Source organism: Pseudochaenichthys georgianus, chromosome 8, assembly GCF_902827115.2.
Source record: "Pseudochaenichthys georgianus chromosome 8, fPseGeo1.2, whole genome shotgun sequence".
NCBI lineage: Eukaryota > Metazoa > Chordata > Actinopteri > Perciformes > Channichthyidae > Pseudochaenichthys > Pseudochaenichthys georgianus.
The window spans coordinates 33,064,904-33,179,668 of record NC_047510.2 but is presented as its reverse complement, the minus strand read 5'-3'; the positions used below and the strand labels follow the sequence as shown (position 1 = coordinate 33,179,668).

At 42.4% G+C, this 114,765-nt stretch overlaps 2 protein-coding genes and 1 long non-coding RNA gene across 6 annotated transcripts; 2 read left to right on the top strand and 1 right to left on the bottom strand.

Moving 5' to 3' along the window:
* Positions 1-9,915: 9,915 nt before the first annotated feature.
* LOC117450790 (RNA binding protein fox-1 homolog 2-like) lies at positions 9,916-84,516 on the bottom strand. 4 transcript variants are annotated; one of them, XM_071204121.1, is made up of 14 exons: positions 83,616-84,516; positions 61,513-61,563; positions 38,861-39,061; positions 34,497-34,664; positions 33,876-33,929; positions 33,387-33,479; positions 21,886-21,982; positions 20,639-20,695; positions 19,312-19,459; positions 15,948-15,990; positions 14,589-14,692; positions 13,197-13,272; positions 13,010-13,030; positions 9,916-12,865 (listed from the first exon to the last, which is right to left on the bottom strand). In XM_071204121.1, exons 1-14 carry the CDS (start codon positions 83,859-83,861, stop codon positions 12,821-12,823), a joined length of 1,404 nt encoding a protein of 467 aa, XP_071060222.1. In that variant the 5' UTR covers positions 83,862-84,516; the 3' UTR covers positions 9,916-12,820. The 4 variants fall into 4 exon arrangements, with proteins under 4 accessions (XP_071060222.1, XP_071060223.1, XP_071060224.1 ...); XM_071204122.1 differs by lacking the exon at positions 13,010-13,030; XM_071204123.1 differs by lacking the exon at positions 61,513-61,563.
* A 6,231-nt stretch (positions 84,517-90,747) lies between these two features.
* LOC139434268 (uncharacterized) lies at positions 90,748-94,157 on the top strand. Its single transcript, XR_011643638.1, has 3 exons — positions 90,748-91,265; positions 92,832-92,915; positions 93,276-94,157. It is a non-coding gene; the product is annotated as an uncharacterized lncRNA (long non-coding RNA).
* A 3,481-nt stretch (positions 94,158-97,638) lies between these two features.
* Positions 97,639-104,976, top strand: LOC117451619 (CD81 antigen-like). The gene is made up of 7 exons (XM_034090013.2): positions 97,639-97,825; positions 98,040-98,118; positions 103,673-103,778; positions 103,869-103,966; positions 104,247-104,321; positions 104,413-104,514; positions 104,965-104,976. The coding sequence occupies exons 2-7, from the start codon at positions 98,053-98,055 to the stop codon at positions 104,974-104,976; spliced, it is 459 nt and encodes a 152-aa protein (XP_033945904.2). The 5' UTR covers positions 97,639-97,825; positions 98,040-98,052.
* Positions 104,977-114,765: the final 9,789 nt, after the last annotated feature.

The following is a 114,765-nucleotide window of genomic DNA, read 5'->3' as shown; positions in this document are numbered from 1 at the left end:
AACTGATGTATACCAAAGACAACGCCAACGCGTGCACTGATCCGTGCTTAAAGGGATACTTTAACCCCCTAAAAAATCCTTTAGACATCAATTACTCACCGAATGTTTTCTTGAATATTTAAAAAAGTTTTTCTTGCATGCCGACAAAAAATCATAAGACACAGAAGTTGTGATGAAGTGAAGTAAATGGTCCAACAAAAACAACAACAACTGCATGAAAACACGAGTTACAAATGTTTGCACAACTTTCATTGTCTAATTCAAGTCATATTTATCCAAATATGCTAATTATTTTATCAAACGCATCTTTTCCAAAATCGTACTTTGTGGCACGCAAGAAAAACACTAATGTCTTCAAGAGTTCAAGGTAACACCGGTGTGACTTAATGATCTATTTAACGACATATTTTCATTTTTTCGGGTGACGTATTCCTTTAATGTACAAAAAAAAATAGTTTTTCTACATTTCATTTTCTTGTGCAAATGTAAATATTTGTAAATGTGCCAATATGTTAAACCCTCCGTCCCGAAAAGTAGAAAGAGACTCGAACAGAATGACTCATCTGCCCGTTTCATCATGGAGGAGCGATGGGTTCAGCTCGGGAAATCCATCACCAAATGCTTTGTGGTGTGCGTGCGTGTGCGTGTGTGTGTGTGTGTGTGAGAAAGCCCTGAGGTGATGGAGGAGGCGTGGAACTGCCACTCTGAAGGTGCCAAACTGCCGAGGAGAGGAAGGATGAAAGTATGGAGGGGGATTATTAGACGAGAGGAGACAGTGCCATCAGTGATTAACATCTTCATATTCAAAGTTCCTTCACAGTGGCTGGGTTTTGTTGGTGCTGCTGCACAGAAAACAATGTTCATAAATGACACAAGGTGGGTGTCTTTAGTGACTTTCTACACATGCTCAATAAAAGGGTTTATCCATAAAAGTTGTGTTTGCCTCTTCGTCTTTTTCAGGCAGATTATCGAATGTATTCTGACATATCCTGTATATTCTACATTGTATATTCTGGACATGGATCTTTCAAAGACTCAAAGGATTTATTGACATTTGCACATTAGCTAAGGTGTAGTTTTAGACACAACAACTTGCAATATAATGTAGATTAAATTAAACTACTTAGGTAATTCACTTCAGAAACACTAACATCCCGATAGCAATGAATATCTTAAATGCTTTGACAATAAATATATAACAAAATGTCATCTGTGGAAGCCGTGGCGCTGTAAAAAGCACGACCAATCATCTGAGCCGGCCCGCTACTACTGCCCGCTACTGGATGGCCTACCTGCCTGTCAGCCTTCCATCTGTGCACAAATTATCTCGTGCCCTCATGGTCATGTGCGCGTTCGTGTGTAAGGAAGAGGCAGATTTTTTCCGGTTGTGTACTTTCAAATTTTAGCACCCTCGAGCTGGTTTCTCCATTCTTACCTACCCTACCTTTAAGAAGAAATACAAATGGAATAGTGCAAGAGACACTGTTGCAATTAAAATGCAGAAATAAGTATACTATAAACATATACAGAAGATACAAAAGTTCAAAATGATATTGTGTACAGTAATACAATCAATTAGGTGAAGTTAGGTGTTTATATGTATTTATTTACTGTTTATTTTATTACATTTTTAACGTGTGCAATGCATTTTTAACATGCTGCTTTAACAATATATATATATATCACTCGTCGTTGCGCTAGTTTTGCTGTAAACGTGGCTCCAATTTTCGACAATTCATCAATGAATTGTGGAAATGTTTTGGTATTTCCTTTACTGTAGACACATGCAAAAAACTAAGAATTTAAGATGACAAGGGTGTGATTTAATGATGCATAAAAACCTATGATGAAAACCCATATAACACCACAGGAAAGGGAAAACCCCAAAAAGCACAATTGGCCCACTTTACGCAGCAGAGGTGCAGTACCGCATTTCTAACCACCAGGGGGCAGTGTTTAGACACACTCAGACAAAACTACTCGGAAATGTAAACTGTAAGAAAGGAAAACATCTGATCTATATTTTCAGAATAATACTAAAGAACACAAATTGCCTTGGGTATAATTTTGACACAAAATCAATCGACAGAGAAATTTTCCACCACTTATTCCCCCCCCCACGGTGCCCTGTAGTGACTCCACCGCCCACACAAAGGTCAATCCCTTACTGCAATAGACCCCCCCCCACCCTCTTCTATCAGACGGCCTTCAATCTATTCTTCCAATTAACTCGACTTCAATTACTCAGAGAGAGAGTGCCATCAAATTGCCAATTGGCCTCTTGTGCATTCGAGCAATTAGCAGGATATGAGTTTTCCCGCCTCATTCAACCCATTTATGGCCATTAACTCCAGATGCAATTAAAGATGGTTCCACACACACACACACACACACACACACACACACACACACACACACACACACACACACACACACACACACACACACACACACACACACACACACAACACACACACACACACACACACATCACACACACACACACACACACACACACACACACACACACACACACACACACACACACACACACAGGTTAGTGGAGTACAAATAATTTGTTTACTGTACTTAAGTACATTTATCTGGTATCAGTACTTTAATTATCTTTCTGACGACTTTTTACTTTTACTTCTTACATTTCTAACACAAATACCTGTACTTTCTACTTCTTACATGTTGAACTCAAATACCTGTACTTTCTACTTCTCACATGTTGAACCCAAATACCTGTACTTTCTACTTCTTACATGTTGAACTCAAATACCTGTACTTTCTACTTCTTACATGTTGAACTCAAATACCTGTACTTTCTACTTCTCACATGTTGAACACAAATACCTGTACTTTCTACTTCTTACATGTTGAACTCAAATACCTGTACTTTCTACTTCTTACATGTTGAACACAAATACCTGTACTTTCTACTTCTCACATGTTGAACACAAATACCTGTACTTTCTACTTCTTTCATGTTGAACTCAAATACCTGTACTTTCTACTTCTTACATGTTGAACTCAAATACCTGTACTTTCTACTTCTTACATGTTGAACTCAAATACCTGTACTTTCTACTTCTCACATGTTGAACTCAAATACCTGTACTTTCTACTTCTTACATGTTGAACTCAAATACCTGTACTTTCTACTTCTTACATGTTGAACTCAAATACCTGTACTTTCTACTTCTTACATGTTGAACTCAAATACCTGTACTTTCTACTTCTTACATGTTGAACTCAAATACCTGTACTTTCTACTTCTTACATGTTGAACTCAAATACCTGTACTTTCTACTTCTTACATGTTGAACCAAATACCTGTACTTTCTACTTCTTACATGTTGAACTCAAATACCTGTACTTTCTACTTCTTACATGTTGAACTCAAATACCTGTACTTTCTACTTCTTACATGTTGAACTCAAATACCTGTACTTTCTACTTCTTACATGTTGAACTCAAATACCTGTACTTTCTACTTCTTACATGTTGAACCCAAATACCTGTACTTTCTACTTCTCACATGTTGAACTCAAATACCTGTACTTTCTACTTCTTACATGTTGAACTCAAATACCTGTACTTTCTACTTCTCACATGTTGAACTCAAATACCTGTACTTTCTACTTCTTACATGTTGAACCCAAATACCTGTACTTTCTACTTCTTACATGTTGAACTCAAATACCTGTACTTTCTACTTCTTACATGTTGAACTCAAATACCTGTACTTTCTACTTCTTACATGTTGAACCCAAATACCTGTACTTTCTACTTCTTACATGTTGAACTCAAATACCTGTACTTTCTACTTCTTACATGTTGAACTCAAATACCTGTACTTTCTACTTCTCTCATTTTCCAAACAGCTGGTTCCTTTAGTCTGAATGTGTGTTGGTGCGTGGTCATTATTCTTTAGAGTCACTGCGTGCCTATTGGTTGGAACACGATCCGTGTATCCATCACTTCCTGGTCTTCTCTAAAGAAGAGGGACCAATGGAAACGTTGTCATGTTGCCGTTGTTCACCATGGAAACATTCATTAGCTAACAATGACATTATTGTTCTATTGATATAAAGGGAGGTCAGGTACTCTTTAAAGCAGCTGCTAGCTATGGGTACTTTTTACTGAAGTACATTTCAAAGCCTCTTTACTTTTACTTCAGTAAATAAGTTTAGTCAGTACTTCTACTTTCACCAGAGTATTTTTAAACATGAGTATCTGTACTTCTACTTGAGTAAAGGATCTTTGTACTTTTGCCATCTCTGGTGTAAAGTAACTTTAGACTTACTCAAGTGCTGTACTTAAATATACTTTGAGGTACTTCTTCTTTACTTAAATTGTGTACTTTAACTCCATTTTTTTTTTGATACCTTTAGTTCCACCTGGAGTAAATCCACAAGCTACCCTGCAGTCTACAAAGTCATTCAGACTAGCTGCACCTTCACCAGCTTTGAGAACACTTTCATGATCAATCATTATAAAACATATCATATATATTATTCTGAAATGGACCAATCTGCACAACGACTACTTTTACTGTCTTTCACTATATTTAGATGAGAATACTTTTCTACTTTCACTTGAGGAACATTTTGAATGCAGGACTTTTACTGAAACAGAGTATTCCTACACTCTGGTACTTCTACTTTTACTCAAGATCTGAGTACTTCTACTTTCACTCAAGTACAAGATCTGAGTACTTCTCCTTTTACTCAAGTACAAGATCTGGGTACTTCTACTTTTACTCAAGTACAAGATCTGAGTACTTCTACTTTAACTCAAGTACAAGATCTGAGTACTTCTCCTTTTACTCAAGTACAAGATCTGGGTACTTCTACTTTTACTCAAGAACAAGATCTGAGTACTTCTACTTTTACTCAAGTACAAGATCTGAGTACTTCTACTTTTACTCAAGTACAAGATCTGAGTACTTCTACTTTTACTCAAGTACAAGATCTGAGTACTTCTACTTTTACTCAAGTACAAGATCTGAGTACTTCTACTTTTACTCAAGTACAAGATCTGAGTACTTCTACTTTTACTCAAGTACAAGATCTGAGTACTTCTACTTTTACTCAAGTACAAGATCTGAGTACTTCTACTTTTACTCAAGTACAAGATCTGAGTACTTCTACTTTTACTCAAGTACAAGATCTGGGTACTTCTACTTTTACTCAAGTACAAGATCTGAGTACTTCTACTTTTACTCAAGTACAAGATCTGAGTACTTCTACTTTTACTCAAGATCTGAGTACTTCTACTTTTACTCAAGTACAAGATCTGAGTACTTCTACTTTTACTCAAGTACAAGATCTGAGTACTTCTACTTTTACTCAAGTACAAGATCTGAGTACTTCTACTTTTACTCAAGTACAAGATCTGGGTACTTCTACTTTTACTCAAGTACAAGATCTGAGTACTTCTACTTTTACTCAAGATCTGAGCACTTCTACTTTTACTCAAGTACAATATCTGAGTACTTCTACTTTTACTCAAGTACAAGATCTGAGTACTTCTACTTTTACTCAAGATCTGAGCACTTCTACTTTTACTCAAGTACAAATCTGAGTACTTCTACTTTTACTCAAGTACAAACCTGAGTACTTCTACTTTTACTCAAGTACAACATCTGAGTACTTCTACTTTTACTCAAGTACAAGATCTGAGTACTTCTACTTTTACTCAAGTACAAGATCTGAGTACTTCTACTTTTACTCAAGTACAAGATCTGAGTACTTCTACTTTTACTCAAGAACAAGATCTGAGTACTTCTACTTTTACTCAAGTACAAGATCTGAGTACTTCTACTTTTACTCAAGTACAAGATCTGAGTACTTCTACTTTTACTCAAGTACAAGACCTGAGTACTTCTACTTTTACTCAAGATCTGACCACTTCTACTTTTACTCAAGTACAAGATCTGAGTACTTCTACTTTTACTCAAGTACAAGATCTGAGTACTTCTACTTTTACTCACGATCTGAGGACTGTTATTCTGATCAATCTCCTGTAAAGTGTGCTCACGGTGGAAGAGTGCTTCTTGGTTGTTCTGTGATCAAAGGCTTGCCACACTTTCTCTCACCTCCTGTTTCGTGTTTCCTCTCGTTTGAGAGTGCTTTCAGGCGTCCTCTCCCAGCCTCTGATTGGATAACCTTGTTACAGCCAGAGGCTGGAAAGAGAAATGATAAGCCGTACACAATCGTGGGAAGGAAATGCCTAAATGGTTACAAGCTGCTGAAGGGAGTGTGCTTCATCACCTCCTGATAACTAGTGTGCAGGGCTCTGGGTCACATGCTGAGGGGGACTGCTCACTCAGAGTGAAATACATGCTCCTTCGTGCCGTGCTGGAGGTAGTCGTCTCCAATAGAAAGATAGTGGATGTTTCTGGTGCTCAAAGCAACAACAATAGACATTCACAGCAATGCCTCTTTCCAAAAATCATGACTCAGCAACTCAAGATAAAACCGCTTGTCGTGAGCAGCTTCCTGTAGGGACTACTTTCTTTCTTTGTTGTTTTACTTCTGTTTTGGTAATCAATCAATCAATCAATCAATCAATCAATCTTTATTTATATAGCCCAATATCACACATGTTACATTTGTCCTTAGTCCCTCTGTCCTTAGTCCCTCTGTCCTTAGACCCTCTGTCCTTAGACCCTCTGTCCTTAGACCCTCTGTCCTTAGACCCTCACATCGTACAAGGAAACACTTCCGGAGAAAACCCACAGTTTAAGGGAACATGGGAGAAACCTCAGGGAGAGCAACAGAGGAGGGATCCCTCTCCAGGACGGACAGACGTGCAATAGATGCCGTGTGTAAATCCAAGAGATAATACATTTTACAGCGTAGGTAGTCCATGTAGGAAACACTTTATTTTAAGGTACACATATTCACCATCAATAGTTGTTAATTAACATACATATTAGCAGTATATTGGCTCTTTATTAGTCATTATAAAACACTTATTAATGCTTTATTCTACATGACCATATTCTGCAAGTAATAAGCCATTAGCTGAGAGTGTTTCCTCAATAACCCTCTAATTAGTGCTTAATGAGGCAGCAGCACCACATGCATAGTAATTATCCCATAATAACACTTAACAAAAATGATCTCTTCTTATGTAACAAGACATGCAACTACAAGTGTTATTTGTGTCAATAACTCAAAATGTGGTATTTATATCTAAAAATATGTTCCCTATTTTAAAGTGAAGTCTTGTTCATAACCAATAAGCTAGCAGTTTATGTTAAAGGTGGGGTAGGTAAGTTTCAGAAACCGGCTCGAGATACACTTTTTGTTATATTCCATGGAATGCTCTTAACATCCCGATAGCAATGAATATCTGAAGTGCTTTGACAACAAATCCATAAAAAAAATGTCATCTGGAGAAGCCGTAATACTGTAGAAAGTACATCCAATCCGGCCCGGCTAAACGGATTGGATGGCCTACCTGCCTGTCAGCCTTCCATCGGGGCACACATTTATCTCGTGCCCTCATTGGTCATGTGCGCGTTCGTGTGTGTTGGAGGAGGGGCTCTGTAAGGAAGTGGCAGATTTTCTCCGGTTGTGTATTTTCTAATTCTAGCGATCTCGAGCCGATTTCTCAAATGTACCTACCCCACCTTTAATTAACAACTAGTTGATGGTGAATAAGTGTACCTTAATATAAAGTGTTACCCCTGTTTTTGTGCATGTGCCATCCGACCTCTGCAGCTCATCCAGAATGCAGCGGCTCGTCTGCTCTTCAACCTTCCTAATGTTCCCACACCACTCCGCTCCTCCGCTCCCTCCACTGGCTTCCGGTAACTGCTAGAATCCACTTCAAGACACTGGTACTGGCGTACCATGCTGCGAATGGATCTGGCCCTTCCTACATCCAGGACATGGTTAAACCGTACACCCCAGCACGTGCTCTACGCTCTGCATCAGCCAAACGGCTCGCTGCACCCTCGCTGCGAGGGGGACCCAAGTTCCCATCAGCAGAAACACGTGGGTTTGCTATCCTGGCTCCAAGATGGTGGAATGAGCTCCCATTGACATCAGGACGGCAGAAAGCTTACACACCTTCCAGACTGAAAACTCATCTCTCTCGACTCCACTTCGAGCGATAGAATTACTAACAGAGCACTTATATACTAATAAAGGACTGGCTTATCTAAAGCCAGTTGAGTAGCACTTGAAATGTTTTAGCTCTATGAAACCTGATGTACTTATGATTCTGTTTTCTTCAAGGTTGTATCTTCTTGGTCGATTGCACTTAAGTCTCTTTGGATAAAAGCGTCAGCTAAATGCAATGTCATATTTTTTTCTGTAAAGCAGCCTTGGGTCCCGTGAAAGGCGCTATATAAATCCAAGTTATTATTTTCTACCAATCTACACCTTGGAAACGTATCCCCACATTCAGCAGTAATAGAAGAGACGAATCCCACGATAATTATGAAACCCACAAGAGGAGATTCAATACACCTGAAATACAGACTTGCACAAACGCTTGCATTTACAGAGAGGTGTCGGAGCGAAGGGACTCTAGCTTTGGACTTGAAACCGTGACCCTTTGATCCAAAGCCAAGCCCCTACATTCAGAGCCATCGCCACATGGTTTAGTTTGGTAGAAAGACAATGTTTCCTACATTAAACTGCTGACTAGTCTTTTAGATGTCATTTTGTAACCGTCTTGAACCAGTTACCGTCCGAAACCAAGTACAAGCTAAGCAAATGCCTGCATGTAGTTTGTAGTTTGATAAATAGTCTCTACGGCAACTGCTCATGGATTTGGTCTCGAGGAGCGGGATCATCATTTCTGGAAAGAGTCATTGCTTTGCAAATGTTTTTTTAATGGCGCTTCAAGCATCATGAGTTAAAGGTCCCATGCCCATTTCTACTCATCATATTTCCATTGTTGAGGTCGAGAATAGATTTACATTGTGCAATTTTCCAAACTCACATTGGTTTCAGCATCTCTGTATAGCATGTGTATCCACTCTCTCCTGCCCCCCCCCCCTCCCTGTGAGCCCAGTGTGCTCTGATTGGTCGGGGCGTTGCGAGGCTCGTTGCTGCGAGGAGCGGACAGGTTCCCGGGTCGGCGATACAGCGAGAACAAGCGAAACTCATCCTGAGCACACACACACTCACAGCCGAAGTAAGAACAATAAGTGCGGCTTGATATTGAGTAAAAGGTTTGTAACGCTGTGAGTCAATGGGTCTGCGGAGAGCATTCCTCCGCCATCCCAACTCGTCTATCTCCAGCGTTCAGGGAGCTCTCTGCAGGTCAATGGGACTCCCTGCTAGTTAGCCAAGGGGTCCTGGTGAGTGAGGGGCTCCGAGGATTGGTCCATTTGTGTTGATCTGGGTGTGCACACATCACAGAACCCAGGAAGCAAACAATGGAAAAGGAGAAATCCCCAACGAGGCGTTCTGGGGCAGCAGACAGGTCTCTCTGTGTTAGAGCTTTACTCGCTGCAGGGTGCACTTTGAGGGTTTGACTCTGCAGATCGTTCACATGCAGAAAAACCTTCATAACAACAAGGGGACGGGTGATAACCGGAAAAGCATGACATGGGACCTTTAAGGGCCATCTAGTTTCATTATATTGGAGCGATGGCAGACATCTCCAACACTCGACAACTCGCACTAAAACAATCAAAATGGATGACTAACACTACAGGTAAGAGGAAAAAGATGCATTTGTGTTTTTAGGACACCTCCTCCCTTTAAACCTGATAAAGGTATATACGTATAGTTTAGGTGTGTCCTTGAGCAAGGCACTTCCCCCTAAATTGCTAAATTATCCACAGTATTCGATGTATTACACGTCTTATATATATATAATTTAAAGCGCTTTGATAAATAATTATTAAGCATATAGAAGTAATAAGTATTCCCAGACCAATTTAAAAACCAAACAGTTTATTTATTATATACATTCAATAATAATGGAGAGAATAAACAGAAGGCAGACACAAGGATGGCAAAATGAACATTGTGAGAAAATACATGTCACTTATTGAAAAAAAAATCACTTGGATAAATGAGCTTTTAAGAGCATGTGACATTACAAAAAAAAAAAATCCACATGCAGTTCAAAGTCATTTATGAAATCCCTGTACAAAAACACCTCCCACTGTTCGATTCGAGGGTCAGAGGAGAACTTTGTCCCAGCATGCACCTCTGCAGCAAATCAGATTTACTACCGTTAGAGTTAGCATCGCAAGAGCTCCCTCGACAAAAAGCCAATGGGATTTTTTATCAGCTTTTGAAATATTGCAGACATTAAAATCAGTGGCAAACACCTTTTCTATGATGCTTTGTTCAGCGTGATAATATCCGTATTATACCGGCAATTTTATGATGTTTGAAATGTAGCAAAAAGCTAACGCTAGGCTATAAGTGAACACGGTTGCATGACACCGCTAAGCTAATGGCGGCTAATGTTGTTTCTCTTTGCCACTTGCTAGCAACTGATGTTTTCAGAACACCTAAAAGCTTTGGGTATTTACTCGTGGGGTATTTACTGACATATTTGATGTAGAAGAACAATAAGTGAGAGTCTTGTAAGCTAACGTGAGGCTATAAAGGAATTACATGACTTCACGTCACCACCGCTAAGCTAAAGGTGGCTAACGGTCAGCCCGATGACGCTTAGTCGTCTTTTTCAGCTACGTGTTGAACAAATGATGAACATATCTTCAGTTTGTGTAAACCACAGACCTTATTGTAGACGTCTAACCAAAAATAAATTTAAATTGAGTTTGATAAGAGGGAGCCCGTGCTAAAATGCTAACTCGTTCCTGGTTTTAGGACTCATTCCTGCACCACAGTGGCTGCTCGATGCACCAGAAAGGTGGCGCTAGCTGTTTCACCAGCGTCTTCTTTTCATCTCAAAGCCAATGATCATTAGGTGATTTTACTGTCGGTATAAAAGAGAACCACGGGGGGTCCGCACGTCCCAAATTAAACTGGTGATTACAAACCGAGGCACAGAGCAGCCGTAACCCAGAGTATTGAAGCAAATCAACTTCCTTTCCCCCCTGGACCTTTTACTCCTCGCCTCAACATCCTCCTCTGTAAACACCCCCCCCCCCCGTCCTCCTCTCCTCCAGCACTATGATTTTGAATTCATGCACATAATGAAAACAGGATTCTGACTTCCTCTCTCACAAAAGCATGCATAGCAACACTTCTGATAATACTTGTAAGGAATAATAAAAGACCCAAAAAAGAACAAGAGGTAATGCTCGTCGAAAATACTCATTGGACCTACTGCACACAATCATACAAAAAAAACTCCTTGCACTGAAATAAAAAAAAAAATACACAGCAGGGACGTTCGTTGTCCTGTCAGCTGATGATTAATGGCTCTCACCTTCACAATAACCCTCGGCCCTTTCCTCTTTTTCTGGACGTTTTTGGACGATTTATTTCGCTGTAATTCGGCCCTAACGGCAAAAACACAATCCATAATATCAGCTCCGTCTTTCTGCGTATCCCTCATGACTCCATCTGCTCTGATTTCCCTTGTCTTGGCAATAACTGAGTGGTCCGAGTTTGTTTTTGTGAATTCCCAAATCCTGCACCTGCTGCTGCGAACACGACATTCCCCAGGGCGCTGTAAACTATATATAACTAAATAAAAGGCACAAAGAAACACTAGGAAATACATCGGGACCAAAATAAAAAAAATGTGCTTATTTCAGAATAAAAATCTTTGGAACCAATAATAGCAACAAAGTGAGAGTATATGGAGAAACATACAAACTCCTCGGACCCGAAACAATCCCAGAGTAATAACGACGGATTTTAAAATGAGAAATCATGGTGTCCTTAACGATGAGTATAAATATCAGACACCCCCGTTCGATCTCTGCGTCTCCAATTTCTAATTCTGTCGGGATTCACTATAGCCTCCTCTGATTGGCCGGGAGGGATGATGAGCTTCCCGCTTTGAATCGGCGACTCGTTTTCGATGAGCGTTCGATTGCAGGAATGTTTCATGATGGGTTTTTTTTGAAGAAGAAGAAGAAGCGCTACGAGGAGAAAATCGACGACGAGCCTTTAGAGAAGAGGCGGGGAAAAAAGGACGGAGATACGGGATCCCGTCTTAGTGTTGTTGGTTAAATGAGTATAACAGGATGTCTCTGTGGCTGCTTTATATACTTATCAAACGGCAGCAAAAATAAGTAAAAGAAGAGTGAGGTAATGCAGAAAATAAAAGTCATTTTTACCGTCTTTTTCCTTGTCGTTTTCTTAACATGATTGTAAATTCAAGGGGAAAGTAGTGAGCAAAAACGATAAATTCCCATGCCGTGTAGAGTGGTTTCTGTCGGTCCCAGGTCCTCCCGGATAAATGCACAAAAAATCATAATAATTCCTACATTTTCGAGTACCTTTCAGAGTAGCGTCCTTTTGAAATGTAGACGATACCGTCTGCTTAAAGTGTGGATATATGAGCTCCTATTAATAGGCGGTGGATATACTGTCAGAGAGGGGAACAGACGTGAAGTCTCACTCCTTCCAGGTCCCGTAGTGTAGTAAAAAAACGTCCGAAATCACGCCCCGTAGTTCAAAGTCGCAGGGTTGTTTTGCTTTTTTCGTGGCAGGTTTGTTTTTCGAGGACAGAGTTTGATGATGTGGCACAATGACCTCTGTCGCCACAAAATGGCAAAAAAAAAAACACGAGTTGTCGCTATTGTCCGCCTGCGGGAGAGTGGAGGGGAGCTGCTGCCAAACAAAGAGCTGGAAAAAGGGTTTTTTGGGAGCGGTGTGAAATTCCTCGGATGTTTTTTTTTTTTATTCTTTTAGTACGGAGCAAACCTACTGTATCCTGCCCGGTATAAACTGGCCTGGAAGAGACAAAGAGAAACAACACATCAATAAACAATGAAGCGACAGCGCTGTATTATTCCATCAAATGTACAGGTCGCATTCAAATCGACAAAAGATGCATTTCATGAGACAAATGTGCACTTTTTTTTTGTTTAACTCACTTGCAATGTGAGTGCAATGTCCTGTTGAGGACACACAAAAAAGAAAGGCCTATGGTGGATCCAAACATAACTTAACATGTGCAGACCCCATGCATCCACTTGCATTACCCTGAAAGTACAGAGGGTGCCGTGCATCTTCAAAGTATAAATAGTGTGTTTTGTGCAGAGGGCTTGTCAGTTAACTCACCATTGCTCCGACTCCATAAGCAGCGGCGGCTGGATTTAAACCGTGGTACGGGTCTGTAGTGTACACTCGGCCGTAACTAGGGAACACAACGTACAGGAAGTTACACATTTTGGTTAAAGAAATAAAGACAAAACAACTTTACCTTCCTTTTTCTTTTTGTAAGGCCGGAGTATTGATCATGTTTTTATGCATGTATATATACAAGTATAACGGCCAATTGCCAGGGACCAAGCAGTACGGCAACACGACACAGGACTGGTTTAAAGAAACTGGGTTTTTTTTATTTACCCATAAATCCAAAGAAAACATCATAAACCAATCATTTCTAATAACTAAGCCGATACAGGGTGTCTGCAGGAATCCTGAAGTCAGATGTAAGACCCTTTAAAGACCCTTCCCGTACATCTGAAGACCTCATCGCCACTTGGAGTTCTAACCGGTTACCTTGGCGACACACTTTACCTCACATTGACTATATACAGTATTGATTGTCCTTCCTCCTTATCGTCCAACCATTTGGACGCAAACTTGCATTTCCCCATAACGATGTTGCTTAGCAACCGGCGTAAACGGACCTTCGCGCGATCAAGCAGTGAGCGTGCGACGTCCTGTTCAGATGACGTCAAACCCAACGGGATGCCATCAATAAACTACAGAATCACACGACACACCTACGCCATGATTACATTCAGGCAGACTGTAGAATACAACCTCTCTGGAGCATTTAGATACTTAGTGAACACAAGCTACAAAATGTAACACCTTGGAAAATGCCGTTTAATACTTTTTAATATCCTTCATTTTCGCTAAATTGATTTATCAGCTTTTAATACTTTTTAAGACCCCGCGGACCCCCTGATATAAAAGAGGTCAACAGAAAATACCTCAAAGAAACATGGCATCACGTCAGCAGGAGTAAACTCAACGAACTGACCTGCTACAAAGACAAGCCAAGGAGCCTCTATAGTGGCTTGGCCAAACAAGTAGAAACCAAGGGATACCGTTTGATAGCAACAGACAAAACCCAAACCCCCCCTTTGACATGGAAGCATTTGAGCTTGTTTTTAATTGGCTCTCCTCTTTTCCTGATTCTTGACAGAATTGTGATCCTTTTTAAACTAATTTCCAGCCAACGTAATGTGGGCGGATTCAAAGGTCTGGACCCGGGCGACCATCGGGGTCCAGATAAAACGCTGCAGCAATTAGAAAGAGGAAATCTAATCGAAGGAGGAATGTGGAGAAGTCTCGACCAAAGTGACCTGGTGAACACAAGTGTAGATGGAAACGTTAACAAAGGTGTGTGTGTGTGTGTGTGTGTGTGTGTGTGTGTGTGTGTGTGTGTGTGTGTGTGTGTGTGTGTGTGTGTGTGTGTGTGTGTGTGTGTGTCCTCACCTGTCGCTGTAGGCGGCGGCTGCAGCGGTTGCCCCGGTTACGGCGGCCGGCTGGGCGTAGCGGTAGGCGGCGGCCGCGGCAGCAGCAGCAGCAGGATAACCTCCCTAAACACACACACAGAAAGAGTTAATAATGTGTGTGTGTGTGTGTGTGTGAGGAGACACCTGGGCTAAGGTGTGGGGATGACGGGGCGCCGGATAGAGGTGGAATATACCGACATCTCACTCTGAGAGAGATGGAAATATGTGTGACTTTTTGTAGAATGTCATGAATTCTCGAGATACTACACCATGTATGTTTTACTCTGTGCAATGTCTCATCTCAAAGGTTAACGTTTAGAAAGTAATCTAGTTATGCAGTTATAGAAGATATAAACTTGTATTAAATACAAAAACGTCTTGAATTTAGTACGAACAATTGGGTCGAAGCTTCTTTTGTCGTCTTTTCATTTAGAAAAATACTTATTTGAACAATTCTAGACGTGTTTTAATCCTACAAAAATATTCTGCTTGAAGACACGCTGGCTTTTATTCTTAACGTGATCTCATTGAAAAGATTACGCCATCACTGCACCGCTCGATAACAACATGTTTAATATTTGTACATTGTAGCACAGCCCTGAGTAAAGAAATACATATATATGACATTAACGCCCACAACCTGTTTACCATACATATAGACTGCATTATATATGGGGGGGGGGGGGGGGTTATCAGAGAGACAGAGGGAGGAAATTGAACTGTCGCGTTAGATTGTATTATTATTATTATCACTAAAGGGAGATCAGAGGGAGACACACACACAAACACACACACACACACACACACACACAGCTGAGAGCGTAAAGAAAACTCAATGTAATTACAGACACGTCGAGAGAAGGACACGCAGTTATGACTTTTGCCGTTATTGTTATTTGTGTTATTTTAAATGGATTTCAGGGAAAAAGAGAGGAAGGACACACACACACACACACACACACACACACACACACACACACACACACACACACACACACCCACACACACACACACACACACACACACACACACACACACACACACACACACACACACAGGTTTGAGATTCACCATTCTTACGTTTTTGCAGCTATTTTTAAACCTCTTTTCACCCGAGCTGCGTTGAAATGTCATAATAAGAAGGTGTGTGTTTACATGTTTGCTTGTTTACATGTCTGCTTGTTTACATGTCTGCTTGTTTACATGTCTGCTTGTTTACATGTCTGCAGGCCGCTCTGTGCAGCGCATGACTGGACACACACATGCAGAATCAAGCCCCAGAGCGAAAGCAGGATACGCTGTGAGGAGAGCGGGGAGAGAGGGAGTGTCTTATACTTACATATAAGTCTGCAGCGCCGTAAAACCCATCCTGATACACCACACTGAGAGAGGAAGAGGAGGAGAGGAGGAAGAGGAGGGTGCAAGTGGAGTGGTGCACAGTCCCGAAAAACCAGAGTGGAGGAAGGTCACACAGAGAGAGAGGGGGAGAGAGAGAGACGTTATTTCACACCCGTGCAGCATGCAGAGCAAATAGAGAGACTTGATACCGCCCACGTGTGCAAGAGACAGTTCAATACATCTGGTTACTTTAAATAATCAAATGGAAATATATATATAAAATAACAACAGTTATAATAATACAACACCTAAATATTAAGATAAATACATATAAGAAATAAATACATTTGCATACATAAGAAACATACAAATAAATAGTTGTTGAAATATAAACATAACAAAATACGATATCAATATTTAATATTTAAGCATTTTTCCTTATATTCATATTTATATATTTTTATTTCTTGCAAATAAATGATGATATCAACGTTTTTCTTTGTATTTATTTATTTTTAATTCTTTATTATTAAAAGGCAAAAGCAGAAACGTATAAAATAAAGACTTAAAGAATACATTTTATTATTAAGATTTTGGATTAGAAATATAATTTATGAGAATTTAACTACTTTATTTATTTACATATTTATTATTTCCACATGTGTTTTCCTCATCTTCTCCAGATGTCTTCTTTGTAAAGGACACTACTGTGACTCCAAAGATAAGATTCATGTCCTTGAGCTGAAGTGCCAGAAGATCTCTGACCGCTACAATAAAACCAAGACTTTAAAAGTCCCCCATTACACTGTTCTTCATCAAGATATCACAGGTCTCAGATATATCCAGAGCCTGTCTCTGATTGGCTGAAACACCAAACAGATCATTGCAGAATTACCCATAATCCCCTCCGTTTCAGCCCTGTTTCCAAAGTGCTGATTCTCTGTCTGTTACTTTAGATGAGAATAAGGAGCCCCTCCCCACGCCCCTCTGAGAGACATTTGGTTACAAAGAACTCAATGGAGCTCTAGAGGAGATTCAGGTGATAAGGGGGGGGGGGGGGGGGGGGGGGTTACCTTGGTTGCTGATTGGCTAATGGTTACACAAGACAACACATCGTTATGACATCATAAAGCGTCCAAAATCTGATCAGCTCATTTTCAGACAGGTTTTTATAGAAATGGATCAAAAAGAGAGAAAATCTTTGTTCCTGAAACTTTCAGAGTCTCTTTCCACAGAGGGGACACATGTTGATGTAGAAGAGACATGAAGAAGAGGGGACACATGTTGATGTAGAGGAGACATGAAGAAGAGGGGACACATGTTGATGTAGAAGAGACATGAAGAAGAGGGGACACATGTTGATGTAGAAGAGACATGAAGAAGAGGGGACACATGTTGATGTAGAAGAGACATGGAGAAGAGGGGACACATGTTGATGTAGAAGAGACATGAAGAAGAGGGGACACATGTTGATGTAGAAGAGACATGAAGAAGAGGGGACACATGTTGATGTAGAAGAGACATGAAGAAGAGGGGACACATGTTGATGTAGAAGAGACATGGAGAAGAGGGGACACATGTTGATGTAGAAGAGACATGGAGAAGAGGGGACAAATGTAGATGTAGAAGAGAAATGGAGAAGAGGGGACAAATGTTGAGGTAGAAGAGACATGGAGAAGAGGGGACACATGTTGATGTAGAAGAGACATGAGAAGAGGGGACACATGTTGATGTAGAAGAGACATGAAGAAGAGGGGACACATGTTGATGTAGAAGAGACATGAAGAAGAGGGGACACATGTTGATGTAGAAGAGACATGAAGAAGAGGGGACACATGTTGATGAAGAAGAGACATGAAGAAGAGGGGACACATGTTGATGAAGAAGAGACATGAAGAAGAGGGGACACATGCTGATGTAGAAGAGACATGAAGAAGAGGGGACACATGCTGATGTAGAAGAGACATGAAGAAGAGGGGACACATGTTGATGAAGAAGAGACATGAAGAAGAGGGGACACATGTTGATGAAGAAGAGACATGAAGAAGAGGGGACACATGCTGATGTAGAAGAGACATGAAGAAGAGGGGACACATGTTGATGAAGAAGAGACATGAAGAAGAGGGGACACATGTTGATGTAGAAGAGACATGAAGAAGAGGGGACACATGTTGATGTAGAAGAGACATGAAGAAGAGGGGACACATGTTGATGTAGAAGAGACATGAAGAAGAGGGGAGACATGTTGATGTAGAAGAGACATGAAGAAGAGGGGACACATGTTGATGTAGAAGAGACATGAAGAAAAGGTGGATTTCGTTTCTAGTGGAGCAGATATGGAGCGGGTATTTCACCTTGTTCAGCTTCATCATCATCATCATCATAGTAAGAAAAGCCATTAACCAATCAACTCCGCTTTGCTCTGAGCAGTCACGAGTCGACCCCATTAGCCAATCATCACAGCACGGCAACAACATGCACAGTACACACACCGACGGACAAAACACACACGTTAACGGGAATAATTCTGCCTCTGCATAACGGCTCGACGTGCTTTGTGTGTGTTCATGCTAATCTGCTGACGGCCTGGTATCTGCGGGGTTTTATTCAAACGAAGCTCCAATGGTGCAATCCCATCAGAGCTGAAGAGCTTATGGCCCGAGCGACGGAGGGAAGGATGTGAAGTGCGAGCACGAGCCGCTGTGTTAGACAGGGAGCGGGGGAAGGACTCTGTGAAGTGCTTCCTCGATAGAGTTAAAGGCCACTGAACAAAACAATTGATCCTGACTTTTAGTACTTCTCAAATGTGTTAAAACACTCAGGGCAGCTACGAACGTGTGCGACGTCAATAACTCATAGTTCTGATTTCCCCATCAGCGGCTAAAACACACTTTGAATTGTGCATTTCAGAATTATTATCTTTATCAATACTAACACAGATTTGTACATATTTATTGCCGTTATATATTATTATAAATACATTTTACTTTTACTCTATTTTGTTATCTTTTTATTTCACATTTTTACTTAATTTCTTAACATTTTATCAATTATTTTAAAATATTGTATTACATTTTCTTCATATTTTTACTTAACTGGATTGTTTACATTAATATTTACATTTTAATTTATTCTTTATCCTTTTATAGCACTTTTTATGACATTTTTATATTAATATTGGCATTTTTACTTAAATTCTTAAAATGTTATAATTTTTTTTAGATTGTATTTCAATCTTCTCACGTTTTTACTAGACTGCCTTGTTCCTAATAATATTTACATTTTATCTTATGCTTTATCCATTTATAGCACTTTTTACTTAATTTATTAGATTTATTTAAGTCTTCTTTTAAGTCTGTTCTTACCCAGGGTATGTAGGCATGGCGGGTTGAGGCACGGCGGCTCGCACAGCGCTGTAGACGGGTCGGCCGCGGCCTCTCAGGTGAGCCCCGCGAAACGCTGCTGCTGCTGTGGTGGCTGCTGCCGCTGCTGAAGAGTAGGGGAACCCTGGGACTGAAGGGGGGGGGGGAGAGAGAGAGAAAAGCAGGTGATTTAGAGAAGAAGGGAGATAGTGTGGATGGACAAAATAGGTGGGGAGAAACATGCTAATTAGGCATTGATACCAGAAGCTGCATTGTTGCTTTCTGGGACCTTTATTTTGAAAAATAAGCTTAAGCCTGAGCTTCCTCAAAGTATAAAGCAACTCTGTGGGACTTTTATTTTCAAAAATAAGCTTAAGCCTGAGCTTCCTCAAAGTATAAAGCAACTCTGTGGGACTTTTATTTTGAAAAATAAGCTTAAGCCTGAGCTTCCTCAAAGTATAAAGCAACTCTATGGGGCTTTTATTTTGAAAAATAAGCTTAACCTGAGCTTCCTCAGAGTATAAAGTTACTCTGTGGGACTTTTATTTTGAAAAATAAGCTTAAACCTGAGCTTCCTCAGAGTATAAAGTTACTCTGTGGGACTTTTATTTTGAAAAATAAGCTTAAACCTGAGCTTCCTCAAAGTTACTCTAGTCTAGGGGACTTTTATTTTGAAAAATATGACTTTTCCTGATCTTCCAGCAAGGATAGCATACAACTATGGGGGTATTATTTTGAAAAACAAGCCTCTTCCTAAGCTTCCTGTAAGGATACGGTAACTCTATGGGGCTTTTGTTTTGAAAAACATTCCTTTTTCTGAGCTTCCTGTAAAGACACAGCCATCTATTGGGATTTTTATTTTGAAAACAACCTTGCTGAGCTTTCTTGAAGGATATAGTAACTTTATGTGGCTTTTATTTTGAAAAACATGTCTCTTTCTGAGCTTCACGAAGAGATAGTAACTCTATGGGGCTTTTACTCTGAAAAACACGTCACTTTTTGGTTAAAAAATCCCTTTTAAACTTCCTGTAGGAATACAGTAACTTGGTTTTTTGGTTTCCTGAGATTTCTATAAGGAAACAGGACCTTTATTTTGAAGGTGTGATAGGAAAGGGCACTGCTGACTCTACAGAATAATAGACTGTCGTTCGGCAGTCACACAGAATTAAGGAGAAAAGGGAGAAGGGGAATAATCCAATTGCTGCCTTGAGGCCTTGATATCAATAAAAGTGTCAGATAGGAGAAATGCCCGGCAAGCAGAGTATTAATATAAATTAAAGATTGGAATGTGATTAAAATGTAAAGTAGGCAGTGGAGACGTAGTAGTTACCTGCGTAGATCTCAGGTGCGTACATGGCTCCCATCATAGGACTCAATTTCCACCCCGCTGACATTCACAAAGAGAGAGCATCGTTACAATGGGCAGTTTGGAAAGAGCACAGTATTCATCATTTACACACACTTTTCCCTACACCTACAATGCACTTTTTATTGGCCCTATTTCGACGGCTTTCATATTTCACCAGCTACTTAAAAAGCCAGTGTAATCACGGCGACAGAAGAGGAGCAACGGGTTGAGCGCCTCAGAGCAGCGATGCTTTAAAATATGCATTTTGATTGAGGCTGAGCGCGTCCTCTTCTTCATTACTCAGATTCCCTCGGCCACACTAACTCTGAAGCTCGTCCAGGAGAAGCGGCACAGATGGTGTGCAAAGCAGGGCGGCACGGATACACACGCAGTATTGCTAAGATGATGTTTGAACCCCGCTTTTTAGCATTTCTAAGCAACATTTAATTAAGACTTGAAACTAGCTTAATCAAACTGTATATATTAATACTAACGATAGCCGTGTGCAACTACATTACAGTGTGTTCCACACAAGCTAAACAGGGGGACTGATTCTGACCATTTTGAATACAATACATGTCAGTGAAGTCACTATCTATCACTGCATGAAGAAGAACAATGGTCATTAGTGAAGAACACGTTGCAATATAATACCGGTTGCCCATATCCAACTTCTAAGCAGGATAATCGATAATCAATAAAACAATAGTTCCGCTGCACGGAGACTCTTAAGACGAGATCTGTAAATCATCAGAGTATCGTATTGGAAATGAACATTCGAAGCAATAGACGGATAATCTGAGCTCAATTTGAGAGTGCACCGTCGTCATGGCGAGTAGGTGGTGTTAAAAATAATCAAATCTAAAATAAACTCCTTGATATTGTGTTTGCTGACGGCCTTACATAATGTGGTCTGCCACTGCGGGAGGAAACACTGATCGTGTGCTTTTCATCCGCCTCTCGCTGTGAACCTGATGCTGTTTGGATTACGTGTGTGTGTGTGTGTGTGTGTGTGTGTGTCCTAGCATTACTATACTTGTGGGGACCTACATCTGTTTACACAGTCACGTGTGGGGACTGATTAATGTTAGGGTGAAGACTTGGTTAGGGTTAGGCATGTGTTGGTTAGGGTTAGGACAAGTCTCCAGGAAATGCATGTAAGTCAATGTAATGTCCCCTGAAGTGATGTATACATGCATGGTATGTGTGTGTGTGTGTGCGTTCATTACCGTTACCGTAGGGCAGCGCGCTGAGGGCCGCCTCTCCGTTAGGAAACGGGCTGACCATTTTCTTGTTGGTCATCACCCGGGCCGTGGCATTGTTCACCTGAAGGAGGAGCGGACGGTTAAACACCAGACAGCTCAACAAGTAACAACTAAATTACGCAAAGGGCTAGATCACCAGGCGTGCGTGTGTGTGTGTGTGTGTGTGTGTGTGTGTAGTAATATATGAACCGTGTTTGCCAACATGTGCTCGTAGTGCGATTGTCTTTATTTTGTATATTTCTTGGTACACTCACGTATTTATTGTTGTTATTATTGTACAATACTTCTACAAACATTTTAATATTTTATTTCACATTTTAATTGTATGTTTATGTTAATATTATTATATTTCACTTGAACTTCTTATGTTTAAATAAATTATTATATTTTTAGTTTATTCCACATTTTACTGAACATTTTGACTTTGCTTCTTATTTTTTTAAATATATAGTTAATGTATTTGATTTGATCATTTATAGTAGAGTTACATTTTAACTTCTTATGTTTTAATTTATATATTATTTTGGTCCATTTTATTATTTTATTTTATATTATTGCACATTCATTTTTTTCTTTTAAATACATTTTAGTTTGTTCTAAAAACTCTCACAAAACCCTAATTTTCCCCATTTCCCATCAGTTGTGTGAGATGCCTGTTTCTATGTAAACCTAGAAAGCAGAATGTAACATCTAAGATGGCTGCTAGCTCGTTTGTTGTTCTGTGTTAAAGTGGGTCGGCTGTTAGGGGGGATTTCAGTCCTCATGCAATTAAGAAGCCAGTTGCCCATCAGAGATTTGATGATTCATTGTGGGCAGATATTAATGTGGCCATGGGGGGCTTCGGTTATATTGCGGCCGTAAATTGCAGCAAAAGAAACGCCGCTGTACTTTTATTATTTTTCATGCTCAGGTGTTTCATCCTTTCTTCGGTGCGCGTGCGTCTTCTACGCCTGACATTTCAGTCTAATGCTCGGGCCTTCAATCCAAGATGGTTGATAATCTCCTCTCTGAGCTTCAAAGGCTCCTTTGATCTTCCTTTGATGGGTTTTAAGAGAAGGAGATTGTAGCTCTGTGTAAAAAGCCATACTGTCGCGGTGTTCAAGCTCTACATCGGAGTGTGGCGAGAGATTAATGACCTTTTTGGCTCGATGAGGGGCGCGTGTGAGAGAAAGAAGGACTGAGGAACACACACACACACACACACACACACACACACACACACACACACACACACACACACACACACACACACACACACACACACACACACACACACACACACACACACACACACACACACACACACACACACACACACACACACACACACACACACACACACACACACACACACACACACACACACACACACACACACACACACACACACACACACACACACACTCACACACTCCCATTAAGGAGACCATTAAGGCATCGACTGCAATTCGCCCGGGTCCCTCGTGAGTCATGTTCTTTATCTGCAGAGCTCCATTCACATGGAAATGAGGTTTGCCTCATTTTCCCTCATTGCAAACGACAAGGTCAATGGCAAATGATTCAATTAGCCTAGCATGGTTAGCCATCTGACACCACTGTCCGCGGGTGTCTGAGTGGAGACATTTGGAAATGGAAATGTGTGTAATTAATCAAATCAACGATTTTTTTGTGTCAATGGGAAATGATGTCAGGACTCATTAAAAGTGTTCTATTGACGGGTAACTTTAAGGATTTTAGCCAGAGAAGATTTACAACAGCATATGCACATTAGTAGCAGCACCACTTCCTGTGTACTAATGTATGTATGGTTTATTTTGCTAGCTTAGCATATTAACACAGCTAACAGACATGTTTAGCAATAGGACAATTAGTTACCTAGGGTTTTTGCTAACGTTAGCTTAAAATGTATGTTAACATATATTATTTAGCTAGATTTACACATTTAAACAGCTAATGAACCTATTTTAGCATTGGGAAAATTAGTTAGCTTGAGTGTTTTCGGAGGTTAGCTGACGTTAGCTTGAATAGTTTCCAGTTTTAAGTTAATGTCATATTTTATTTGAGCTAGCATTACATATTTACACAGCTATCGAACATTGGTCAGCTAGGATGTTGGAGAATGTAGGTTTGATTTGTGTTGCCAGATCTTGTAAGAGTTGTTTGTGAAAGAATAAATAAGACAAATTGATCCATAACAAAGTATGTTTTCTTCTGATTTGACGGTCTGAGAAAATGCCATTTTAGTGCGTCAGTATTTTCGGAGGATTTGTGGCTTTTGATAAATGTGTGTACCGTTTGTGTTATTTGCAATTAATGAAATACGTCGACAGGATCACATGCAAATCAACAGAATATGGAAGGCAGATCTCAAAGTGTTAATAATTAATAAAACATTCAGCCGTCTCATCCCATTTAACCCTCCCAAGTCCAGCCTGAATCATAAACCGGGACAACATGACGTCACATTTCCATATGAAACCAAACTTGTGGGGTTTACATACCTAAAAAGAAATATTCCAAAAATAAAAAAATACAAAAGGGAGAGAAAGAGGGGGTGCAAAAACATTTTTTTGGACAAAATTAATAATCGTATAACACAGAAATTACACGCAGCCAAATATGGGCGCAACACATGACCAAGAGTGAGTAACAAACCAAAAAAAGTAAAAAATTCAGCCAATCAGCAAGCGTCGGATGCAGCATAGAGACCAATCAAAACGTTCGCAGCACTCCCACATCGAACACATACGAGACAAAGATGGGACAGGTAAGTTAAGAGGAAGGGATGCAGGTGAGAAGTAAAGAGACAGAGCCAGTCCATATACAAAGAAAATCAGGAGAACATTAAGATGGAGTGAAGAGAAAACAGGGAGAAAAATGTACATGAGCAACACAAAAAAATAACTGTTTTAAAAAAAAAAACATGTATCCCAAGGTGCATCATTCAAATAAAGCAATTAGATTTGGTGACCATTCTCCTGAAATCTCATTGTATGTGGTGGGTTGAGAAACAGAGCACCAAAGGATGGAGGGAACAGAGAAGAGTGAGAGAGAGAGAGAGAAAGAGTGAGAGCAATCCTCATTCCCAAAAAAGGAGAGAAATCAAATAAACACGAGACACTTTGCCAGGCATTAAAACTGTGTGTCACAAACTAAAGACCAGAACACTACGACTACCACTACGACTACTAGTACACAGACAATCCACTACAAGAGAAACCAAACCAAAAAGAGAAAAAACAAACAAAATGGCAGCATAATAAGAGACCCAAACACAGTACGGTAAACCCCATATCGGTTTAGAAATGCATATGGTTACACAACACTGGCAACACTGATTTGACCGCAGCATAGTTTATTTTTAAAGCTGTAAATTAACTCAAAAATTCGAATTTACGAGATAATTTGAGGTGTTTTTATCCTACTAAATGTACCCCTTTAATCTCAGAGAATATCCACATTTCTCGTCAATGTATGATATTTACTTGGAGCAGAATGTACAATTAATTTGCAAAGATACTGCTAAATAAGACTAGGACTGATATTTAAAAAGTCTTTGTCTAATGGTGTATTAAAGCCATTATTTGTTGGTTTTTAAGACCCTGGGACGAAGATAGTTTAGTGAAAAACATCTGAAATGTACAAGAAAAAAAGGGATATTCTCATAATTTTCTCTTGTACATTTACCACTTCAAGTGTATCCATGATTTTTCTCACTTAAATGTCCAATATTTATCTTAAATTAGGCAACCTAAAACTGCCCTAATCAACCGCCTCCAAGTGAAAACGGGATATTCTGTATCTGCAATACGGTTAGCCCGATGCTAGCTAGCTACATGTCGTACATTAGCAACATTAGCTCAAAGCTTCATACTTAAACCTTTGATATCTTTTCTTTTTGCCCATTGGCTAGTATTGGCCGACATATACACTAAGCTTAAAGCAGGCAGGTCAATAAAGTAATACAAATTACCTGCAGCTCAGGCGCCTGCATTCACTCAAAGCAAATCGTAGGAAGCAACAAGGAGCAAAAGCTTCATTTCAATTTCTGTTGATTGTTTTTTTTGGTTATTGATATTAATCAAGAAAATGAAGACTAGGTATACACATTGGAGTCCAGATGGAGAATTAATCAGATGGATTGTGGATAGCCGTGTCATTGCATAGAGGAGGGTGATTACATTCGGTCATTCCCAGTGAGGTGTTAATGACATGGTGTGAGGGAGGGAGGGAGGAGGGCATGTGGAGATAATATTACCGCTAAAATAATCGTTGAAAGACGCTGTGTCTGTTTGTGTGTCTGTGGTGCCGTGTGTACTCGTAAAATAACAAACAATAATATCTCACTATACTGACTAATATTGCAAATACTGTACAAGCTACTTTATTAAATGCCCATTTTTGTTCAGGGGTAGGGTGGGAAAAGGGAGGGGAGGGGTCAGTTCAGTGATAGATGTTTGTACACAACTTACCGTTGCCGTAGAAACAGCGAGTGGTTACCGTGGAGACTGACAACAACACACAGAAGTCGTCAGGGAAACAGAAAAAATATAATAAATAAAGGAACAAATAATCCTATAGGAACAAAAGAAACCTAAACGATATCTCCCCCCCCCCCCCCCACTGCTTTTTCTCATCGTGAAATAAAAACCCTGGTAGCAGCAGTGTTACAGCTCAGAATGGAGTATAAGAGGAAGAAGAGGAAGAGGAGGAAGAAAGAGGAAGGAAAAGGAGAGAGAGGATGCTAGCTCTCGATGACTAACCGAGCTCAGAGCATCATTGAAAACGATCAGAGCAGTGACGGGAAGTTATTCGGTGCTCGAGAGACGGAACAGGAGAATGGAAATGTGGGGCAACCTCATCTTTAACTCAAATCTAGCCTAGTGAATGCACTGAGAAGCAGCGAATCGGAGCACTTCCAAGAAAAGAGAGAAGGAACAAATTCACAACCCAACACCCTTCTTGTTAACAGCAGTATTTTGCTAAAAGGGGCCCCGTTATGCTAATTTCCAGGTTCATATATATAGCCGCTTTCACACCAAGTACTTTGCCATACTTAGTTCCCAGCACTTAGTTCCCCCATGGAACTAAGAGCCGATCCCCTGAGGGAAGATTACGCAAATGAAGCCGCTGACGTCACTTCTTCTTCTTCTGCTTTGGGTTTACTGGCAGGCCGCAAACAACTTCACGGCGTATACTGCCACCCAAAGTCCCCGGCCGGAAGTCCCTGGAGTTGGGGACTGGCTTCAGTAGTAAGCTGCTGGGACTCCCCGCAGCTTCTATTGAAGCCTTCCGAGTAAATCGCCAGAACGTCGACACCTCCTCATCTCCACCGCTCCCATGTTTTCTTTTGTGTTGCCATAAGTTATTCTCTCTCCGTTGGTGCGCGGGGCTAATGCTAATGCTAATAATGCTAATGCCAGCAAATACAATGGCGGCCTCAAAAAGCTTTTCCGAGGTTTACGGGGCGTGGTTTGCAATTCGCCCAGCCAATCAGAAATTGGTACTTTTTCCTCCCCAGGATAGTACCACCTCTCTAGCAGGCACTAAAATGGGGGTAAAAGTTCTCATGAACCAAGTTCTCTTTTTGGTGTGAACGCAAAATTCCAGGAACTATCGGAACTAAACGGGAAAAGTACGGGTAAAAGTACTCCGGTGTGAAAGCGCCTTATATGTTGTGCCTCTCCTCTACTGGGACATGTCTCCATGCTTTAATGTTCAAAAAGCTCTTTACTTGTCTCATACTGCCTGTGCTGCAGCACCTCTTTTCCCCCTCTGTCTGAAACCAGAGCCCAGTCTGCTCTGATTGGTTAGTTGGCCGGCTCTGTTGTGATTGGTCAACCGCTTAGAGAGGTCCCGCCCCTTAGCCAATCACGTACAATGTGTTGGAGCGCTAGCCAATTGGAGCATGGCGTGTGTGGGAGAGAAACTTCCTCTGGAGGGAATTTAGAGATTATAGCCTTTGCAGACCATTGACATGCACACAAACCTACATAACTACAGGAAAGGAAAACCCCCAAAAAGCATAAAAGGGCCTCTTTAAACTTGGGCAATAAATGACTAATTCTTGTGTGGCTAGGTTAGGCCAGAAGAGAAGAGCCCATTTTCAATAAAGTACATTTAATTATCTGTTGTGAACTAAGTGTTTAGCAGTCACCACAAAATAACATACTGAAAGTAGTTTGATAGTCAAACAATAAAGTAAGACGTCAAATCAAAACACATGACGATAAATGGAAACAGAATAAGGCAGGTAGAGATGATGGCAAAAAAGAAGTACTTTCAAATTAAACACGAAAGGACAGAAAGACAAACTTGACTGGCAACAAGAGATGAAGAGAAAGACAGACGACACACAGAGAGGGTTGGAAAGGGCAAAGTGCAAACTCTCTTTCCCCTTTTCGTTCAACCGTTTCTACATTTCCACTCGAAGCAAAACACACATGGATACGCGCACATTTCATTCATGAATCGATCCAAATCATGCAGTAAAAAGAAAGCTTCGATAACAAAAACAGAACCAGTCCAATCCAAAGCCAAGGGAAGAAGAAGAAGAATAGGAGGAGGGGGGTTTTATGACATCGGGACACACGGAAGCTGGTAAGCCTTCAATTTAGGCCATCACCCATCCAACAACTCACAAACAGCTGAACAAAATCGCCCAAAAGGTGTATGGAAATGGTTGATTTCGGACCCAAAGTGAGCTGAGGCCGACAGTGTACCATTCAGGAGTGAGAGATGGTTGGTAAAACATGCAGAAACCCAGGCAAAAACATCTTCGTATCCTCTTCATCGCTCAAACCCATGCACTGGTGACGCACTTTATTCCCCCCTTTGCATGCAGAGCCCTTGTATTCTGCTTTTCAATAAGTCTGACTAAAACTCTGCGCTCGGAGGAACAGTCACTTCCTGTCACACTCGAGCCACACAACCTTAAGAGTTTGTGAGCAGGAGTCTTTAGGGTTCAGCATGGTCTCTTTGCCCGACAAAGCTCCGTATCCATTGCGGACGTATTCGAGGTCCGGTACGTTGAGTAATTGCTTGGCTTTTGTCCATGCCGTGGCAAACACTGCATTTTGCAATAATCTACCGCAAGCAGAAAGCTCCCCGGAAGGTCGATGCAAAACGAGGTAGACCTTTTGTGCAGCGCTGGTTGTTTGGTGTCGATAAATAATAAAAAAAAGACCAGGGTTTACGGCTTTATTATGTCTTGCATCCCCAGAGACAATGGAACCATTATTGCCGTCGGTAATTACTTCTGCCAAGGAGGTTATATTTTCGGGGAAATTACTAGGAAAAAGGTGAGTTTGATTTTCCTGAAACTTGGTGGAAGGGTGAGGCATGGGCTGAGGAAGAACCCATTACAATTTGGAGCTGATCCCAATAACAAAACATGACGTTTCACATGTGTAAGGGAAACTTCTGCAGCAATGGAGAGTCAGGACGAGGAGAGCTTTGATGTCAAACACTGATATTTATTACAAGTATACGGCCGGAGAATTTCACATCACAAGTCACAGCAGCCAGAGGTTCTGACTGCCCGGGTGGGTTGCCACATCAATTCTGCTGCGCCTCTCTCTCGATAGCCCTTTTAACTAGTTCAGAGAGAGTAAACAACATATTTGGGGAGATAGATTAAACAGCTGGGCACCCTGAATCACTTACGTCTGACCCTTAATGGCCTCGAAGCCAGCGTTCCCACAGCCGTAAACCATTTTGTGATCGAGAGATGAACTGGTTTATCAAGATAGCTGGAGCCTCCCATTCCTTAAAGGTGGGGTAGGTAAGTTTGAGAAACCGGCTCGAGATCGCTAGAATTTGAAAATACACAACCGGAGAAAATCTGCCACTTCCTCACAGAGCCCCTCCTCCAACACGCACGAACGCGCACATGACCAATGAGGGCACGAGATAAGCGTGTGCCCCGATGGAAGGCTGACAGGCAGGTAGGCCATCCAATCCGTTTAGCCGGGCCGGCTAAACGGATTGGATGGCCTACCTGCCTGTCAGCCGTTGTACTTTTTACAGTATTACGGCTTCTACAGAAGAAATGTTTTGATGGATTTGTTGTCAAAGCACTTCAGATATTCATTGCTATCGGGATGTTAAGAGCATTCCATGGAATATAACAAAAAGTGTATCTCGAGCCGGTTTCTGAAACTTACCTACCCCACCTTTAAGAGAGATAACAGAGCCAGGGTTGGTCGTAAATGTCAACACACAGACAAGGTTAAATATCTAGTGAGTAAAGACAGAAATATTCTTTGACAACTTTCCTTAACATTGGGAGGAAGCAGCATTAATAAGGCGTCCGAATAATCGTAAACATGTGTTCTAGACTTGGACAAGCGAACGTCCACTTGAGTTGGAAAAGCATATTGAAACCTATCGGCGCATTGTTCAAACACACCACGCTTTTTCTTTGTAGTGTTCAAGTTGTTTGAACATTATGATTTAAAACTGTCGAGCAAACCGAAGTCGTGAGAACAGCTTCCAAACTCTGGGAAATTGAACCATCTGTGGAGCATCTGGACGCAGCATTCTAGTTTATTTACCACAGTAAATCGAGAACATCTAGACCTTTCCATTGTCAAAATAATGTTAGTTAATTCGACCACCAGCTGATAAGAGTTGTGGGGAATTTTCAATGGGATGCAATTGTCAGCAAAAAGTCCAATTGGCGCAACCATCGACTGCTTTGTTATTTGACTAATTGAGGTCTGTGGTTGCACTATTGAGACCATGCAAGAACCCGGAATGCACTTCCTCTGCAGCCAGTATCTGTAGCATCGGAATGAAGCTATGTATCTTTAGCTGGGATGTCCTAACAGTCAAAGCAACACAAGTCAATGACAGCCAAAATGTGAGGAGACGTAATGAGTGAGAGCAGCTTCACCATTTGAATGTTAGAGCATACGCACAATCATACGAGTGGGTGGAGAAGAGATGCCTTGATATATAGACCTGTAGGGGTGTATATATAGAATGAATGGTGATGAGATGGGGTAGAGAAGCAGGTAGAGACAAAGTGTAGTTGAGCCACTTACATGGATACATTGGAAGCACACAGGAAACCTGACTTCTTCAAAGCGCAGAGTTTTAATCCAGACAAAGAGAAGGACATTATGCACAAAAATTCCCTTTCTATTTCATGACATGCAGGCTGCTGAGCTGCGAGAATAACTCCTAACCGACTCCCATTGGCATGCACAAAGAATGAGAAGTGTCAGCACTCGAGTTGAGTTTCCTTTTTATCAATCATTCCCCATACAACTCTCTCTGAAAGCTAGGTCTCAGCCTTCTTTCAGTGAAGACTCGAAGGCACCCAGGTGCAACTGAATTCATGCCAACTGAACAAATCCCATCACCAATTCAACAAATGGACACACGGATAAACATGCAAGAAAATACATCCAGCTGTGTCGCATATCTCCATGATAAAATACCGACCATGCAGCCTACGTCGACTAATCTCATGCCAGTGAACTTCACAGTCACACACATTAACCGTTATATACACAGTACGCTTTAATTTCAGAGTTTTCTGAATTATTATAGCTCTCATAATTCAACATAACTCTGAAATGAAACGGGCAATTCAAGCGAGAGTTACAACATCTGCCAGAAAGCAGAACCGCCACATGGCATTGCCTCAAATAGAAATGTTTTTCTCCTCTGTTGAAAGAATGTATAAACACTGATCCAGCGCCAGCCTTTTGTCTCCTCAAGCCCATGCACCATAAACAGACAGAGACTCTGCCTCCATGCTACACCGCTAGTGGAGGAACGACATGCAACGCCTGCAAACAAAGACAAACTGCTTTATGATTAATCCCAGTGACTGATATGTCATGCACAACGTGTGGAGGCAAACGGAGAGCAATGCCAGGAAGGATATATGTTGTGTGTGAGACTGATGCAGTGTGAATCAACTCCATCAGTATCCATCAAGCTTGCTGATTGGCTGAGGGCGGAGGGAGATGTTGAACCAGAGGATGCAGGTGGCTGTATTTCATTCACGACCACAGTAAAAAAAAAAAGCTTGATCCGTCATGCAGGAACTGACTCATCCACACACTGACACACACACACACACACACACACACACACACACACACCACGTTGAAATCACCACAGTAAGCCCATGCAAAAATCCTGGCTTACAGCGACGTTGGTCACAGATCCAAAACTGGCTGATTGACACCCCCAAAAAACTCACATGCTTCAGTAAACAAACAATGTTTAGGAAACCTTAACATCCATGGGTTCTACATACGGGAGAGAATCTGCTCGGTGCGTTCACACCGGACGCCAAGCGGAGATTCGCGGCTTTCAGTTGTGTTTACTCGTGTCACTCAAACAAAATGCGCCGGCGTGGAGGCGGGGCTTATCTACATGTAGATCCCATCGACGACGGTACCTACCGAAGGACTGCAGATGGAAATGAGCCATTAGCTATAATCTGGCATAATTCCTCTCTTCTGTTTTTTGAGATGAATGTATTTGTATGCATGGTCCTTGTTGAAATAAATACATAATATTACAACGAAATGAACATAATTTGCATCGATTTAATTGTAATAATAGTATCAAAAAGATAGGCGAAAAACTCGGATTGGTTCGATCAGGCTAGGCTAAGCTAACATGTGGCTACTCCGTGCTGACTCAAAATAGAAGCGACTGTATTCGACCGTCTGTGGTTTATAAACACAGATACACGACTGCGGTTTTATTTTTCTCATTCAACAACGTCAGCGACAGCAGGGAGAGATTCTCTCCGCTAATTGGCTTTATTTAATTTGAATGAAGCTGAATGATGAACAAATGATTGCTTCGTTAGCGCTGCCCGGAACGAACGTGCGTTTCTATCCGCGTCCCTGCGTTGACTCGACGTGTAACCGCGACGCTCGAAACCTTCGCTTCGTGTCCGATGTGAACGCACCTGAAGAATCCAGACTTGTGAACATGCGCCGGGATTCCCAGCATGCGGCTGTTGCAGAGCCAGACGCTTGTCACAGCCACTTGGCACCGTGGGGAGAGAGGGGAACACAGAAGGGTTTCTACTCTAAGGAAAAGGGGTGAAATAAAGACGGCAATCTGCCATGCATCATCCTTCCACTGCGTCCCTCTCCGAGCCTGCCGGTGCCCACGCGTCATCCACATGTTGCGATCACAAAACATCAGTGTGGCTACGAGTCGAGTGAGAGGGGAGGACAAGCTGCAGAGGAAAAGTACCCAGCATGCCTTATGTCGTGTTCTTGCACCCCCACCACAAAAACAAAAAGGAAACAAAGTCTTTTAATTAAAAAAAGAATGGGTCCGGGGAGTGGGAAACCAGTGGGCCGCATCAGAGCATGTCACTACAGGGAGGATGGGAGCTAGATAGCAGTCAGTGATCAAGCAGAATTACGAGAAGATAGAAGAGAGGAAGGAGGAGGAGGGGGAGGAGGAGGGAGGAAAATTACCTCAATCTTACGACCTTCCACCAACGTGCCGTGGAGCTTTTCCCGGGCTCTCTCTGCGTCCACGCCGGTCTCAAACGTCACAAAGCCGAAACCCTGCGGAACATAACGGATCGTGTTGGTGGCGAGGGACTAAATCTAGTCACGTAAGATCAATTGTTTCGGCACGTTCAACACCGGCCTCAAACGCGTCTTTTAAGATTCTGAATAGTCATCAAAAAACGATATTAAAGAACGTTTTGATTTATACAAAAGAAGCTAAACGTTACATTTGATGGACAATTATCCAACACACCAAAGTGGAAGTTGTGTTAAAACATTAAGTGGTTTTGTTGCTGTGTTATTGTTAATTAACACATTCCTATAAAATGGCAAAAAACACTAAAATACTCGTTTTTGTGTAAAAGTATTACTAAGAGTGAAACACATGTACAGCTAACACCGAGTCAGAACTGTCGAGTGGTCTCAGGGAGTAGAACATCGTAGACTTACCTTTGAGCCCCTCTCATTGAAAATAATCTCTACATCCAGAATCTTCCCGTATTGCTGCAAACACACCGAAAGGGAAGACGTTAGCAAACGAGTACAAGCAGAGAAAACATCTTTGAGTCGTGTGAGATATCTCGTGACAGTGTGTGAGTTACAACACAAGGTGTCACTGTTACACAACTGCACACATTCACTGAGTTTCCTTCCGTGTCTTTGCATTGAAACAGACATGTACCCCTCCATGAAGACACGCTCTGTTACTCAAGTGAAATGTACTTGAATAGAAAATATGAATATTCCCATCAGCATTTCTTAAAAGTGATGCCTTAGTGGCTCAGTCAGTCAGTGGGGGCTTGGACTGGGATTTTACGTCTATTTTCTACCAGAAAACTGCGCATAACTCGACTGATATTGTCCCACTCATGCTAACACAAATGCTAACACACATAGCAGTGTGTTGTCCCCTTAAAGCAGCAACGAAACACCCACGAGGGTCTCTCCTTTGCGGTAGTTTGATTATATCGTCTGTCATTAAACCCCCTCGTGAGCAGGCGGTCCCGCGGGGCGTCTAGACTGATTTATTGTCGCTATAAAAAAACAAAACAACATTCTCCACTTTCTTACCCCAAACATCTGCCTGAGGTCGGGGTCCCGGAAGCGGAACGGGATGTTTGAGACGTGGAGGCGTTTGGGGGTCCCTTTGGCCTCCGAGGGGTCTCCCACGGATCCGCCTGAATCTCCTGATCCACACTGCACCCCCGCCTCACCCTGAGACACCTCCTCCGTCTTACCCTGTAGGCGGGAGAGAGGGAGAGCACATTGTAATGTATTAAACACATTTATTATCAGCCTTATCCTGCATAATAATAATACATCGTTCATCTCAACTTTTTCTATTTTTCTGGTGGGTTTTTTCTTGTTTTTGTTTTTTTAAATAAATATTCTAGTTCATGTTCAAAAAGTATATTATTTATTATCTTGTAAAGAAAACATGTTATTCTTGCTTTTGTTTAAAATGCTATTGGATAGATGTCGTAGTTGTACAATGCTTTGGCGATACTGTATGTCATTACGGTTTTGCCAATAAAGCTATTTGAATGTATTTGAATTGAGTGTAGCTTGTGAGTCAAAGCTCTTGTATACCTTCTTTTTATTGTAACCCTAATGGAAATGTACGAGTACACAATGCATGAAAGCTATTAGCGTACAGTCTTAATATCATCATGTAATACAATTATCATTTCCACTGCATCTTAAAGGAAATGTGATTATGGAGCCAGCTCCGTGAGCCTGGACTTCGCTGCAGTATTTACAGCTGTGTCACCATGCTAACATGCTAACAAAGACAATGCTAACATGCTTTTGATTAGCAAGTAGCATGTTTATCATATGTGACCTGCTCCATCGAAATCAGTCACATTGACCGAAGACACATTTTGAGTTGTATACGATGTTGGAAAGAGGAGCTTCCTAGCTTTCTAATGATATCTGGATTGTTGTTGTTGTTCTCCAAATACTAAGCTAAATATGTCACATTATATAATGACTATCATCGTTTTGAGAAAAGGCCTTCAAAGTTTCCTCTTCTCTGGAATCCATCGATCTGATTGGTTATTAGCAAATGATCAAAGTACTACGGAGGGAAGATATTTTCGTTTGGATTACTGGTCTGGGGAAAGCGTGTGTGTGTGTGTGTGTGTGTGTGTGTGTGTGTGTGTGTGTGTGTGTGTGTGTGTGTGTGTGTGTGTGTGTGTGTGTGTGTGTGTGTGTGTGTGTGTGTGTGTGTGTGTGTGTGTGTGTGTGTGTGTGTGTGTGTGTGTGTGTGTGTGTGTGTGTGTCTCTCCCCTCAGGAGAAACACCGGCTGTTGTTGTGCCTGCTGTGACGTCAAGTTACTCCGTTCTCCGCTTGTAATTATGCCGAAGCTTCAAAGCTGTATTTATCATCTGAATATACCGAAAACAAGTTTAATATTCTGAAAGCCAAGACTTTGTTTATTTGAAACCAGATGACAACAAACTGTAACGGACCCTGCCGTGTTATCTATGATTACTATACGCCTTACATTCGTAATGTCAGCGGAGGGAGCGGGGGCGGCGTGCGGAACAGCAGAGTGCGAGGGAGGGTCTTCTTCCCTTTACGAGCTTCAAACATGTATTTATCGTTTGATTTTGGAAATAAAAGTTTCGTATTCTGAAAGCCAAAACTTTGTTTATTTAAAATCAAACTAAACACCCAGTTGAACTATTCACATCTCGCACTGCTGTGTTATTCATGTTTTATTATCTTGGCTTTTTAATGTTTCTTAATGTCTTTCATTTTTCTAAAGCACTTTGAATTGCCTTGTGTTGAAAAGTGCTTTATAAATAAACTTGCCTTGCACCTGACAGTTATCTATCACACTGTTTTTCATCAATATATCACAGGTCTCAGATATATCCAGAGCCTGTCTCTGATTGGCTGAAACACCAAACAGATCATTGCAGCATTACCCATAATCCTCTCTGTTTCAGCCCTGTTTCCAAAGTGCTGATTCTCTGTCTGTTACTTTAGATGAAAATAAGGAGCCCCTCCCCACGCCCCTCTGAGAGAGATTTGGTTACAAAGAACTCAAGACATGAAGAAGAGGGGACACATGTTGATGTAGAAGAGACATGAAGAAGAGGGGACACATGTTGATGTAGAAGAGACATGAAGAAGAGGGGACACATGTTGATGAAGAAGAGACATGAAGAAGAGGGGACACATGTTGATGTAGAAGAGACACGAAGAAGAGGGGACACATGTTGATGTAGAAGAGACATGAAGAAGAGGGGACACATGTTGATGTAGAAGAGACATGAAGAAGAGGGGACACATGTTGATGTAGAAGAGACATGAAGAAGAGGGGACACATGTTGATGAAGAAGAGACATGAAGAAGAGGGGACACATGTTGATGTAGAAGAGACATGGAGAAGAGGGGACACATGATGTAGAAGAGACATGAAGAAGAGGGGACACATGTTGATGTAGAAGAGACGTGAAGAAGAGGGGGGACATGTTGATGTAGAAGAGACATGAAGAAGAGGGGACACGTGTTGATGTAGAAGAGACATGAAGAAGAGGGGACACATGTTGATGTAGAAGAGACATGAAGAAGAGGGGACACATGTTGATGTAGAAGGGACATGGAGAAGAGGGGACACATGTTGATGTAGAAGAGACATGGAGAAGAGGGGACACATGTTGATGTAGAAGAGACATGAAGAAGAGGGGACACATGTTGATGTAGAAGGGACATGGAGAAGAGGGGACACATGTTGATGTAGAAGAGACATGGAGAAGAGGGGACACATGTTGATGTAGAAGAGACATGAAGAAGAGGGGACACATGTTGATGTAGAAGGGACATGGAGAAGAGGGGACACATGTTGATGTAGAAGAGACATGAAGAAGAGGGGACACGTGTTGATGTAGAAGAGACATGAAGAAGAGGGGACACGTGTTGATGTAGAAGAGACGTGAAGAAGAGGGGGGACATGTTGATGGAGAAGAGACGTGAAGAAGAGGGGACACATGTTGATGTAGAAGAGACGTGAAGAAGAGGGGGGACATGTTGATGTAGAAGAGACATGAAGAAGAGGGGACACGTGTTGATGTAGAAGAGACATGAAGAAGAGGGGACACATGTTGATGTAGAAGAGACATGGAGAAGAGGGGACACATGTTGATGTAGAAGAGACATGAAGAAGAGGGGACACATGTTGATGTAGAAGAGACATGGAGAAGAGGGGACACATGTTGATGTAGAAGAGACATGAAGAAGAGGAGGAAACATGTTGATGTAGAAGAGACATGGAGAAGAGGGGACACATGTTGATGTAGAAGAGACATGAAGAAGAGGGGACACATGTTGATGTAGAAGGGACATGGAGAAGAGGGGACACATGTTGATGTAGAAGAGACATGGAGAAGAGGGGACAAATGTTGATGTAGAAGAGACATGGAGAAGAGGGGACACATGTTGATGTAGAAGAGACATGGAGAAGAGGGGAAACATGTTGATGTAGAAGAGACATGGAGAAGAGGGGACACATGTTGATGTAGAAGAGACATGAAGAAGAGGGGACACATGTTGATGTAGAAGAGACAAGAAGAAGAGGGGACACATGTTGATGTAGAAGAGACGTGAAGAAGAGGGGACACATGTTGATGTAGAAGAGACGTGAAGAAGAGGGGGACATGTTGATGTAGAAGAGACATGAAGAAGAGGGGACACATGTTGATGTAGAAGAGACATGAAGAAGAGGGGACACGTGTTGATGTAGAAGGAGACATGAAGAAGAGGGGACACGTGTTGATGTAGAAGAGACATGGAGAAGAGGGGACACGTGTTGATGTAGAAGAGACATGGAGAAGAGGGGACACGTGTTGATGTAGAAGAGACATGGAGAAGAGGGGACACGTGTTGATGTAGAAGAGACATGAAGAAGAGGGGACACGTGTTGATGTAGAAGAGACATGAAGAAGAGGGGACACGTGTTGATGTAGAAGAGACATGGAGAAGAGGGGACACGTGTTGATGTAGAAGAGACATGGAGAAGAGGGGACACGTGTTGATGTAGAAGAGACATGGAGAAGAGGGGACACGTGTTGATGTAGAAGAGACATGGAGAAGAGGGGACACGTGTTGATGTAGAAGAGACATGAAGAAGAGGGGACACGTGTTGATGTAGAAGAGACATGAAGAAGAGGGGACATGTGTTGATGTAGAAGAGACATGGAGAAGAGGGGACACGTGTTGATGTAGAAGAGACATGGAGAGAAGAGGGGACCACACGTGTTTATGTAGAAGAGACATGGAGAAGAGGGGACACGTGTTGATGTAGAAGAGACATGGAGAAGAGGGGACACGTGTTGATGTAGAAGAGACATGAAGAAGAGGGGACACGTGTTGATGTAGAAGAGACATGAGGAAGTGGATTTTGCATAAAGGTCTTCATGCTCACGTTGTTGTTGGGGGAGGCAGAGGGGCTGCCTACGATGGCCCCGGCCCCCACCTCTGCTGGGCTTTGGACCCCGGCAGCGAACATGGCCGCGGGGACGAACTCTGCGCCTGGCAGCCCGTTCTGAGGAGGGGGGGGAGGGGGGAACGCTGCAAAGGGAGGGGCCACCAATCCCTCCTGTCCTCCTGTCGAATCCTGAGCGCCCTGAAGGAGAGGGGGGGGGGGGGGACACGTTAACATACGTGAGCAGTGCCTCCAGGCGAGGTGTGTGTGACGTGTTCTGCTGGTTCCTCTCGGGGCTCCACGTGGTCCGCTTTTGTTTTTAAGTCGACCTTACATTTCTGCCTCATGTGGTTATTGTATTCATGTTTCTGTGCTCTTCAGTTTTAACTTTTGTACTTTCTCGTGAAGCACTTTGTGAAGTCTATTTCTGTGAAAGGGGCTATAATAAATAAACGTATTATTATTAATATAGCACATTGTCAGACACAGAGGCAATTCAAAGTGCTTTAAATAACTTGTGTGTTAATAACTTCCTTTTGTATAACAAATGTATTTCTTTAAGAAAATAAAAATATATATACCGTATATGTTAATAATTTAGTTTTGTAGTGTTTTTAGCCTCGACTTAAAACAACTGGTTCGCGCTGAAGGGGGAGAAACGAGGGGTTTAAGCCCCGCCCCCCCCATATCTCTCAGAGTTCTCCGTCAGCCGAGCATGAGATATTTACAGAAAACACATCCATTATGAAGACGGGGAAAATTCGATACACGCTTTGAGATACAAAGACGCTTACATGGTTCGAACGGGAGATAAAAACACTAACTGTGCCTCGTCACCCGTGACATGTTTACCACTGCTGCATTGTGGGAAACATGTTGCTGTTTATTTGGAGGACTTCTATTAGACTTCATCTATAATTCAGATTCCCACACGTTCAGCCCTCAGGATCCGTCTCTGTCCGCACCGTTACAACTGTATCAGCAGCAGGATCATCTGCAGAGGCTGCCCTGAAGTGTGTGTGTGTGTTTGTGTGTGTATATGCGTGTGTGTGTGTGTGTGTGTGTGTGTGTGTGTGTGTGTGTATATATATCAAATCAAGTTTTATTTATATAGCACATTTATAAACGATTTTTGATCGAGTCAAAGTGCTGTACATATAATAAAAATAGCCCACAGTAGAGATATATGTGTGTGTGTGTGTGTGTGTGTGTGTGTGTGTCTGCAATATTGCAATATTGCTCGATCACGGCACGCACTCATCTTGGACCCAACCAAGTCTGTTTGCAGCAAATAGTTAGATAGGAACATGTTCATTCTTGTATTGATGTGTTTTATGTATATTTTATCAGTTATTTTCTGCACAATAATGAATAATTTATATTGTTATTGATTTTAAGAAAGGGGTTAAGAAATGGGACGGGGGGGGGGGGGTTGTTTATGTTGAATTTGTGCAAAACTGCTTGTATTTCTTTCACTTGTAAAGAAAGTCATTTTCTTTTGTTCCACAACAATCTATTCCACATGTATATGTTCGAAGATGTATTAATTATATCTCGATATATAGTGTAGTTTATTTCTAGTCTTATCATTTCTATTGTAGAATGCCATTTACGCTGCTGCACCACAAAAATGTCCTAAATTGGGATCAATAAAGTTCTTCTTATCTTATCTTAGTATAAGGAAAGGAAAGTTTATTTATATAGCTCCTTTCGACACGAGGCAATTCAAAGTGCTTTGTCATTGAGAGCATTGCTTTGCCAATACTAACGTCATTACAGTCCATGGAGCTTTGTGAATTTAACTTCCATTGAGACGAACAGGAGAGAAACGAAGGAAGGTTTTAAAGAACAAAGCGCGAGGTCAAGACACACATCTTCTCCCATGAGAGCTCTAGCGGGCTGGATATGGGCCGGGTGAAGCCGGGAGACAGGCGGTCTCCAGACGGCCCTTTTAAAGAGAAAGAATAAGTGCGGTGCCGCAAAGCAAACCCTCGTCTTCCTCTAATCCTACAGGCCGACTGCTCGCTCTCCTCCTGCAGGAGAACCGCCAGCTGAGGCTGAAAATCCCATCTGCAACACAGACGGCTTCTGGGGTCTGCGCCCAAGAGATAAAGCAGGACAGAAATCTGGTAAACTCGTCTGCTGACACTTTTTATTGCGGCGAGGATGAATGCACGTTATGGAGGAATGTGTGAAAGCGGAGCATCTGCTAAGGTTTCTGACAGGACGCGTCAGAAGGATGCTCAAAGGGAGACGGGAACACGTCGACATTCATTGGTGAGGCATTAGCCAACGGGGCATAAGAGTATATATAAGTGTTCTTGTTAGGACATGTGTGCTTTAAGCGTGCACTAGCCTGTACTCAAAGGGTGTGTCCCTTATGCAAAGTATAGCCCGGGGGTCACACACACACACACACACACACACACACACACACACACACACACACACACACACACACACACACACACACACACACACACACACACACACACACACACACACACACACACACACACACACACACACACACACACACACACACACACACACACACACACACACACACACACACACACGCACACACACACACACACACACACACACACACACACACACACACACACACACACACACACACACACACACACACACACACACACACACACACACACACACACACACCATGCTGCGTAAAGGCAGAGGTGGGAAGTACTGGAGTACAAACACTTTGTTACTGTACTTAAGTGCATTTCTTACTTTACTCCACTACTTATTTTTCTGACGACTTTTTACTTTTACTTATTACATGTTGAACTCAAATACCTGTACTTTCTACTTCTCACATGTTGAACTCAAATACCTGTACTTTCTACTTCTCACATGTTGAACTCAAATACCTGTACTTTCTACTTCTCACATGTTGAACTCAAATACCTGTACTTTCTACTTCTCACATGTTGAACTCAAATACCTGTACTTTCTACTTCTTACATGTTGAACACAAATACCTGTACTTTCTACTTCTCACATGTTGAACACAAATACCTGTACTTTCTACTTCTCACATGTTGAACTCAAATACCTGTACTTTCTACTTCTCACATGTTGAACTCAAATACCTGTACTTTCTACTTCTTACATGTTGAACACAAATACCTGTACTTTCTACTTCTCACATGTTGAACACAAATACCTGTACTTTCTACTTCTCACATGTTGAACTCAAATACCTGTACTTTCTACTTCTCACATGTTGAACTCAAATACCTGTACTTTCTACTTCTTACATGTTGAACCAAATACCTGTACTTTCTACTTCTCACATGTTGAACTCAAATACCTGTACTTTCTACTTCTTACATGTTGAACACAAATACCTGTACTTTCTACTTCTTACATGTTGAACTCAAATACCTGTACTTTCTACTTCTTACATGTTGAACACAAATACCTGTACTTTCTACTTCTTACATGTTGAACCAAATACCTGTACTTTCTACTTCTCACATGTTGAACACAAATACCTGTACTTTCTACTTCTTACATGTTGAACCCAAATACCTGTACTTTCTACTTCTTACCTGTTGAACACAAATACCTGTACTTTCTACTTCATGTTGCCGTTGTTCAGCATGGAAACATTCATTAGCTAACAATGACATCATTGTTCTATTAATATAAAGGGAGGTCAGGTACTCTTTAAAGCAGCTGCTAGTTATGGGTACTTTTTACTGAAGTACACTTCAAAGCCTCTTTACTTTTACTTGAGTAAAGAAGTTTAGTCAGTACTTCTACTTTCACCAGAGTATTTTTAAACACAAGTATCTGTACTTCTACTTGAGTGAAGGATGTGTGTACTTTTGCCATCTCTGGGTAAAGGATTGATTACACAGGGAGGGATTGAGACTTCTTTATGTACAAACAAGAGTGCTAATTCATATTTTACGTCTCACATAATCAGAGTCAAAGAAGGTTTGATTTAATTCTGATTTGATAAATAAATAAAATGTACTGGACTGGGTCTCCATGACCTAGTGATGCACCAATGTTCATGTTTTCACTTTATTAAAAGCTTTTATTGAGGTTTACAAATGACGCTTTGAATGTCTTCGGTCACATTTTATAACTTTCGTAAAAACGTTGAGAAAAATCCTCAATTTCTTTGTGATCCACTTTTTTTAATTTGATGAATAAAACTCATTGCGTGCCATTCTTTGTGTGCTGAGAGTGTGAGGACAAACTTTCTTTTGACCGCAGTAAAAAGGCTGTTTTTGAAAATCTGAACACTAACTAATATTTTTTGAGGCAGAGTAGTTCGTTGGAAATAATTATCTATCTTTTCTCAATATTTTGACATTGACCTGGACTTATTGGAGAAGTATTAACTGCAGACAGAATAACTACTTAAGCCACAAAAAGCTTAATATGTTGAGAAACAACTCGTATCAACATTATGAGTGAAACTTAACGTACATACTTCAGAATATGTACAAATATTTACAAAAACCTGGGCACACTATATCTCAATATACAACATGTATGTTATACTGCTGCTGATGAAGTCCTATTATCATCATGTGCTCTGCAGAATATGCTTAATGGCACCAGAGAAGCAGCTCATGGCTCGTACAAGCCATTTTGTTTATTCTACTCCAAGTTTCCTAGCTGAAAAATAAACTGCCATGTCTGAGCCAACTGGACCACAACACAATGCTCCCACGTGATGTGCACAACACATATAGAGACTAGAGGCAGTCCAGAAAAAGCTGTGAGGGGCTGAACACGCGAGAAGCCCTGTGATACACAAGAATGATTCCATTTCAATTCTGGTATGTGCTTTATCTATTCTGCTTCTTGGGGGTTTCCCTTATGTGCATGTTAAAGGTTCCTGTGTCTGATTGGCTGGGCGGATTGCAAACCACGCCCTGTAAAACTCTGAAAAGTTTTGTGAAGCCGCCATTTTATTTCCCTCGCATTAGCATTATTAGCATTAGCCTAGCGCACCAACGGAGAGAGACTAACTTATGGCAACACAAAAGAAAACATTGGCGCGGTGGAGATGAGGAGGTGCCGGCGAGTCCCAGCAGCTTCTACTGAAGCCTTCCCCAACTCCGGGGAGTTCCGTCCGGGGACTTCGGGCGGCAGTATACGCCGTGAAGTTGTTTGCGGCCTGCCAGTAAACCCAAAGCAGAAGAAGAAGAAGAAGAAGTGACGTCAGCGGCTTCATTTGCCTAATCCTCCCTCAGGGAACTTATTCCGGTGTGAACGCGATCTGCTCTTAGTTCAAGAGAACTAAAGAGTTCTGATGAACTAAGTACGGCAAAGTACTTGGTTTGAAAGCGCCTTATGTAACACTCGCGCTTCTATTGGCTAGCACTCCAACACATTGTACGTGATAGGCTAAGGGTCGGGACATCTCTAAGCAGTTGACCAATCACAACAGAGCCGGCCAGCTAACCAATCAGAGCGGACTGGGCTCTGGTTTCAGACAGAGGGTGAAAAGAGGTGCTGCAGCACAGGCAGACACTACATACTGATATACACCTGAACCTCAGCAGGAGAGGACTCTTTAAAGTAGAGACACTACACACTGATATACACCTGAACATCAGCAGGAGAGGACTCTTTAAAGTAGAGACACTACATACTGATATACACCTGAACATCAGCAGGAGAGGACTCTTTAAAGTAGAGACACTACATACTGATATACACCTGAACATCAGCAGGAGAGGACTCTTTAAAGTAGAGACACTACATACTGATATACACCTGAAGATCAGCAGGGGAGGACTCTTTAAAGTAGAGACACTACATACTGATATACACCTGAACATCAGCAGGAGAGAACTCTTTAAAGTAGAGACACTACATACTGATATACACCTGAACATCAGCAGGAGAGGACTCTTTAAAGTAGAGACACTACATACTGATATACACCTGAACATCAGCAGGAGAGGACTCTTTAAAGTAGAGACACTACATACTGATATACACCTGAACATCAGCAGGAGAGAACTCTTTGAAGTAGAGACACTACATACTGATATACACCTGAACATCAGCAGGAGAGGACTCTTTAAAGTAGAGACACTACATACTGATATACACCTGAACATCAGCAGGAGAGGACTCTTTAAAGTAGAGACACTACATACTGATATACACCTGAACATCAGCAGGAGAGGACTCTTTAAAGTAGAGACACTACATACTGATATACACCTGAACATCAGCAGGAGAGGACTCTTTAAAGTAGAGACACCAACTGGTATTAACAACCTTAAATGAGCATAAAAGGGCCCCTTTAAGTGTCTTAAATATAAACCATCCACCTCGAACTTCATTATCATTTAAGGGGGTTTTCTTTACCGAACCACATATTAACAATAATGATTTTTTGCTAGGTTAACTATAGTAACTGACAGTGGGTCGGTGGATTTATGAACTAATAAAAAGGCAGGCGGATGGAAGTCGTCAGTTGATAAAAAAGCAGAAGATAAAACCCCGTTAAATCCACACAGGCATTCCTGACCTGCTGACTGAGGAGCAGCACGGCCATACATGGCAGCATCATATAGTCCAGAAGAGAGAGGGGGGGAGAAAGGAAAAAAGAAATAATGGAAAAAGAAATGGGGGGGGGTTTAACTGGAGGGGGATTATGGGAAATCATGACACGGTGCATTAGAGTATCTGCTGCAAACTTTCCACAGATAAGAACAAGGGGGGGCTAACATGAGATAAAAAGCAAGAAATGTTTTCAATCTGATACAAAGAAATAGAAACATCTGGAGGGATACCTATTCATCCATACACTCCCCCCCCCCCACAGGCAGCAGTTGTGTTACCTGAGACACCATATGTTTTTGATAATGAGGGGGAGGATGGGAGGCCCTTTTTTCACTGCAAACCTTTTCAAGCGTGTTTGTCTGCAGCCTCTAACCACGCAGATTGAAGCAGACCCTAACCTGCTACTCATCAACTATGCAAATTCATAACAATTCATTCATCCATTTAGTATCTGCAAGGTAGCCAGTTTAAGTGTAGGAAAAATAAATACTCTTTTTACGGCTTCTTCTCCCTCTTTTCTCCCCCCTCCCCCTCTTCCCTCTTCTTGCCTGCCACGCTTGATGAAAGCCAGAGGGCGACATCTTCTTTTTTTTTATTACCCTTTTAAAAACCACACACGCCCTCCCCTCAAGTCATTTAAAGATTTTTCTACAGCGCTGAAATGTCAATCAAACGTAGTCCACCGCCACTGCCGTCTCTGCTTCCTGACTTTGAGCCAATCAGAGTACACAGAGGCTGCTCCTTAGATATATGTCGATAAAGTGGTGCAGGGATGCCGTATTATGTAGGCCAGCCTGGGAGCTCAAATCAAAAGGGCTGCCTCAGCAAAAAGCCAATGAGATTTTTCCACTGGATCTCAGAATACCGCAGAAAAAAATAAGATCTGTGGCTCAACGTTTATGATACTAATACATTTTGTTCAGCAGGATAATCTCAACATATTGACACCACTTTTGTGATTTTTAGAGCATTAATGCAATGTCCAGAGGTAAAAAGCTAACGTTAGGCTATAAAGGAACTACATCACGGTCACATTACATTGCATTTAGCTGACGCTTTTATCCAAAGAGACTCACAATAAGTACATTCGACCAGGAAGACACAACCTTGAAGAAAACAGAATCATAAAGTACATCAGGTTTCATAGAGCCAAGTATTTCAAGTGCTACTCAACTGGCTTTAGATAAGCCAGTTCTTTATTAGTATATAAGTGCTCTGTTAGCAGTGCTTTGTTAATAGTTCTTTGTTAGTAATTCTATCGCTCGAAGTGGAGTCGAAAGAGATGAGTTTTCAGTCTGCGCCGGAAGGTGTGTAAGCTTTCTGCTGTCCTGATGTCAATGGGGAGCTCATTCCACCATTTCACACATGACTTCACGTCACCACCGCTAAGCTAAAGGTGGCTAATGTTGGGCTATAAAGGAACTACAGCACGGTCACATGACTTCACGTCACCACCGCTAAGCTAAAGGAGGCTAATGTTGGGCTATAAAGGAACTACAGCACGGTCACACGACTTCACGTCACCACCGCTAAGCTAAAGGTGGCTAATGTTGGGCTATAAAGGAACTACAGCACGGTCACATGACTTCACGTCACCACCGCTAAGCTAAAGGTGGCTAATGTTGGGCTATAAAGGAACTACAGCAAGGTCACATGACTTCACGTCACCACCGCTAAGCTAAAGGAGGCTAATGTTGGGCTATAAAGGAACTACAGCACGGTCACATGACTTCACGTCACCACCGCTAAGCTAAAGGTGGCTAACGTTGGGCTATAAAGGAACTACAGCACGGTCACATGACTTCACGTCACCACCGCTAAGCTAAAGGTGGCTAATGTTGGGCTATAAAGGAACTACAGCACGGTCACATGACTTCACGTCACCACCGCTAAGCTAAAGGAGGCTAATGTTGGGCTATAAAGGAACTACAGCACGGTCACATGACTTCACGTCACCACCGCTAAGCTAAAGGTGGCTAATGTTGGGCTATAAAGGAACTACAGCACGGTCACATGACTTCACGTCACCACCGCTAAGCTAAAGGTGGCTAATGTTGGGCTATAAAGGAATTACAGCACGGTCACATGACTTCACGTCACCACCGCTAAGCTAAAGGTGGCTAATGTTGGGCTATAAAGGAACTACAGCACGGTCACATGACTTCACGTCACCACCGCTAAGCTAAAGGAGGCTATTGTTGGGCTATAAAGGAACTACAGCACGGTCACATGACTTCACGTCACCACCGCTAAGCTAAAGGTGGCTAATGTTGGGCTATAAAGGAACTACAGCACGGTCACATGACTTCACGTCACCACCGCTAAGCTAAAGGTGGCTAACGTTGGGCTATAAAGGAACTACAGCACGGTCACATGACTTCACGTCACCACCGCTAAGCTAAAGGTGGCTAATGTTGGGCTATAAAGGAACTACAGACGGTCACATGACTTCACGTCACCACCGCTAAGCTAAAGGCGGCTAATGTTGGGCTATAAAGGAACTACAGCACGGTCACATGACTTCACGTCACCACCGCTAAGCTAAAGGTGGCTAATGTTGGGCTATAAAGGAACTACAGCACGGTCACATGACTTCACGTCACCACCGCTAAGCTAAAGGCGGCTAATGTTGGGCTATAAAGGAACTACAGCACGGTCACATGACTTCACGTCACCACCGCTAAGCTAAAGGTGGCTAATGTTGGGCTATAAAGGAACTACAGCACGGTCACATGACTTCACGTCACCACCGCTAAGCTAAAGGAGGCTAATGTTGGGCTATAAAGGAACTACAGCACGGTCACATGACTTCACGTCACCACCGCTAAGCTAAAGGAGGCTAATGTTGGGCTATAAAGGAACTACAGCACGGTCACATGACCTCACGTCACCACCGCTAAGCTAAAGGCGGCTAATGTTGGGCTATAAAGGAACTACAGCACGGTCACATGACTTCACATCACCACCGCTAAGCTAAAGGCGGCTAATTTTGGGCTATAAAGGAACTACAGCACGGTCACATGACTTCACGTCACCACCGCTAAGCTAAAGGCGGCTAATGTTGGGCTATAAAGGAACTACAGCACGGTCACATGACTTCACGTCACCACCGCTAAGCTAAAGGTGGCTAATGTTGGGCTATAAAGGAACTACAGCACGGTCACATGACTTCACGTCACCACCGCTAAGCTAAAGGAGGCTAATGTTGGGCTATAAAGGAACTACAGCACGGTCACATGACTTCACGTCACCACCGCTAAGCTAAAGGAGGCTAATGTTGGGCTATAAAGGAACTACAGCACGGTCACATGACTCACGTCACCACCGCTAAGCTAAAGGCGGCTAATGTTGGGCTATAAAGGAACTACAGCACGGTCACATGACCTCACATCACCACCGCTAAGCTAAAGGCGGCTAATTTTGGGCTATAAAGGAACTACAGCACGATCACATGACCTCACGTCACCACCGCTAAGCTAAAGGCGGCTAATGTTGGGCTATAAAGGAACTACAGCAAGGTCACATGACCTCACGTCACCACCGCTAAGCTAAAGGCGGCTAATGTTGGGCTATAAAGGAACTACAGCACGATCACATGACCTCACGTCACCACCGCTAAGCTAAAGGTGGCTAATGTTGGGCTATAAAGGAACTACAGCACGGTCACATGACTTCACGTCACCACCGCTAAGCTAAAGGCGGCTAATGTTGGGCTATAAAGGAACTACAGCACGGTCACATGACTTCACGTCACCACCGCTAAGCTAAAGGTGGCTAATGTTGGGCTATAAAGGAACTACAGCACGGTCACATGACTTCACGTCACCGCCACTAAGCTAAAGGCGGCTAATGTTGGGCGAGATGACGTTTACAAACTCTGTTTCTAAGATGCATATAATCTTCAGCCATTCACTAGTGGGGAATTTACTGACATATTTTTATGTCGTAAAACTAAAATGTTAAATCTCTATAGCGTGTGGTATCAACAGACCATATTTCAGACAACTAATAAAGAACAGTGACTTCAAGACGACTGGATGGGCTAAAATGCTAACTAATGCTAATGCTCATCCCTGCACCACTTTATAACAGACTGTTATTAGGCAAGAAACATTTAAACGAGACCTCTATTGAAGCTCCTGTAACCTTAAGGCAAAAACAATGCTGTCATGTGTCAGTCGCTCGGAGTCTGACAGTGCCGACGTCTCTGACACACAGCTCGTCTGTTTGTGACAGATCAGATAATCATTACCATCATCAGCGTCATAATGATAATCTCACTGACAGGACTTTCTCTGACACGACAACAACTGCAAAATAAACTAATCTGATTAGTTTTTCTTTGCACAAACTACAACAGACGGAAAAATAGACACATTCAGTTATTACAATTAAAAACAAGGATTGTGGTCTTGTTGTTTTTTCTGTTTCAACATGGCTTGCTGGTGCAATAACAGAACAGAACAACAACAACAGCGCTCGCAAGGCTGTTGTTCTTGTTCTGGCTTTCCCACACAGCTGCTCATAAAAAGACCACCCACTGTGGGTCCAACAACACAAGACATCTGCAGACATTCTCTCAGTCTATTACTATTTCTGTAAGACCGATTTATTGTCTTATTGAGAAAATTGATTTTAAGAGTAACTGGAATTAGTACACACACACACACACACACACACACACACACACACACACACACACACACACACACACACACACACACACACCCCCAGACACACACACACACACACACACACACACACACACACACACACACACACACACACACACACCACACACACACACACACACACACACACACACACACACACACACACACTTTGTAGGCTGGCATATCAAAAGTACACCGATTACAATGAATTAGGAAACCTGAAAAGTAGCATTACCCCTTTAAATATGAAGGTATTGCTCATACCTACCCACTGATTCACACTTAAAGTGTAATATGTAAACTGCAGTATGTCATTTAGGGTAAATAGAGGGGCTAAAGGGAAATGACGCCTTTGAAAGGAAATGATATAAAATGCACCTTGGATAAAATCCCACATCTCTCCCTCTCTGTTGAACGCTGTTGGAGACATGTAGGATGTACATACAGGAATTTACCCGACCATCACATCCAACACAAAAGCAGAATGAGCATTAGGGAAAGAATATATATAAATAAATAAATCAGTTATAAATAAAAATACATCAGAATGAACATAGTGTGACTTTCTAACAGGATTTGCATCAACAATCGTTTCTTATGAAGCCACAGAATGTTGTTTGTAGGAATGGACTTCCCAGCAGCTCCAACATACCTAATTCCAACAATTGTACATATTTTGCTTTGACCAAATATTGTGCTTGCTATGATTTGGATAATGCATCCGTCCGTTTGAATAAATTGTGCACCCTAATGACCTTTATCCCCCTAACACCGAGGATCCATAAAACCAATACTAAAAGACACCAAAGCGATATATTGAATAATGTTATACGCATGTCGCCGTGCTAGACCCATGAGGATAATTCAGTACATTCCCATGTTGCTAATTCGGAGCGTACGCAGCAAGATGGGGATTTTTTTTCACCACATCTGCAGAAAAGGATCAATTGAAACCCCAGCAGCACGGAGAGAGTGCTGCAGTGTCAGCTGAGGCGACGCTGTCAGCAGCAGCAGCAGCACCATGCAGCGGAGCGGACAGAAAGGATGCTGCAGACATTAACTGCACCTATACAGTGTGTGTGCATTGCATCGCTAGAACTGCGTCTTTCTTCCTGTTCAGTGGATCGAGGAGGTTCGAAACAATGTGGAGTTGTTAATAAAATATGGAGCCTGATCAGATGAGTCCCTTTGGTTCATATTATTCCTATTGTAAGAATCTTTTCGCTTACAGTTTTCCCTTATTAATACATTTTTTGTGCGTAATTTTGTTTCTTCCCTGAGGCAGGGTGGGGATGGGATGTTTAAAATAGAAAACTGAAATTGAGCATTATGTTTCTGTCCCTATCTTATCCTGTAATTGTATATTTTGTACTTTTAATGCTCAATAAAATCTATTTAAAATAAAAAATAAACAAGTCTTTCTGTGCTTTGCTGTGAGGTAACAGCACTGCGTTCAGCCCTGGGCGGCGGCAGCAGCTAGAGGAGCATTAGTGTCGGACAATATCCTCACGGCTGTTTGAGCAGAGAGAAGACATTTAACCCTGAGGTGGCGCGGTGTCACGCGATGCATTAAGGCACCAATAGTGAGGTGTGTGCACTTTGGTTTAGTGCTGAATCTGTGCTTAGACTGTGGTTCAGTCCATTCCTAATGTAAGAGCTGCTACTCACAAGAAAACCTCCGCAAGTCCATGGAGACTACACGGAAGAAGCTAACGGAAGTGGTGCTAATTAGTTAGCATGTTAGCTCTTTCTGTTCCATCTTCTCAAAGTCGATGCTTTTAGAAATGAGCTTGTGGCTAGGTGTCTGAAATCTGAGGTCTGCGCTGAAGAGATGTTTACGTTTTGTTCTACGACATAAAATAAATCAGTAAATCGTCTTAAGTGTGTGATGTTAGTGTGTAAATGAGACGACTAAACGACAACGCGCATACCATTAGCCACATTTAGCTTCGCTGTGGTGACATGAACCAATGTGACCGTGAAGTAGTTTATTTGTACACTAAATGTTTAACTCTGGCGATTGCATTCATACCACTTTTCTACTTATTGAAGCATAAATCAAATCACCAGAAGTAAGAGCTAATGTTAGGCTTTGAACACACCACCTCTGAGCAAAAGGCGGCTAATGCTAGCTTAACGGTTTACGCTTCAACAATGATATACGTGATTTTAATATCCAGAGATTCCCCCGTTGATGAAAATGTGGAAGTATATTAAATGTGTGTTAGCCACGTATCTTCATTTCTGCAATGCCAACTTCTGCCAAAAGAAATACATCATCTCTGCAGCACTCTATGCGCAGTTGGCAGTGAAAATCCTCTTGCTTTAAGCTGACACAGCAAAACCAACAGGTACCTGTCAACATAAGGAGGGGTGTGGCGCAGTGGATAGAGCGGATCAAGGGGGCATATGTTCAAACCCCACAGCATGTCATTGTCTCCCTGAGACCCTTCACCCCTGTGCCCACAGTATTGAGTATGTAAGTCGCTTTGGATGAAAGTATCTGACAAGTAATGTAACATGTTATGAGAGGCAGCTGTACAACGCTGTCCCTTTCTCACACACACACACACACACTGAACCCTGAGGGGGAGGCACTTGGGTGTGGAACTTGTACATTCCTTGAAGGCCTGTCGTACAGGCTAACCAAGCAGTGCTGTTGAGATAATATGGGAGGTGTAGATATAGGCAGCCTAAGCACTCACACTTGCAAACCACTCAGTGACATAAGGATTGACTCCTTTCCTCGCAGGCTCAAAGCTAAGCAGGTGGGTTAAAGGGATGATGCAACACCTCTGGACCTCTGAAGACACACTGAGAGAATCAGCGAGAGGGGGGACAAAACGCGCTGAATGTGTGTCATCAGCAAATCAGGAACGTTTGCAAAGTCACCACAACAACAGGCTATAAGCAAGCTGCACAAGGACGTAGATACACATCTTGTAACAACAAACATTTAACACAACATATATGTTAATGTTTAACCTGTCCCAATTCAAAGAAAGAATCATTACTAGCTTGAAACGGGACATCATTGTTTAATTGAGTGCAGACATCCCTCTGGTTGGCTGCAGGTGCAGGGATCGCTTACCTGCCTACAATGAGGAAGTTATATCCACAGTAAAATACAGAGAAGGACCCTGGTCCCAAACGTGTGTCAAGTGAAGTGAAGTGAGGCACAACGAGCAAACCGCAACTCTTATCCGAACGTTAAAGTCCAGCATGGAGAGTTGTCACCCAAAACAGTGGACTGTACCAAGCGGGTTTACGTATGCAACGAGCCTGGTGGTGTTTCACCTTTAAAGGGCATTCCCACATGGAACCAACACCCCTTTACACCCGGCTATTTACTACCATCACGCTCCATTCCTTTCAAGAGCACTAATCTGTTAACCCTACAACGGCAGGGGGGAGGAGAGGAAGAGTAAAAAGACAACCTCTACTACACGATGTTAAAGCAGGTATCTGTTTTAAATGTTGCGAAAGCACATGTGCACACGCATGAAGAGGGTCTGTCACCAAAAGACTGTGGTAGCTGTGTGTTCTTCAACAGCAGCTCTGTGTATCTGTTGTGCTAAAAGAAAGGGGGGTACAAAAGTACTCATGGCAACAACTGCTGTGTGTGTGTGTGTGTGTGTGTGTGTGTGTGTGTGTGTGTGTGTGTGTGTGTGTGTGTGTGTGTGTGTGTGTGTGTGTGTGTGTGTGTGTGTGTGTATGTGTGTGTGTGTGTGTTGAAACAACTGTGCCTTGGCACCTGTCTCCCGCAATCCGCAGACAGATGAAATGTAAACTGCACGGACAGCTTGGATGACGACGTGGAATCGCTCGGCAAAACCTCGGCCCCGTCACCCCTCTGTGTGCACTTGACGTGACACGACACACGCACAGACATGTGGAACATAACATGACACATGTGCGCAGTCGAGCAGTACGGGATGTACATGCGTGTCGACGCAGGGGAGGAGTTTGCCATCTGGTGTCTGAATGCACCTCCATCAGATCAAAGCCAGCGAGGCCCCCTGAAGGCCCAGAGGAACCCAGAGGAGAACATGCTAGAACAGAGACGAAGAACCTCAGGCGGTGTCTTACAGACACACCCACTGTATGATAAGAGAAGCCTGGCACATTTTAACTGTACGTCATAAATCAAAATTCAACTTTTTAGAACGGCTTTTAATCTGTAATTATTGTAGTGTTTTATATATTTTAAGTGTTTTTACGAACGCTAGCAAGTCTCTTTGAGTACAATGAAAAGCACTGTACGTTGTTGGTGCAGGGATGATGTATTTAGGCTAACCTGGGTGCTAGCATCGCTATGGTTCCCTCGACAGAAAACTAATTGGCTTTCTCCATTGGATTTTGCAGAAATAATAAAATCTGTGGTAAACACATTTTATGATACTTTAAATATAAACGTAAATGCAATCTCCAGTCGTAAAAAGTTAAGCTATTAAGGAACAACATCACGGTCACATCCGCTACGCTAAAGGCGGCTAACGCTCAGCGTGATGACCAGTGTGCGGCATACGGGGGGGAGCTCAACCCCCCTGATTAACACCTGAGCCCCCCTGAAAGTCTCAACAGCTACATTTGAGGGGGGTCTGAAATTATAATATTCATTTGTCACTTGCAATGGTCACTAAAATGTTTTTAAGCTTCCAGTATTCATAATTCAAAAAACATTTATTCACAAATATCTTCTATTTTGCAAAAGCATTTCCTCGCACGGAATCGAAAACAGACGGCTCTTTAACGGTCCCGTATACGTTCATTCATATGAACGGCAGAATACAGAATTATTTGACGGGACCCCTGAAGACGCCCCGGTTGAGAAACGCTGCTACCGATCGTCTTGGCTTGCGTCCATGGAATATTGTATAGGAGGCCTACTACATATTGAGAAATCTTCGACCAGCATATTGCGCAATAAACGGGAGATGGGGACCCCCCCGATTATTGACGGGTATTTCGCACACCGGTGATGACATTTGGTATTTACTGACGTTAAAAATAATGAAATACGGTGAGCTTGTAATGAACACAGATCTTTAAAAAAATATTGGATTTGAGATAAGTGAACCAGAACTCATCTCCATGATTTAGGACTCATTCCTGCACCGCTCCAAATGGTGCAGTGTTAAGTAACTGCTTTGAGAGAGTGGCATGCATGTTGACAACAGACACCTCTCTCTGACACAAGTGGCCGCATGTTGCTAAAAGACAGAGCAGATCTATATCGAGGAATTATTCAAAACACACGAGTACAAAGGGTTAAAAAAGGAAAAGTGAAAGCTGCAGGGACAAGCCCGCCGTCTCTCTGAAGCTCTGCCAACTATCTGCCCAAAGGCCTCACCTGGGCCAAGTCACAGCAAGCCCCCTTTAAAAAACAGGCCATAATATAATGTACACACCTCCAGTCAAGCCAACGCCACGACATCGTTAACCGCCGCTTGTTTATCTTGCGACACGTGCACGGTTTAAAGAAGCAGGGAACTTACCGGTAGCATTGCTTGGTAGTACAGCCCCATCATGGTCTGATCTAGAGGAACAACTGCTGCCCAGCTCTCCCCTTCCCTCTCGTTTTCTCCTCCTCCTCCTCTCCCCCGCTCTAAGACCATGAGCCGACGATGGCTTCAGTCCACGTCTGTCTCACACATTCAAATTCTCCCTCGTTTCCACTCCCCTCTTCCTCCCTTTCGGTGTCCCTTCTTGCACTCCTCGTCCTCGTCACTTGTTATTTTGTTCCTCTGATCTCCCTCGGGCCTTTTCCGTCTTCCTTCCTCTCTGACAGCTTCTCTTTGCTCTGTCACTCACACACTTCGCCTTGCTGCTGCTTCTTCTTCTTCTTCTTGTTCCCGCCCACCTATTTAAAAAAAACGTTCCCTCCCTCGCTCACTCGCTCAGTCCCTCCTTGTCATCCATCCCCTAAATCAGAAAGATGTTGTTTCCTTTCAAACAAGAGAGAAAAAGGAAGCAAGTAGAATCTTCAATCAACGAACACAGGAACAAGTCTCTGCTTTACAGATATCACCCGTCCCTAAAATCAGAAAGATGTCTTGAAAAACCCCTCGAGAGAAAGAGAAAAAGGAACCAGGAAGGAAGGGGAATTGTCTATCCACGAGTGCATGAACAAGTCCCTACATCACCCATCCCTGAATCAGAAAGACGTCTTCAGAGTCCCCGCCAGAGAGAAAGGAATACAGGAAGCTTCTATCCACAGGAACAAGAAGGCGACCCCCACTGCATTGCAGCGTTTTTTTGATGATTTATTTATTGCAGCTCCAAAAAAGCAGCAGTAGGTAGGTAGGCCAGTCTGTAGCCAAGCTAGGTAGCTGCGTGGGTAGCCTGCTAGATCTCCCTGCTGCACACCACAAAGATAGAAGAAGTCGCAAGGATACTAAACCTCAACATGCACATGAATTTCGCTGCATTGCGCCCTTTTTTTTTTTTTTCAAACTGGCTCAGTTCCTCGCTTCTTCCCTCCACTGGTATTCTTATAGGAGGCGCTTAATTGGCTGAGATGAGAGTGCAGTTCCTTGCGCCGCATTTTCATATGGGGGAGGGACTGAACTCTGCATGGGGGGGAGGAAGGAAGGAAGGAAGGAAAAAAGCATGATGCCAAGCTTTCAGACATCTGCTGAGGCTGGCGAGAACTGATTCCAGAGGGATGGTAGGGCAAGTGATTGGAGAGGGAGGGGGAGGGGGTGCAATAGAAAAGGAGCAATATGCTGGGACGGTGGATGCTAGCGAGAGATAACGGGATAAAGGGCCGGGTGAAAGAAGAGAGGCAGGGATGACCGGATTAGGGGCTGTAAGTGAGGAGGATGAGAGGATGAATAGGGGATGATCTGAGGATTAAACACACACACTGTGATAAACACACACATAATGTACACAGAGATGTGATCGTATTCAAGCGGCTGCTGCTGCCACACACCCCCCCCCCCCCCACACACACACACACCTTGTTATAAAGGAGTAATCCATAAGACTTTCAGGAGGGTTGCAGTTCGCTATGTGAGAGTAATGACCGGAAGTAAGCAGCGCTGCAACGATTAGCGTCCGAATTCAACTTTAACTGAGCGATTTAGCATTAATGTCTTTGCGGTGACTCAAACTCACTGCATGCATTGTGATATACTCGTTTTTACATTTATATTATTGTTGAGTTTGTATAGTGTGCACATTTTTACTTTACCTAATATGTTTAAATAGAAATATCTATTTAAACATATTAGGTAAAGTAAAAATATTATTAGTATCTAAATTTAATTTATATCATTTTGTACGCTAACTTTATTGTTTATTTAAAGAGGACCCATCATGCTATCATGGAAACATATACTGTAGGGCCATACCTATACAAAACATGTCTGAGAAGTTTTTTTTTCAAAATACCAAACAGATCCCCCGTTGTAGCCATGCCTCGTACTGATCACACCCCTCTGTTCCAGCCTCGTTAGAGAAACGCGGATCTAGGGTCCTTAGCTTAAAAATAAATAAAGAGGAGGCGGAGCTAATGCCTGATCAGAATTCTACCGGAGATAAAGTTAAATTCTGCTGTGATAAAACGCCATCCTGTTCTAAACCACATCAAGGATTATTTCTGAAACAGTATGGAGCTCAAATGCTTTTTCTCTTGCAGGTTTATCACAAGGTGAGTTCCTTTTTTCATTTCCTGCTTTTTAAACGCATGTGCTCTCCAGTACAGGTTAGCTCTGAGTGTTAGCGAGGCTTGCTAATGTAAACAAAGACGAGATTACGTCCAGAACACGTCAGGCATTGTTTCTGATAGCAACTCTCTGTGGGTCCACCATCCGAAATTATGTCCAGCACATCTGTATCCGCTCGTTGTACCCCCGTTTTTAGAGATTTGGGTACGGGGGAAAAGAGAAAGGGTTTTATTTTCCGACACTGCGTGAGTTCCCCGACACACCGGGGACACATAGCTATGTATAGAAGACATCAAAAAGTGCATTTTGCATGATAGGTCCCCTTTAAGTGTGAAGCTTCTAGGTTTGTTTGTTGTTGACACGGATCATTTGTGTGACCTAAACAACACACACACACACACACACACACACACACACACACACACACACACACACCTCTCCAAAGTGTGCCGCAGCAGGGACCCCAATGCGCCTGTCACCACTTAACACACACATATTGACACAGGCAGACCTACAGGCAGCTCAAACATGCGCACGTAACACCAGGCGGGCATTACCAAGACAAATGTGCTGCAGCCAGGCTGGGCTAGCCCCTGATTTGCATGAACACCAGCAGCCGGGAGACTCCCCGTGTGTGAGCTCAGAGCAGAATACATTATCAGGGGCGACTTTGTAACCATTTATTAAACGAATGCTGCAGCGTTTGAATTGACCAGAAGAGTTAAGATGTACTGCACGCGTCCTCTGACCAGGTTTCTGTCTTACAGGTGAAACTGAACCTGATTGATATGTTCCATGTCCTCTTGGACTTAAAATCACACTGTACATTTATATATTCAATTCAATATTCCATCCCTCCCTGGGGCCTTGGACATGGTATTGACACCATGTGCAGAAACTGCCATGTTTGGAGTACTACCTGTTCACCGAATGTTGAAGAGGAAAACTAAAGCCTTTGCATCTATCTTAGCACGTAGAAGAATACTCCTAGAATGGAAATATTCTATACCACCTGAAGCAGGGGGGTCAAACCCAATTTCATCGCGGGCCACATCAGCATTATGGTTGCACTCAAAGGGCCGGTTGTAACTTTCAGAATATATAAAAAAGACATAAATATTGAATATAAATAAAATAATGTGTTATATTACATAGTTGCCTCTGCATTGGATTATTATGGGATAGGGTAATAACTTCATAATTAACTACGTCTGAAAGCAGAAATAATTGCAAGTCTCTTCAGTGAGAATGTCACAATATGATTTTAAAAGAAAAGCCACATTCTGGAAAAACAAAACAAAAAAAGTAACATTTTGAAAACAAAATCTATTTATGAGAAAAAAAGGCATATTTTGACAAAAGTCAAATTTGAGATGCATTGTGGGACATGTAGTTTATGGGCAACGTGCTTCTGTAAAGTAGCATGTAAACATATTATATTCTTTGCAAGCTCTTGTGGGGCCACAGAAAATGAAGTCGCGGGCCGGATTTGGCCCCCGGGCCTTGAGTTTGACACCCCTGACCTAAAGCATCTCTATGGCTTAAAGATTTAATGTTGTACCTGAACTTGGAGAAGATTAAATATAACCTGAGGGGCTCCTCAAAACTATTTGAATCTGTCTGGGGCTCTATGACAGCCTACATAGCTGAACTTAAGTTATTGTTGTTATATTAATTTGTATTTATTTATCTATTCTGTCTTTGTATACATGTATGTATGTAGGTACGTGTATGTATGTGCATGTGTGTGGGTATGTACACACACCTATGTGTATATGTGGGTATACATATGTGAGTATATGGGTAAGTATTACTGTTACTATTCTTTATTCCCTTATCTATACATTTTCCTTTAATATTATCTTCTACATTACTTTACTTGTACCTATACATGTATCTATTGTTATTTAATTTACTAGCTAGGGGGGGGGGAAAGGGGATAAATAAATAAAAATATTGACTGCCTGAAAAAAAAAAAATAGTCCATCCCTCACATACTTATGGATATATAATAACTTCTACTATATTTTGTTTTTGTTATTGTTAATTTGTAAATTGAACATGTATATTTTCTACTTTTTCATTTGTATTGTACACGGCCGTGTCTTTTACGCTGCTGCAACACAAACGATTCCCAGATTGGGATCAACACAGTACTTCTTATCTTATCTTATATATGTTGCTCAGTTGGAGGAGCCTGTGACTTAAGATGTGCATTGTCATGTCTACACTGTAGCTGACAATAAAGCTTTGAATCTTGAAAACAGGCAGGAGTAAAAGTCGTGTTTGATGTCAAGGTCTCAAGGCTTGTATCGTCATGTGTGCATTAGCTACAGTGCAGTTATGACGCATGTGAGGTCACAGGCTGCTCCGACAGGGCGACACAATAACACGGATAATAGTGCAGGGGACATACTTTCAAACAGGTATAACAGAATAGTCTATATACTCTATATACAGCGATTGGAATACAGATATATCCAAGTTGCAAACAGGTGAACGTTATGGATGTTCTTGCAGGTGTGCAAGTGTCTGAAAGAGGACGTCATCAAAGAAACATGAGGGGTTGTAAGAATCTCCCTTGTTGTGATTTAGGGGGAACAGACCAACACTCCCCTCCTGTGGCACTACCAGAGAGCTACACACACTCGGATACACACACACACTCTCTCAGATACACACACACACACACACACACACACACACACACACACACACACACACACACACACACACACACACACACACACACACACACACACACACACACACACACACACACACACACACACACACACACACACACACACACACACCACACACACACACACACACACACACACACACACACACACACACACACACACACACACACACACACACACACACACACACACACACACACACACACAGAGCTCTGCTGCTGCTCGGAGGTAGATAAGGCAAGAGTCAGCTGCACATACGGCGCTCATTACTCACGGCAATATGCAGGCAGAGAGAGAGGGGGGGGTAGAGAGTGTATTGTGCAAACAGAGAGAGAGAGAGAGGGGGGGGGGGGGGGGGTAGAGAGTGTATTGTGCAAACGGAGAGTGTGCAGGGCTTAAAGAAGGTGTCTTCCTCAGGGTCAGGCGTTTGATGGAAAAGCTCAATCGCTAGCAGTTCTCCTTTCATCAAGTCTTCCAACTGATATCTTTTAGTCGCTACCAGAAGGGTGAAGCAGAAAGGAAAATAATGACGTCGTGTAACTTTCTATTTTAGAAATAGATGGAAGACAGATGGTTTCTAAAAGTATCCATGTTTTACATTTGGACAGAAAATGTCACTGGAATTTTAATTCTTCGTTTATTCCCCCGGCTTAGAATCACAATATTTCACATGATATTATTTTTATCCTCGGGGAATTTGTTTTCAAATGCTCCATTTAAGAATTAAATGAATAAAATATTACAAATAGAATTATAATATCTGTAAATATAATAATTTTGAATAATAATGTGTAAATTAATAAATCCAAATGGACGAAGTAAAAGTAAAAACGTGGACATTTAGAGTGATTCCCCCACAAAGAAAAATAAATACAAATATGTATAAAAAAGTAAGTAAATAATAGTTATATTTTTTAATGTGTATATTAGAGGTTTCTATGGCGGTTCTGAAGCGACTCGAGGCTTCCGTTTGATTTTTAATTTTTCGCGACAGAGGGTTTAGCGAGCCGTCACTAATCTCTTACCTGACTGTGAGGTGGGTATCCATGGTAACCGGGGTTTAGCGGCTCGTCGTTCTGCAAGAGGAGAAGAAGAGAGTGGTGTGAGAGGTTTTATAAAGACGAGTGTATGCTGCAAGAGGCGGCCCAGAAATGTTTACATGTCGGGGGGGAAATGCACTCTCAGACGCAGCTTGATTTGTCCTTATTGTCCTACTAAGCTTTCTAAAGAGGTCAATGAATGAATATATATATATATATATATATACCGGTTTACCTATATACCCTACAATACATTAATTCCTTAAAAAAAAATCTCAAAACTCACTCGAGCTTTCCATGGGACCTTATTTCGGAAAACTTACGTAAATTATGTATTGAAGTCGATTTAAAAGATGATTTTGCAAGTCAGTGTCGTAAAACTGTGAAGTAACACTTTTGTTTGTGTGAAACCGCTCAATGAACTACATCTCCCGTCTCGCACCACACACCCAGACGGCCGTCACGTTGGAACATTTCACTTCTTTCTCTCAGAACGAGGCGGAAAGTATTAAAAGAGGTGAAAATCACTCCAAGTCTGTGCACGTTGAGAGCTGTGCATACACACAAGGGGAGTTAGTCGGTTCCGTGAGAGCCAGCATGCGGGACCGGGACTCTGGGATTTGTAGTCTTTCTAGTTGCGTATTTTTCATAGTCTTATATTTCAACAGTTTTACGACAAACGGTGACTTTTTTGACATGGAAATATTTTTTAAGATCGACAAACATCATATGTGTAATTCGTGGCACAATTCAAACGGGATTGAAAGATACGTTTTCTCTCCGTTGACTTCAATACATAATTTTTCCGAAATAAGGTCCCCTGGTGGTCACCGGAGGGACTTCGGCTCTCTATTCGGAAAAGCGCTATAAAAATCCCATGTATTATTATGATTATAAATATGTATATTTGACCTATTCCTCCAACTTACTTCCATCATTATGTCTAATGCACTTGTTTATGTCCTTTTCTGTCATGTTATAATTACAGGGTGTTGCATTGTTGACCGATTGTTAAGGCAAACTCTCTTAATCTATTGCGCATATGACAATAAAATCCTTTGAATAATAAACTTTAAATGACGCTTAGTTACACAATAAAGTCTAAAACGGGAGCAAAAGTCACTCCCCTGAAGGAAAAACACTTCAGAGTAAATTAAATTAACCGTAGTCTGTGTGGACGCCGTGACTGCTGAACCACTACAAGAGTTTTAATATCCAGACCTAGTAACCAATCAGAATCCACTACAGAGGGCGACCCCCCGCCACATCTCATCGACCCTGCCCCAGAAACCAGTGTTGTGGTTAATTGCTCTGTAATTACTTTTAATTAGATTATTTCTGTCTTTCTCTCTTCTCTCTTTCAACTATTATTTTCTCTCCTCGGTGTCATTGCTGCCCCGGCAAGAGGGGCGGCCATTGTTTGGAGTTAAGTGAAGGGGAAAGACAAAAAGGAAGGGGGGAGGAAGAGGAGGGGAACAATGGAGGAAAGTTAACGAAACTATGATATTTTGACAGCAGGGAAAGAGAGGGCGAGAGAGAGAGAGGGCGAGAGAGAGAGAGAGAGAGAGAGAGAGAGAGAGAGAGAGAGAGAGAGAGAGAGAGAGAGAGGGCGAGAGAGAGAGATCAGAGAAATACAGATTAGGAACCGTTTACATGACAAACCTTTACTTTTTTTAAGTCCTAAAAGCAAAGAGAACAGCGAGGGACAGAAGGACAACACTTTTGGAAGGAAGACACAAAGAAAAGGGCCAAAGAAGTAAAGAAGAGAGAAGCTAACTTGGCTAACAGCTAATGACAGAAGTTGAGAAGTGTGAAGGCTACAAGAAGCTAAACTCGTGACACAAAAGGCTTCAGACAAATAATTAAAGACACCGAACTCCAACAAACGCTTCCTGCCAATCTAAATAACCCGTAGAATAATAAAGTCAACGATTTGATATCCACCAGAAGTTTTAATATGATCTCAAATGTCCTAAACATAGCCCTGTGCTAGCTTAAAGTAGCCATAGAGGGGCGCAACATGACGTCACTTCCTGGTGAAATAGCGGCCTCGCCCACTTTCCAGTGAACACAAGGCATTCTGATGCTAACATCACTAATGAGAGGCTGTCTGCAGGAATCCTGAAGTCAGATGTAAGACCTTTAAAGACCCTTTAAAGACCCTATCCATACATTTTAAGACCTCATCGCCACTTGGAGTTCTAACCGGTTACCTTGGCGACACACTTTACCTCACATTGACTATATACAGTATTGATTGTCTTATCTTCCAACCATTTGGACGCAGACTTGCATTTCCCCATAACGATGTTGCTTAGCAACTGGCGTAAACGGACCTTCGCGTGCTATCAAGCAGTGAGCGTGCGACGTCCTGCTCAGACGACGTCAAACCCAACGGGATGCCATCAATAAACTACACAGAATCTCACTACACACCTACGCCATGACTACATTCAGGCAGACTGTAGAACACAACCTCTCTGGACCATTTATATACTTACTGAAAACAAGCTGCAAAATGTAATACCTTGGAAAATGCCCTTTAATACTTTTTAATAGCCTTCATTTTCGCTAAATTGATTTATCAGCTTTTAATACTCTCTAAGACCCCGCGGACCCCCTGTATTAAACATTAATGATGCTAATAACACTGATAAAGTCAATCGTCAAATTAAACAGCTGTAATGTTAGAAGTCAAAGAGGTGAATACTGCATTGACATTTACAAAACACTGAAGAGCCACTCGATCACCGGCAGACGCTGTTGATTTAAATTCAATCCATAAATTGACGCCCATCATCGATCTCCAATGGCATTGTTTAATTGTCCGACCATCTTAATTGGCTCCTTGTAGAAAGCCAATAAGACCGCATTATTATTTATATTTTTACGAGATTGGCGAAAACGTCTCAATCTGTGTTTACCGCCCTATACATGAGAGTGACTGCTTTCAGCTAAAAAGGGGGCCATGAGGGAGAGGTGAAGTACCCGGATGACTGCTCCCATCTATAGGGAGCAGCAGAGAGCCGTTAGAGGGCCATCATGACTCCTCAAAATGCAACGGGACAATTCAGTTCCCTTTGTCCTAAACGATCGAGCAGAAGACACAAGTGCAGAGGCGAGAAAAGCGAGTAAACACAAACAAAACGTCTCTGTCGGCAGATATAAGCCACGCTGTGAGTGGATACACATTCAAACATATTTATTTGACTTAAAACCATTCAGTTTCATATTCTGTCACATACGTATGTATATATAATACCTTGCTTTATAATGTTATTGTTCATTTGTAAATTAAACCTGTATATTTTCGACTTTCTTGTTTATTTCTTGTGTTTTAAATGTGTATTGTACAATGCCATGTCTGTTTACGCTGCTGCAACACTTCCCAAATGGGGATCAATAAAGTACTAACTTGTCTAATTCCTGCACGTTCACTGTATCTGCATATTGAAGTATGAATGCTTGTTTGTATGTTGTCTTCTCCTGAATGTTGTACGTCTCTCGATTGTGTTTTTGATGGCACCGTAAAACAAAATAGCTCCACTCATCTCATTGCACCTGCACAATGACAAGAAAGGATTCTCCTGTATCCAGAAGAAGGCCTGGTTACAGCTGACAGAGAGGTGACACCGTAGTGTAGCCTTCTGGCGTTCCTCTCAGAAAACATGACCGCCTGGTGAGACTCATGCTTTCTCCCCTCCAGCCTCACAAGGGAAACAGGGGGGAGGGAGTAAAAGAGAAAGATGCATGTGTGTTTTTGGGGGATGGGGTGGCAGTCCCTTCAAGCTGCTTATATTTTCATACAAGCGGAAAAAGATGTCTTAAATCTGCCGGATTCAGCAAACAGCTTGAGAGTGGGCCGCCGTAATGAGAGCATGTGGCTTCTAAAGAGCGTCAACAGAGTTAACCTCTCGACCCTGGCCCTCTGGAGCTAAACCCCCGCGGAAATCACTTCCTGATCGCCAGCCGACGGAGGGTGAGGGTCCGAGACGGAGGGTCACCCTGACACACTGTTTGCAGACTAATAGAAATCAAAGCGGGGCTAGATTTAGCAACACAACGTCTTTGTTGCCTCATCAACAAAACCAAGACCCCGCTGAATCACACTCTTCGTCCTCAGACACTAAATTGTGTCTAAAGAGGTCGTTTTCTGCTAATTTCCAGGTTCATATCAGTTTAGAGTCTCTACTGCGTCATGTCTCCATGCTTTCATGTTCAAAAAGCGCTTTCTTTTTTCATCCTTCTTTGCGCTGTTGTGATTGGTCAAAAAGTTGTCCCGACCCTTAAGGGGCCGACACACCAAACTGACACCGAAGGACACGTCCCGACGGAACACGACTGTTGCGTCGCCTCGCGTCTCTGCGTCTTGGCCATGTGTCGCACTGGAACACACCGCAAAGGCTTCAGCCGACGGCCAAGAAGCACGTACGAACTGCGCATGCGTGAGTGGCAATAACTCTCCTTACCAGCAGGCGGCGGTAGTGTGTATTCGTCATTCAAAAGAGGCAACCGGAAGACAGACTGCGTGATAACCGAGAGAAGAAGAGACTGCGTGATATAAACAAACAACAAATAGCGTGTGCGTTCCATGTTCACTCTACAGCGAGAAGCTCACGGGGCTTTCCCGAACCTGAGTCGAGAGCTGGAGTTCAATGAAGTCTCACATTTGCCTTCTTAATAGTTTGTTTGGGTCCCTCTCGCTTCTCATGCACTGATTCGCTAGCTGAACAGCCAATCAGAGTGATTTCTTTGGCCGACGGCCTTCAGCCGACAGCGGAGGAAGCTGTCGGCACGGCCGAAAAGACATGACGGGGCGGGACACACCAATCTGAGTAGGGCGACAGGACGCTCATCGACAGCCCGACATCTATTGATTTTTTTTTAACATTGACGGAAACATCTGAAAGCAGTCCGCCATTTTGACGGATTAGAACAAACTCGGAACAGCGCCAACCTTTCCCCGCAGCGAGGCTCCGGTGTTATGCATGCCAAAAAGGAAATGATACCGTTTCCAAACCCAACTTTGCCACAAATCATTGTAATGTCTGTGAGTTTTGGCTTTACCTCCCGCGAGGTGCAGTGGGCATGCATAACACGGCGCTCACGACCGTGCGTGTGCCCCCCCCGGTTGACAGTTCTCTCTCTCCCCCCCCCCCCCCCCACGTACAATGTGTTGGAGCGCTAGCCAATAGAAGCGCGAGTGTTACATAGTGATGTCAAAGTAAACAAAGGAGTCCAATGGAGGCGTTTCAGGCAGAGGGGGAGTTGGTGGGTTCGATCCTTTGCAGACTGTAATAATGAGCCTTTGAAAAATAAATGCAATGTTATATGCAGCTGTTTGGGGGCAGCGCTACTTTACACCGTTATGCACTCACGCCAATTCCTTTTTTGTGTAAACCAATTGGCAAAGAAACCTGATTCCAAAAGACTTGGACGTGTGTTTCCTTATAGCAAAAACAGATGTGAGGATGACGTGCGGACGAATGAGGGAGTGTCTAGACGGAAAGAACGAGGTTAAAACAATGTAAAAAATAAGTACAAATGGTAAAGTTATTTCCTTTTGATGCAATACGTTCGGACTCCATGTGTGTATTTGCGTCCAGACCCTTCAGGGCCGTCCTCTTTTTTACCCTCGTCTGAAAACAGCCCTTTCTTTGTCTCCACTCTCCACTTCCTGTTTCATCTGGAACCAATTTCCCCCCTCGTGCCTCGTCCCCAGGAGGAACACTCTCCTTGGTGCGCCCAATTACAGGAGGAGGGGGGGGGGGGGTGTACAGGCTTATATTCAGCGAAGTACCTATTTTATGTCGAAAAAAGTAGCATGTTGGGAGTTTCCGACGCTCGCTGCATTTCAATAGGATTTAAAGCACCAAAATGTAGAGTTTTGACATCAAGGCCAACAAATCAGTTGTGAAAGTGTGTCTAAATGTACAAATATGAATGTTTATCTACCACATTTCAGTGCTTTACACGATAGGAAATGAACCATAAAAGGTAGCGCTATTGCAATCTAAAACGGCAAAAAGGTTTAAGCCTTAAAGACTCAGGGTTGGAGCAGACGTCAGATGTTCTGGACGAGCGGCTACTTTCACGACAAAGTACGTACTATAGCAGGTGATTAAAGTGTTTCAAATAAGCGTTGCTGTCGCATTTGAAGTCAGAGTAAAGGCGCTGCGTTTACTGCAAAAACTGGGAGGGAAACTGTAAAAACAAAAACCCAAAATTATACCCAGACGGTGAAATGATAGAGCGGTTCTACAGTGGATAAAGTGGAGGGAAAGAAAGGGAGAAAGAGGAGGGGGTTACGTCGAAGAAGTGGAGGAGGAGGAGGGTAAGCAACATCTGGAATCAATCTGTCAGTAAGTAGAGAAGAAGGAGGGAGAGGGAGGAGGAGGAGGAAGGGTGGATGGATGGGGGAAGGACAAGAAGAGAAAGAAAATTATAAAAAAATGAAAGCAAAGACAGACGAGGCGGTGGGGAGGAATGTGGGGAACAGGACGACCAAAGCCAAGAAAAAGGCAGCGAAATAAAAAAGCAAACTGAGACAATGAGTCATAAGCGAGGAATGCCATGTGATTTATATTTTCTTAACGGGGTGGGGGAGGGGATCGGGGGTCTGAACTTGATACCTAGTTTTCAGAGACTTGTGTTTACCCAAACTAAAAGCACACATTCCCCGACCCCATGGCACTGCTTTTTAAAGTAACGTACATGCCTTGAAACGTGTACAAAAGGCACCCATGTCTGCCTGCCATGGGTCTACTTTTTTGTAATGAAAACCGAACATGGCACGCAGCGCTAAGCCCGTCCGCTTTTAAAGGCTCGGTTTTCCTGCAAGTTTCCATTAAGTTAATTCCATATAGTTTGGGAGCCTTTGAAGGCGCCGGCGGGCTGACGGCGAGGGTTTCAGACGGAGCGGGTGAAAGCACAGAAAAGCAGTCACACACACACATACATAAACACACACACACTGTACATGTCACAGACTTGGCGGAGGGTAAAAAAACTGAAAGGGCGTCGCTCTTGTTTATTTTCTCTCTCTCTCTGTGTGTGTGTGTGTGTGTGTGTGTGTGTGTGTGTGTGTGTGTGTGTGTGTGTGTGTGTGTGTGTGTGTGTGTGTGTGTGTGTGGGTGTGTGTGTGTGTGGGGGTGTGTGTGTGTGTGTGTGGTGTGTGTGTGTGTGTGTGTGTGTGTGTGTGTGTGTGTGTGTGTGTGTGTGTGTGTGTGTGTGTGTGTGTGTGTGTGTGTGTGTGTGTGTGTGTGTGTGTGTGTGTGTGTGTGTGTGTGTGTGTGTGTGTGTGTGTGTGTGTGTGTGTGTGTGTGTGTGTGTGTGTGTGTGTGTGTGTGTGTGTGTGTGTGTGTGTGTGTGTGTGTGTGTGTGTGTGTGTGTGTGTGTGTGTGTGTGTGTGTGTGTGTGTGTGTGTGTGTGTGTGTGTGTGTGTGTGTGTGTGACTAACTTGCTATTTTAGGAGAAGGGAAGAAAGTTGCCGGAGCAAACGGGTAAGAGACAGAGAGGGGAAAAAGAGGCAGCAGCCAAATGAAGGCCAAATGACATGAGGTCAACAGATGGTGAGGGGAAGGGGGAGAAAGGGGGAGGAAGAGGGGGGGAGCTGGGTAATTAAGGGGGCTGCTGCAGGCATCCAGTGGACCCTAACAGCCTGAGGAGGGGGACTGGGGGCTAGTATATCATGAATCCTATCACCAAATGGAGGAAAGGGAACACCTGCTGCCACCCAGCGCCAAAAAGACCCAAATCCTGCAAAAGCATCACGGTCCGTCCACACGGCAGCTTTTCAAACATCTTGGAGCTGGGCGTGTCTGAAAGCTTGGGGATTTTTTGAGAGCAACGCGACCAACAACCAATCACATGAATCTCCCGCCGCCGACATACAAAGCAAAAAACCCCGGGGGTTTTATGTGAGCAATATATATATAGATATAAACGTAATATGGGGGCTCGTGCCAAACTGATTTGAGCAGGAATTTGGTGGTGGCCGCTGAGCTTAGTCCACACTTTGAATTATGGTTGGCAGTGTCGTGTGTGTGTGGCCCATGTTTTATACCCCCTTGGTAAATAATTCTCCAATAAGGAGCGTTTTCATCCAGCTATCGCAGCTGGACCATTTTCTATGGTTCCTTCCTTCGCCTGGTCGACATACCGTCTATGCTGGTCGGGTAGAAGACCCTGTCAGGCTCCCCCTAGGCCGGCGTATGTCAGCTAGTTATTTATATAGGGGGGCTGATCCTGTCTGTGCAGTATGTGTTCTTGTCTGTCATGACTTTATATTTCCTTTGTTCAACCATGGTGGTAATTATTAATTAAATTATTTTTTGATTACTTCGGCTACCGTCTCCTTTATTATGTTGCCTTGACTGCACATTGAGCCTGCTAACAGTCAATGGTAACGTAATACCATAACGTATAGATATTTTCCCCAAACAGGCAAAAACCTACCAGTTCCACCCACTGCCTCTGCCACCTCCCTCCATGCCCGGTTCCTCCGGTTTGTATCCCGGTAATAGTTCTGGTCGTAAAGAACCGGGTGATTTGCTACCGTAATTTCTCGTTTGGAATATGAGGAAATGAACTGCGGTCTAGCTCTCCCTGCTTACACGCGGTTTGATTGGCTAGCGCTTCTACTGTCAGATTTGCATAAATGTGTTTGATTGGCTGGCGCTTCCAGCTCAGATTCAAAAGTTGAACATTGCTCAACTTTTGAATCCTGGAAATCCTGGAAATCTTCGCTTCGCTCCCCCACAATGCAGTTCGGCGAAAAGCGAGGAAAAGTGACGTCATCCCCATTCAAAGTCAATGGGCAGAGAAGCGTTGGAAGATTCGTCTGAAGCTGCTCTGTGGACGTACCGTTACAGAAGTTATCTTTCAGTCTTATACTGTTAATATTTACATTAATTGTGTGACGGCGCCGTTTCCTGTAGTTATTGAATTGCTCTCTTTGCTGCACTGCTAGTGGACAGTTTTATTATTATTGTGCTGCTGTGTTTATTGGATTTTTGTAACTCTGGCTCAACAATTTCCTTCGGGATGAATACAGTCCTATCTCATCATACAGTACATCACATGATACTTGTTAGACGCTTTTATCCAAAGCGACTTACATACTCAACACTGTGGGCAATCTGGAGTGACGGGTCTCAGGGACACAACGACATGCTGACTGCAGTGGGGTTTGAACCTGTGACCCCCTGGTCCCAACACCTACACACAACCCACTGCGCCACCATCTTATAGTAACGATGGGTTTCTATAACAACTCAACCAATCACTAATTTTTACATTGACTTCTATTTGTTGAGTTTATGTGTTTCTTGTAACAGTATTTATTGATGCTTTGAGTACAAAATAATGTGCGGATTTAACCCGAATCTCTCCAGTACTATTTCTTATAAACAATGCAAATACAAGATTAAGAGTATTTTACAAACAGGTTACACACACAATTAGCTTTGCACTGCCTTCCTTCTTTAACCAACTCTGTTTTCTAGTAATTTGACTGTTTATATTCATATCTAATTAGCATAATAATGAGAAAAAAACACTACAGAAAAAGGAGGGATGGAGATCTAAGAGCTAGAATCAGGCCAAACTACTTTTAACATCCAAACATCTGAGACCCAATCATCCGTCATGTTCACACGGCATTCTTGGCAATCGTTTATTATCAGCAGCTACAAAACTCAGATGACTAAATAAATCACTAAGAGGGGGGGGGGGGGGGGGGGACACAGTGGCCGTTTCTCAATCTCGAGGATTCTGGCTTCCAAGCCAATATTTCAAGGATGCTACGTCATCGAGTGCCGCCGAAGTACTGTTCCAATCTCCAGCATACTTGGAATTCCACCGAGGCTGCGTGCGTCCTTGGTTTGGGGTCGACTTCGCGTCCTTAAAATCCCCACAATGCTTTGCGCACGGACCAATTTCAAAAACCCTCGTGTTGGTAAATATGTTACTTTGTTATCACCAAAAATGTGTTCCGTGAAAGTAAAGCAAGTTCATAATTAGATAGACATCGTGAGGTATTTATTTTCGGTACAGTTGAAACCGTTAGAGAGAGTGGCACACTTGTTAGCCCGTTCCATTCTTCTTCGCTTTCCGAAGCCGTGGCTTGGAAGCATACTCGCTTCGTTTCTGAAGGAAGTGACTTGGAAGTACGCGACTACCAAGCCAGCATCCTCGAGATTGCGAAACGGCCAGAGTGATGGATGTGGAGGTGACACGCTCCCAAAAAGGTATCAAAGCCAAAATGATGAGGTTGGAAATGACAAATGCAACAGAGATGGCGCGATGGAACGACGGAAAGGGAGAGAGAGAAGATTAATTGCAGTTTGCTCTCACGCTGAAGGCTTATTCCACAGAACCATTTTCAGAGCGAAATGTAGCCACCGAATGGGAAAGCTACACCAAGCACTTTACTTGTTGTTGGCATTTATGTCCTTCTCTAAAAGAGTGGGAGTGAGACACCTCTGATGGGATACAAGTTTTTCCAATCGGACGCCAACACAACGCGTGGCCCGAGGGCTTTTCGCTGGGTGGGTTTATCGATGGCTTCTCTCTGACTGCCAATAACAACAGATGACCTGCAGGAGTGTGCAGGACTCTTTACATTCCTCTCTGCTTCGGCTGCATTGTGTTCAGTAATAACATTACTGTTGCAACGAATGGTTCACAGCTTCTTTTATACAGTTGAAATCTACAGCAACGTTCCAATAGAGTGGAGCGGAAATGAGTCAGCCTTTTAGCTGGGTTCCTTCTCAAAGTCAAAGGTTTTTTTATGTGTTTTGGGTTAGATGCCTGAAATGAAGCTGACAGGATTTTTACGGTTTGCTCCACCACATAAAAGTCAGTCAGTAAAAAACCCACTGGTGAGTGTCTGAAGCTTATGTGTGTCTTAAAACGGGAGAATGATAACAAGTGTCCAAATGAGACGACTAAACGCCATTACGATTAACATCAGCCGCCTTTAGCTTCGCGGTGGTGAGTTAAGTCATGTGACCGTGACACAGTTTCTTTATAGAAAGGTGCAGGAATTAGTCCTTAAACTCAGAAATGACTTAGCATTTAGCTATTCCGATTTCCTTTGTCTCAAAGTCACCTTTTTAGGCCCATCACGCCGAACATTAGCCGCCTTTAGCTTAGCGGTGGTGACGTCAAGTCATGTGACGTGCTGTAGTTCATTTATAGCCCAACATTAGCTGCCTTTAGCTTAGCGGTGGTGACGTGAAGTCATGTGACCGTGCTGTAGTTCCTTTATAGCCCAACATTAGCCACATTTAGCTTAGCGGTGGTGACGTGAAGTCATGTGACCGTGCTGTAGTTCCTTTATAGCCCAACATTAGCCACATTTAGCTTAGCGGTGGTGACGTGAAGTCATGTGACCGTGCTGTAGTTCCTTTATAGCCCAACATTAGCCACCTTTAGGTTAGCGGTGGTGACGTGAAGTCATGTGACCGTGCTGTAGTTCCTTTATAGCCCAACATTAGCCACCTTTAGCTTAGCGGTGGTGACGTGAAGTCATGTGACCGTGCTGTAGTTCCTTTATAGCCAAACATTAGCCACCTTTAGCTTAGAGGTGGTGACGTGAAGTCATGTGACCGTGCTGTAGTTCCTTTATAGCCCAACATTAGCCACCTTTAGCTTAGCGGTGGTGACGTGAAGTCATGTGACCGTGCTGTAGTTCCTTTATAGCCCAACATTAGCCGCCTTTAGCTTAGCGGTGGTGACGTGAAGTCATGTGACCGTGCTGTAGTTCCTTTATAGCCAACATTAGCCTCCTTTAGCTTAGCGGTGGTGACGTGAAGTCATGTGACCGTGCTGTAGTTCCTTTATAGCCCAACATTAGCCACCTTTAGCTTAGCGGTGGTGACGTGAAGTCATGTGACCGTGCCGGAGTTCCTTTATAGCCCAACATTAGCCACCTTTAGCTTAGCGGTGGTGACGTGAAGTCATGTGACCGTGCTGTAGTTCCTTTATAGCCCAACATTAGCCACCTTTAGCTTAGCGGTGGTGATGTCAAGTCATGTGACCGTGATGTAGTTCCTTCATAGCCTGACGTTAGCTTTTTACTTCTGGAGATTGCATTTATGCTTCAACAATCAATCATGAGGATATTATCCTTCTGAACAAAACGTGTAAGTACCATAAATGTTTGTTATGCATTAACCCAAAATCCAATGAAAAAATCTAGTGAGCCTTTGTGATGCAAACAAAAACATCACCCCTGCACCACTCTATTAGACATGTATTCTGAACTTTGAAAACAAAGAAACAAACTTGATAAACCCAGGTATATTTCACAACTGAATTTTTCATTATTCATGGTTAGCTGTGACAACACGGCGATCACAGCTGACCCCATGTGAGGAAAACACTGAATTGACATTTCGCTGTGCGTGTGGGAGGAGATGGGAGCACATGTGACAGTTTGGGGGCATCCGTGGGGAGGGAGGGGGAGTAAAGCATGTCAGGAGGGAGGAGGGGGGAGAGGTGACATGATGACCATAAAGGGAGAGCTAACATGGGAGTGTCATGTTAGAGAGCTGCTTTGAGAGAGAGAGAGAGAGAGAGAGAGAGAGAGAGAGAGAGAGGGAGAGAGTGAGAGAGAGAGAGTCAGAGAGAGAGAGAGAGAGAGAGAGAGAGAGAGTGAGAGATGTCAGAGAGAGAGAGAGAGAGGTCAGAGAGAGAGAGAGAGAGAGGTCAGAGAAATACAGATTAGGAACTGTTTACATGCCAAACCTTTACTTTTTTTAAGTCCTAAAAGCAAAGAGAACAGCAAGAGACCGAAGGACAACACTTTTGGAAGGAAGACACAAAGAAAAGGGCCTAAGAAGTAAAGAAGAGAGAAGCTAACTTGGCTAACAGCTAGCAGAGTCTATTTTCTTATTTTCATGAAGGGTGCTTTTTCTGTTTGTCTGTTTACTTACAGCGGTGGGAGAAGATATCTTACTTAAAGTGGACCTGTTATGCTATATTTGAAAAATATACTGTAGGGCCATAGCTATACAAAACATGTCTGTGAAGTTTTTTGCTTAAAATACCAAACAGATCACCCATTGTAGCCATGCCTCATACTGCTCTTTTGCAGCCCTGTTAGAGAAACGCGGATTTTGGGTCTTTAGCTTTATAAAAAAAAAAAAAAAAGAGGAGGCGGAGCTAATGCCTGATCAGAATTCTACCGGAGATAAAGTTAAATTCTGCTGTGATAAAACGCCATCCTGTTCTAAACCACATCAAGGATAATTTCTGAAACAGTATGGAGCTCAAATGCTTTCTCTCTTGCAGGTTTATCACAAGGCGAGTTCCTTTTTTAATTTCCTGCTTTTTAAACACATGTGCTCTCCAGTACAGGTTAGCTCTGAGTGTTAGCGAGGCTAGCTAATGCAAACAAAAACGAGATTACGAAAACACGTCAGGCATTGTTTCTGATAGCAACTCTGTCATATCGGCAGCAAATCTGTATCCGCTCGTTGTTCCCGTTTTTAAAAGATGTGGGTACGGAGGAAAAGAGAGAGGGTTTTATTCCCCGACGCACAGTGATGTAGAAAAGGCATCACAAAGTGCTTTTTGCATGATAGGTCCCCTTTAAGTAAAAGTAGAGACAATATCTGTTTTTTTATTGCACGTATTTCAGATCATTCTATTTCAATGTAAATACTGCTTTATTTTACTATATTTTTTAAAAATAGTTCTGTGTTTTTTTTTTTTACTTTTATGTACGCACCATGACACCAAGTAAAATTCCTCGTACGTGTCAACCTACCTGGTAAAAAACCTGTTTCTGATTCTGATAACAAATAGTACTCTGTTACAAGTAAAAGTGTACTCAAGTATCTGCATCAAAATATACTTAAAAGTACCAAATGTAGAAGTGCTTGTTATGTGCAATGGCCCATTTCAGAGTCATATATATTAAATGACTTGATTTTCATTATTTATGCATGAATGTGTTCACCCCAGCTGTTGAGAAAGAGCTCATTTTGAAACCACTGATGGATATTTTAACCTATATTATATGAGATTGTTGAATTCTATTTTATATTAGTTAATAACCTGAATGGAGATGGTCTATTTCCTTTAAGGGTGCGTTTTAAATGTGTCTGTTTACTTACAGCGGTGGGAGAAGATATCTTACTTAAGTAAAAGTAGAGATAACAAATAGTACTCTGTAACAAGTGAAAGTCATGCATTCAAAATACTTAAGGGCAAAGATATCGGCAGCATCAAAATAAACTTAAAAGTACCAAAAGTGCTTATGATGTCAGAGTCATATATATTAAATGACTTGATTTTGATTATTTATGCATCAATGGTTCATCCCAGCTGTTAAGAGCTAATTTTAATGACTTTAAACGGCTGATGTATATTTTAACCTATATTATATATGTCATTGTTGATTTCTTTTTTATGTTAGCTAATAACCTGAATCTGTAAAGTACTTAAAGCTGTGTGACAATTAATGAAATGGAGTGAAAAGTACAATATAGACTTCCAAAATGTAGTATAGTAGACGTATAAAGTATCAAAAAACAAAAATACCACGGTGCATGACGTCGACTTTAAGCACAGTACTTCATTACATGTCCCCAGTGTTATTCCTCTGTGCACAATAAAGCATGTTGACTGTAACTGAACACCGTGTCCACAGGAAGAACACAGAACACACGAGCTGAGCAATCTGTGTGTGAGGAATTGTTAGCTTATCGTTGCCGTTGGTTCAAAAGTCAAGGGTGAGTCCTCCGCTCAAAGTGTAACAGCGAGAGCTAGCTAGTATCGTGTGCGAACCTCTGTAGTAAATATTAACGCAGGGGTGTTAAACTCAAGGCCAGGGGGCCAAATCCGGCCCGCGACTTCTTTTTATGTGGCCCGCAAGAGCTTGCAAAGAATATATTACGTTTATTATACTGTTACATGCCGATTTACAGAAGCACGTTGCCCATAAACTACATGTCCCACAATGCATCTCGTTTTGTGCCATGTGCACTGAAGAGACTTGCAGTTATTTGCCCTGGACTTCTGCTTTCAGACGTAGTTCATTACCAAGTTATTATCCTATCTGATAATAATCCAATTCAGAGGCAATAATGTCATATAATACATTATTTTATATTTATATAGTCTTAAAAGTTACAACCGGCCCTTTGAGTGCAACCACAATGCTAATGTGGCCCGCGATGAAATTGAGTTCGACACCCCTGAGCAGGCTCCGCCCCTCAGCAGAAATATTAACAATCTGCAGATGTTTCTCTCCTTTCTGTGAATAATGCAGGCGGCTAACTTCTGAAGGACACTCGGACGATTAGGCTTCAGTTAGACAGGTTGCTGTGCTGATATACAACTTATCAGGAGCTGTGAGTAAAAGCAGCATTAGCCTCGCTGTAGGAGAGTCAATGATAATGATCCTTTTGAGGTCACTTTGCAAAGTCAATAACGTGCCGGAAATAGTGACAAATGCCTGCTTTAAACAAAAGACCAAACTGACGATTTGAAGTTTTTATTTCCACATAAACTTCTTGTGTATGTATGCATGTATGTATGCATGTATCTATCTATCTATCTATCCATCTATCTATCTATGTATGTATGTATGTATGTATGTATGTATGTATGTATGTATGTATGTATGTATCTATCTATCTATCTATCTATCTATGTATGTATGTATGTATGTATCTATCTATCTATCTATCTATCTATCTATCTATCTATCTATCTATGTATGTATGTATGTATGTATGTATGTATGTATGTATGTATGTATGTGTGTGTGTGTGTGTGTATGTATGTATGTATGTATGTATGTATGTATGTATGTATGTATGTGTGTGTGTGTGTATGTATGTATGTATGTATGTATGTATGTATGTATGTATGTATGTATGTATGTATGTATGTATGTATGTATGTATGTATGTATGTATCTACTTAAAGTTCAGGGAAATCAACTGTTAAAAACATATTGTTCAAATGTTTTCATCCAATAACTGGATGTTTTCAAAGTCAATGAATAATCGCATTTAAAAGGATAATTATTGTTTTAATATACATAATTCTATATTTGTATCGTTGTTATATACTTTACAATGTGCACATTTGTACTATATATATATATATATATATTTGTGTTCAATTTCTTTATCTCTTCACCCTACATTTTTATTTCACCCCATTTTTTGCAAATGTTTCCGTAACCTTCTCATGTTTTTATAAATTATTTTATTTTAAAGTAACGGTGACAAACGGAATTTTCCTCATTCATGAATTTCGTATTTTAATACTGAAAAGTAGAAGCAAGGAGTTAAAAGTCGGCCTCAAAACATTTTCCTTTGCAACCACTGGACTAAAATAACGGATTGCATTTTCTCGTTTCGTAACTAGGCAGAAAAATAAGTTTTCTTAAGTGTCCAACAGAAACAAGCACGGCTTAAATGTATTGGGAAGTGATTATGTCGAGCTTTTCTGAAACCCAAACTCACTCCTGGTAGAATAATCTCAGTGATCTGTCCGTTCATATTAACCCACTCTGAGCCCCCCCCCCCGTCACTCTGGCCCGTTAAAGCGATCAGTGCTTAATGCCCTCTCCGAAACGAGCTTTGATCTCGTTAGCGCGACACAAAGCCTCTTTACTGCCAACGATAGGACAAATCGGCTCAGAGAGAGAGAGTTATCAACTGTACACAGAGTGGACCGCCCCGCTGCCTCCGGGGGAGAAGCATCCATACTACAGAGAGACGGGAAAGATAGGAGGAGGAGACAGGAAGGAGACGAGGAAGGAAAACAAGAGATGACACAGAGGTGGATCTGGAGGGGAGGGGGGGGGGGGGGGTGACAGAAGCATTGAAATCGAAAGAAGCTCAATATTTCTTAAAGGGGCCGTATGATGATCTTTCTCAGGATGATATAAGTGATAAGTGTCTTTACTGAGACAGGTTGATCGGCTTAAAGGACCGTGTGTCTTGAAAAACACACATTATTCTGCATTAGAGAGACAGAGAATATACGAAACGGAATAACACTAAAGTTGAATGAAGTATATTTACTCAAATACTGTTCTTAAAGAGTCCTCTCCTGCTGATGTTCAGGTGTATATCAGTATGTAGTGTCTCTACTTTAAAGAGTCCTCTCCTGCTGATGTTCAGGTGTATATCAGTATGTAGAGTCTCTACTTTAAATAGTCCTCTCCTGCTGATGTTCAGGTGTATATCAGTATGTAGTGTCTCTACTTGTTCAGGTGTATATCAGTATGTAGTGTCTCTACTTTAAAGAGTCCTCTCCTGCTGATGTTCAGGTGTATATCAGTATGTAGTGTCTCTACTTTAAAGAGTCCTCTCCTGCTGATGTTCAGGTGTATATCAGTATGTAGTGTCTCTACTTTAAAGAGTCCTCTCCTGCTGATGTTCAGGTGTATATCAGTATGTAGTGTCTCTACTTTAAAGAGTCCTCTCCTGCTGATGTTCAGGTGTATATCAGTATGTAGTGTCTCTACTTTAAAGAGTCCTCTCCTGCTGATGTTCAGGTGTATATCAGTATGTAGTGTCTCTACTTTAAAGAGTCCTCTCCTGCTGATGTTCAGGTGTATATCAGTATGTAGTGTCTCTACTTTAAAGAGTCCTCTCCTGCTGATGTTCAGGTGTATATCAGTGTGTAGTGCCTCTACTTTAAAGAGTCCTCTCCTGCTGATGTTCAGGTGTATATCAGTATGTAGTGTCTCTACTTTAAAGAGTCCTCTGCTGCTGATGTTCAGGTGTATATCAGTGTGTAGTGCCTCTACTTTAAAGAGTCCTCTCCTGCTGATGTTCAGGTGTATATCAGTGTGTAGTGCCTCTACTTTAAAGAGTCCTCTCCTGCTGATGTTCAGGTGTATATCAGTATGTAGTGTCTCTACTTTAAAGAGTCCTCTCCTGCTGATGTTCAGGTGTATATCAGTATGTAGTGTCTCTACTTTAAAGAGTCCTCTCCTGCTGATGTTCAGGTGTATATCAGTATGTAGTGTCTCTACTTTAAAGAGTCCTCTCCTGCTGATGTTCAGGTGTATATCAGTGTGTAGTGCCTCTACTTTAAAGAGTCCTCTCCTGATGATGTTCAGGTGTATATCAGTATGTAGTGTCTCTACATGTCGTCATGCTTTAATGTTGAAAAAGCTCTTTATTTTTATCATACTGCCTGTGCTGCAGCGCCTCTTTTCACCCTCTGTCTGAAACCAGAGCCCAGTCTGCTCTGATTGGTTAGCTAGCCGGCTCTGTTGTGATTGGTCAACTGCTTAGATATGTCCCGCATCCTTAGCCTATCACGTACAATGTGTTGGAGCGCTAGCCAATAGGTGCGTGACTGTTACATAGTGATGTCATTATGGTCCAAAACATTAAGGATTTAAGCCTTTGCAGACCATTTACATGTCAAATAAAACTATATAATTCACCACATGAAAGGAGAGCCATGGGCCTACAAATAGTATACTACAAACTTAACAAAAAAAAAGTGGTACAGGCCCTCTTTAAAAATCACCATTTAAACATATTTTTAATCAAAATTAGACGAATGCAAAAATGTCCACATCCTTCCAATATCGTAATCAAGATATCAGTCGTAAAATCGCAATCAGGGTTTTATCACCACATCTTTCAGCTTTTTTGAGTGGATTGAAAAAGAGGAAGATAATCAAAGATGGCAGGAGAGGGAGGGGGGGGAGAGAGATGGGACAGTAGAGAGAAAGAGTGGAAGGGGGGAGGGGTCTATATCACTAAAAAAGCCTGTGAACCGGAGTCAATTAGCAATCTGGAAAAACGCTTGGGGGAGACATCAGAGGACAGCTAGAGGGTACTGGGGTGTGTGTGTGTGTGTGTGTGTGTGTGTGTGTGTGTGTGTGTGTGTGTGTGTGTGTGTGTGTGTGTGTGTGTGTGTGTGTGTGTGTGTGTGTGTGTGTGTGTGTGTGTGTGTGTGTGTGTGTGTGTGTGTGTGTGTGTGTGTGTGTGTGTGTGGAGTCTGCGGTTTGTATGAGGCACGAGCAACAAAAGGGGGAGGAGGCTGCACTCTCATTTAATATTACAGTCCTGATTTACAGTCGGACAGGAAGGTCGGCAATCTCCTGCCCGCAGCTCTCAATGGAGATGGTATGGTAACAGGAGTGGAGTGGGAATGAGTCCTGGAACACGGGAATGAGTTAGCATTTTAGCGCTTCATCACAAAGTCAAAATGTGTTTTTTGTTAACTGCCTGAAATAGAATCTGTGGTTAACACAAGCTGAAGATATTTCACATTTTGTTCTACAATATTCCAATTGGCTTTTTGTCGAGCGCTTGCAAAACTACCTTACTTCATCACTGCATATCTCAATTGTTGCGTTGCATTCAACTATAAGGAGCATCCCATTTACATGACATGTCTATCCAAAGCGACTTATTTAAAGAGGACCTGTCATGCTATATTGGAAACATATATTGTAGGGCCATACCTATACAAAACATGTCTGTGAAGTTTTGTGCTTAAAATACCAAACAGTTCACCCATTGTCGCCATGCCTCAAACTGCTCACACCCCTCTAATGCAGCCCTGTTAGAGAAACACGGATCTTGGGTCCTTAGCTTGAAAAAAAAAAAAGAGGAGACGGAGCTAATGCCTGATCAGAATTCTACCGGAGATAAAGTTAAATTCTGCTGTGATAAAATGCCATCCTGTTCTAAACCACATCAAGGATTATTTCTGAAACAGTATGGCGCTCAAATGCTTTTTCTCTTGCGGGTTTATCACAAGGTGAGTACTTTTTATATTTCCTGCTTTTTAAAACACATGTGCTCTCCAGTACAGGTTAGCTCCGAGTGTTAGCGAGGCTTGCTAATGTAAACAAAGACGAGATTACGTCCAAAACACGTCAGGCATTGTTTCTGATAGCAACTCTCTGTTGCCGATTTGACGTCAGATAGGCAGCAAATCTGTATCCGCTTGTTGTACCCCCGTTTTTAAAAGATTTGGGTACGGAGGAAAAGAGAGGGTTTTATTTGCGTGAGTTCCCCGACGCACCGGGGACATATTTATGTATAAAAGACATCACAAAGTGCATTTTGCATGAAAGGTCCCCTTTAAATGCCTCTGGGAGCAACTTGGGGTCAAGTATTTCGCCCGAGGACACTTCAACATATGGGGATCAAACCACAAAAACTCTCATTGTTAGTAAACAACAATACCCCAAGCCACAATCGCCCCAGAAACCACATCCCCTGACTACCGCGACTGCATCAGCCCTCAATGTCATCTTCTATTTTATTTACCCTTTTGCCTTAAGTGTTATTCCACCATTCATCATTCAGAGCCTATCTCCCCACCCCAGTCAACTGATGGTGTCATTTCCCCCATCCATCACTCCCCTCTCCTCCGTTATCACTCTCCCTGATGGATGCAAAGTAATCCTTCTGATTCCCTTTTCTTGTCCCCTAACTCCTTGCTTCCATCCTTCATTCCTCCTCACATGAATCCATCAAGCCCGCCACATATTCCCGGTATGTTGTCTCTACTGTACTTAGTGCTGCAAAATGAATCAAATCTTTATCCAAATTGCAGTATTTTGTAAATGCTAAATATTTGAAAATATCTGAATGAAGTATTGTGGAGCTGCAGAGAAGCCCTAGTAGTCTACAGACTTGTTTAAGACAGATTCTCTTCACACCATTATGTTTTGTTATACCTGTCTTGATAAGAAATATCGATATTATATTGATCATTTCAATTACTCCTAATATCCCGAACGAAATCACAAATGCAATATCCATTAACATCCTCACAATGTCTTCCAAATCCAGCAGCCCTACATATTATCCCTCACGGCCATATGTCCGAGTCCCTTTCTATTCCATAGTAAACCCAAATATGGTCATCTTTGTCCTGCACCTCCTCCCCCCTTTTCTCCTATGTGCATCACCTTCCATCCATCAACTCTCCCCCCATCTCCCTGCACAATCCTCCCCCTCATATTTCCACCCTGACCCCCCGATGCCCAGCGATCAATACGGCTGATGGGCAGCGAGATCCCCCCCCCCCCCCCCCCGTGCCACGCTGCCCATTGTCACATCATCTTTGCTGGCGGGCTGTAACCTTTCCCCACCATCAGCATCCACCCCAAGCTGAGCATTATACCAGGGACCCTCTTTTGTGTGTGTCATTGCAGTAGGTCAGCCTCACAGCCAATTAAAAGCATTTCCCCAGTTCTCTCTGGATTCAATTACCTGCAGATGACCTCAAACCGTGCCCTTCCTCGACTGTAAGCGCTGTTTTCCCCGCACTAAAAACACCAAACGTCAGCTAAAATGTTCCCTCCTGCTGGATTGAGGACACTTGAAAGCATGTGTAGGTGTAGGAATGATGTGCGCCGTGTGAGGAATAAAAAGCAGTGGATCCAGTCAACGGGTTTACTGTAATACACACAGATTAGTACGGTGGAGGCGGTTGACGCTGCCTCAGCAGTCGAGTCATGAAAGCAGGGGAGACCTGTGTTAAGGAGGGCCCCCCTAGAGCCCCCTTCCCCAAAAAAGGCTCTGTTCTTTGTCTTTCACGTGGGGTGACCCCTCCCCCAATCCATGTCTGCCTCTCTTTTTAACACCTAGCGACAATCAAAGAAGGAGGGGGGGGGCGATAGGTAGATCGATTCAAAAGCAGTGTGAATTATCATCACAAGTCTGGGTGATTTCATACATAAGAATGAAAGAAAACCACCAAGAGAAGGAGAGGGCTTACTTTCTGGAAGACATGCATGATGAATGGTCTGTCATGGCAGTGGAGCCTGTATCATATTACCTTTGTCTGGCTTCTAGCAACTGCAGCCTCACACTTTGTGCGCGTGCTGTTCAGAATCTATCACAATTAAAGTATTTTCCATTTGCTGCAATGATGCATGATTACGTTGTTGATGAGTGGGGGAAAGAAAAGGACGTGTGGGGGGGGGGGGGGGGCTGTCAAAACATTATCATCACTCCCATGCTGATGCCTGGGAACAAAAGCTTTGACTGGAGAAGGAGAAAGGGGAGGGTAGAGGATACTTTGGGGGAATAAATGCACACATGGAAGCTTAATAATGGCACTCTTACCTGCCCAATGTCGACCACAGTGGTGCCGTCTATCCTGGGTCTTTTGCACTCCGCACCGGGTAGGTCCGTCAGGGCAGCCGCTGTCTGGGCGTCGGGCTCCGGGTCTCCTCGCTTCATCCCCCGGACAGATGCTCCCGGACCCCCGGTCGTGTTAGCGAGGGTCCCGGCTGCTGTATCAATGTCTCTCTCCATTACCCCCCGACTAACGGGCAGCATTATAGAAGCAACGTCGGTCGACATTAACATTGGACGGCAAGACAGTCCTCCAGTCAAAAAACAAACAAACGTGTATTTCTATACCTTGATATAATCACAATGGATCCCCCTAATTTACATCAATAATAATAAGCAGCTGGTTCTTCTTTTTTTTAATTCCCAACTTCAATGCTGAACATTATGACTGGCGGATTAAGTAGAAAAAAGAGTTTAAATTAAAAAAACGACGTGACCTATTTTTGAATATATGATCACACGTCTTACTCTTGGATGCCTGACAAGCTAATTAGCTAGCTAACTAGCATGCTAGCATTACATTCCGCTAGCTCCCTTTATAAATGTAGCACCGTTGCCAAAGATAGAAAACGTTGGGAATTAGCTTAGCGGGATACTTCTCCTTAAGCGAAGCAAAGCAGTCGTTTTTCCTCCTCTTCGTCGATCAATTCATGTGTTTTTTTGTTGGTAATAAACCCCTCTGTTGTTCCTTGGTCTCCAGTCCCTTCTTATCGCACCGTGGTCTGCTCTGGATGTGTCTTCTTGGCTGCGGACGAACACCGTTTCCTCTGCTCTCTGAGTCCCCGGTTGGTTGTGTGAGGGAGCCCCGGTGAGCTGTTCCAGGGTCAGTTTGTCGGCGGAGGCTCTGAGCAGAGAGGCGGGTGGTGAGAGGAGGCGGGCTGATCTGAGGTCTGTGTTTCCTCCGTCTCCTTCTCCTACTTTTTTTTTTCCACGATTCCCAGAGAGACGCCCCCCTCCTCCTCCTTTATTCTCACGTATTTCAAAATGTTAGTATTTTTCTGTTCATAACACAGCCATTTGATATTTTAAAACTATAAATAATTATAAAATATAAGAGACACAGACGAAAATGAAATAAAAAATAAATACAAATTGGTCAGAAAGTAAACAAAATAGAAGCTAGTTTTTTCTACAGGTCTAAATAAGATATAGGGGAATATAATAAGTATGTTAAATGCTAAAGTTGAGGACTTCTTTTCACATTTTCCACGCAGTTTAAGGTGATTCTCAATTTTAGAAATAATTTTAGTAGACTCTAATTTATTAAAACAAACTTGACAACACTTAACATATTCAGGTCTTTCTTCATATAGGCCTAAATTAAAGCATATATGTAACTTTTATATGCATTTTTGTCAGGCAAAAGCACATATTTAATTGTTAATACAATAATACAATATGACTCTTGCGTGTTTATACATTTAACAAAAGCGCAATAGTATAGAAATAATTATAGAAGCGTTTAATTAGGTATATACATATGAAGAAAACTCTTGACCTATTCAGGTTAACGTCCTTTTACATAGCCAAGTACATTTCTAGGTTTGATGTGTTAATAGAAAGCAGAGACAAACAGATGTAGATAACCAAACGTTTTTGATGAAGAAAACAAATCACAAATCAAAAGAGTTCTCCGTCTCTGATGTCATTTCTCTGAAGGGAAGATTTACAGCAGCCTTGTTTTTAATGTGTTTGCGCCCCCTGGTGGCTTTTACACGACATAGCGTCTGAAGAGAAGGGGATTTCCATCTTGAAGGGCGAGAAGTTGTGATGAATTTCAAACAAAAGCAACACAAATCAAATACAGCTGCTGTTGTGTTGCAATATTTACAGTGGAACACCTAAAATAACTTAAAGAGGGGGAGGATACTTAAAAAGAGGAACGGTAATTGTGTCTTCGTGGTCACACACACACACACACACACACGCACGCACGCACACACACACACACACACACACACACACACACACACACACACACACACACACAAAGTGAAGTAGAAGTGTCTTACATTTTTTTGAAGTGCAGTAAAGCAAGGCAAGTTTATTTCCATAGCACATTTCAATGAGGCAATTCAAAATGCTTTACAAAAATAAACATAGTGCAACAGAAACACATTATAAAATACATTAAAAACAGTCATTAAAAAGCCAAGATATTCAACTAGAACACATATTTTGTCTGATTTTAAAGACATAGTATAGGATTTCCCGTTCCATCGGCCTACATCGGTAACATAGAGGAATATTGTGCAGACACGGTTTTACAGTTTGCTAGCTGATTTAATTCCCCGGAGCCTCTGCCGGCACGTTGTGTTTTCTCACGACAGCTCATGAGTAACTCTGTGTTCTGGGGAACACCCACTGGATCAAAGAGCATTAATAAGGTGTGAGGGTGACCTGTGTCATGTGTTCATCGCACCAACACACAGCTGGAGAAACACACCTCTTAAGTGTTCACACCTACAGGAGATATGAATAGATGTACAAGTGTTTTACAAGTCTATACTTTCTAAAAACATGTATTTTGGCATTTACATTTCATATAGTTTTGCCCTCTCTTTATTTACTGAACCCTTGTGTGGTGTTCATATTTGTGTTACTCAGCCAGTGTCCGTGGGTCGCTGCCTTTTGGGCTTCAATTCAACATAATCAAACTATGTTATGTTAAAATAGCATATATGGTTCATATTTGCCCTTTTACCCCCTTAGATCACATTAATGAATTAAAGCTACTTGTGTTTTGCCCGCTGACCGGCTGGTCCTGAGGCTCGTCTTTTCTTTGCTGATGCTCAATCTCATCCTCTTCTTCAAAGTCACTGTCAGACTCAGAATTCTCAGAAATGTAATCTTCTCATTCTGAAACACCTTCCTCTTCCTCTACAGCAGGGTGTCAAACTCAAACACACAGCGGGCCAATATTTAAAAATGGGTGCTAGTCGAGGGCCGGACTGGTTCAATGTTTATTGCAGAACTTATTGAAATGAACTTATTGCACATATTAAACCTTGAACTAACAAAGATTCAATTATTTCCTATAAAAACAACATTACACATTAAATAATCAGTTGCATTCATTTCTCATGGCTCTATCTGCAGCTTCTCCAGAGTCATTTCTTATGAGTACATTTCTCCACAGGCCAACAACAGCTTCAACAAACTATTCCCCTCAAAGAGAAACAAACATGCCCTGCTGTCGTGAGAGAGAAAGTGCAGAAGGAAGCATCCATTGAACTCAGTGTGCTGCTCTGAGATGCTAGCTCAGACACTTGGCATCTCATCTCGGGGGCAAGGTCATCAATGTTTGGTCTCAGGCTCTGAGCGGAGGAGACCCTCAGGATGGAGGGAAGGTGTGTGTGCAATATACCAGCGGGCCAGATCTAATAGGAATTAGAAATTATCCTGCGGGCCGAAGTTAAATCCACCACGGGCCTGATTTGGCCCCCGGGCCTTGAGTTTGACGCATGTGCTCTATATCATCATCAAATGGTTCTCTCTCTTCCAAACCCATTTGCAAGGCCCTCTGAGCAGAGGATATGTTGGCCATCTTGATCAGTTGAGATAAGGACCCGAAGCTTTATTTCTTGTGTCTCACCGCAAATGTTGATACTTTCAGTTTAAACATATAATTGACTTAAAGAGTCCCTATTATACTTGTTGGGGGTTTCACTAACCTGTAGTGTGTTATATAGGTGTTAGTGCATGTACATGGTCTAATAATGGTCTAATAGTGTTGTTCCGTTTCATATATTCTCTGTCTCTCTAATGCAGGATAGTGTCTGTTTTTAAAGTCACATGGTCGAGGAACTGCTACAAACAGAGGTTGTATTGTTGCACATTCGTTTTTTTTAACATTTTTTTACAGGAACAGTGTGTGTGTGTGTGTGTGTGTGTGTGTGTGTGTGTGTGTGTGTGTGTGTGTGTGTGTGTGTGTGTGTGTGTGTGTGTGTGTGTGTGTGTGTGTGTGTGTGTGTGTGTGTGTGTGTGTGTGTGTGTGTGTGTGTGTGTGTGTGTGTGTGTGTGTGTGTGAAGTTGAACGAAAGGGGGAGGAAGCTATCAAAGAGGGGGGCCATGGCAGCTGTTCTTCAACCTGGCGAAGCTGTACAGCCTGCAGCCACTACAGATCAGTCCCACGGTCCCAAAGCACCGGCAACAGCTCTACGCCCAGAGCTCTCCTGAGCTGAAAGCTGAAGAGCAGCTCCAGCTTGCAAAGCTACTGCACACAGAGTGTGTTCTCTACTGGCCCTGATGACCTCGGCCGCACTAGCCTGGTGCAGCATGACATCCTAGCCAGGCCAGGTGCCCCAGTCAAGCAAACGCCTCAGAGAAGCAAGATAGTGCCAACCAGCAGATGCAGCAGAGCCTGGAGGCAGGACTGGCCCGCCGCAGTAACAGCAGCTGGGCGTCACCTATCGCTATGGTGCGCAAAAAGGACGGCACCTCCCGCCTCTGCATGGACTATAGAGCCCTAAATGACAGCACTCCAGCTCCGTGGCTGAGCCTCTCCACGCCCTGACAAAGAAGTATGCCCGTTTTCACTGGAGTGAAGAATGCCAGGAATCATTCAACGAGCTCAAGCGTCTGATAACCACAGCACCCGTTTTGGGTTATCCACTCGACCGAGGCAGCATGATACTGGACAGATGCAAGCGATGTGGGCATTGGCGCTGTCCTCAGGTTCAGCAGGGCAGAGAGCTCGCCTTTGGGAGTCGCAAACTATCCAAAACTGAACAGAATTACTGCACTAAGCGCAACCCAGTCTCTTTCGTGTTATAGTCACGACATTTAATCTATTGATTCGTGTCACACAGAACGATTTTCAAAGCAATGTATTTCTATTGGTAGTGTGTTTCGTGCCTGCAACACGTCTTTTTGTCCGGTCGGGTCTTGGAAGACCGGAAGCTGTGTCTTCCAACCACCTGACAGCTTGCCAGGTGGTCGGAGAGACTGGGTGAATACAACTTTGAGATTGTTCATCGGCCTGGCCGGCTGCACAGCAACGCAGACTGCCTCTCAAGGAGGCCCTGCCGCGAGTCTTGTCCATGTCAGCTGCCATGCCCCTCCCCTCAGCCGGTGAGCTTTAGTGATCAGGCGGTGCAGTGCCAGTTGGACTCTGACATCAACCAGGCGATGGTGAGTCCAGTGGGGCTAGGAGAAGCTTCACCTGCTGAGGTTGACAATGTAAATTCTGGAATAATCTACCGGACTGCGACCAACAACACTACTGGGCTGTTGCAGGCTCAGGATGCTGATCCAGATTTCTGTCTTTGATATCTCCATTTAAAGTTGTCATTTTAATGGAGAGTTTAAGTTTTGAATGCCTTCTGACTGCTATTTTAGAGCTCATCTATTAATGGCCTTTTCAGGGTTTCCTTATGCTCCATAGTCTGACTACTGCAATAGCATCCTCTACGGCATACCGTCCAACCTCCTGAATAAACTCCAACATATCCAGAACTCTGCTGCCCACCTCCTCGCCCACACCCGCTCCCGAGACCACATCACTCCCGTCCTCCAGAACCTCCACTGGCTCCCCGTCCGTCAAAGAATCGACTTCAAAGTCCTCCTCATTACTCACAAAGCCCTCAACAACCAGCCCACCCCCCCTACCTCACAGACCTGCTGCACCGCCACACCCCTTCCCCCTGCCTCACAGACCTGCTGCACCACCACACCCCTTCCCCCTACCTCACAGACCTGCTGCACCACCACACCCCTTCCCCCTACCTCACAGACCTGCTGCACCACCACACCCCTTCCCCTACCTCACAGACCTGCTGCACCACCACACCCCTTCCCCCTACCTCACAGACCTGCTGCACCACCACACCCCTTCCCGCTACCTCACAGACCTGCTGCACCACCACACCCCTTCCCCCTACCTCACAGACCTGCTGCACCACCACACCCCTTCCCCTACCTCACAGACCTGCTGCACCACCACACCCCTTCCCCCTACCTCACAGACCTGCTGCACCACCACACCCCTTCCCCTACCTCACAGACCTGCTGCACCACCACACCCCTTCCCCCTACCTCACAGACCTGCTGCACCACCACACCCCTTCCCCTACCTCACAGACCGCTGCACCACCACACCCCTTCCCCCTCCCTCACAGACCTGCTGCACCACCACACCCCTTCCCCCTCCCTCACAGACCTGCTGCACCACCACACCCCTTCCCGCTGCCTCACAGACCTGCTGCACCACCACACCCCTTCCCCTACCTCACAGACCTGCTGCACCACCACCCCCCTCCCCCTACCTCACAGACCTGCTGCACCACCACACCCCTTCCCCCTGCCTCACAGACCTGCTGCACCACCACACCCCTTCCCCCTGCCTCACAGACCTGCTGCACCACCACACCCCTTCCCCCTACCTCACAGACCTGCTGCACCACCACACCCCTTCCCCCTACCTCACAGACCGCTGCACCACCACACCCCTTCCCCCTACCTCACAGACCCGCTGCACCACCACACCCCTTCCCCCTACCTCACAGACCTGCTGCACCACCACACCCCTTCCCCCTACCTCACAGACCCGCTGCACCACCACACCCCTTCCCCCTACCTCACAGACCTGCTGCACCACCACACCCCTTCCCCCTACCTCACAGACCCGCTGCACCACCACACCCCTTCCCCCTACCTCACAGACCTGCTGCACCACCACGCCCCTTCCCCCTACCTCACAGACCTGCTGCACCACCACACCCCTTCCCGCTGCCTCCGCTCATCAGAAGCCAACCTCCTATCCATCCCCACCCGCACCAAGCACCGGACCTGGGGGGACAGAGCCTTCTCCGTCGCTGCCCCCTCCCTCTGGAACTCACTCCCCCAACCCATCAGAGACTGCACTGACCTCACCACCTTCAACACACTCACCTCTTCAATCTGGCTTTTAATGTGTGATTGTTTTTGTATTATTTGACTTTAACTTTAACCATATATTTATCGTGTTGTTCCTTTTTTTTCTTTTCTTTTCACTATATCTGTAAAGCGTCTTTGAAAAGCGCTAACAAAATAAATCTATTATTATTATTATTATTATTATAATCTATTATAGTGATATGTGCACACAAAGACTGCTATATAACTGCATATCTGACTGAAATGTTGTACCCTTTTTCTATCGCTCACTTGTAAATGGATTGAATGTTTATCGGTATGCATTTTAGGCAAGGGTCATGTTGCTGTGCTGGATTAGAATTGTGTGCAATTTCCATCCAGAGTGGGGGTAGTGTTATGATATTAGGGTCATGCAGAGTGAGATCGCTATCCCTTTAAGAGAGAGAGAGAGGGGTGTGGCGCGTGTGGGTATGGTAGAGCAAGAACGAGCGAGCGTGTGTATGTTTCTGGAGGTGAAACGAGGCAGCAGAAGATATAGCTCTATCAAGTATTGTGTGTACCATGAAGAACTAAATAAACGCAACGGCCTCCCAAGAAGAGTAATATAGTAACGGCCTCTCTCCAGTAATGTCAGTAAAGTGGATTATTGAACCTGAAGCTTGTTGCTTCTGCTTCTGCCCTGGGAGACAATATAAAGTCATCCCCCTGTTTCCTCGACTACGGTCTGGGAGCCGACAGGAAAGTTCAACAATGGCTCTGGATGAATGTGGTGTCATTTTTGCGGTAAGTGTGTTAAATTATGATACTTCCTATTTGAATTCTTCCCTTTTTTTGTTTATGTTATAGTGCTCTGTGCAACACTGAAAAACTAATGGTTTGTAGGTGTTTCTGAAGGTGGTGTTAAAGTTGTTGGTGTGGTTGAGTTGGCATACTTTAGGTTTTGTTTCTGCGGAATAGCAGCTTCCTGACCCCCTGATCCCACCGGAAGCGTCTGCGCTGCGCTGCGAGGGTAGGGTTAGGGGTAGGGGTAGGGTAATGTTGTGAATGGAGTGGCCCATGGTGGTGGTGGGGTTATGGTATGGGCAGGCGTATGTAATGGACGACGAACACAGGCCACTCGATTCACAACATTACCCTAACCCTACCCCTACCCCTACCCCTCACACCAGATACTGCCTGGTTTTCGGACCCCCCCAGACCCCCCCAATAAAGCAAAAATGCACGTTTCAGAGTGGCCTTTTATTGTGGCCAGCCTAAGGCACACCTGTGCAATAATCATGCTGTCTAATCAGCATCTTGATATTCACCTGTGAGGTGGGATGGATCATCTCGGCAAAGGAGAAGTGCTCACTATCACAGATTTGTTCAGATTTGTGAACAATATTTGTGAGAAATGGTTATTTTGTGTATATAGAACATATTTTAGATCTTTGAGTTCATCTCATGAAAAATGGGAGCAAAAACAAAAGTGTTGCGTTTATATTTTTGTTCAGTGTACTATACAGAAATGCTGTATGAGAAACCAATGTGATTTTGGAAAATTGCACAATGTAAATCTATTCTACTAGACCTCAACAATGGAATTATGATCTGTAGAAATGGCCATGAGACTTTTAAATTTAAAAACAATGTGGGTTTACTTGTGTTTAAAAAATAGCCTGTTAGCAATTAAATATGACAAAACTAAGTATATCTGTATATCTGTCCAGTATCGTTTAATTTGAGTTATTATGTGTTCACTTAAGACAGTATTACAATGTAGGTTAACGTGTGCAAACTAACACAAAATTAACATATATTTTTCATATTTTCCTTCTAATATTCGCCACGTTTACTATAATAATTATTCTTGTTAGCATGCTAGCATTTAACTGTGACAAAACTAAGTGTGTATATCTTTCAAGTATCGATTGATTTTGAGTTATTATGTGTTCACTTAAAGACACTTACAATGTAGGTTTACGTGTGTTTGAAACGGATACAAAAAACACCCCTTTCCTCCTTCTCTTAGAATATTTACCACATTTAGTCTCTTTGTTGCTATCTTAGACTGTTAGCATGCTAGCAGTTAGCTATTACAAAACTAAGTTTGTTTATCTGTTCAGGGTTGTAAGATTTTGAGTTATCTTTTTTAAGACACTATAACATGTGAGTTTACATGTCTGACAAAAAATAAACCTATTATTTCCCTCTTTTTCTTAGATTATTTGCCCCATTTAATATCTTAGTTAGCCTATTTTAGCCTGTTAGCATGCTAGCAATTAACTCTGCTAGCAAACTACATTTGTTTATCAACATTCTAGGTTTATCTGTTAAACTGACAATAATTCTAATTTCTTGGTGCTACAGGCTTGTCCTGGGGTGATTGTTGATGTCTTCATCAACAAAGCACCGCTGGTGATTGACCTGTTTGTCGGAACTGGAGTTAGTTTGGTAAGAGCAGATGTGTTGCTGCTGTTGCATGCTTCAAAATGTAAATGCAGTAAATAAATTGCTAAAATAGGCTGGTGAATAACATTTACCCACAAAATGTCATCTTTCTTTTTGTATTTACTGTATAGTCTCATGTTTACTTAATGAGTTACCTAATACAGTTAAGCACAAAGGACAAACATATGCAAATGACAGCACAGTGTACTCTAACTTAAAGTGGGCCTATCATGCTATATTTTAATAATATATTGTAGAGACATACCTATACAAAACATGTCTGTGAAGTTTTTTTTTCAAAACATACCAAACAGATCATGCATTTTAGCCATGCCTCATTTCGCTCTATTTACTCTTTTTTAGCCCTGTTTCTGCAGGGGCTGAATCTGAGAAGTCTTCTCCGCTGCTTTTGTGGCAGACTACAGCGCCACCTACAGGCCTGGCATATGTACTACAGCGTCTCCAGTGCGTTCGAACGGCAATGGCCGTGGCTGTCTCCTCCTGATAGGTGGAGAGTTGCCCATATAGGCGGAGCTCCCCGTTTCTGACGTCAGGGAATTTTAAAATCTGAATCAAATCTGTTGCAGCCCCGTTTTTAGAGATTTGGGTATGGAGGAAAAGAGAGGGTTGTATTATCTGACACTTGGTGAGTTCCCTGACACACCAGGGACACATATTCATGTATAAAAGACGTACAAAAGTGCATTTTGCATGATAGGTCCACTTTAAAACAATTAATATAAAGGCTTTTTGTTTATTTATTATTAAAAAAATTATCAAACAATTACATTCTATCATTTTCGCCACGTTTACTATCGCAGTTCAGCCTGTTAGCATGCTAGCACTTAACTATGACATGAATCGGTTTATTTGAAAAGTCTGTAGTTACAAGAGAAATACAAATCATTTCTAATAAATATTAAAATTAACCTTTGATTGGACCGTCTAAGAACCCTGAAATAACCTTACTTTTACTGCATACAGGATATCTTAAATAATAATTGTATGTCGATGTTTATTTTGTATGTTCTGTAATAGCATAACATCTGAATCTATAAAGTAACTAAAGCTGTTGAACAGTTCCTCAAAATTGTACACAGGTACAGTACTTTGGTGTACTTCATTTCAGTCCACTGCACTCTACACTTCACACAAAACAGTATAACAAGTGTCTATCATTGAATTAGCATTAGCTGTTATGCAATTAGCAAATTGTGGGGACAATAAAGAGTAGTGAGTCTTGTATATCTTGTTGAAAAAATGCTTCATTTTGTCGTCTCTTATTGTTCATAAAGTTATTACTTGTGGTCTAACCGCTATGCCCTCCTTTCTCTCTTTAAAAAAAAAACTCCTCCCCCTTTCAGGTTATCCTTGTTAATTACACAACATTGATTGGTTTAAATTGTGTGCAATGCTTTTGTATTGTTCCCCTTCGATTCGGAGAAACAAATATTTGTTCTGAGTAAAGGATGGCAGAAGACACTACACTACCCAGAATCCCCAGCTATCGTTTGGACTACACCATGTGCTCTGTTTGACAAACCCAGTGGTAGTCCTCGAAGCTCTGTGATTGGAGAGTGTGCTCCGAGGGTTAGCCGATTCTCGAACAGCACTTGAAATGGGATGGAACCACTGCAGACTGTCCAAAACTGGATTTCAACGGGTCCACCGCGTCCCCCCTCCCCCACCCCGTCCCCAGAACTACACATGCTGGCTATTCTGTTTCGCAACGTGTTCTCTATCTATGGCACGTCTCTACTGGGAGTTGTAGTTTTAAAAGACGTTTTCGTATTTCCCATAATAAGAAGTTGCCAGTATTAAACTGTGTACATCCCTGGAGGTTTAGGGGACAGGAAACACTCACATGTAACACATATAATTAATAAATGGGTGAAAATTGCTTGTGCCCAATATGGGCAGTATTAATATATATACCCACATGCCAGCTAAGGTCAGAAGAGCTTTATTTAACAGCTGGTCTTATGTGTGTGAGCCCTGTGATAACATTACATTACATTAATTGATAAGCCTGAAACATGCACTTGTCAAGGTTCAGAGGCACATTTTGCAAATATGGCAGTAGCCATCGATCAGCTTAAGATAAGATATACTTTATTGATCCCAAGTTGGAACATTTGCATTACATCCGCATGTGTAACAGTTAAATATGCAGTTGTGTTTATTTGTAAATCATTTAGTATAATCACACAAATTCTGTGTTTTATATTTAACAATTCTGTGTTCTTTAATTATTGATTGTTCAATACCTGACAAGGCCGGAGATGAAATATCTGCATACATCTTATAAGAGTATAATACATTATGTATAATATCAGTTAAAATAAGTGCTTCAACATAGTTAACATTGCTGGAGGTATGCACAAATATTGATAGATGTCTTGTAATGCACTATTGAGGAACCTGCAACCCAAGTTTTTCATTCAGTGCAGAACTACACCACAGTTGTGTAGGCCTATATGATATGTCAATAAACCTTGAAAGGGATGTGCAAAATAGTCATTATATACAGTCTTTAATTAACTATTAGTAGAGAATAACGAGTAATGAATATACTTTATAGGGATCGTATTAATATCTAATAATAAAATGCAATAACATGCTTCAACCACCAGGTGTCCCTTTATATCAGCTGTGCACCGTGTTGGTGTAAATACAGCCTATCTACCAATTGGATCAAATATAAAAGTCAGCCAAATTAGTGTTGATACTGCAAGGAGACGTATTGTGTCTATATACACCTATACGAAGATATACACCTGAAGATCAGCAGGAGAGGACTCTTTAAAGTAGAGACACTACATACTGATATACACCTGAACATCAGCAGGAGAGGACTCTTTAAAGTAGAGACACTACATAATGATATACACCTGAACATCAGCAGGAGAGGACTCTTTAAAGTAGAGACACTACATACTGATATACACCTGAACATCAGCAGGAGAGGACTCTTTAAAGTAGAGACACTACATACTGATATACACCTGAACATCAGCAGGAGAGGACTCTTTAAAGTAGAGACACTACATACTGATATACACCTGAACATCATCAGGAGAGGACTCTTTAAAGTAGAGACACTACATACTGATATACACCTGATCATCAGCAGGAGAGGACTCTTTAAAGTAGAGGCACTACATACTGATATACACCTGAACATCAGCAGGAGAGGACTCTTTAAAGTAGAGGCACTACATACTGATATACACCTGAACATCAGCAGGAGAGGACTCTTTAAAGTAGAGACACTGCATACTGATATACACCTGGACATCAGCAGGAGAGGACTCTTTAAAGTAGAGACACTACATACTGATATACACCTGATCATCAGCAGGAGAGGACTCTTTAAAGTAGAGGCACTACATACTGATATACACCTGAACATCAGCAGGAGAGGACTCTTTAAAGTAGAGGCACTACATACTGATATACACCTGGACATCAGCAGGAGAGGACTCTTTAAAGTAGAGGCACTACATACTGATAACACCTAGACATCAGCAGGAGAGGACTCTTTAAAGTAGAGACACTACATACTGATATACACCTGAACATCAGCAGGAGAGGACTCTTTAAAGTAGAGGCACTACATACTGATATACACCTGAACATCAGCAGGAGAGGACTCTTTAAAGTAGAGACACTACATACTGATATACACCTGAACATCAGCAGGAGAGGACTCTTTAAAGTAGAGACACTACACACTGATATACACCTGAACATCAGCAGGAGAGGACTCTTTAAAGTAGAGACACTACATACTGATATACACCTGAACATCAGCAGGAGAGGACTCTTTAAAGTAGAGACACTACATACTGATATACACCTGAACATCAGCAGGAGAGAACTCTTTAAAGTAGAGACACTGCATACTGATATACACCTGAACATCAGCAGGAGAGGACTCTTTAAAGTAGAGACACTACATACTGATATACACCTGAACATCAGCAGGAGAGGACTCTTTAAAGTAGAGACACTACATACTGATATACACCTGAACATCAGCAGGAGAGGACTCTTTAAAGTAGAGACACTACATACTGATATACACGTGAACATCAGCAAAAATGTATTTCAATTCTCACATTCGTTTACATTTTTTTACAGGAACAGAATTGGGTGTGGTTCATTATAATTGTATGAGCCAAAGGCAAATGTACTATTTGTTTAATTGTTTATTTGTGTGTGTGTGTGTGTGTGTGTGTGTGTGTGTGTGTGTGTGTGTGTGTGTGTGTGTGTGTGTGTGTGTGTGTGTGTGTGTGTGTGTGTGTGTGTGTGTGTGTGTGTGTGTGTGTGTGTGTGTGTGTGTGTGTGTGTGTGTGTGTGTGTGTGTGTGTGTGAAATGAAAACGAAAGGGTGAGGAATAGATGTCACTCCCTGTCCTTTGTTTCCAATGTTGTTATGTATGATTATATATTTCACATTTACAGAATTATTATTCTGCATTATAAATGATTGCAGTTGAAATGCAATGGGTGTTTGAATCCCTGTGATATTTGTGGAAATAAAATAAAAATAAATAACAAAAAAATAAATGCATAAAAGTGCTAGGACTTTTTTTAAACATGTAAATCAAATATTTGTATAATACAGAACAATGAAGTTGTATTCTTATTTATTTATAGTTCAGTAAGATCTCATTTCCTTAACTTTCACTATAACCATCCTGTTCATGTAGCCCCGCCTACTTTGTACGCCTACGCCTTCTTATAGGTTGTCTCTCATGTCCGTCACTCATTTCAGCCAATCAAATGAGAAGAGGCGGGACATGACGCACGTTGGGGTATTAAAAAAAGGCATGCTGCGTTGACTGTGTTAATCCTGTTGTGTTTTCTGTCTGACAGCAGCAAGGATTAAAGTCGTCAAAAGATATCCAGGTATTTATAACATTTTAAAGCTTATGTTGTTTTTTTGGCTGCATTACTTTGATATATTTAAAGGAAGAAGCAATGATTTAAACGTATTAAAACTGGTGTAATATGGCATTTACACGTAAAATATAAAACAAAATAGTTGTTATTTATATGTGTGTATTTGTTTAATAGGTATGCATAAATTAGGAAATCATTTGTTTTTTTCTTGTATTTACAGTAAAATAAGCATCATGGCTCTGGATGATTGTGGCCGTCTCTGCAAATACACGCTGTTTATTTTCAACCTCATCTTTGCAGTAAGTGTGTTAAAAATGATGATCCTTCCTATTTTAATACTTCACTTTTTTTGTATTACTTTATTGTGTTCTGAAGTTTTAACGCTGTGCAAAACTAATGGTTATAGGTTTTTCTGAATGTGTTAGGAAGGTAACATCACGTGGAGTTCATCTCAATTGAATATTTCACCTCCTCTCGTGTCCCTTCCTTGCGTCTTAGCTCCGCCAGACGCAAGCGAGAGACACGAGGAAGAGACGCGAGGACAGAGGAGTCCTCAGGTCAGACCCGGCGGCAGACATACGTCTCTGGGCGGGTATTTGATTTACCTGGGCGGGCCCACCCCGAAACTTACATTTCCCGGGAAATCTCGAGATGTGTCAAGGGGGTTAGGGTGCCATAAGGCTGTTGACGGTCTTATTATAGACTACATCCATTGGTTGGTTTTGTGGCACATTTGTAACGCTGTGCCAACTTGGACAAGCACGCAGGCAAACTTGAGCGCACACAGGGTGGAGAGGTGGAAGGAGGTTGAGCGATGGAGATAAAGGGAGAGAGAGAGAGAGAGATTGAGCGAGGCAGAGAGCCTGTGCAGCGGTCTGCTTGCGCACAGAGCAGGAGTTTGTGAGAGAGCCGGCCTGAGAGTCAATTTCTCTTCACAATATAATTGATTGCCAGCCTCCCTTGTCCCTGGCTGGCTTGCTAGCTCGTTGGTAACGTAACTGATGTCTTCTAATGTGGCGCTGAGTTGCCATATTCCTTTCAAATTCAAGTGTATAAGTGTGAACCACTTCCTGATATCCATTGTTGCAGATAAATATAAATGATAATAGCCAAACTAACCTAGCAAGAGAAAACTGACAGGCTGCTGTGCCGCATCTCACTCAAAAACCCACGCGACTCAACCCAGCGAAAAACCAGTCTCGCGCGCAGCCTTTCATTCAGAATTTCATAGCAAAATAAAAAAATGATATTAAACTAATCTTTCAACATAGTTTAAAACAAAAATAAATAGTAGGACAAAGCCCTACAAATAACAACAATAAACATAATCAGTGGCGGCTCCAGAGTGTTTGTGTTGGGTAATCTATGGGGCTCAAGTCAGTATTTGCAGTGTAATTACATACACGCTCCCCTTGACAGTGAAACGCCACGCGTGAGGTTTAGATTATTTCCCTGTCTCAATCCAAATTGAACTGTATGAAATAAAAAGGCACATTTGTCGTGTAGTAAATAAAAAGGGCGACCTGGAGCCAATCCTGCAATTTCCCCACAGGTGAAAGAGTTACATGCTGAAAACCCAACCCCTGCAGGGGGGTCTGAGGGGATAAAATACACATTCTGGTTCTCTCTTGAGAAGAAAAATAAATAAATCTATTACTACACGACATATTTAAAAAAATGAATGCCATTTTAGTTTTGTGTTACTTTGTTCTGAGAGCTGAACCTGCTGCTCCTCACTGAGAGAAGAGGAAGAGGCTGTGTTCAGATCAACTTTTGTATTGGATGTTGTTATTTAATTTGTCCTACAGAAGAGAGACACACATCACTAAAATATGTATTAGTTATGCTACCCATATTGTATATATCCTAAATGTTTGACTTTCTGTGGGTGTACCACACATGCATCAAAAACCACAAGTAAGAACTGTAAGTTATTATTTTATAATCAATCATTATTATTATTGAATTTATAAGTATATTTCACACACATTAATGTTTTTATAGAGTATGATATGATCTCTAATATATTTTACTCCTAATGAAGCACTGTAGGAGTCGAGGAGGGACATTGACTCAAATGCATGACTCAAAAGAAAGTTCGCTGTTCGAAAGGTCTTTACTTAAAGGTCACCTATCATGCTATTTTTAGGCAATAGCATAGATAATATATAAAAATATATAAAAAACATGTCTATGAAGTGTTTTGCTCAAAATACCAAACAGGTCACCCACTCTAGCCATGCCTCATATCCCTCTATTTCACTTCCTGTTTCAAAAGTGCTGGTTCTGGGTATAAAGCTTTAAAAAACAATGCATATCATCGCCATATCATGTTCCAAACCACTTCAAGGATTATTTCTGAAACAGTATGAAGCTCAAATACTTTTTCTCTCTCAGGTTTACCACAAGGTGAGTTCCTTTTTATTTCCTGCTTCTTCACACACATGCTCTCCAGTACAGGTTAGCTCTGAGTGTTAGCGATGCTTGCTAATGTAAACAAAGACTATATTACGTCCAAAAGAGTCAGGCATTGTTTCTGATAGCAACGTTTCTGATAGTGGTGAGGGTCTGCATTGCCAGTGGCGGCGTCAGAGTATTTGTGTTGGGTAATCTCTGGTAGGGATAACCCATACAGTGGTAGGGCTCAAGTCAGTATTTGCAATGTAATTACATACACGCTATATCGCCCCCTTGACAGTGAAACGCCACGCGTGAGGTTTAGATTATTTCCCTGTCTCAATCAAAATGGAACTGTATGAAATAAAACGGCACATTTGTCTTGTAGTAAATAAAAAGGGATCACTGTGAACGTGACGTATGATAGTACACGTTGAAGATCCAATGGGGATACTGAATGGCGGTTCCGATCGATCTCAATCAGTAAGGCATGACGCAGACCCAACGTTGCGTTGCTCTGATTGGCTGTAGGTCTATTCAAATTGCATTCTGAGGCATTTTGATCTGACCGCGGCCGCGCTGATATTATAACACCAGAGAATTTCCACACCTTTAGTGAATAAAACTCCCCCACTACTTAGACTATTCCTTGCACCCCTCCTCTAGCATAACCCCGAATGGTCTCAACCATATTGCATCAGTAATGTGCACTTGTTGTTACAGCAGGATCAGTTTGTGTGTTGTGGACACGACCCGTACATTTTCGCAAGCCGTTTTCTCAACATTTAGCATTTTGCTTATTATTTAATTTGCCTACTTTAACATAATTTTTCATGGTGGGGCTAAGGCGGGGCTGAGCCATTTCTTGGTATGGCTGTAGTGGCTAGCCTACCCTGCCATACCCTGATGCCGCCACTGTGCATTGCCGATATGACGTCAAATCGAACGCAAATCTGGATCAGCTCCGTTGTTCCCCCATTTTTAGAGATGTGGGTACGGAGGAAAAGAGAGAGGGTTTTATTTTCTGACGCTGCATGAGTTCCCTGACACACCGGAGACACATGTTGATGTATAAAAGAAATCAAAAAGTGCATTTTGCATGATAGGTCCCCTTTAAGATAAAGATAAATTACAAAAAAAAACACTCATGACGTAGAAAAGCAAACTGCAAACATGGGAACAAATAAACTCGACTGAATACTAGCAACAAAAGTCTCTTGGCGTGAGAAGCTGGCTCTCTTGTTGGCACAAGGCACAAGATGAACTGGCACAGGATAAAGGGAGACGAGGAGTATATAAACGAGGTAATGGGACACAGGTGGCCACAATCAAGGGAGGGGCTGACAACCACACGGGGAGGAAGACACACAAGGGCAGGAGAGCTCTGAAACGAGAGAGAAAGGTAAGTACAAAATAAACCAGGAAGTGCAGTGAAAGGACTAGACGGGTGAACAAAGAGACTTCCATCCATCCATCTTCTCCCGCTTATCCGTGGTCGGGTCGCGGGGGTAGCAGTTCCAGCAGAGAGCCCCAAACTTTCTTTTCCCTGGCGACATCAACCAGCTCTGACTGGGGGATCCCAAGGCGCTCCCAGGCCAGCGAAGAGATATAATCCCTCCACCTGGTCCTAGGTCTACCCCTTGGTCTCTTCCCAGCTGGACGTGCCTGGAACACCTCCCTAGGGAGGCGCCCAGGTGGCATCCTAACTAGGTGCCCGAACCACCTCAACTGGCTTCTTTCGACGCGAAGGAGGAGCGGCTCAACTCCGAGTCCCTCCCTGATGACCGAACTTCTCACCTTATCTCTAAGGGAGACACCAGCCACCCGGCGGAGGAAACCCATCTCGGCCGCTTGTATCCGCGATCTCGTTCTTTCGGTCATGACCCATCCTTCATGACCATAGGTGAGGGTAGGAACGAAAATGGCCCGGTAGACAGAGAGCTTTGCCTTCCGGCTCAGCTCCCTTTTCGTCACAACGGTGCGGTAAAGCGACTGCAATACCGCTCCCGCTGCTCCGATTCTCCGGCCCATCTCACGCTCCATTGATCCCTCACTCGAGAACAAGACCCCGAGATACTTGAACTCCTTCACTTGGGGTAAGGACTCATTCCCTACTTGGAGTGGACAGTCCATCGGTTTCCTGCTGAGAACCATGGCCTCAGATTTGGAGGTGCTGATCCTCATCCCAGCCGCTTCACACTCGGTTGCGAACCGATCCAGTGAGTGCTGAAGGTCGCAGACCGATGAAGCCATCAGAACCACATCATCTGCAAAAAGCAGTGGTGCAATCCTTAGTCCACCGAACTGCAGACCCCCCCCCCCACGACTACGCCTCGAAATCCGATCCATGTATATTAGAAACAGGATTGGTGACAAAGCGCAGCCCTGGCGGAGGCCAACCCTCACCGGAAATGGGTCCGACTTACTGCCGAGGACCCGGACACAGCTCTCGCTTTGGGAGTACAGAGATTGGATGGCCCTGAGTAGAGACCCCCTCACCCCATACTCCCGCAGCACCTCCCACAGTAACTCCCTGGGAACCCGGTCATACGCCTTCTCCAAGTCTACAAAACACATGTAGACCGGATAAGCGTACTCCCAGGCCCCCTCCAGGATCCTTGCGAGAGTAAAAAGCTGATCCGTCGTTCCACGACCAGGACGGAATCCGCATTGTTCCTCCTCAATCTGAGGTTCGACAATCGGCCTGACCCTCCTTTCGAGTACCTTGGAGTAAACTTTGCCGGGGAGGCTGAGTAGTGTGATGCCTCTGTAATTGGCACACACCCTCTGATCCCCCTTTTTGAAAAGGGGGACCACCACCCCGGTCTGCCACTCCTTCGGTACCGTTTCCGACTTCCACGCAACGTTGATGAGACGTGTCAACCATGACAGTCCCTCAACACCCAGAGCCTTCAGCATTTCCGGGCGGATCTCATCCACCCCCGGGGCTTTGCCACTGTGGAGTTGTTTGACGACCTCAGTGACCTCCCCCCGGGAGATTGGCGTTGATCCCCCGTCATACTCCAGCTCTGCCTCTAACATAGAGCCCGACAACTCCGCCCTCTATGTTAGAGACAAAGAGACTTGATAAACATAAATCTAACCTGAACTAAACATGAAACAAATAACATGAACCTGATTAACTAAACATGACATAAATTAGCAGACATGACAGGATGTTACAGAATGTCGTGTTAAAGTTGTTGGTGTGGTTAATATATTTAAAGATAAAATGTTGCCTTGTGTTTGTGAGTATTTTGTGGTTTGACAGTTGTTAGTGTGCCTCTACGTCCCTGCTGGTTCCATTCTGCACTTTTACACCTTTTATACCACACAGCGTGAAACATCCCGAAAATACAGCAGCGGCCAAAATCTGAATGTGAAACCTTGTGAAGCTTCCTGTCTGATGCACATTCACACTGTGGTTATTCTTTGTGTTTTTCTGTGGCTGTGCAGCTGGTGGGGTTTGTGTTCCTGGGTCTGGGCCTGTGGCTGAGGTTCAGCGAGAGCACCAGAGCTTTCTTTCAAATTGAGGAATTCAACTCAAGTACATTCGTTATTGGTCAGTACAGATGTGGCATGATTTCACCAGAATAAACATATTGTGTGTCTGAAACATATTTAATCACAGATCTTTATATATTTCTTAAAGCGGTGACTGTCCTGATTATCACGGGCTTGGTGATGCTGATCGTCGTCGTGTTTGGAGTTTACGGCGCCTGCAACGAGAAACGATGCGCTCTGCTAACGGTGAGATTTCTTAACACAGTGACTTCTGTGTATACAGCCATTTCATGTGATTGCAAAAGCCTGCCTTACACAACTGGCTTACTGTAACTACAGAACTCACTTTTTGATATGGTGTTTCCTTTGTCTAATATGCAAACATAACAACCTGAAAAGGAGCATTATTTTCTCAGTTTCCGATTGAGAAAGTTCCACATGCGAGCGAGGAACGGAGAATGTATAAAATATCCTTCAGTTTCTCAAGAAGTCGGCTGGGTTTACTAACTGCTTCCTCTCTGTGTAGTTTTCGGTCCTGGTGACCATCCTGGCAGTTGCTGTGGTTGTTTTTGGAGTGATTGCTTATTCCAGCAAAGAGGAGGTAAGATGGAAGGAAAACAAACAAGAGAAGAATAAATGTTTAAAATGCAAATACTTTATGTATGTTCATGAAATTGTGTTTTATTTTTCAGATTGGATTGAGAGTTGCAGAGTTCTACTCGAGCATATATTTGCTATATGTGGCTAACAGCGACCCAGTTCTTGCTGTCACTCTCACATTCATCCAAGAACTGGTAATACTTTATTGTATTTGTAATCGTAATCATTGGAATTGGAAGAAGATTACAATTTTAATTCAAAATTGTTGTTTGTCTTATATTGTTTCAGACTTGAAATGGCAACATGAATTACTCCTCACACCAAAATAATTTAATTTAATTTAAAAGTGCTATTTCACTAATAAATAACCCCAACAAAAACATATGTTATCAATAAAAACTCTCCAAAAATATAACTAAAATGAGTATCTAATAATATATTTTGAGTTTAAAAAATCTCTTAATTCATTGCCTTATTTATATAATTGAAAAAATGTGTCCAATTGACAGTATATTTTCTTATTACTCATGTCTTTATTTACTTCTATATTGATTATATAATGTGAGATGTAAAATATGTGGTTGTGATTCTTATTTATTTAATTGTCAGTGTTTTAAATCTCCCTTCATCTCGTTCCTCTGTAGCTTCAGTGCTGATGGATTGACCGGGGTGACGTTGTTAAACGTTGCTAAGGAAACCTGTCCCGACCCAGACTCCTTTTGGGAACACATCAAGATGGATGTAAGTTACTGTAATGCCACTTAGCAGTTTACTGTCGTAATTTAGCCTGTTAGCATGCTAATTTACTAGGACAAATCCAAGCTTGTATATGTGTCCAGTATTGTATGAATTTGAGTTACGACATAAAGACACAATGTGGGTTAACTTGTGTTTTAGTTAAGCCCCAATGACCCCGCCGGCGGGGCTTTTTATTTTTCACGATACTGTGTCTCAGGGCTTCTTAATATTTAAAAAAAACTATGAATGTGTCATACCATAACGGGAAGAAACTCGGCTAACTGATGATACGAACAATTTTTACCGAAACAAAACACAAGTCTCACAAGAAGCGTCTAAATGAGCCCTGAGCGAAAACATGCTAACGCACTTAGCCCAGAACTCTAGCTATACCGATCGATATACTTATCGGGTCTGCACAAACAAGCTTAACTAACAAGCTGACATTCCACAGATTCTAGAAATATAAGTATCATCACTGAGCGATCAGAACTCGCGACAGGGGGGGCAAATACAGACAACACACGACGTAGCTTTAGGCAGCAAAACACGGAGATATGCTCACCTTTTGCTGTTATTCTGACCAAAAGTTTTGTTCAATGGCATTAAAACAAGAAAAACGTAGCTGAAGGTTAATCCATAGGTTAATCCAATGTGCCTGTCACTTTGAAAAAATTATTGATAATCCATAATTCCATTTTTATTTCAAAAACGGAGTTTTAATATTAGCTGCTAATGATAGCTGTATGACAGCTTCCTGTTTTGGCTACGCGTCACTCTTACTCCTTATTTGGTAACATGTGTGTGTATGTGGAACTTCCCCTCGATTCTATTGGCTCTAGCGGTTAAAAAGAGATGTCAATCATCAAAATCGACCAAGGGGGGCCAGAGATAGGTCAAATCCAAATGACCCCAGAAGTGGGTTTCTTTTGCTAAATCTCTCTAAAAAGGTACAATTTCACTTGTTTTGCATCAATCTTGATACAGGGTACTTATTATATAGTTTGGATTCCTAAAGCTTTTAGTCTACTAACTAACCCATCCTTCAAGGGTGGTTTTCACTATAAGTAATGTTGTTTTTTTGGATGGACACAATCATTTAATATGTTTTACTATGTTCAATCTGAATTTACTTTAAAATAAAAAAAATCTATATTGATTCTGACTCTTCTACATCCAACTCACAGGTTTATCCTTGCTTTTAGAAAAAAGATTATTCATTTAACCCTTTTAGAAGGGAAGTTATGGTCATTTGTTCTGGGAATGTCATTTTCGAGCCTGAGACCTGGAAAACAGGCTCGGGGCTTAACAGGTTAAAACTAACTAACTAACTAACTAGAGTGGCCCATGGTGGTGGGGTTATGGTATGGGCAGGCGTGTGTTATGGACGACGAACACAGGCCACTCGATTCACAACATTACCCTAACCCTACCCCTCACACCAGATACTGCCTAGACCCCCCCCAATAAAGCAAAACTGCACGTTTCAGAGTGGCCTTTTATTGTGGCCAGCCTAAGGCACACCGGTGCAATAATCATGCTGTCTAATCAGTATCTTGATATTCACCTGTGAGGTGGGATGGATTATCTCGGCAAAGGAGAAGTGCTCACTATCACAGATTTGTTCAGATTTGTGAACAATATTTGAGAGAAATGGTTATTTTGTGTTTATAGAAAATGTTTTAGATCTTTGAGTTCATCTCATGAAAAATGGGAGCAAAAACAAAAGTGTTACGTTTATATTTGTGTTCAGTGTACAAACATAGTTAGCATGCTAGCAGTTAACTATGACAAAACTAGGGTTGTAAGCCTATATCCCTCCAGTATTGTAGGATTTTGAGTTATTATGTGTTCACTTAAAACACTATTACACTGTAGGTGTGTGTAAACTGACCACAAATTAACATCTATTTTTCATATTTTCCTTCTAATATTCGCCACGTCTACTATAATAATTATTCTTGTTAGCATGCTAGCAGTTAACTGTGACAAAACTAAGTTTGTATATCTTTCAAGTATCGTTTGATGTTGAGTTATTATATGTTCACTTAAAGACACGTATGTTTACGTGTGTTTGAAACGGATACAAAAAACACCCCTTTCCTTCTCTTAGAATATTTAACACATGTAGTCTCTTTGTTGCTATCTTAGACTGTTAGCATGCTAGCAGTTAGCTATTACGAAACTAAGTTTGTTTATCTGTTCAGGGATGTAAGATTTTGAGTTATCTTTTTTAAGACACTATAACATGTGGGTTTACATGTCTGGCAACAAATAAACATATTCTTTCCCTCTTTTTCTTAGATTATTTGCCCCATTTAATATCTTAGTTAGCCTATCTTAGCCTGTTAGCATACTAGCAATTAACTCTTATCTCTCCAGTGTTGTGGGATTTTGAGTTACGATCTGTATTAACTTTAGAAATAAGTACATTCTAGGTTTATATCTGTTAAACCGACAGTAATTCCCTTTTTTCTTGGTGCAACAGGCTTGTCCTGGGGTGATTGTTGATGTCTTCAACAGAAATGCACCGGTGGTGATTGGCCTGTTCGTCGGAACTGGAGTTATATTGGTAAGCAGATGTGTTGCTGCTGTTGCATGCTTCAAAATGTATATGCAGTAAATACATTGCTAAAATAGGCTGGTGAATAACATTTACCCAAAAAATGTAAATATATATCACCTTTCTTTTTGTATTTACTGTATAGTCACATGTTTACTTAAATATGTTACCTAATACAGTTAAGCACAAAGGACAACAATATGCAAATGACAGCACAGTGTACTCTACCTTAAAACAATTAATAGAAAGGCTTTTTGTTTATTATTAAAAAATGACATGAATCGGTTTATTTGCAAAGACACAAGTTACAAGAGAAATAAAATAATTTCTAATAAATATTTAAATTAACCTTTGATTGGACAGTCTAAGAACCCAGAAATAACCTTACTTTTATTTCATACAGGATATCTTGAATGATGATGATGTATGTCGATGTTTATTTTTGATTCGACTTATGTTCTGTAATAGCATACAATCTGAATCTGCAAAGTAACGAAAGCTGTTGAACAGTTCCTCAAAATTGTACACAGGTACAGTACCTTAATGTATTTTATAACAGTCCACTACTACACTCTACATTTCACACAAAGCAGTATAACGAGTATCTAGCATTGAATTAGCATTAGCTGTTACGCAATTAGCCAATCGTATATCTTGTTGAATAAAACAGCTCCATACATTTTCAACATGCTTCATTTTGTCGTCTCTCGTTGTTCATAAAGTTATTACTTGTGGTCTAACCTATGCCCTCCTTTCTCTCTTTTAAAAAAACTCACTTTTCACTCTCTTCATCACTGCTCCCCAAAAGCTCCTGGCTTTGATTTGCAGCTCAATCCTTACAAACAAGCTCAAGACCCCACCCACTCCACAGTACATCATCCAGATTCAGCCTCCACCATCTCAGCTTGAATGTATCCCCACCTCCACCTCCATTTCCTACTCTTACCCCGAACAGAAGCCGGTGGTCTTGACCCCTCTGACTGTGGCCTACAACCCAGTGGTTATAACTTAGAGTGGGTTTTTCACTTTTACCACAATGCTCGGGCATAGAGGATACAGATCTGGGTTTATTTTCACATTCACTTTACTTCATATTTATCTCTTCTGTGCATGCTCACTGTGGGGTCTCTTCAGCTCCCTTTAAAAGGAAAAATCCACCCTTAAAGGCACAAATATAACGGCACTTAAGTTATTGGATCTTTTATGTTGTTTTACGTTTTTATTCCATTAGATAATGGAAAAATGCTTATCTGCAAATATTTTCCAAGCACTACTAAAGAAGGGGAATGATAAATATTTAAGCAAAAGAGCAATTCTTTTTCAATAAGTGTTTTTATTTTTTTTATTATATAAATACTGCACATATTTACCCAAAAAACCCGGTGCTGTTGGAGCTGATCTGAACAATAACAAGCCCATCTCCAACCTATCCTTCATCTCCAAAACTCTTGAAAGAGTGGTCGCCAGTGAACTTCAGTCCCACCTCGACATAAACAACCTCCATGAACCATTCCAATCCGGTTTCCGCCCAAAACACAGTTCTGAAACAGCCCTCGTCAAAATCACAAACGATCTCCTCCGTGCGGCTGACTCTGGACTGCTCACCATCCTCATCCTCCTCGACCTCACATCTGCCTTTGACACCATCTCCCACCCACTGCTCATCAAACGTCTGGCAGACATTGGGATCACTGGTGCTGCACTCTCCTGGTTTACATCCTACCTGACAGACAGAAAACAGTATATACAACTCAATAATCACAAGTCCAGCTGCTCCACTGTTTCACATGGTGTCCCCCAGGGGTCAGATTTGGGTCCACTCCTCTTCATCATTTACCTCCTCCCCCCTGGCCCCATCCTCTGTCACCATGAGGTCCAATTTCACTGGTATGCTGACGACACACAGGTCTACATATCCACCAAACCCAATGCTGCCCTGCCCCCCACCTCTCTCACCACCTGCCTCCAGGACATCAGGAGCAGGATGACCCGTAACTTCCTCAAGCTCAATACGAGCAAAACTGAGGCCCTGTTTGTTGGCTCGAAATCCACCCTCTCCAAAGCTCCACCCCCCTCCGCCCCAGACCTAATCATAGACGGTTTCCCTGTCCCATACCCAGGTTAAGAGCCTTGGTGTCATTCTGGACTGCTCCCTCTCATTTGCACCCCACATAAAAAAAATCACCCGGACTGCATTCTTTCATATACGAAACATCTCCTGACTCCGTCACATCCCGTATTGACTACTGGAATACCATCCTTAGGCCTTCCCATCAAACTCCTCAATAAACTCCAAATCATTGAGAACTCTGCCGTCCGGATCATGACCAAATCCTCTGACCACATCAGCCCCATCCTCATCCATCTGCATTGGCTACCTGTAAAATACCGGAGAGACTTCAAAACCCTCCTGCTCACATTCAAAGCCGTCCACAACCTGGCCCCCACCTATCTGGCTGACCTCCTACACCCCCTCTCGCTCCCTCCGCTCCGCCTCTGCTGGCCTGCTAACTGTCCCGACCCCACGCCTAGTCACGATGGGGGCTCGGGCTTTTAGCTGCACTGCTCCCAAACTATGGAACCCTCTCCCCCTTCACATCCGACAGTCTGACACAATCACCACATTAAAGTGCCTCCTTAAAACCCACCTGTTCGGATCAGCCTACTCACTGAAGTACTACATGTTCCCTGTTACGGTCCTTTTGTACTGTCTTAATCCTTTCCTTATAATATTTTATGAATTGTAATGTGTCTTTGGGTGCTTTGAAAGGCGCCTCTAAATAGAATGAATTATTATTTATTATTATTCTTCATCATCGTGGACATAAATAATGTGACACATCCGTTTAATAACAAAACTGTGAGGAAGAGCATGGGATACTGTAGGTCGTGTAGGATGGGATACAATTCCATACCATTGTTACACTTTTTTTTAGCCATGTTTATCGTAATAAGCATCGTCTTATGCTTTTTACGTTTTTGTGGAAGAGTTCAATACAAACTGAACCACTGGAAATATTGTTTTTAAATGAATAATGTATGCATAGATGAGAAAGGCATCATGTTCTGTATAATCAATTTAGATGATATGAAATGTTTACGTAAGGTCGGGTCGTATATGTCCCTGTCGACACCTTAAAGTGGGAATTGTTTTCTAATAGATGGGATTTTTCTATAGTTTTGCATTCCTTAACATTTCTTTTTTACGTCATTGTGGATCAGGAGGACCACAGGATTCAACTTAAATAAAGTAAAGGACCTTTTTGAGTGTGACAAGAATATTGTGTATCAGTCATCAGGTACTGTAAGAGGCTGTTAATCTGATTGTATAAACTGAGTGTAAATTCTGCCTTCCTGTAAACACTGCTTTGGTTCAAAAGGAAACGCCATGCCATTAATGACAATTATATTTGTGGTGGAAATTCGTCAATAAAGGGAACAAACAAATGAGACTTGTCTGTAAGTTTATTAGGCTTCTGCACAGAAGGATCGAACTCAGCAGATATCGGCAAAGCTACAGGCAGGCAGGGCCCCGGCATGTCCTGGAAAGAGTTGAGAGTGCCATACGCCCTTGAGCCTGGACCCAGCAGATATCAGTTTGCAGCGTTTTGTACACACACATCCCTATCAGGCTTTGAAGGGGAGGGAGGACCCACCACCCTGCTCCTCTCATAGGAGTGCAGGGGGAGGGCTACACTGTAGAAAGGGGGGTTTGGAAATCTGCTTCCATCTTCCTTGTATTGTTTTGGTTTGGATGATTGTGGTAGGCATGGTGATGAAGCCGGGGGAGATGGTGCGCGTCTCTGCTTCGGTGATTTTGGTGGGCGTCGTTGAGGGGCGGGGGTAAAGGACATGCTGCCAACCCTGCGTGTCGCCTTCATGCGGTCATCGAACTCCAGGGGGGTGGGCGAGGGTGAAAGGGTGAGCGGAGAGTAGAGAGAGCTGCTGGGGGATGAGTGAAGAGTATCCTCGAAGGCATTGACAGGGGGGGGGGTGACGGGCGGTGGAGACTCCTCCATGTGTCTCATAGGTCTCCCATAATCAGACCATTCCTCAGGCGGGTGCAGTGATACTTCTTCAGGGTTGTCTGCACGATGTGTTGTGTCTTTCTCCTGTTTTGATTCCTCTTGCCGCTTGTCCTTGGCAGAGGGAACAGATTGATGACGTAGGCAAAGCTACAGGCTAAAATGCACAGAATGGTCAATACAGACAGTGGAAAGCCAGGTGTTCAGTGCAAACAATCTGCTGAATCTCTCCACTCCTCTTCTGACTGGCGGTAGGGGGCCACTGATGAACACATCTGCATTAAGAGAACTGACAATTTCCAACAGACATTTAAAGTCTTCTTTCAGCACTTCTGACTCTTGTTTCACAACATCATTTGTTCCAATGTGCAGATCCACATTCTTCACAGTCTGATGTTCAGCCCCAATATGCAGGATCTTCTCAGCCAAGTCAGAGACCACATCCTTGGGAAAACAGAGTACTTTAGTGTAGTTCTTACTACACAGACCTTTTACATCTCTTACAGCAGAGTCGCCCACAATCAGAGTTTCAGGCAGTCGTTAGCTTTCCCTCTAGCCTTTTACTTTTGGAGTAGCTACTAAGTGAAACATAATTACTTAATTGGGTAATGGGAATGCAAGCAGACACAGATAAGAAACATGTGACATCACTATGTAACACTCAAGCTTCTATTGGTTATCGCGTGATGGGCTAAGGGGTGGGACATCTCTAAGAGGTTGACCAATCACAACAGAGCCGGCCAGCTAACCAATCAGAGCAGACTGGGCTCTGGTTTCAGACAGAGGGTGAAAAGAGGTGCTGCAGCCAGTGGCGTTTTTATATGTACAAAAGTGGTGGGGCACAAACAACTTAGATGTTCATATTATTATATATAAGCTTCTGGTGCTTTTTTACACACGTAAACAAATATCTGGCTATCCATGGTTCCGATAGGATAGAGAGAGGGGGGCGGGTGTCGCTCTATGCAAGTCAATGGGACTCGCTGATAGTTGAACATCGACGCTAAAGGGCCCAGCACTACGTTGATAGTGACGCCAAGGGATCCTGACATATAGGACGAGTTGGGAGTGAGAATGTTTGGACAGTGACGAGAGAACTCGTTTCCGGCAGCGAGAGCTGCGTCCCTAGCAACCACGTTACTATGAAAACGCTGACACACGGGAGATGACGATAACTTCACATGGATACTGGCCAATCTAAAACCTCTTTAGTAACATACGTAGCACATATACATTTGCTTGACTAGAACTGAAAACATCTTCGTATTCTCCACAAAAATGTGTGTTAGTGAACCAAAAGTCGTGATAGAAGCTTGCTTGTCAACATCCGGGTATTCCTGCACTGGTGGGCCATGCTAACAATACCGTGTCACAATATCAATCGATCCAGCAGAGCAATTAGGCAATACACAGAAGATCAACTAAATATATGACATAAAAGGAATTTACCAAAGCTGAAGTAGATGGTCAACTTTATTCATTTTCTTTCCGTTTTACTGATTGTTACTATACGCTGCTCTCTCTCGTCTCCTCTTCGTTCACAACTACTATTTCCGCTGCACACATACTTACAGCCAATCAGCTCTGAATTATGTGAGATTACGTTTTGGTGGGGATGACAGCACAGTCCCCCTATGGTGATTATTTATTTGCCGCACACATTGGCCGTTTCTCAATCACGAGGATGCTGGCTTGGTAGTCGCGTACTTCAAAGTCACTTCCTTCAGAAACGAAGCAAGTATAATTCCAAGCCACGGCTTCGGAAAACGAAGAAGAATGGAACGGGCTAACAAGTGTGCCACTCTCTCTAACGGTTTCAACATAAACTGTATTGAAAATAAATACCTCACGATGTCTATCTAATTATGAAGTTTCTTTACTTTCATGGAACACATTTATGGTGGTAACAAATTTAACAAAGTAACACATTTACTAACACTACACATTTTCTACGCCACTACACACTTACATTTAAGCGTCGGTTCAGCCATTCTCCGCAAGGATTTTTGAAATTGGTCCGTGAGCAAAACATTGTGGGGATTTTAAGGACGCGAAGTCTACCCATGTGCAGCCTCGAAATTTCCCCCAAACCAAGGACGCGGCCTCGGTGGAATTCCAAGTATGCTGGAGATTGGAACACTACTTCGGCGGCACTCCATGACGTAGTATCCTTGAAATATTGGCTTGGAAGCCAGTATCCTCGAGATTGAGAACCGGCCATTGAATAGAAGACTCTGAGCATGCGCAGTGTAGTTTTTACAATACACGTTCATTTTGACAGCAGAGAGAGGGGCTAGACTGCGGCTTGCCCCTCGCCTCATCGCTCAAGACAGTTCAATAGGCACACTGTGGACACTAATTAGAATAACGCAGACTAAAACAGCAATCTACATACGAATCAGATGATTAAACATGAATTTATTTTGCATTCCTTTGGAATTATTATTTGAATTACTTTCTGCTGACACTAGATGGTGCTGTGCCCCACATACCCCTAATGACCAGTCAGCACTGGCTGCAGCACAGGCAGTATGAGACAAATAAAGGGCTTTTTGAACATTAAAGCATGGAGACATGTCACAATAGAGACACTAAAGACAAATATGAACCTGAAATGAGCAGAATATGACCTCTTTAAGTCCAGTATTTGAGTAGATCTACTTAATTCAACTTTAGTTTTGTTCCGTTTCATATATTATCTGTTTCTCTAATGGTGAATAATGTGTGTTTTTCAAGACACAAGGTAGAGGATTTTTTTTTACATTTTTACAGGTACAGAATTACGTGTGGTTTATTATTATTGTATGAGCCAAAGGCAAATATAAAAATCATCAAAGCCAGGAGGAAAATATTTGCATGAAGGTCCCCGAGTTAAAATCAGGGTTTGAGAGACAAAAAAACATTGTGTCAGATGTCACTCCCTGTCCTTTGTTTCCAATTGTGTTATGTATGATTATATATTTCACATTTACACCAATTAAAACATATCCACTACCAGTTTTTCATTTACTGTTCTTGCATTATAAATTGTTTGAATACCTGTGATATTTGTGTAAATTAAATACAAAAGCAAACAGACAAGACATCAAAAAAAGTAAAAGAAATAACAATAACATAAA

Bases quoted from the DNA above. Each gene is read 5' to 3' on its own strand.
- LOC117451619 (XM_034090013.2), top strand. From the start codon at position 98,053: ATGGCTCTGGATGATTGTGGCCGTCTCTGCAAATACACGCTGTTTATT. The intron at 98,119-103,672 runs GTAAGTGTGTTA...GTGGCTGTGCAG, and splicing joins TTTTCAACCTCATCTTTGCA to CTGGTGGGGTTTGTGTTCCT. The intron at 103,779-103,868 runs GTCAGTACAGAT...TATTTCTTAAAG, and splicing joins CTCAAGTACATTCGTTATTG to CGGTGACTGTCCTGATTATC.
- LOC117450790 (XM_071204121.1), bottom strand. From the start codon at position 83,861: ATGTTAATGTCGACCGACGTTGCTTCTATAATGCTGCCCGTTAGTCGG. The intron at 20,696-21,885 runs GTAATGAACGCA...TGTGAATGTCAG, and splicing joins CGCGCTGCCCTACGGTAACG to CGGGGTGGAAATTGAGTCCT. The intron at 13,273-14,588 runs GTGAGGACACAC...TGTGTTCCCTAG, and splicing joins GCCGCCGCCTACAGCGACAG to TTACGGCCGAGTGTACACTA.